Here is a 144,179-nt window from a genome sequence, read left to right as displayed (position 1 = left end):
CCTAGAGCTGCAGGAATAAAATTTCTCCCTCTAAACAAGTTATATAGAGATCTAGGAGTACAAATGATCCTGGCAGAGAAGTAATTAAGTAGAATGACTGCAAAGACCTGATAATAGAATGTCCTATATTCGGCAAAAAGTCATTAATCTAGGTATTCTAAAAAGGAGATTAAATAACTGTTCACATGAACTCTTCTATGAAGGTATTTTCCCCTTTAGACTGTTGCTTTAATGACTGTGTAATTATTGGAATTAATTGGGTTTGAAGGAACACTAGTATTTTTAACATAGGTATTATCAGGTAGTGACAGTCTTATGATAAGTTTGCATTTTCATTCTCAGATGCCTTACTATTGGATCAAACCTTTCAACTGTGGAGTTGGTGAAAAATTCATCTGTGGTAAAAAAGGTGCTCATGTAAGTCTGTTTATACTGACTTCTGCTGGCTTTCCTCAGGAATGAATCTGTCCCACAAAGCTTATTATGAAATAATATAGAGAGATGTTGATGAAGTTACAGTGTATGGGTAAAGAAATTTCTGTACATTGCCCTGCAATGACTTTTCTATAGGGAAAGGCACTTAGGGATGGCTTCTTTTAGGGACAAAATCTATAGAATTTAACAGAAGGGAGCAACACTGTTTTAAGATTCAGCAACAAAAATGCTTTATGGGATCTGTATTCATTATATATTAGGCCATTTGGAATTATACTTTTAAAAATAAAGAAACCGTTACATTTCTAGATTGTTTTAGTTCTAGTGAGGAATGGCACAGCATCCACAAGAATGCGTGGCCAGTTCACACTGATTGAGATCAGTGACTGCTCCACTAAGGAGAAGGATATTCCTGCTCTGAGTGCAGCCCATTCAACTGGAAAGAGAGCAATGTTTTAGCTTAGGAACACCCAGGGGTGCCTGTGCCTTTTCAGTTTAGTCAAAGTTCATTTCAGATCTTCTGGCTGACAAAAAGCAGCAGGTTTGCTTCTGTTTGCATGTATGCAGCCGGTTTGGCACTGCAACTGCATTTTCTGTGGGAGAGCAGTAGCAGCCATTGCCTTCACAAGAGCTTTGCTGTGTAATTAAGTTTTACTAATAAAGACTGAATGTACCAGATTAATAACCTTGTCTCTACACTGCAGACCGGTAAATTATAGTTGAATTTTTGTCTCTCTAAGAATCGTTGCTAGATTCAGAACACTGCTTTGATACCTTTAATTTAATTACCTACAAAAATTTTATGCCATTCATCTTCCACATAGTGCACATTCTAGCCAATGCAGACACACTGATTTACACCAGGTGTGGAGTAGGAAAAATTTAGGTTATATTTTTTCAGGGCACTTGATAAAAAATATCCGGGGCTTTTGTTCCTGCTTATAGAGCCTTGTCTAATCTATAGATTGTGATAAACGTGAACCTTCCCCCTCCAAGGTGTGTTCTTTGTCAGAGCCAGAATTTACATTTGCCTGTTAACTCACTTGGAGACTCATGGTCCTAAAACCACAGAGATGCAGATACGGGAAGGACAACAGGATGCTGTCCTGTCCCTCTCCTGCACTGTCCTCAACAGGTGCTGGTATGAACTGTCCTTAAACACATCCAATAAAACACATTCACACATTTTCTTAAATACTTCAATATTAAATACTTCAACAATCAAAATACTCCTTAAAAACTGCACTAATAAAGCAATTTAGAAATGTTGCAATCGTTTCTTTTTGTCTTTCCTTTCTAGTCTTAAGTAACAAGTGATCATTATTCTATTTATAATGATCTTTTTTTACATACTAGAAGACTCAAATATCCCCTTTTAATGTTCCCTTTTGCAGCCTAAAGGAATGGGATTACCTTTCTTTATGCATTATGTTTGCTAAATCCTTTAGCATTCCTTGCACCATAATTGGATTTTTTCCAAGTCATCTTTTAAAAAATGTGGTGTCTAAAAGTGGACACCTGGTCTGAGATCCAGTTGGCTATCAAGAAGAGCAAAACAGTTACTTCCCAAGGGTTGCATACAATATTCCTAGGAATGTATTTTTGACCAAGACTTTCTCTTGGAAAAAATACTGTGTTGTTACTCATAGCCAATTTGTGATTCACCACAACTCTCAGATCCTTCTCTGTGTAAAGTCACTTCTATTACATATCTATTTTCATGTCTGTTGAATTTTATCTGCTTTTAATTTCAGAGAATATCTGATTTTTTAGACTTATTAATTTCCAGTTTTGATGCTATTATCAAAATGAGAGCAACTTCTCCATTCATATTGACTGTAGACTTTCTAAACATATTAGTTCAACTTCATCAGTCAATCACTAATAAAACCACTTAGAAGAAATGGGACTCCATATGAGAGTTCACATTCTTAATGTGAATCACTGAAAATTATTCTTGGCAGTCACTCCATAATGACGAAGAGGGGGTTCAGCATTCACTTTATTTGGGTATGGGTAAAACACCACCCTGGCTGTGGAAGTGCCTAGCATTATAGTCTATTATGACACCTTTTCCCAACATCCACCTTTCCAGAAAAGTTATGCACTGAGAGGAAGAAAGAAAAATGGATCCAGATCCTCTCAGTCATCTCCTGACAGGCTGAGGCAATGATAACAAGCCAAAATGTAGGAACTTACACTCAAACACACAAGAATTTTATTCTTTTTTTCCCGTGAGTGTGGCTGAACACTTTAACAAGTTTCCCAGAAAGTTTCTGAAGTCTTCAGCTTGATTACACTCATAACCTGAACGGACATGGACCTAAGCAACTTGCTGTAGCTGACTCTGCTTGAGCTGGGGCATGGATTACAGACCTCCTGAGGTCTCTTCCAGCCTCAAATATTCTGCAATTCTATGAATTTATAAGACAGTGCTATTTGTTTTACATGTCCTTCCTTGAATTAAGAGAGTGTTTCGCAAGCAGTTTTAACTTTTCATAACAATAATGTTAAATAACCTGAAGTCATGGTCTGATCTGCAGCTGAAGGTCAGTCTGGGAACAAGATAAGACATTTTGTTGGTCTCTGCAATATCACATGAATGACATGTAACATTTCAAACAGTATTTGAAACTCTGTAGTTGGCTCCTCTGGACACTGAGAGCACATCTTTTTAACCCTAGATCAAAGTCCTTCTCCCAGTCCGAGCACTGGTATTAGTTTCCCTGACACAGTCTCCCTCTTCCCACCATTCCACCTTTAAAAAGCAGCATGTTATTTTTAAGGAAGTTGAAGCCCAGTGCTGACATTATTAGTAAAGATCTGCATCCAAATTCATGACTCATATGACCCAGGGCAGGCCTCTGCAGTCGAATGGGAGTATTGGCAAGCATCACTAGTGACCTGGACTCCATCCTCTGCATTCCCAGAACCTCACAGTCACTTCATTAGTGCCCACATGGATGAGTAACATGAATAGCATGAGTCACAGTCAGGGACTGGATATGCCTCAACAGTCTTTCCACTGTGCCTAGAGTTTCTGAATTAGTCAAGAAGCCCATGTCCCAGCAGGATGGTCAGACGGGCAGATGGATGTCTCTGGCCCCAAGACAGAGAGTCTCTAATCACAGTCATCCACTGAGAAGTTTGTCACTGGAGCAGCACAGGAAATAATAGAATTGTACCTTACTGAAGAGCTGAGCCAAAATGTATTTGTCTTGAAGCAGGAAATTTTCAACATTTATTCCTCCTAAAAGAGTTTACCTTTCTTTTCTGCTGCAATGGGGAATCTTTGGCATCTGAATTCACTAAGCATGGGACCTAACTCTTAAAAGAACCTACAGTTTTCACACACTACTGACTTGGGAACTCATGCGGTGGACAAAATACTCTCAAGCTAGTCTCATAACCTGATTTTGATACTTTGCAGGAATTTCAAAAGTATTCATGCTCCTTTTTGTTCTCTTATTTAACAGATTGGTTTTTAGCACTTTTCTACTTTCATGACAATTTCCGGTCGTGAAATAATGTAAAATACATTTAAATATAATGGAGGGTTTTAAACTCTCTGTTCAGACAGAGTACTAAAACATGGTATAAGCACATGTCCTGAACAAGAGTGCAATAGCAGAGTGTGAGGAAAAAAAAAAAACAAACCGAACACATTTAACACAACTCTTTTTATGTATATTTCTTAGTTATATAGTTGAAATCCACACGATGTCAGGTATGATATACTTCTGTAATAGTGACTTTTCTTTTTCTTTTGTGTTATGAACACCAGTGCTTTTTCAACTATTGGTAAACCTGCTGATAATTTCTTTAAAAGGCTAGAGAGGTCTATTCTGTTAAATCTTCCCTTGGAATTAAAGTGTCCATAAAGGTGTCTCTTCTACTGACAGACCTTCATATTTCCTTGTTCCAAACGGGTGATTCTCCCCAGAAAATAATTATATTATATAGACATGAGCACTTTTATCCTATAGGTGAGATGCAGACAGGAAAGGCCTCATTTGCAAGTCTTGCCAGAGCAGGAGGTATGAGGTGGACACCGGGTAGTTGAGTATTTATTGTCTATGCAGAAATGTAAGAACTTGGGGCAATTCACCACTGGAAATTAAGGTGCCAAGTGATTGTAGATATAAAGTAGCTCAAGAGGGGTTCGTGAAGCTCTTAATAATATATGATTCGGACACCCTGATGGACATTTAGGTAACAAGCCCTCCAGCAAATCTGGCCTTTTGACCTGGGTATTTCATCATTGTAGCCAGTCTTGAGTTAGATGGGGAAATGGTGAAGAATTACAGCCTGACCGCTGAGGGGAAGTAGTAACCACACCGTATTCAAACCTGCCGCTGTTTGTACCTTCTGAGAATTAATTTTGATCCTATGATTTCAAACTTCTGAAACTCCTGTGTCTCCTACCAAAAGTTATTGAAATGTCAGTTTTGCAAAAATTGGCTGCCTAGAGCTTGTTTTACTAGCAGCATGACCCTCTAGTGAAGTTAATTCACATGATTTTTTCCTGACTTAAGGACCTATAGATTCACATTATTAATTAATACCAACCACATAGCTAGTTTAGGAGCTTGAAAATCCAAACCCACAAGAGAAACACAAAAGCATGCATTTTTTTTCCCCTTTACCTGCCAAAGCTCACAGTAACTGTGAAGATGGAAGGATGTGTGTGGAGTAGCAACAAAAAAAATTAAATAAAACTCTCATTCCTGGAAATATATTTTAAAGATGCTTCTGTATTACTGCAATAAGCTCTACAGCTAACTCCCTCCCAGTTCCAAAAAAAAAAAACCAAAAAAAGCAACCAATCTTGCACATTTCTTACTGCAAGTCAAGATTTCCATGAGGCATGTCTTTAAGTGCTCATATACCATTGGTTTCTTGCAAGTTATATTGGGCCAAAGCAATTGCGCATTTCTAAGATAAATCTACTGCTATAGCATTGAAGGCACAGCCCCACTACCACATAGACTTTACTTATTTCAGGAATCAAGAGTTTTTAAGAGCTCCCCAAGGTTAAATTCAGCATCCTGTGTGCAAGCCAAGTTGCTATGGTGACATTGCTTCATACTTGCATTACTTACTTGTTAATATAGGCCTTTGGCCTTCTGTTTTCTAATTGCTGATGGATGAACTATCAAACTGCCTTACATTAACAGTACAAAGGTGATGTGAATCATATTTCAAAACACCAAAATAAATGTGGAGCAGTTAAACCTGAGAAAAATGCATCATCTCAAATCCCTCTGTTAAGAGAGATTTGAGATTTAAGCACCTTTTAATTTGAAGCAATATTGTTTTGCCCTATTAGACTCAAAATATGTTCCAGGAGGTAAAGATGGAGGAAGGAGTTACATTCAGAAATGCAAGACATTAAATGTCAGGAAAGTATATCATTGTCATCCAAAAACAGCAGGAGAAACAAATTATTTCTAAGGTTCTGGTCTCCGTCCTGTGTGTTGTCTTGGTCTCCACCCACTGGGAGTTGAACCTCATTGCCTACTACTTATAGGCATAAATTAAAATATTATGTTCCACCAGATACATATAATAATAATAATAATATTTTTCAGTTGCACATTGTTTATCTCTTTATTTACAATTTGAACAGTATGATGCTGTTGCCGAAAGCTTTCCAAAAAAGCATTATATTCCTTGGCTATGGCTCTAATAATGATGTTGTGAGTAATGATTGTAATGATTTAATGCCTAACCTTCTTTAGGCATTAAATAAGTATAAAACTTCTGGATAGGGATCTTAACAGAGATCACAGCTCTTTTCACAGAAGTAGTTGGTTGATTTTTTTTCATCTCTACTAGAAACAATCAAAGATATGTGAAAAGTTAATATGTTCAAAAACCATTAGGCCTGTGGTTTCAGAATTTGTATATTGGCAGATGGAGCAATTAAGTAGTCCTAGAGCATTGTTAAGCCGCAAAATATAACCAGAGTAGATGCTTCTCAAAGATCCTTTTATACACAGTGAAGAAAGGCTCTGATTGCATTTTTACAAGCTCCAGAACATGCTGTAAGTGAAGGTTTCTCTTCTTTCTCTTTTCAGCATTTGGGCTTTTCCCTTAAGATTCTGTGTCACTCAGCATCTTTTGCTATCCAATGACTTCTGACTAAATGCACGCCAAAAGAGAAAAGCTGAGATTCATATTTCATTCCTTATCACTTGACAAAAAACTATCCTGAGGCAACACTTTTTTTCCTTTTTTCTGACATTCAGCATGTTGCAGTGTCACCATCAGCATGTAAAACCATTTTGGGTACAATTATGTTTCACCCGATTAGGTGTATCAAGACATATTTTTTCATTTGTAACAACAAGTATAATGTACTAAATATTTTTCAAAAACTTTATAACTTTCTTCTGAGGAAGCCAGAATTTGGGCCCGGAACAGTAAATGCTAATCCATGGAAGAGGAACAAAATGAGGTAATTTATACAAAAAACCCTTGACTATTCTGTCAAGTTCATTGAGGTGAAAAGTGGCCTTAAATGCTGATGAGGTCAATATATTCTTATACTCAGAATGCTGTTTATTACTTTTGCTGGGAAGACTAAGCCGAAGATAATTTTTTTCTTAATTTCAAAATTTCTGTAGTTAATGGTTATAAGAGAATAACTTAATACTGTCCACTCTTTTGTGCTGTTGAAGAAGTCTCTTATACATTTAAAATCTTTTGGGAGGTTTTATTCATGGATTACGAAGGGAGTGGATAGACTGAGATAGGTGATTCACAATAGCTCAAGAGACATATTTTCAGGAACTAAATCTTTCAAATACTGCAGATTTCAGTTTTCACAAGAGCATCTAGTTTCATCCTTTAATGTACATTCCTATGGAGACCTGAGGAATTTGCAGTTCAAAGACCAGCAAAACATTTTCTGTGTAATATGTGACCACATAGATCCTAAACAGGAATAAATATTTCTTACTTGAGAAAGGAAAAGTAATTATGATAGTTACAACTTTCAGCTGCTGTCAAGTGCCTGATGCTTGTACATCACATACTTCAATATAACACTCAAACTTCTGAAAGCTTCATAACCTTGGTTGCAAGTGCCTTGTAGTAGCTAATTGAAAGGGATGCTTAAAACAGTTGAGGCTAGTTAACTAAGAAAAGTGTCAGGCAGTGAATGGGCTATTTGCTGGGTGGGGAATGAGCATGTGTATGCAGATGCAGTAGTATCACTGTACCAATTAAGGACAAGGTTTGGAAATTAGCCATCCCAAACTGATCATCAAACCCTCTAGTCTCTAGAGTCATAGTAATGAGATGCCACTCAAATCCCACGTTGATACATGTCCACAGTAAATTTAAGGTGCCTTGTACAGAATGGCTTCAGGACGAATTCTACAGAATGCCAGGGTAGGAAGAGAATTTTACATCTCACTACAGTTAAGATTTGCTAGCAGATTAGACAAGCCATGATAAACAAGTCATGTTTACCATAAGAGAGAAGATGACTGTAAAAGGGGCATTAACATATCCAAACAAGGAAAAGGAGTCTATGAGGATCAACCTCCATCTTGAAAAACTGTAGCATCAGCAGTCACAAAGGAGGTAGAAATCTCAGTGGAAAACCCAGCACCAATACCTTCCTGTTCCCTTACAGGCATCATCAAAAAGTTTAGAAAGAAATGTACTCACTCTTCTACAGTCCAGCATTAATATACCATCTCCCAGGAATGCAATATTTGCAGATACTATGTGCAAATTCTACTTCATACAGATCATATGGACAGGGCAACTATTAGTGTTTATGGCTTGAAGCTAGATTACTTCCAGACACAAGCTTAGGATCAATTGATGGTTTTCTTTAACATTTCCAGCTAGGGTCTTATTAAATATCTACAATAGTGAACAGTGTTTATTTGGGCATTTTTAAATTGAGTACTTTTGTTTGCTTGAAATTTAATCTCTCTTGTATTACAAACTCAGAACATCTGAGTAAAACTAAAATATATCAATCCTATAAGAATATGTGAATCATTAGTATCAGTGTCCTGGGCAATATGAAATGAAAATACATTGCTCCAGAATATTAAAAAAGTACCAAGGTATTTCTCTGTTGAAATATTTTGGGAACTGGATATGAAAAAGTGCATTCTCAAGACCAACATTATGCATACAACTTTTATCTTGCACAGTGCTTCCTGGGGAGAGAACTGAAAACTTGTGTGTTAGAATCATAGATTCATAGAATCACTTACTTGGAAAACACCTTTAAGATCTTTAAGAATCCAACCACTAATGTAAGATTTCCCAGTCCCACTAAACCATGTCTCTAATTACCACATCTATTTTACAGAAAGGACACAGACCTGTTGGGGTGAGTCCTGAGAAAGGCCACCAAGATGATAGAGGGATAGAGCAGTTCTCCTATGAGGTAAAACTTGGGGGTTCAGCCTAGAGAAGAGAAGGCTCTGGAGAGACCATATTGTAGCCCTCTAGTACTTAAAGTGGGCCTACAACAAAGGTGGGAACAAACTTTTTAGGTTTTCAACTAAAAGAGGGTTGATTTCAATTAGGTATCAGGAAGACCTTTTCACAATGAGGCGGTAAAACACTGGTTGCCCAGAGAGTGAGAGATGCCCCATCCGTGGAAGCATTCAAAGTCAAACAGGGTGGTGCTCTGGGCAACCTGATCTCATTGAAGATGTCCTGCTCAAGCCAGGGGTTTGGACTAGATGACCTTTAAAGACCCTCCCAAATCAATCTATTCAGTGGTTTGAAGCCATTTCCTCTTATACTATCAATTGTTTCTTGGGGAAAGAGACTAACTCCCATCTCAGTACAATCTCCTTTCAGGTAGTTTAGGAGAATGCCTAAAGGTAATCACTTTCAGGGCTTGTAGGGAGATTGGTGGGTTGAGCTGTAAGTCTGTTGTAGGGATACTTAACCTTTTGCAATTTCGGGGGGGGGCGGGGTGGGCGCAGTGTGGAGTGACATTAGAGATTTGCTGCTCCTAAATTTAGGCTCCAGCTCTGAATTTTTTTGGCAGAATTGACCTCTGTATTGACGATACAAAAATTAGGGAGAAGATATCTTATTTCAATGGACTTAATTATCTTCAACTGGTACCAGATGTAAATGACAGATGTAAATAAATATGGTGGTGTGAGTGTCATTCCAACAGAAGATTATAGTATTTAGAAGCCCTGCAGAACTGTTACTGTTTTTCAATACAAAGTCATGAAGGTTGTCTCCCTCCTTTTTATGGGTGGGCCTTCTACATCTGCCTGGAGTAGATGGCAATAGAACAATGCAGGACAGCTTGAGCAGTCACTGCCAGTGTTGTACCCATCCAACAGATAAAAACAGGATGCCAGTCTCCAGAGTTGTCAGCCTGGTAACTTTCAAAAGCATTTCAAATCCTGACAAAAATAAAACAGCCTTTTTCAGATTAATGCCAGAAATCCTGCACTGTGGTGAACAGGTAGTTCTAAAATAAGACTCCCTGCTGCCTTCTAATATAAAAATAACTCAGTATGTCTGAGTATGCTACAGAAGACAAAGCACCCTAACAGTTTTTTGACATTAACTAGACAATTACTGGATGTTAGATAAAGATGTGTTTTTAATAGTGTACTTAGAGGAAAAGTCATAGGATTAATGTGCACCTGTTCCACATTTTATCTCCCAAAACAACTATTTTTAAAAATTACATGGACTTAATTGATATTCATGTAAGTTCCTTCTCAGTCTCATCAACTAGACAGATGCATCTTAAAACAAATGAAAATGCCATTTGAAACCTACAATTAAATCATCACAATTATACTGCATTAAAATTTTATAGTGGAGAATTTATTACCACATACTATGAAAGATTTTTCCATGTGTTCTACTCTCTTACTTGCAAGACCTTAAGTAACAGAGGACCCTTCTAACCTGGTTATGTTAGGAAAAGCTCCTGAGACCCATTAATGACTCAAAGGCAACATGACACATATTTGAAGAATACCATCAGGACAGCAGCACTTTGAAGTCATTCTCATGTACAGCAATAATCCTTGACCAAAATATTTCCTCTCTAGATAAAACAGACACAAGAAAAGAAAATAAAGAGTATTTACACAGATTTTCTAAGGTCACCAAGGAAGATTGGTAAAGACCTTGGAAAAAAACTTCATTAGTCATTACTCCATCCTTCCTCTCTGATTATGACTTTCTGCTGATAAAATCCTCCTCTAAATTGAATTATGAGTTAATTAGCTTTCAGAAGGCTGACTGAGAAGACTCAGAAGCTGCAGCCTACCAATTTGAAATAGAGCTCTTAAACATAGCATATTAATGATAATACAGAAAGAAAGGAAGAAAGAAAGATTAAAAAAATACAGCCAAGATACTTTTAAATTTCTCTTTCGTAAAAACAACTAGCAATCTACAAATGAAGACAAGTAATTAGCTTCCAAAGCAACAGGAACAAAGAGAGACGAGTCATAGTTTTTGTTTGCTGTTTGACAACAGGGTTAATAAAGAGTAGCATGAAATACTTTGTCCAAACCCATAGCAGGATTGTCACGATTGATAATTAACTATTTTATACTACAAAAGGAATTGCAAGAATATCATTAACATAAAAAAAAATTTGATGCAAACCACTACTCAATTCAAGCAAGTGTTACAAAAAGATAATGTACACTTTGCTGCTGATATAAATGGTGAAGATAAGGATCAATTATAGTTTAATATTGACAGGAGCATCTTGGTCATGAAATGCAAATAGCCCTCTATTAATTCAGAGAAAGATCAGGCAAAAGGAGAATTAAAAGCTGGAAGATCTCCCAGGTATTGCCTGGGAGTAAGAGCTTTCAGTGGAGTTCAAGGGACTGACATCTTGCATGAAGACAAACTTCTGCTGGAACCTGACTTGTGTCTTTAGGATGTATGCAAATGCCTAAGAGTCCACACCCATTTTTCCAATTCAGAGCAGAGCACTGTATCAGCAGGGAGGCTTATGCTTTTAACAGCTTGATGGAAATATTTCTACTGAAGAAGTCTTTTTGCAGAAAATTAGGGCTTTGATTAATTTTCCAAGGTCTGTTTTTCATGCTCCATTGATTTTTCTATGAAATATGAAATATGAAAACCTGAAAGAACATTTTCTCTGAACCTCAAAATTTTATGTTTGGAAACAAAACCAGGTGTCTTGTGAGTTTCATTATTCCCTGTCTTTTCTGAGAATGTTGACCTCCACTGGTGCCAGGAACTGATCATTGTTGTCAGGAACTCCAGTGATCAGCATCATTTAGCAGTAGGTAGATCACACAATACAGGATAAATGGAGAAACTGGACAGAAAAGAAAATTAATGAGGGTCTCTCAGGATTTCATAAAGAAGAGTCCCTTGAATGGGATTCCCTTCTTCCTCTTGGATCATAAGCATGATGCTTCTGTTTGCATCCCTTGACTGTGCCTCAGATAGCTCCATTGTTACCAACAGTCAGATCAGCTGAGGGACCAACAACAAGAGAAAAGACAAACAGGACAAATAACATCTGCACAGCCCACTTTGTCCTAAATTGAAGTGTCTGACTTTTTACCCCCGCTTCAACACCCCCACTTCCATCATGTCATTTTCTCAAGCCCCAGGGATGTCACCTTCACAGGAAAAGGGCCTCGTGCAACCTTCCTAGGAGGTGTTGTTGCTATGTCTATGCTGTGCAGGAACTGGCTGGCCCTCAAGCCTCAGTTATGGAGCTCCTCTGAGATCTGAGTTGTGCAGAAGGGGAGCCCTCTCAGGTGGACTTGTGGTCAACAGAATCTGCCCATGAGGACCTATCAGACACAAAAGTCTACTTCTTTTGGACCTGACACACCAGGTTTGGGATTTAAAGGGTGTTGGTGTAGGGACAGGCAGGATTTACAGGCCCTCTCTGTCATGCAAGAAAAGATCAAAGTTTTAGAGTGTTGCACTAGAAGGAAACCTCCAAATGTTTTGTTGAAAGTTTCATTTTTTCCAAGGCTTAATGCACAATTCCTGCTGGAGGAAACCCCTTTACTATATCAACATGCTGTATGCCTCATGAAGTCTGTTTAGGGACTTGTAAAGAAAAGAATATGTGTAAGTGTAACAAAAAAGTGTTATCACAGCTACTTGCACTTGTGGGACAAAATTAGAGGAAAAAGGCTCCAGGTTGAAGGCACAGTAACTTGGTAATTGAGATATTACCCACAGCATCCTTTAAATAATGAGCAAAATACTAAAGACCGTATTATAAACACTGCTAATTATTTCCTTTGAAGCCTTATGCACGAAGTGTTTAGAATATCAGCTGGTAATGTAGGATTTTTCTGACTGTTTGTATACAATATTCTTTTTGAAATAGAAGGAGAAAAGGAAACAAAGGTTTCATGATGAGAACAAACTGAAATACAAGAACTTCTGTGGGAAACTGAAGGAGTAGCAGGATTAAAAGCAAAGAAATACATGCATCCCACAGATGCAAGATCCTTTCTTGCCTCTGAGGCCTCTCATTCAAGCACTGATCAGGACCACTGTGGCTTTGTTTATGGCATCTAACAAGCTCTAAGCCTCTAGCTGTAGGATTCCATTAGGTACTTTTTAAAGTGCTTTTTGAAGCTCTAGGGAACAATAAAACAGTATTAGGAATCAAATTCAGCTTTTTCTATGTTTGTCAGCACTCCATCTATACCGTTAACGTAGAGGTAAATGTATTTGTAGGTATGGATAGATGTGTGTATATATATGTTTTATGTATGTTGAAATACTTTATTTAACTATAACAGAATTGCTAAGATCTGTCATTTATTTACATTAGAGAACTCCAGACAATTTCAGAAGGACATTTGATGTGATGCTTGTATGTTCTTATTTTCTAAAACTGATCAAATATATATATATATATAATTCTTAAAATTACATTTAACAGTCATTCATAGCATCTTAGCTTAAATGAAGTAGCTTCTTTTCCATATTTAAGGGCTTTGGAGGAGTTTTTAAGAATTTGAGGAAGTGAATGGATTCTTTAAGGTTTATTTTAGCACCACTGGAGCTAATAATTTCCCATCAGCCTCAAATCTGGAGGACTGAAGTCTCAAAATTCAGATGGCTTACAGCTGTCAGCTTGCCCTCTAGTGGTACTTCTTTAAAGCCACCGGTGATGAAGAAAACAGATGGTCAACAGAATTTTAAATTTATGAAAAACATAAATTGACTTATATTGCTGCTGGAGAATCAAATAGCTATAAAAATGCCTAAATATTCTAATTTCCCCTAGCACAGAAGGCAAAATAAAGCTGTGACACAAACTCTTTTACACAAAAGTTTGAAATTGTAGCTTGGGCAACTCAGGTAGCTTGATTTATTTCATTGTTACACAGTACCCCCATTTTTTTCAACTTCTTCTCCAGTGTTTCAATGTCCTTCATCCCTGATAAGAATATACTACCATTTTATTTCCTGGGCACGGACTATGGACTTGTTGGATCACTAAATATCACATAGTTTTGCAAGGACTGGGAGCAGAAGTTAAAAACCCATCCTGACTACAGAAATTTCTGCCTTTGGTTTTCTGCAGGTACCTACCTCTCTGGCATGCATAGAGATAATGCTGAAATTCAAAACCTCCAGTAGAGTGGAGAAGACAGAGGTCTTCCCAGGCTCATGAGGAAAGAGGTGGCCAGGTACCGTTAAAGAACTTCTAGTCAGGCTGAGCTGAAGCTGATTCACAGCAAAATAAAGGGATGCAGCACCGATCGAATTCATTTCTTACGTCACTTCTGCAGTATGTTACATGCTTATTATCTTTTTGGTATCTACTTGCACTGTTCTGCAGGTAAAAACGTAACAGGCTGGGGGAAAATCAAGAGAAAGACAAGTTATTCTTAGGCACAGAAGACACAAGAAATGGAGGGTGAAAGTCTATAGCCACCTAGGAGTTAAATATCTTTCTTATGCCTTGTCAAATGTTTCTACCTGGTTTTCCACTGGAGTAGCATAATCAGGCAGAGGTTTGGAGAGCTGATCTAACTGCAGCCCAACCCAGCACATGAGCAGATGATTCCTTTGTAACTAAATTAGGTCTTCAGGTAAGTCACAGGATTGGTTTAAGACAGGGAAGAGCTTCCCTGAAAATCTGGACTTTGAACAGCTTCATCTGCAAAGCTGCTGACTGCAAAATCTAGCAGGTCTGTGAGAACTAAACTTGCAAGAGTCTACTGGTATAAGGTATTTTCACTTTTATGGATTCAACTTAATTAAAGAGTCTGATCTGTGCAGTGTATTAAGCATGCGTGCTTAGCAATTCTCAAGGCCAGCAACTTAAATCCATTGAACCACTCCTTAAAATACTTTTACAGTTTTGTCTGGACCAAAATTGAAGTATGTTACTGTTGGAGGCAATGCCAGTGTATGCACTTTATATATGTGGATGTACATGCATACTTATTTTATGCATAAGGTATATATGTAGATATTATATATGACATAAATATATACAGAGAGAGATATATAGGTATACATAGATATGAACAATTTGTCACGGTGAAAGACATTTCGGTTGTTAGAAAGTTCAGGTTCACCTTTTGTTTCCATGTAATGGTAGGACAGTCAAAAGTTTAGTTAAAAAGATTTTCAAACACTTGTCAAATACCAGTCCCACAGTGAAGATAGGACTAGTGGTATACATGGATAGAAATAGCCCCAAGCATAAGCATTTGTCACCCGCTACTCTAGCCACTGACTTGATCACGGAGTTTCTTGCTCATATTCTGATGTAACCTGAGCAGTCCCGGTACGACTTATGCTAAGAGACAGGAAGGTATCATGCAGTTATCTACAGGCTCTGAATAACAAATATTCTTGAACAAACAAATTATATATTGAACAAATTATATTCTTGAACAAACAATTATATATTAACAAAGAGAAAAGAAAGGAATGGAAGTACTATGTCAAACATGTGAGAAGCAAAAAGGAGATCTACTAAAGTCTGTGGTTATGCACGGCTGACCTTAAGAGGCATCCTAATGATGGATGTGTCTTCCCTGCAATGAGCTGAATTTCATTGAAAGTGCTTAATATGCTTCCTTTTACCTGAACTGGTACTGTAGGAGTACCTCAATTCCAGAAGGACACTAGCAAAGTCACTGTGGTCCGATGGAGCTCAAAGCTCCGTGGATTCTGTGACTCTGAAGGTGAAAACCTACACAAAATGGAATAATGGTCTTGCTTGGTCTTTGCTGTAGGACAGAAAGTGCTGCAGACTATTACTTACCACCTAGGCTTTGACTTGGTTTAAAACTGAAAAGACACCACCAGTCAGTCTCTCATGTCTTGGCCTGAGAGGTAGAGACAGATACAACCTTTGGCAAAGCAAACCCTTTAGGGACCTTTGTTTCAGTTTTGAGGGCTGTGTTTCTTTGAGCAGAGGTAGCCATTATATAGTACAGAAACACAGAACACGTGATTACTGTGTGCCAGCTCCATGGAGAGAGGGTGGGAAGTGTTCATCTGCATATGCTGTAAGAGTTCATTAAACACAGTAAACTGACTGCAAAATTTGTATCATGAAAAGTCAGCATTTCATGTTCTCCTCTCCATTTGAGAGAGACAGAACACTGAATATATCTCAGCAGTCATCTTCTTAAAGGATTCTGTTCACTACAGGGGAAGTACCTGGTATCACTTCAGTGGCGCTAGGCTTTTGCCTTGTGCTCATCAGCTGCTCTCAGGTCCTTAACTCCAGAAATCAAAAAAATATGCTCCTTAACTAGAAGGAAATTTCCATTAAGATCTTACACAACAAATCTTCACCACTACATTTGTTCTATGTAACTTATGCACTTGTAGAGTCATGTAAGCGCAAGACAAAATATCAGAACAGCAACCTCCAAAATCACTGGGAAAAAATAATTGAATTGTCAAGAAGCAGGATTTCATTAACAGCATCATACAATAAAGCTTTACCATCCAGTTTGGGTGTTCTGAGGTTACCTGTCATTTAACATTTGAACTATGTCAGGAGAGTGACAGTCATTCATATTTTCACTAAGTTACTTCCTCCAAGACAAGTCCTTAAGTGAGTTGCCTTCTCCTGCATGTACTTGCAGTATATAAAGTATTTGCAGTACATAATGTATTTGCAGTATATAATTATTTTAAATCAGAAAGAATACTATGGCTTTGTGCATCCAGTCATCTTGGATTTCAGTGAAAATTACTCAGATTGAAAGGGATGTGTTATTGTAACTCACTCCTGTTTATATGCCCCAAAATATCACCCACTGTGGGTGGCGGGGGAACCTCCACCATCATGCTGATTTGTTCTGTTACTACATGTTCTTTGAGATTATCAACAGCCTGCAAAAAATGAATTTGCCATATGTCTATACTCAGCCATCCTCCATTTGGTTGAATGGACAATTCCTATTTTATAGAGATCTGGATTTTACTCTCTTGAATCATGCTGAATGGAGAGACTTAGTACCCAAGTAAATCCAATGATCTAAAGCCAAGCAGGACAAATTATGATTATCTATCTGGCCTTCTGCGCCACATAAAATTCTATGTAGTCGTAGCTCAGTCAATTTGTGTTTGAGTCAGGTTATTTTAGGAAGCTCTCTGCCCTTTTAGTCAGCTGCAGAGAGCCTGAAAGTAAGGGGCAGATCATCAAACATTTTTCTAAAGGAAATGGAACAAGCAGAAGACATAACTATGCAGTCTCACCCATAGAAAATTACACTTTTAGGAATGCTGGGATAATTCAGAGTTTTTGCAATAGTGCATCAGGTTTAGAATATATCCTTAGCTACTGTTCAATGCTGCTAAAGAATTTCAGGTTCTCCGTGTATCCTCTTTTCTCTCTTCCGCAGTCACATGAAGACATAACATTTTCTATAAAGTAAAGGAAATGATGAGTACAAAAAAGGTTTGGCATGTCAATTGAGGGCAGTCAGACCAGCTGCCTGTGGGAATACTTCTGGTCCCTTCACTAATTTGTTGGGGGGCAGACTCCCTACAGTCACTGTGAATGCCTTTTCTAGTCTGACATTATTACATAAAGCACAGATACAAATGTGGCTTTATTATCTAAAGTTACAGGATACACCACATTAACTCTTACTTCCTACCAGATAAGAGAAGCTATAGCCAAATAAGATTGACCAGATCTTAAACACAGCCACAGTAGGAAGTCCAGGTTCTGGCACTATTTCTCAGGTTTTTGTGCCAATCTTTGATGATATGAGATGAGAATCTCCTTTTCCATGGTTTTTTCCTATTTTCTTGTACCACATCCATCACTACATGTAATGCAGAATTAGTTTATTCTGTCAAATCAGGACATTATCACAGTCTGCCACAGACAACTATTGTCATTTTGAAATTCCTGCAGGTCACTCAGACCTGCCTCACTCCAGTCAATATTATCACTAGTCTATTTTCAAGGCAAGTAGTATTCTTTTTTACTATAGAAGATTTTCTTTGGTTCCACACTCATGAACTTCCTTAGATGTCAATTTTACCTGAATGACAATGCCTGCCCTTGACCCCATAAACTGCTATTGTGACCCACAATGTGCTGCAAAGCCTTTCAGGAACCTCCACCTAAAACAACAGACACATGAACTGCAGGCTGCACCTTGATATGGGACATAGCTTATGAGAGCAGTGGGTGCAATTTTAATGGTGCAAGGCTTACCTTCAATCTTCTCTCTGCTCACCATACAAGAGTGAGCCAGCTAGAAGAGAAAAGCAGCTACACAAGCAGAGCTTCCTCATGGCTGCTGGGGGGAGCCAGGGGCAGGGAAAGAGAGATGGTCTTTTACTAGGGGATGCTACCTACACTCCAAGCACAGAAGCAAGGATCCACCAGAGAGGGACAAAGGCACCTGGAAGACAGGAAGCCTGTGGGAGGAGGACTGTGGGTGCAAGGAGTTGGTTAAGGAGGGATATGACTAAGCAAGGAAAAGCCAGGTATGGGATTCTGGAGGTGAAAAGTAGGACATTCCACATGTGTCTTTACTGGAGTGGAAATAATTTCTGAGGGGAAGTGGGACAAGAAGCATTTTGGCAGAGAGGTGGAAGACAGAGACTGAAGATCTGGCACGTGCCAAAGCATATGTCCATCTAAACTATCACAGCAAGCAACCTTGGGAATTGCTAGTTTAGTGAAATGACCAAAGAGTAAGAATGACCTCTTAATTTAAATATTGATTCAATGTATTGCCTTGGGCAAGGAATTGGTTAGATGGAATTAATTACATCTATCTACCTATTTCAAAGCACTGATGCAAGGATTAATTAGACATTGTTTGCAGATTTCTTTGAAGATGAAAATGTAGAACTCTACAATTAAATGAAATCATTAGTCATAAGCTTATGTGACTTTGATGTTTTCCAAAAATACATAAATTAATACCATAACATCTACTTCCATTTCATTCTTAGGCATATTTGTAATCCTGGATAAGAATTAACAGTGCCTGTAAAACATTACTGCACAGTGGTAACATGAATGAATTCCATTTTAAAACTAAGGCTACATTAAATATATAAGGTTTAAAGCCATAAGACTTAGCCTTATTTATAAAGCTTCCTGTTGATATTCAAAGACTTAGTGAATCTGCTGTTTTGAATTACTGTTTCACCTATAGAAACCAAATTTCTGGTTGATTTTCAACAGTCAGGAATTGTAGCTGATGTTCCTCACAACAGCAATTAAACTCCACTGAAGAGAAAGGAATTACTGATGTACGTGTGATAAGGATTACAGTCTAGCCTTGGAGTTGTGATCACTCCTGGGGTGATATGATAGCCAATGTGCACCCATTTCACTGTCTTCTCCAGGATGTGCTTGGGCCACAGCACACGGGAAGGGTGATAGGTCTTCCCCATCTGCCACTTTAAATGAATTGAAGGACAGTGATACCCTGTTTGGAACACAGCTTCAGAAAGCATCAGCTATGAAAGATCTACTAAGTCAAAAGATGCTGCCCAATTTTATGTGATCATCTCAGGCCAGATGGGCTAATACCTCTGACAGAATCACATCTTTGACATTCAGTGAGGTTTTTTTTGTTCTGCACACCTATTCACACAAGTGTAACAGAAGTTCTTGTGTGTTTTTTCAACATGGTATCACAGTGCTATCACCATGATATCACACTGAGTCACTTTAACCTATGGCAGTCACAGTTTCTGCTGATACTTGAATTTGTCAACATAAATTACTCTGAAGCCAACATGGAAAGCTGCTGTGGAAAGTTTCTAGGCTAGACTTGTTACCAAAGACTTTTAATCATTTTTTTTTAAATGGAACTCTATAAAATGTTTCTGAAAGGAAACAACAGCTTCTCCAGAGTTTCCTTCACTGTAGGTGTTGCTTAGCATTCACGTAACTACAATGACACAAATAAAGTTTTGTGTTGAATTGGTTGTTTTCCAAACAGCTTCTATGCACTGGTTTATTGAAGTTGATGGGCAGGGAGAAGTGAAAGGGAGTGTTCATTCAGGGTGCAATCCTTCAGAGTCCAGTCATCCTACCTAACTTTTCCCATCTCCTGATATCCATACCATGTCCACAGAGGACCCCTCCGCTGGTAGGAAATCATGCCTAGGGCATTATACTTCTCAATTAAAGTTGCTGACTACAAACAGAAGTTACTAAAATGGCTGAACAGAAACAAAAGATGAATGTTTTTACTTATCTATCTTTTGATCACAGGCAGAGAGCTTCCTTTACTCTATTATGTCAAACCAGTACCTTGACCTTGGAGCTCAGAATTAGGTCTTTATGCAATTCCATCATATCCTATGGAAGTAAATATAAAGAAGAACTCAGCCAGAGAGTAAGTACTTCTTCCTAGTCTTAGCATCTGTTTGGATTAATTCTCACCTCTACAGCTTCTTTTGTTTTATCCTTCTCATCTTCATCTTGACTCTTATTCTCCATCAAGAAACTTATTGATTCTTAATTTATTCAGGAGATAACATTAATACTCACTCCCCTCCAATCTTCATTGCTTTCACCTCATCAAACACATCTTTGTAACACAATTGTGTCATGTTTGTATTTCAAGATTGTCAGAAAGTCTTGAAATATGTTTTAAAAATCACTGTCAGGCAAATTCTTTGAAAGGAATTTTCTTAACCAACAGCAATGTGCTGTTTTACCATACCAAATGCATTTTGGATATTAACAATACTATGAAGTTTTATAAAAAGATCCTCATTGTTTATGGAAGTTGCTATTCAAGTGACATTGCTCATTAAATTTAAGTAACCACAGCTCCTAGAGTGAAATTGGGAAATAATAATATTATATAGCATCTGAAATAGATGAGACTACATACATGTAAAAGCTTTGCAATTTAGTAGCATACTTGCATTTCTAACACAGTGATAATGCTTCCTAGGTACGGAATAGAAATCGGATTCAAATCATCATGGATTTGTACATGAACATAATGAACACTGAGTATGTTCTTTGACAAATAAACATAACATCTTCTTGCCAAAAAATAGCAATGCTTTTTAAAATTATTTCCTCTTTAACGCAGCCCCTTTTCCATGTGCAGAACAGATCATCTCCTGTTTAAATACCACAATCGTGACTACAAAATACCAGAGTCAGCCAATACTAAAAACACTTACATGCTGTATATGTTCATAATAAAGAACAAAAATATAAAAGCACTTGCAAAAACAGATTGTGCACATTAGCTTCAGGGCAGCAGAGACTTCCACAGTGACAGCCTTATCTTGGTACTGTGATTTAATTTGCAGTGCCCTTTTACCAAAGAGTTGTACCTGCCCTATCACTTATTTGACACAAAAGAATTGCAAACCATTTTTGAAAGACAAACACCCTAATACATAATGCCAGTATCACCAAGAATGGCAATGAATATTATTTCCATTCTAATTATTTCTTTTGGATGCCTATATTTATCTTTTTGTTTGTTTGTTTGTTCAATTATTTAAAGTCAGACAAGTAGGTGAGGTAGATAACAGTTACTTACGTCACATGTAGCATCCATATTCCATTCTGGAACTTCTCTTTCTGAGGCTGAAAGAGAATGAAGGTGATTAGTAAAGTACTGAAGTCTCTGGAAAGGACATGAGAAGGGGCAAGATGGGGAATGATCTCACATATTCTGTATCAAATTACATGCTTAGGGGGAAGCAGGGGAGCCTTCCTCAAAGATCAAAAGTGTGTTGTAAAATAAACTGTTAGAAATTGCCTAGAACATAGTTCAGAAATCTGATTTTTTTTCTACTGGTGGTGGAACACACCAGCCCTAGGCAAATTACTTTTCTTTGCATTCTGTATGTAAAATACTATAGGATAAAACAGAATAGATTATTTTCAGGTGGAAGGGAGCTTTAATGATCATACAGTCTGTCCAACCACTTCTGGGCTGAACAAAAGTTAAGGGTTGTTATTAAGGGCTTCAAAATGGAGACATGAATACTTTCTTCCCTCTGCACTTTTTCTTGACTATTCACTATGCAAAGCAGTTGTAGCCAGAACTTTTCCTCTCTCTTCACATGCCTGTGTAGAGGGTTTACCATAATGAGGCCCTAATATTGACTGATGCCTTCTGGAGTCACTGTAATACCAGTATTTAAAAATTAGCTAATTTCTATTTATAGTTCCACCACTGAATTCAAAAGAAATTCTGCTATTTCAGTGAACATCGATGTATTCCAATTTGCAGATTTAGTTCATGATTAGAATAATATTTACCAGTCATTATGAGACATGGTAATGGTTAACTAAATGGAAAGAATAATTTTGGTCTCTATAATAAATGACACATGTGACTCTCCAGAACATCAATAACAGCACCATACCCAGCAGAAATTGAGTAAAATTGAGTAAAATATTTTTTTTAAATAGCATTTTATTTGGAAATTTTATGCCTTCAGGATGGGTTCAATATTCAGTGACATATATTTTTGTCAATGACTATGAAGGGAGTGCTTATGAATGGTACTTCACTCATTCCTCTTGCCATTCAATTAGGTCTGGCTGATACATTAAGTGTTTTTCAGTAAGAACATAAAACACCAGCATGGATGGCTTTCAACAGCATTAATCAATAATGCAATAGCACAGCAGATGATAATGAAAAGGCAGAAGTTACCAGTGGTTAGTTAGCACTGTGCTCTCCGAGACACTGCTCTTCTCTCACGTGAGACACTGTGCAGTGATGGTAACCCTTCTACACCAGAGCCAGGTAAGCAGGTAAGACTCCAACAGAAGGACACTTCTCAAGGCCTTTTATCATTGCCCCCCTCAGCTATTACAGCACTGGAGAGCCACAAAACTGACCAGTACTTTCAGGTCAGGCATTAGATGTACCAATTCAAATAGCCCAGAAATTTTACAGAGTTTATCTGTGTCATCCATCACTCCAGAGTCACAATTAGGCCTTGGACATGCGATCATGGTAATCTAAGAACAATTTTTTTTCTGCAATTAAAAAGGGGAAAAACCCCTAAGCACTGTGCAACTTGCTATGAAGCTGATCTGCCTCAAACAAAAAGCTTTACCCATGACAACATTTCTTCAAACAAGAACTTAGAATAAAATTCCATCTTGTCATGATTCAAAGCCCTGGGGGGTTTTTTGGTTTTTGTTTGTTTGTTTTTTTTTTCAGAAGTGTTCCCCAATTCAGACCAACTGTACAAACAGAAAGCCAACCAAAAGGCCTTCTCCTGCTGTCTCTTGCTCTTACATCTATTCATCTCTGTAATCAGAATTCCTCCTTCCTCTCCAGATACCCCTGTGCTGGCTGCAGCACAGATTCCAGGGTGCAGCATATAGAGTTATCTTCTTCACACCAAAGGCCTCAGTGCTGAGCCTGCCATTAGTGTCAGCAGCCCACCTGAGTGAATCATGAGCTACCACAGCTGGGACAAACAAGGTCCTCAGTAAAGCTCAAATTATCTCACTGAAGCTGTTTTTATTCTCCATATGTTAACCAACCTCAGTATCTGAACAATAGCAGATAAAAAGACTCATCACTGGAAGGTGTCACAAGTGCCAGCAGAAACATGAACCAGAGGACATGAAGAGAGTGCCTAAAAGTACAAGCATGTACTCTGGCAGTGAACAAGGATGCCAGCTGTGATTACCAAGGAGATCCTGGAAGTGATAAGACAAAATACCCAGCTGAAGCAGTAGCTTGCAAAATCCTAGGCTAGAAATAATGACTAAACAGACAGCCTGCTTCAAGGCCCTGAAGAAAGAATAGTAACTGCCATCCTCATGTGCCACCTCTCTTCATTCTGTTGGTGCAATTCTGTTTTTTGTGCTTCAAGTTTTGCTTTTCACGGCATACCCCATTGATATGAAAAATAGCCTCCTGCTGCCTTTTATCCGAAAAAAACATGGTGACTATTAAATGAAAGCAGGTAGTTCTATATATTTTTTTTTCCTGTTGATCATTTTTCATTGACATTTCCAGCAAGGATTTCAACACTGCTTCTGGGCATGACAAAAGCTGCAGGATAGTCTTTCTCCACTTCCATAATTGGTTTAAAGGTTTTGGTGCCAAAAGACTGCTCTGTGGTACAGTGGATAACCTACTTCAAAAAATAATGATGCTATATAAATTACAAAGCAGAAATATATTGATTTTTTTAGTGCAATCTACATTATATCTGGCAGCAGGCAACATGTAAGTCACCTCTGAACAGAGCCCTTTGACCATGTGCTGTTCCTTTTACATGGTGATTATGTGCCACAGAGCATATGAAACAAGAAGTGGAATGGGGTCAAATGGGCATCTCTGCAGAGTATTAAGATAAAGGACTTCATAATTAAAACTGGAAGATCTACTCATCTTAACGCAGACTAAAGATTAGGATCAGTGCTTTTACAGGAAGATGAATTATACTTTGAGAAGAAGGGAATCTATCAGAAGGAAAAGCCTGCTTCATGAAGGCAATTTAGCAAATGCAATTTCAGCTATGACTGTAAAAATGATTCTATGACATATTAGGAATTGTCAGTTACTTGAAGCTTATTATTTATTCTATGTTCAACAGAATTGTCTTTATGCTGTGCTTAGAGAAACTGAAAACAAGATTCCATTTGCTCTGTTATTTTGTCGCAGGTACATGACCCATTAGCAACGGCATTTTTCCTACCGATAGTTCATAACATCCTCTAAAATTATTAGCTAAGAGGATAATGGCACTGAACTTCTACAGCTGTTATCAGTTTCTTCAGGAAAAAAAAAAGAAAAAAAAAAAAGGAGAAAATGGAAAAGAGTTTGTTTTCCTGCCAACAGAAACATGCAAAGTTATTTTTTATGCTAACACATTAAGTAGGGATATTCTCATTAAGATTGCTAGGGTATTTTGCATATTTTAGCAAAAATTGCTGGGGAAAATATGCACTTTCTCATATAAAGGAGCACTTCAAGTTATTTTTTTTAATGTTTCCCATAGCAGCAGCCGCTATCATAACAAAATTTAGATCAGGTGTTTGTGAATGAATTTCTAAAGATAAACAAAAGTACTTTGAGACCTCATGCTACAGATTTGTTTCTAATGCATTGTGACACATTCACAATCTACCAACCCTTTTCAGACTGTTAACTTTCTATGATGTTTTCCAGTTGTTTCATTGCAAACCCCTGTCATTTGATACAATAATATACATGAAACATGGCTTAGACTGCAGCTAGTCACGCATGAGATAAGTGAGATCTTGCTACTTTTCTCCAGCTACCAGAAAAAAAACTATGTCCTTGCATTGTTGATAATGGGCCCTAAGTCTCTACAGATTCAGAGGAGTAAAGCAGAGGTGAAGGGATGTTTGTGTTTTTCCTGAACGTAATCAATTATGTTTAGCCAGCTTGGTGTGTATAAACCAAAGACAAGCTAAAGGGCTAAGCTCTTTCTATGAAGTGATATTCTGGTGAAAATCAGAGAAATTGAAAACTTTGAGTCCCAGAAAGTATTAGAAAGGCTATCGGATTAAGTAAATTAATTGTGTGGGATTTGGGGATGCTTAGTTTTCTTGTGAAGTACATACTGCCGGATTCTTCTTCTTCAATACGTACCACTCCACTATTCCCTACCTCAGATGCTATTTTTTTCTTGAGCAGCAACCAAGGGATGCAATTCTTGTTGAGCAGGCTGACAGATGTTACTAATTTGGGGAGTTTGGTTATATTAAGTTCTTTAAAGCTCCTATTCCAACAGCCATCAGGTGATTACAATACATTTTCAGCTTCCAAGGAAGCTGGAGGAGTAGGTCTTGCACCTTTCTCCATCTGATCTGACAGGGACATGGCTTGACATGCCATGGCACAACAATAGCAGTCAGGCCCCTCTTCCCACAACAGCATCACAAACCCATTTCACCCTACAGCATGGCTGGCTCTATAAAACTTGGCTACTTCTGAGTATCTATGGAAAGCACAGTTACCAGCAGCTAGTGTGGCTTAGGATATGTAAAACTGGGAAGCAATATACAGCGACTAGCAACAAAGCATTTACTCAGCCATTCTACCAGCCTTAGGCTAGATAACAAATTTGCACACAAGTTCTTGCACACACACCTTACAACTACCATTGCAGGGTTTCCTTCCTGCCCTGGCAGACTTTAAGGAAGCTGGAAAGTGTGCAGACACTACAGGGCATAATTAGTTGATCACATATTCTGCAGAAAGTATAACATAGAGCAATCACTTGCCATAGCAACCTTAACGTATGGAGAATCGATTGCAGAAATAAACTGATTTTAATTACAGGAGCAAATGTAATTAGCAAGTAGGCTATATCTAAACCATGTAAGAGAAAAGGAAGCTTTTTTAAAATGGTCTTTTGTTTCTTCAACTGAGAGCTTAATGGGCATTATTATTACTTAGCGTGTCCCCAAGGGTAGCTCTGCAGCAACTGAAGGGAAGGAACGGGCAGAGGGTTGCTAGCTACAGCTTTCTGATCCCAAATGTTGCCAATGTTATAGAGTCACCAGAAATAAAATGTATCTGGTCTAACGCAAGTGTGAACCCGTGAACTATCCGCGTCTGAGTTAGTCACAGTAGGCTCGCTTTGTAAGCACTGGAGAAACACAGGCATCTTTAGTGGGAAACGCATCTCATTCTCTGGAAGAAAACCACTTTTCTGTGTGAAAAAGTGGCCAAGGTGACTTGTTGAGGCTAGAGACGGCGAACTCGGAGGCGCAGGGCCGCTCCCTCCCCTCCCCTCCCCTCCCCTCCCCTCCCCTCCCTTCCCTTCCCCTCCCCTCCCCTCCCCTCCCCTCCCCTCCCCGGAGCGCACGGGCTGCGGGAGGCCCGCAGGCAGCAGCGCCCCCTGCTGGGCGCGCGGCCTCCCCACAGCTTCCGGACTCGGCGCGGATCCGCGCGGGGCACGACTTCCACAGAATAACGGGAATTGTGTGTGCCCCAGGTTGTAATTTAGCCTGCCAAACCTTGCTCCTGAAGGGGAGAGGCAGGCAATCTTTTTTTTTTTTCCCCCCCCAAAATATACGAGTTCAAATTAGAGTTCTCCATTTCCTCTGTGTGTGGCAGTGTTTTGTAAGAAGAGAATAAGAGCAGCGGTGGCTTCAAACAGAAGACAGAACCTCAGGACTGTGAGAAGAAGGGCCAAGCCGCCTGCCCTCAGGAACAGCCTAACAATAGATGAAGCCAGGAATCCTCTTTTCAGAGTTCCTTTATACTGAGAGTACTAACTATTTTTAAGCACCTGGTCTGGCAAAGCCTGGGCAGCCGACTTCAGGAGCCTGGCATTACTCTTTGGGTTTTAATTCTCCTTTATAAAATAAAATTAGGGTTTTTTTAAAAGCCCTTCTCTGATTTTCAGGGACACTCTTAATATAAACAGATGGATCAGAGATTCTTGGCATCAGGTATTGTGACAATGTCCTTCAAGTATTTTAAGGTTTCATCCCAAATCCTTATATCTAAATGATCTCATGTTCTTGGCCTTAAAGAATGTCTCTTTACAGAGAAAAAGAAGAGTATGAAAAGGAAAACGTCAACACCCCCCCACACCCCCACCCCAAACGCCTTTAGCCTCTTACATGAAATACAGAATAATTATTGCAGTCCTGGTATAACTGTTAGTGGCAGTTGTTAAGCTTCTTATAAGAAAAGCTTAAGAGGATGAGAATTATGTAACACCCAATTCCAAAAGTATTTTGTTCTCTGACATCTCTTGTCATGTTTCTGATGAAGGCTGAGCCTTTAGACAAATTCTTCAGAGACTACTTTGGTGTAGGTACCTTCAGAGGTGCCAAAGAACATGTTTTGGGGTTTTTTTTCAGGCTAATTTGCCTTAAAAAAATTAATTTTGCTTTCCCTCTGATTGAGATGGCTGTAGTGTGCAAGAAAACAATTGGCACACTAGAAGAATAAACAATAGCATTCTCCTTTCCAGAAACTGTATTCTCTGCAAGAATTAAACCACGGGCTGGACACCAAGTTCTAGTTTGGACCTCTTGCTAATTTGTCTCTTTTCCTGAAATAAAAGGAAGTTGGACTAGGACTGACAGGGACAATCTAAACTGGGAGGTTGGGAGGAGACACAGCCAGGACAAGTGACCCAAACTGACCAAAGGTGTATTCTATACCATATGACATCTGCTCTGTACATAAAGTGGGGGGAAGGAGAAAGAGGGCGATGTTCAGAGTGATGGCATTTGATTTTGCAAGTTATTGTTATATATGATGAGGCTCTGCTTTCCTGGAGATGGCAGAACATCTGCCGGCCCATAAGAAGCAGGGACTTAATTCCTTGTTTCGCTTTGCATGTGTGCACAGCTTTTGCTTTCCCTATTAAACTGTTTTTACCTTAACACAAGAGTTTTCCAGCTTTTATCCTTCCAATTCCTTCCCCAATCCCACTGATGGGGAAATGAGCATACAGCTATGTGGGACTTGGTGGGTATGTGGAAGGGCAGCAGTCAGGCCTCCTTCCTGCCCACCTCACACCCACAGCCCACAGGAAACCAAGGGAGGATTACATGGCTCCCATACTAGCAAGACTCATATAAATTTACAGGTTGGAAGATATCTTAAAGATCATCTAATCCCAACTTCTCCTGCAATGGGCAGGGACACCTTTCACTAGACCAGGCTGCTCAAGGCCTTACCCAACCTGACCTTGAACGCTGCCAGGGTTGGGATATCCACAGCCTCCCTGGGCAACCTATTTCAGTATTTCACCACCCTCACAGTAAATGAATTCTTCCTAATATCTAGCTTAAATTTCCCCTCTTTCAGTTTGTACCCATTACTCATTGTCCTGTCACTACAGCTCCTGATAGAGTCCCTCTATGGCTTCCCTTTAGACTCTCTTTGGATACTGGAAGGTTGCCATGAGGTCTCCATCCAACCTTCTCTTCTCCAGGCTGAACATTCCCAACTATCACCCTGTCTTTGTAAGGAAGGTGCTCCAGTCCTCTTATCAACTTCATGGCCCTCCTCTGGACTTCCTCCAACAGTTCCATGTGCTCATTCTGCTGGGAGATCCTGTGACACAGGTAGGGTCTCACAAGAGGAGAGGGGGACAATCAATTTTCTCCATCTGCTGCCCACACTGCTTTTGATGAAGCCCAGGGTATGGTTGGCTTTCTGAGCTGCAAGTGCACGCTGCTGGGTCATGTTGAGTTTTTCATCAACCATCATCCCCGGGTCTTTCTCTGCAGGGCTGCTCTCCATCACCTGTCCACTCAGCCTGTAGGTGTGTCTGGGACTGCTCTGAACCAGGTGTAGAACCTTGCACTTGGCCTTATTGAACTTTGTGAGATTGGTGTGGTACCATCTCTCAAGCCTATCCAGATCCCTCTGGATATAGCATCCTCTCCCTCCAGCATGTTTGATGGCACCACACAGTTTGGTGTCATCAGCAATTTTGATGAGAGCGAACTCAATCCCACTGTCCATGTAGCCTATAAAGATGAGCAGTGTTAGCCCCAGTACCGGCCCCTGGAGGGACACCACTAGTCACTGGTCTCCACGTCGACAACGACCCCGTGACCTCAGCTCTTTGCCTGCGGCCACTGAGAAAAGAAACGCTACACCAGGACAGCAAGGCCCTGAAGCCCAACTTTCCGCAGCAGAGAGAGAACCAAACCGAACCCAATCGAACGCAACCAAACCCAACCTAACCCCCGGCTCCCGGCCCCCGGTCGCGCCTCCCGGGCGTGCCTGCGGGCGGTGCCATGCACCGCGGAGGGGGCGCCGCAGCCCCCCCGCGCGGCTCCGGCAGATCGCTCCTTGGTACGGCCCTCTAGCACCCCTCGCCGCCTCTGCCGCCGGCGCATGCGCACTGCCGCGCTCGCAGCCCCGCCCCGGGCTGTGCTCCTGCTCTGCGGCCCGTGCGTCAGCGGCGCGCGCCGGACGTGGCGGCGCCTCGCGGTGAGAGTGGGCCGCCATGACCTCCGCGCTGGAGAACTACATCAACCGTATCCTCCGCCGGCAGCCGCGGCACTGCTCCCCCTCCTGAGCGGGGCCCTGACCCTGGGCCTGGTCACGGCAGCGAGGTTCTGGTGCTTGGGCCCGTCCCTGTTGGCGGCGTCGATTTCTCCCTACGGGAGCTTGGCCTGGCAGGCCGGAGGTTAGCCGGAGAATAGGGGCCCCCGCAGCACCCGGTGGTGCCGAGATGAGCTTTGCCCGTGGTGAGGCAGATTCGCGGTGGGCCTGCTCCCTTAGTGAGCTGTTAACGTGCGTTTAGATAGCAGGGTCGCATCACTTGCTCAAAGCCCTTGAGCTGGGGTTCTTGCATCGCTTTTGCTACTGTTTTTTGTGCGCTTTGCAACCCATGGACATTTTCAGTTTTATTCACAAACAGTAAGCTAATAACCCAGAATTAGTCAAGATGATGAATATATGCTCATCGAATTCGCATAATCAGATCTTCAGAAGGAAGGGATGCAGGATGCTAGCCTCGAGATCACCACTGCAGAGCTGTTAAAAAACAGCTTAAGGACTTAAAGTGTTGATGAAAATGTTATTTCAATATTGAGGCAGTGCAGTTAGTAATGGGAAGACAAGTGAGCTCAAATATTTATTCTTTTTTTTAAGGCTTTTCGTGTTTGTGTATGACTGTCCATGGCTGGGTGAAGAGAAACTTTAAAGGAGATGTTAATGAAAAATACTATATTGTTGACCATGCTGATTTAAAAGAAGTGCTGATGCTCTTTTTAGGCTCTAAATGGCTTATAAAACCTGTATTGCATATGAGTGTTTCAGAAAATGTTAACAGTTCTATTTCAGATATGACTAAAAGTTCCTTAATGAAGTATCAGGTACTGTTGCAGTAATTACTTCTGATGGAAGAATGATTGTGGTAAGACTTATATTTTTTAATATTTTATTTTCCCCCATAAAGACTTTCCATTGTGGCAATAAAGAAGCTCTGTTAGGATAGTCTCACATATTCACACTACTAAATTATATAGTATAGAATAATTGCCACAAAGCTTTAAAAAAGAATTTTATGAATAGTTATTGTTTCTTGCATGTCATGTCAGCTTTTTCCTTTGATAAATTTCTGCATGCAGGTGCTCTGGCCTTCTTGTCAAATGGTTTTCTGTGGGAACGCACAAAAAAATGCATTCCTCCCCTGTTCAGTAATTTAGTTTCCGTCTAGAATGTGTGGTTTGTTCTGTAAGATCTTCAGCTTTCATGCTAAAACTGTTTCTTCCCTGTGTTGTAGAAAAATATCAGCTGGAGAATTGCTGGAGAAACGTTGTGGGCTTCTGTTTAAACCTGAAAACCTGAGAACAGGCCAACTTAATATATTAGACTGTATAATATTATTGGTTTTTTGCTTCTGCATTTTGGGGGTTTTCTTCTTGCATCACTTCCCCTCATCTTTTATTCTTTTGGGTTTTGAATGTAACTTAAAAGTATGATTGGTGCAGGAGGATTGTATCTTTCTGTCTGTACTTAGCATTGTGCAGCCTCTGGAAAGAGAAAACAGAAATCTGTTGCCTTCACCAAATCTGTTTGGTAAACTTTGTGTTTGTGCTACAAGGCACTTCCTATCAATAAAGATTTGAATGGGTGTATATGACTCATTGTTAGATGAAATGAATGCATATTATGACTCTTTGAAGGGCTGTTATATGTGAGTTTGAATTTCTTAATCAATCAGTGATGGTAAATCTTTGTTATCAATTTTCCAAACACGTGCTTAAGTGCCACAAAATCCTGTATTTTTTACTTTATCTTTTAAAAATATTATAGTAAACACAAGGTAATCTCCTTCAAAGAGGTACCACTTAAAATTGCATGTTAGGAATTAGGTTTCAATATGGTTGACCACAAAAATCCAACATTTCTGGTTTTTGTTTTATTTAATGATTTATTTACTTTCTGGAAACATCCATACAGAAAACCAGTGTAGAAATAGTAAAATTAATTGCCTAGAGAAACATCATAGATAAAATGAAAAATTTACTTTTTTAATGTTTAAGCTTATTGTGTCTTTTAGCATGAGCACACAGTAATACATGTGCTTTTCTTAAATTGGTTATTGCTTTTAAAATTTTGTCCTTTAGCTGTTTGTGTTCAAGCTAAAGAATAAAACCTGAATAGAGCATCTGTTTTCTAGTACCCTCATTTTGCCACTCTCTTTAAGATATCCTTGACAGCAAAAATTTCAAGGCCAATATGAGTGTGCTTTTTTTTGTTGGTTTTTTTTCAGGGAACACTCAAAGGTTTTGATCAGACCATAAACTTGATTTTGGATGAAAGCCATGAACGAGTGTTTAGTTCTTCACAAGGAGTTGAGCAAGTAGTGCTGGGCTTATACATTGTAAGAGGTGATAACGTGTAAGTATAGCATGTTCTTGTTTAAATCTTTTCATACAAACTTTGTGTGTGTGTGCACGTGTGTGTGTGTGTGTGTGTGTGTATTTATGTATCCATAATCTTTATAAACCTTGATAGCCCCAGACACTGGGCATCTTTATGGGCACACAGAAAGTATTGCCAAAGCTGAGTCACCATCCCTGAAGGTGTTAAAAGAGATGTGTAGGAGTGGCACTTAGGGACATGGTTTAGTGGTGGACTTGGCAGTGTTAGGTTAATGGTTGGACTTGATCTTGCAGGTCTTTCCAAACAAATGATTGGGATTCTGTATTGAATAGCAAACACCTACGCTTCTTTTACAGAAGTGATTGCCTTGTAATGTTGGGATTGAAGGTGATCCAAGGGCTAGATCATCTCTCCTACAAGGACAGGCTGAGAAATGATGAAAAAGTTGATACAAAGTTGACTTTCAACAGTTGGTTGTTGGTTGGTTTTTTTGTTGGTTTGGGGTTTTTTTTGTTTGTTTGTTTTGTTTTGGGTTTTTTTTAGAGGTTTAGAGCAGATGTTCACAGAGATTTATAATCTGGAAAATCTGTAAAGTTTTTGACTTGATAGTGTAGCGAGTGTTGAAGCCATTGTAGTGACATGTCAAATGTATGAGTTGGTATTTGATGTGAAATTCCCTTACAAAGTGAGAGTGAGTGAAAGCTCCTTGAGTGCAGAGAAAAGTAGGTGGTGTGCCAAACCCATGGGAGGGTTACAAGTGAAGTGGAAAGAAGGCCTGGTAAGTGAGCCAGCTAGGAAGGTTACTTTTGCAGCAGGATTCTGAAACTGATGACAAAAGTAAGATTATTTTTTATCACAGCTGGAGAAAGAGTGTGTTGCAGTGACCAACACATGAGCCTGGATAGGAATTTTCATCTTCTAATTGATACTTCCGTACAACAAAATGCCAAGGCTTAAATTGGTATCTAGGTGCATTTATCTAATATCATTGAGGAAGTGGATCATTCTGAATACTTTCATCACTTTTGACTTAGGCTTTTAAGAAAATGTAATTTGACACATGTATAAAGGTGGGACTATGCATGTCACTCTAACAGTAGCTTTTCATTCCGGTAGTAAAAATGTGTATAAAACAGTAAGTAATGGTTTACTACTCCACTGTTTCATCATACAATTGAAATGTATGATGAAAGTCATCATCATACAGCCACACTACTCAAATATATTGTAAATATGCTGTGAAATATATTTTTTTCTTGCAATCTTAACAAACTCAAACCTATTTATTACAAGTAATAATTCTGTATTCATGCAACTCTTCAAAAAACTGAAATTCAACATCCTTAGAGGAAGAAGCAAAAAGAATCAACAGCTAAGTAACAGTAACTTCAAAATAGGTGACTCTCATGAAATAGGGAAGCTGTTGAAAAATAAAAGGAAAGAAACAGTCATGGAACAAATTACTTTGAGCATTCAGTGTGCATCGCTAGAAGCTTTCATGGGATAAACAGCATCAATCAGAAGAAGCTGATATAGTTCAACAGCAAGTAAAGGTTGTTATTGTTAGAAGATAAAATACAGCTTCTGTTTTAGAACTGTGATTTGATTTCCATAAATAATAACCTGATCTTTTTTTTTTTTTTGATTGCAGTGCCGTGATTGGTGAAATTGATGAAGAGACAGATTCAGCTCTTGACTTGGGAAATATTCGAGCAGAACCTTTAAACTCCGTTGTGCACTGAAAAGATTAAAATGCACAGGGACTTTGTAAATCTTTGGTTGTACAGACCTATTTAGCAATGTCGACAGTTTTAAAAAATTGTGTTTAATTTGTTTAGTCACCAGTTTTTTGTTATGAATATGTTGGAGTTTTGCATGTAAATTAAAGTTTCTACATTTTGCTAAAGGTAGTTTCATTGAATTTCTTTTGGGATTTTATACTGCATAAATTTCACTGGGAAATGGAATCAGTATCAGTGATGGTCCTGATACTGTATTAATATACCTTGTTCTTAAAATAAGATCTCATTCCTAAAGGTAAACCAAGGTTTTTAATGTTAACCCAGGATTATTTGAAGGTAGATGTGTAACAGTCAGTTTAACCATCTCTAAATGTAGTTGTGGCAGTAAATGGAAAACTGTTCTTTGTAAAATTTTTTTTGTGTATGTGTGTAGTATAGAAAGGAAGAATGTTAAAAGCTTTCACAGTCAAATTAATGACTTATGCACATACTGCTTTTTTTTTGTGGTATCAGACCTTGTTGTTCCCCAAGACTATACTGGAGGTGCAGGAGTTTGTAATGCCTTAATCCTGGCAGACAAATTGGAGAAACAGACAAACAAACTTTTAAACAGGAACAAAAAGCCCAAATGCATGCATTTATTTGCAGCCCATTCAATTCCAGAGCAACTCATTCTGTCTTCACCTTTCAGCAGCTGTCATGTTGCTCAAAATTTGGGTAAGATCTACAGAAAGAGAATTGTGTGTTTGACAATGTGTAACCATTGTCTTAGAATGTAGTTTAGAAGACACCAATACTTTAGGTAGGTAAAATATTTATTTTGAAAGAAACGTGCCTTAATATTGAATATAAAGATCCCATGTAACAGTGATCACATTTACATATATGTCTTAAACGCATACATCTTGCACACATATCTCATACATCAGCCACAGCCAAGCTAGGTGGGACAAGCTCTGTGCAGTATAGTGTGTTTGAGGCCACATCAGCATGAAGAAGCCTGTTCTCTTGAATAAAGCTGTTTTTGTTAGTCTCCAATGTCCCATAAGCCCAGTATTTTTCCCCTGTATATAAATGTGCTGTCAAACAAAAAAGTAATTTTAATGTGCATATTAGAGGGTTTTATACTGATTTTAATATTAAGTGGGATTTGGTATTTTCATTGCAAGTTCACTGTTTGGAAACCAAATACACTGAAGTGAAAATATTTGTTCTCCATGGAATGTGTCCCTCAATTTTTCTAGCTTCCAGCTTGTTTTCCAAGATTGTTCTTGGTGGAGCATGTGAAGCCCAGCAAACCTTTTTTTGCCTTTGTCCATCTTGCAATCTATTAATGTGTTGTGCTCTGTCCACATCTCTTCTGGGAACTGCTGAGCAGATATTGAATAAGTCAAATTAAGGTTTTCCTGTGATTACCAGAAGTCAGTACTAACTGTCTGTAATTCATTATGTCAAGAGAATCAGTTTCATTAAACAGTCAACAACAAAGCCTTTTTGCTACTGAAATGCTGATACCTGCAAAAGAGAAAAGAAAGTGTAGAAACTGAATTGCATTGATAAGGAGAAAGCAGATTATTAAATTAGGTATTTCAGAGCTCAGCAAAAATGTAGAGGCAAAGAGTGGAGTCAGGGTGAGCAGATTTTTAATGCATTACTTGTTGGATGTTTAAGAAGAGTTACAGTTGAAACGCATGGATTTGAATACTTCTAGAAGCACTGGAAAAACTATGGCAAGATGTTGTCTTGGAGTTGAGAAGTTATGTTAGAACATTAATCATGGACTGCTAATGCATATGCAGACCATTTACCTGAAACACATCATTTGCAGTGCAACTCTGGTCCTGTGTTTGCTTGAGGATTTTAAATACAAGCTGCTGATGTGAGTTGAAACTATTTTCTCTGACCTTGAAGTGCTGGTCTCAGATGCAAAGCTGTGGAAGAGTGGCAGTGAAATTGATCAGTAAAATCAAGAGACTGACCAGATGAGAATTCCAGTTGTTGAAGCTGGAAAACCATGATCTGAAAAGTGATAGTTTTGCAGAGTAAGGTGTTTAAAACACAGATTGCTAACCTTGTCTTTTTTCCTTCAAGTGGGTGACCTCAGTTGTTGCATTTTCTTTTTGGAGCCTGTGAACCTATGTCTGTAGGGTGGTGGGGAGCTACAGCTTGAAGAAAATGTGTCTGTACGTACAGGCTGACCTAAACCTAGGGCATTCTCCCAGTGATTACTAAGAAAGATAAACTCCCTTTTAGAAATGGATCCTGATAAAAACTAACTGCACAAAGCCCAAATGGGTTGATGATATGCAATTGATTGTAAAATTGACTGTTCTGCAATGAGATGGGCAAAGGATGGCCGGCTAAGGTCTGCTTGTCTCCACCTCTGCCAAGATGGAGCCTGCTCAGAAGCAAAATTCTGTCTAAAAACCTTAAAATTGACACCATGGAGGTTGCTTACCTTCATGCTTAGCAGCAATGTAAAGCTTTTTGGAGTTGTGATTTTCGGCTTACGCTCACATTTTGTTTCAACTTCTGCTCCAACATTTCTTTCAATTGAATGTCACTGGCTTTGGTCTGGATTTGACCAAAACCTTTTCCGGATGTAATGGTGAAGGGATCAAAGCCAGGAGACGTAGTCAGAAAGGATTTCTTGAAATCAAATCTAGGACTTGATAATTCTTTTAAAAGTTGTAAGATGCAATTAAAGCTTTGTGAACTTTCAGGGACTTGAAGCTATAGTGGCTAACTAGATACTTTTAAGTATATGGTGCAGAGAAATCACTCAGTTAAACGGTGTTTCATGCATGAAGTTGAATTATAACCAGTCTGAGAGTACTTTCATTGAATCAAGCCTATAGCGCAGTCTAGGCTAAAAAACAGTTCACCAATTAGAGTAATTTATGTCTCATTTATTGTTTTCATAAATGAAGAAAGAAGGGGAAAATCAATGGGATTATGTCCACTTTGTGGTTTCAGAGCGATGGCCAAGTATTAGTGTTTCTGAAGAGAGCTAGAGAGTTTTAGTCCCCGGGGAAGAGTAGGGTGGAAGCTCAGCACATGTAAAGCCTGTGTATGTATCTTCACACTAGGGTAACTGCAGTCAGTTTTGCAAGCACACTGAAGGTAGTAAAAAGGTACAACAGAGCAAATGAAGTAGAGCCGAATTTTTGAGAGGAAAACTTAACTCCTCAGCTGCTGAAGAGGTATGAAAGAGGAGTGGACGGAATGAGAAAAGAGCACCACAGATAACAGTTCTGTGTTGAGCAGGGGTATGTCAATTGCTCTGTGCTGGCTGGCTGGGTTGAAGGTTCTCCTGTTTAACACTGCAGAGATGTAGCAAAGCAAATTTCTTTGTAAGTAGTATTGTCTGCCAAAAGCCTTTGCTTTATTCTTCCTGCGGAGAAAAGTACTCTCAACAAAAAAGGAGTAACTCTCTTTTCGGAACTGCAGGCGCTCCCTTTGAGTTCTGACTGCTGGTGCCTTATGACTGTCAGCTGCTTCCATGGGGTACATGAAGAGCCTTGCTGAGATCACAAATACGTTTTTCCTGAAACTGTCTTACTGCAATGAGCTGAGATTAAAGATTCAGTAAATAACAGGTGATAGTCAATAAAATCCAGTAAGTCCTTGCAGAGTAATAAACATACCATACAAAAATGAGGAGGACAGAGCAAGGTGATACTAAGGCCAAAAGGAAGTGATGCTGAATTGGAGGTAATTGTCATATGCTATTAAATTTCCTGCATTGTCATAGGTTGGTCACTTCCTCCTTTTGTTTGGTTAATAGAGGTCTTGGAGTAAAAGGACAACTGTTGACTAGTGGTGGGAAAGCATTCCTCCAGTGAAATGAATGAGCTGGTTTATAAAGAGAATAAGTAAATTAATTTGGTGTGCGTGAAGAAACACAGAAACTACCTTCTGTGGTCCAAGGGCAGTTTCTCTAACTGCAATCCAAGTTAAGTACCTCCATGTCCCTTTTACATACTTGCAGTCAAAGTGCTTCAAATATCGTGTAGCCTACAAACGGGTTACTGGCTGTACTGGATTGAAAGAAGAACATGGATACTGTTTTGAAGATGTAATCCAACAGTGGACGCTTTCTGTACAACTTGACCTTTGCTATCAACTATAGCCTATTGTCCTTAGCCCTGGAGGAAGTGTTCATTCTTCAATCCATTTTAAGGGTAAACACTGAGATACACATCAAACACTCTGTGCTAGAACTGAAGATATAGTGCAGGTGAATGGTATTTGTCTCATGGCCATTGCCATACTACTTTCATAGCAAACGTACCGTATCTGTGTGCCTGAGTTGGTGTTTTGTACCTGTGGCAACGTAATTCTACCAATTAGTGCAGCATGCTGCTGCACTCTAAGAATTTTATTCTGCAGATAATTACAGAAATTACCCTTAAATACCAAGATTGTGTTCTCCATGCATTGGTATGTAAAGATTTAATTTATTCCGTAGTTGACATGACAAGTACTAGGTCATGTGCTGTTGCTCCTTTAGGAATTAAAATGCAAGGACAACAAAGGCACTTCTCAAGAAGGAGAAGCCTCAGTTAAAGAGACTAAGACACTGTGAATGTGAGTTATGGCAGTTAAAACCCCAACATGTGTTTGCTAGTTATATTTGGTCTATGATACCTTTGTGGCACCTGTGTATGCTACTCTCCTAACTTCTACTAATGGATTCTTATTTCTGCTTTCCAATTAAGAGAACTGCAGCTTATTGATAAGAATAATGAAAATAATTTGGTGGATTAAGTGGAATTTACAGTAGCCAGAAAAACTGTGTCATATCAATTAGTTTTAGCTTCTCTGTTGCTTAAATAATAAGGCATTATAAATTCAAGTATCAGGTTTTCGTGGACAAATAACTATGAAACCCTGATGCATCAGAAAAGTTTAAGATTCTTGAGGTGAGGGAGGGAAAACTTATACCAGACCTAGGTTAACAATACACGACGGAAGATAGTAAAGAGCCAGGTATTTGTTCTGGAAATCCTCTTCCTGGTAGCCTCTCTCAGCGTGCTATATTTTGCCTTAGGGTCCTTTTCAGGGGCCTTTTTCACTGTAATTTTTACAGTAAAGACAGAAATGCTGATATTTCTTGTATCAGTGGCATTTTCCCTGAAGGAAAGAAAAGCTCCACTGACGCAGTTGAAAATCAAAGCTGAAAACACAATAGCATTCAGACTTTTGCCAAAACCTGCTTGCTAGCCCTAAAAGCAGGGCTTACATACTTGGTAATGTTCCTTCCTGGAGCCTTGCAGCACGTTTCAGTAGCTCTGGAACTTGCTTGGAACAATATGCTGCTGTCGTTCAGCCTTACATCAGTAACAGTGCTGTCGGATGCCAAAAAAAGTCACTCAGTGCTCAACTTCTTTCCGGCTACTTGCACTTTTAGATTAAAGGCTTTCATCACTTTAGGGGGGACAAGCACTTGTGCATGTACTGCTTTTGTCTGCTAAAACCTTTTTAATGGCTTTCCTGCCATCTTTGCTAATCTAGGTTTATTTTATCTTTAGTGTCGAATCCAGCAGTGATGATTACACTGCTCTGCATAGAAATAGGAATGGTTTATTCAAGTGGAGAAATTGAAGAAATTGGATCTGAAGTACTCTAATACTACATAAAAATTAGAAATAACTAGGATGGAAACCTGTTGAATGTGGACAAAGTTGGACTTTACAGCAGTGGTCATTGTAGCAAAATTCTCTTAAACACAGGTACAATTATTGTATCTGTATAATTCATTCATCTAATAAGAAATACTAAGAAATTGTGAGAAAACATTGTCTACTCAGAAATATTTTAAGTTACTGGAACTTTATATGGAGGCTTCCTATCCTAAAACGTAATTTTTAAATTATGGTTAGTGCTTTGTATTTTTGTGCTTTGATGCAGATGGAAACCTGTGCACACATAAATGCTGCCATGTTTCTGCAAACTGTCCAGAGCTGCTGGTGGTGTATGGCTGGGATCTGCAGCATTCACATTAATGAACATGTCTGTGATACAGAGTCCTTGGATACAGGAGACAGGTTGTCAAGCTTGTATTCAAAGCAGTGTGCATGCAAAAAGACCAGAAAAAAACCATGCAGCAATAAACCCCCTAGCTATCTATAACAGTTTCAAATTTGGTTTGTAGCATTTCCAATTAATAAAACCATTTACTGCCAACTGCCACATAGATGCCACCTCGTCTGTACCATTTCATGCATACAGACCACACGTGCAGGAGTTCTGTTTTGCACTGAGTTACAAGACTGAACAGAAGCCAAGGCAGGAAGTGATTATGGCTAAGGAGCTGATGCTGATTGAAAATGCGTGATGCTGTGGAGGAAATATGAGACAATAGAACCTCAGTCAGTTTGGAAACAGATTTAAAAACCAGCACATTAGGATGTAAACAGTCAATAGGACTGGGGCCAGCCTTTCTCCTAACAATCAGGTCATTAGCAGTAGGAGCGTGCAGAATGATTTCCACGATAAAAGTGCAAGTGCAAAATCCATGAAAGTGTGTGCTCATCAATGCTGAACGGAAAGAGCCTTCTTGCTTTTTGCCTTGTTTCTTCTACAGGTTGTCCTAACTCATCCTGGATACAAGAGTCAGGTGAAAGTGCAGCTTAAATTCAGGAAGTGCAAATGGTCAAGGACTTTGAAAAGAAAGGCTTAAGATTATTTTGTATAACTGTAATAAGGTAGGATCATCTCTGGAATTGCACTTCTGATTTTCAAGACTGCTTCTGTGAAAAGCCATCAGCTCACGTTCAATTAAAATTGTCAGGATCCAAGTGGAAACAGTCTGATAAGAAATGGAACAGAGTGATTGTTATCATTTAAGTGATGATCATTATGTGGGTGATGGGGACAGCTTCCTGATTTGTTTAGAGACTAGTTTATGCATCATTTATAACATCCATCAAGTAATTTTGAGTTTTATGCTGCAACTTCTGATTTCACCATTTTACAGAAGTCCAGCCAATGAAGAAAGCAGTAAGAAAGACAAACATTAATATGTTTGTATGTATCCATTACCTTTCTGGGTAAGACATGCACAATGTTTTATAACTACACTGTATGTGTCAGTAGTTTTGAGTTTGGCTCTAATTATGCTTTTTTTGAGTTTCAACAGCAAAGTGCAGATGGCAGCAAAATGGTCCTTAGCTGAAAGGGAATTATACCAGGCTATCTTACTGTGAATGCCTCTCTTCAACACACAGGTGTGCCTGAGCAGTGCCCTCCATTGTCGTTGGGCCTTTAAGCAGCTGAGCATTAGTTATGAATGTACTGAAGGTACTGGAGTTTCCATTCTCTCTGCCATGGGCCATCTGAGCCTTAGTAACTTAATGAAGCGAGAAACTTCTAACATTACAAATCTTCTACTACAGGACCCAAAAAGGCCTAATCAGTGAAGATAATCTAGACATGGAGAAGTGCAGGTGAGCTACAAAAGCCAGTGAGCAATTTCTTTTCCCTGCACTTCTGGTACATATTTTTATCTGTTTGTTCCTGACTGCATGGCCAGAACATTGACACACCTTGTCTTCTGTGTTCAAAACGCACGTCCCAGATGGTAAAATGAAGCTGCAGAATTTTGTTTAGAAATAAAGTTGGAAAGCAATGGAGTAATTTAGAAGAGGACATTAAATTTAGCCCATGTTTAAAGTGACTGCTTCTTTGCCCAAAAAATGATGGGTGAACATTAAACCCTCATCCCCAAATATCTTTTTCTTGATGGAAGAAGGCTTGGCTTCACTGCAGATACCAAGAAATGAACCAGGTTTTAAAACCCAGCTTCTTCAAAATATTAGTGCATTTCCAGGCTACAGCCCTACAACTCTGGAAAATTAGAAGACAGCATTAAACAATTTGAGTAAATACAAAGACATTTTGTTGAGTGGGTTGGTTAATGAATTGTGTGGGAAAGGGAGCTGAAACATGCCTGTGTCATTCAGAATTTCATGGTAAGTAATTTCTGCTGTGGCTACCTAGCAGCTGTGAAAGGACTGTTAGCTTTGTACTGTGTTACTTTTGCCTTGATGTGCTAAAACTCTGTAAGCATGATCCCATTTCATGAAAAGCCATTCCAGAGGAGCATCTGAGTTGGTAACTGTGTATCAATTCCTGCAAAATGGAATGTAGTTGTATGCACAGGATTTTGGTAATACAACTGGAGGTAAAAGGTGACTTTTCTCTAAGGCTGTAACAGTCAACACTTCAGTGGCGAGAAGGAGACTGACAGCAGTGTTCACATAGGCATCACAAGTGTTTATAAATGTGAAAGAGGAATTTTTTGTTTACAGAGATGCCTAGAGCTCCATTTTACATAGAGGTGCTGCTATAGATGTCTGGTAATAGGCCTCTGAGGTAGGAACAGATTTTTTACTCTGTTTCTACAGTTGAAAGGAAATGATAAGAAGATAAAAACTGAAAATTGTTCTTGTTATTTGCAATACACAGCTGTGATCATAATACCTCACATGGTCCAACTTATGTGAAATAAAGCATGGACTGTGCTCCTTGCTTGTGGAAGTCACTGTCTTTGTGCCAATAGCAGTGCTTAAGTAAAACTAATGATAAATGATCGATAACTCATAGGCAATAAGTAGTAGAATGATCAGCTGTTACAGTAACTTCAGCTAAAGTACTGCTTAAGCTTAGGGGAGTTTTGGGGTAAAGAGTAACCCTGTGTGTTGTCATGTAATGTGGTAGCACACCACTTTCAGGGTGTTGTTTTCACCAAGAATCAGCCATCCACTTCTGAGAACAGGTTTTTCACTGCTGAACAAGAAAACAAACAAATATCTTTCAAGTTAATGAACTGACTAGACTTTCCCTTATTGATAGGCTAGATGTTAACACTGGCTTTCAGTTTGCTTTGTCCAGCAGTCAATAACCTTCACATCTCACCAAAAGCCAGAAATAAAGAAGCATTTACCATTGGCTTTTCCAGGCAAAGGGAACTTGTAGCTTGTTTGGGTTTATTAACAAGTGGTTTATCTCTATAGCCAGGTAAGGGTGGTGAGAGGTGCCTCTAAGGTAAAGAGAAGATGAAAAGAGTTGGTCATTATGCTGACAAGATACCAGAATTATATTCTCTCTGCAAAACATTAATGAGGCAGTTGGAACTGCAGAGGTCAGTGAATTATAAGTAGATCCTGGATATTTCAGAAGTCAAGGTTCACTGAGTGGATATGTGAGGGTTCTGATAGCACTATTCAAACTCCCTTCAATCAATTGTTCAAGCCACTATTCTGCTAACAAATAACAATGAAAAACTAATTATGTTTTGTGGCCACAGTTCAGTGCAACATTTTCAAGACTGGAAAATCCAGAAAACTTCTTACAGCATTTGTTGTGAGGAAAAAGCTACTGGTATAATGAGATTTCCTCAAACAGAATTATATATTCTGTACAACTGTATTACAAAATCTAATAATTGTCTTGCAGCCAGTGACCTGCAAGGGTTTGTAAAATACCTGAGCAAGGAAATTAAGAAACACAGTTGCTCTTCCTTTGGAAAGCGATCAGGAAGTTCCAAAAATTAAATGTCACTGTTACAGTGCAAGCTAAACAAAGCAATACTTAAGTAAAGACATGTGCTGCTCTCCCTCTGTCCACTGAATTATTCATATAATTGTAGAAGGCTACCAGATTGGCATGGCATTATTGTCCCCTTTACAAACCTGTGCCAACTCCTCCCCATCACATTTTTGTCCCTACCATCTTCAAAAATGGCATTCCAGGAGAATGTACTCCATCACATTCCCAGGCAGTGAGATGAGGCTGACTGGCCTGTAGTTCCCCAGCTCCTCTGTCTTGCCCATCTTGAAGACCGGGCAGATATTTCCTGTCTTCCAGACCTCAGCAGCCTCCCCTGACTGCTTTAGCGTCTGTGAGATCACCAAGCATCCTCATTGGGACACTGGAGATGGACCTTCCAGAGGAGTGGATTTCTCCTTAGCCCTGCACCCTCCCTGCCTACACTGACTTTCTGCTCTGCCACTCCACCAGCACAGAGCCTGCTACAAACACACTTTCAAACATGTCCCTGCTTGTCCCAATGACAAGCAAAAGTGAAGGCCCAGAAGACTTCTGCTTTCTGGGTGTAGAGACACTACAAAAGTAGGCTGGAGAAATTTCCTAACACTTTTTTTCGGGCTATGGCTGGGTCAGCTCTCCACAGGCTCCAAACCAGTGGGATGTGCCTATCTTTCATGGCTGCCAGAAGCTCACCCAGCGCCTTTGCCTTCGGCACAGAGCCCAAGGAGGATTAGTCTAAAATGCAGAAGAGTCTGGGAATGGATAATTAGCACAATTTTGACACGACTGTGCTTCAAGTCCCCCTGAGAAAAGGGACACATTTGCCTGGCCTCTGGCTGTTATGATCTGACTGAATATTAAAATTATTGGAGAAGCCTCTGCCTGACTAAAGGTATAACTGAGATCATGTGCCAAAGGCATTAGTACAGATTTTTATTTAACAGTAAATGTGAGGTAGAGAGGGGTAGGAAAAAGGCAAGTGGAGGGAGAGAAGGGAGAAAGAGAGACTAAGAAACAGAATAAACATCAGAAATATCACCACCCCATAGGTTCTGATGGCAGCCTGTCGGTTCTCGTCTTGGTGGTGGTTGCAGAACATATCCATCAAGTGGGGAGGAAAGAGTCCACAAAACACCAGGTCCATAAGGTTTGTATTATGCAGAGGCTAGGTGGAAACACCCCCTGTAATTCCCCTGGATGATGTATTACTGGATCATGGGACATTCCATGAGTCATTGACATCTTCTAAGATGTTGCAGCTGTCTCTTACCCAGTACAGCTCAATCAATCCTGGCCATCAGCCAAGATGAATACCTTCATCCTCTGGTACTTAGAGGGGAGTTCTCACAGCTGAGCCATTATGTCAGGGAAGATACTGGCATGGTAAGAAGGACTATCCCACTTTGCAGGATTTGCCTCTTACCATCCCCTTCTCTTATCTGGAAACCCAGTTTGTAGCCTCAGGTGTGCACACCCACCTGCACTGGGCAGGCCACTGCATCACTAGCCAAGCACCCAGCTGATTGTTTGAGTCATTCATCTGTAGCAGGGGGACAGGCAAGGTGCATCAGGGAGCATAGGAGAACTCTGGAAAGCTCTATGAACAGGGAAGGGGTGGAAAGCAGTGTCAAGAAGGGGAACAATAAAACAAAGCCATATTCTAGGTTGCAAAGTTTATTAAATATCAAGTTCAATTAAATACAGTGTAATAGCTTCACAAAAATATATTAATATAAAAAGGAAGAGTGTCACAGCAGCACTTAATGCTTTTCTCACTATCAGTTAAGTCCTTAAAATAGTGGGTAAAACCCTAAAATTCTTCCAGTCTTGATTCATCTCAGTACAATCATTCTTACTTTTCCAAAACTAGGACTTTGTTCTATACTCTGCTGGTGACTTTTGCAGATGGGAAATAAAAACTGACATCTTAATTAAAAACTGGTAACTCCCTGAAATGAGTAAAACTGCTTATAGGGTTGCTATCAATTTTCCACCACATCCGGGCTACAGACACCCTATCATCAGCTGCTAGCAGCAACAAAAAGACTGGGTATCCTATCACACAAGTTCTGGAGAGTATTGAGGAAAGTTGATAATAATACTGTTCCTTTTTTCCCCCTCTCACCTGAAGTGTTTTCAGGTGTACCACAAGTGTTTAAGCAAGAGCTGCAGAAGTCTAAGGTGCAGCAATTTTTAATACAGAAATGAACACCAATACCATGAGAGGTACTGAGTTTGAATATTCCTTGTGATATTCCAAGTGTATTTTGACAGTGACTGATCATGAGGTCAGGTTGCCCATGGCGGCTTTGGAGTCTCGATTTTTTAAAAAATTCAAAACCTACACAGATCTAGGAAACTACCTAAAGGTGGTCCTCCTGGAGCAAGAGGGCTAGAACAAATAGTCTCCAGAGGTCCCTTCCAACCTCACTCATTCTGCAATACAAAATAAAAATACCAAAAAGACCATAAAACAAATCTTGGCACTACTACATACTCACAGTCATTTTAAACCTAAGTCACATAAAGTGACAACAATGTAAAGTGTCCTTCCCTCCAGCTTGAACACCACTATAAGTTAATTAGCAGCAATTAGTCACTGAATCAGGACTGAAGCACAGAGCTCAAAGCACATCAAATGATGTTCTAAGCATTGAAATAACACTGGAGAACTTACAAACACATTGAGTGAAAGGTTTAAACAGAACAAAGGGAATGCTTTTGTTAAAACACAGAACATGAGTGACACAACATAATGAAGCTACTGTAATAAGAAACATGTCTGACAGTTTTGTCAAGCTCAAGAATCCAGATCAGTCAATCTGCTGGTCAGAAAAAACGGATGTGGTTCATACTGTGAGTGCAAAAGAAGCCAGCTGGGCAGAAAAACCCCAACCGATGAGTGCACTGTGCTTGACATCCATTTAATAGAATGAGAGTTTATATTCAGACCGCAATGAAAAAGTTTTCAGATCTGAGGCGGGGAGAAGGGAAACCACAGATGCTCCATAAAAGCAAAAAATATCCAGTCTTCCCCAGCATTTCATTCAAATCATGTAATTTTTAGTTAAAACATCACGGTACTCCTCTATTGCTCTGCAAAGGGGATCCTGCTCCACATTAAGGTTTTTTGAAGATCCAGCACATCCAGTTTCAAGTTCAGCAGTGGCTGGGGGGAAATGACACAAGATTCCTTATGTTACTTTTAAAGCAGACAGGGAGAATTAATGCACTAAAAGAACATTTTACATAACACAAGAGTCTGCAAACCTGAAAGAGACTTTAAACTTTCCAAAACACCTAGCACGGGAAGAGCTCGGAACAAAGGAAGAAAACACATTTTGACTTATCAGTCAACAGCATTTCAGAAGCTAGTGACAGACATTCCAGAGGATACAAACAACTCCAGTGGCCCTTAACAATGCTTCTTAATGCAGTCCCTGCAGAGCTCCTCAACATGAAGTCTTTGCTTTCCTTTAACATTCAAAGACGTGCTTTATTGGAACACTACAACTCCAAAGCTACAGTCCCTGCAAAACAGTGACCCTGGAGGACCAACAATCATGAAGCAGATGGATTTCCTCTTTGGACACCTGGTCTCAAATTGCAGAGCGTGTTTTATGCTCCATGTTGCAAGCATTGAACTCATGTTTGCCTAAACGTTACTGAACGATCTATTCCTGAAAAAATGTTATCTTTTATTCCTGGTCATGTTCTTCTCACTTACTGAAACAAGACTGCAACATGTAGGCTACAAAGAGAAGCCATGAATCACCGCAAAAAAAGCCAAGATCTAACAGCAGAGAACGTGTACGGTATGGCTTAGTACTGAACGCAAACCACGTGCGGGGAAGGAAGGGATGGCTGAAGTCTATAAAGATCTAAAAGAATCTGGGAGCTTCTTTGATGTTTTTGCTGGAGATTAACTATAGTGAAAGGCACCCAAGTATTTCTGTGTGGGGCAGTGGGTGAATTTTCTTTTTGCTTGCTTTTTTCTAGGCAGGTGCAAAACATTCTATGCAATATTTTGGGAAACAGGAATTTTTCACATTCAAGCCTAGACAGCAGAAAAAAAGTCTCTGTGCTTAGCAGAGGAAGTTGAAAACAATGGCTTGAAAGCTGTTGAGACATAGAAAGGGTCACCTTTTATCTTACCACTCCTAATGCAATGACACATTACCTTCTTTCAGCTCCTTGGTGATTTTTTCATCCAGTTCCTGTCGTACCTAGAATGATACATCGGATAGACAGTTAAGACATAATATGACCCAAATATAACTGTTAAGAACTCCTAAAACACTCTTACACCACATGGACAACGTGGTAAAACCTAAAAATACCACAGCAGTTGGAGATGATGGCCTGTGGTGGCCAAGAGGATGCCAAAGGCCTTGGACCGTATGAGCTGTGTGGAAAGGCTGAGAGACCTGTGACTGTTTCTTTCCTGGAGTCGTAACTACCAGGGGGTGGAGTAACAGAAATGGAGCCAAACTCTTACAGCGGTGCCAAAAGAAAAACTCCCCCCAAGCCTCAAGTGTTTTTTCAAGTGTGGAGAGTAAAATCCTGGGGAAAAGAGACCCCTCCAGAACATGAAATGAGACATGGGTAGTGGAAGGAAGCAGGAAATCTAAGGCCTAGACCAAAAGATGACCTAAAGCAGGACTAATCTTAAGCAAAGCGTAGTAGTTGAGCTGCTGGAAGAAAGCACTTTCCCGGTTTATGAAGCCTGCACAACGACCAGAAGATCCACAGGGCCCTCTGCAACATGTGTGGCTGAATGAAGAGAAGAAAAAGGTCTTGTTTGCCTCTTATTTATTCCAGTAACCTTTTTGTGATTCTCATCCCCAGCCGAGGAAAGAGAAATAGGTGGAAATAAGGCCAACACATGCATTTCTCTGAAAAGGAATGAAAAGGCTTTTGAACGAAAATACACCTCTGAGGACTCTGGCAGTGTGTCCACAGTTCTCCTGGCCCTCGGCCCTCTGGAGAAGGCATCCCAGCTGACTAGCCCAAACCTCCTGAGCACGCCTCTTTCACTGCTTAGCTCTTCAGGCAGTAACATACTGGGTGACTTGCTGCAGTCACCATCTCAGTAATTCTGTTTCAAGAAGTGATGTTGACTTACTACTTACCCACAGAGCTTCTTGAGCACAGAGTAAGTTGGATCCTCTAAGACTCCGTGAGATGATACCCAGGGTTTAGGAACTCAACTTCAGAGCACTACTGCTACTGCACACACAACCAACCACTGTTGCCACCCAGAACTTTTTCACTGTCAGAACAGGCAAAGGGGGCAAAGATCCTTCTCCTCTAGTTTAACCAAGTTCCATCAGAAGAGATTAAATCCATACATACGGTGCCATCTTACAGAAGCTGAACTTTCACAGAAGCCGAACTTTCACAGAAGCCGTCACTTCACAAAGACATAAAGCACGGAAGTACTCAGCAGCAGTTACTCTTTCCCTCAGAGGAACCAGCAACTCCAAAGCATTTCCAGCTTTAGGCCAATGCGAATGCATCGGTAGGTTTGAATCAACACCCAGCAGCACAAATAGACAAAACACTTCCAGCAGCACGCAAGGTCAAACAGTACAGGCTACAAACCTTCTCACGTATCTGGCTGCAGAGAAGAGAAAGAAGATTTTTGATTTAGGAGCTGAAGAAGAAAGAAGAAGAGCTTTAAGTTCAAAGGTGTTCAGTGAGACCAAGAACATGGCCGACACGTACAGGAGGCAAGGAGAAAAGCTCACAAAAGAAAGACCACTAAGATACGAGAGGGCAGTTGGAAAATGGAACCAGAAAAGGAACAGAAGTTGAGAGAGAGCAGAGGGAACCAACATTCCCTTTCTCACACTATGTAGGGAAACTGGATTCATAAATCCATCAATTTACACTGACTGCAGCTAGCAGAGTTCACTATTCTTTTCCACATCAAGACACCCACATTCATTTGCAGCAGCCTTTGGCACCGCTGTCAGGATGGAAGGTTGACAGTTTGTAAATATAACAAGCGGCCTTGAGTCCCAAAATCTTTTTGCAACACTTGCAGCAGACAGACATGCCCTGCCTTTGGCTATGTGCTAAGGCCCCATCTTCCAAATTCCAGTGCACGGACCAGTAACAGTACTTGCTATTTATGACTCTGAGAGGGAAGACCAGGATTTAAGACTTTCCTGAACACATTGATCACTGAGATACTTGAGGCTACAGGTGGCACCATGACCGTCTCAGCTGTTCCCTAATTGGCGATTTCAGGAACACTTATCTCAATAGAATGTGCAGCTCAATTTAGTGTGAGGGAGGATAAATTCACAGCAGAAAATATGAGTCCCAGACACCATCCTTCTGCTTTGAGTGAGAGAAATCTGACATGCTGAGATTTCCATCTTTCTCTTAAGAGAACGTGGTTAAAATGGTAAGAAATAGGTAAGTTTTCTGTGGGTTTAGCAGTTGTTTGACTCATCCTTATTCAAGGAAGAAAACTTCAAAGTTTGATAGGTATTAGAGTTCAAAGGGAATCCTATGAAGACAACCTGTGTATAGTGAGAGTGAATTATCCTCAGCTCCTCTGGTGACAACAAACTAAATGTCTCTATAGGTTGCGATCAAGAGCAGAGATAACTTCAAGGAACAAAGTCCTACCAAGAAAACTGCACTAGGAAGGAAAAATGTTAGTATAGAAGAAAGCCCCCACATGAAGAAGCCCCTCTGGACATCAGTAATTGAAGACTGGGAAAATGTCATACAGAACTGTTCAACAACTTCCTTGAGAGTATGCTCAATGCTGTGAGACACACATACTCTGGAAATAAACTCTATGGGTGCTGTTGAAGTCAAGACACTAAGAAGGAATAGTATCACCATTCTCAGATCTACTGCAGACTTGTCTTCGAATCAGCTCAAATGTTTTTCACCAGTGGATTTGGAAGCATTTTTCACAAAACATTGAAGAGGCCTATGTAGCAGTTTGACCTATACATCTGTATTTGTTAGCAGTTGTATAAGATAATGAGCCACAAAATAGCTTTTCATTACAATTTCTGTAATAAAATTTCCCTACTTAAGGGAGGGGAGCAAATCCCTGAAGGTGTCTATCCTGATACTGACAAAACTTTGAGATTCTCAGAGAGTTCCAATGTCTTCTGAAAAATGAAAATGGAAAGCACTACCTGAAAACTGTTGCTGTAATTTTTAAGAAGCACTGAGTACTCCCATTTTCTTTCCTTTCACTGTCAGTTTTTCTTGTTCTTCTCCAAAAAAGGCACAACTCTTAAGCCTTTCCTTTTAACCTAGGGCAGTTTTTTTGCCTAGAAGAGGAATGGTTTCCTCTTTTGCCTTTTTCTTAAACATCTTGCTCCCATCTCTCTGTCCTTTCCCTCTCTTGTTCTGGGCTCCCTACCCCTCCAGGTCTCCTCTTTATTTCCCTTTTGCAGTGGCTCCCTGAATTCTCCTTCCTTTCCAGTGCTTGTCTGCAGAATAGCCCCTGCAGATGATACAGCACTAACGATCTCAGGAGTTCTTCCAGTACTGTCTGTCCACCTCTCTGCCCTCAAAAGAGCGTTCACAGCTACACAGAGAAGTTCATCTCTGTAACTGCCACAGCTACTCATTTCCTATGCTGCTATGGCCCCACTTGTTCTCTTGACTTTCTTTATGTAAAACAGGTGCTCTATGTAGACACATGGTTTAAATGGGTTCTTTCCAATGAAGGAGGACCACCAAACTGAGATGGACTTCAAAGTGAACAAACACTTGTCAAAATCCCTTGAAAACAGAATACAATGACTCAACAGAGAAGCTGGGCCATGGCTCCATCCCATATTAAGTGGGTCTCCCACTGATTACAACTATTGGTGTGGGGTTTCATGGTGTAATGTTCAGCATTCTGTGAGGGATGTGTTATCGCACTGACTGCTAATTACAGGGCATACTTGGACCAGAGGTATTGCAGAGGTTGCAGCATTGCTGCAAAATCAGAGAGCTGTGAAAACTTGCCAAAGAGTAGGTAATTTTACTATTTCATGAAATAACACATGGCAGGAACTACAAGAACAAATACCTCCTATGTGCAGTACGTGTTCTGCACTGAAGTGTAAGAGCAAAGTTATGCCATTCCATTTGTATCATCCTATTTTTGAAGCATTCTTTTGTTGGTATTAACATACTAAAGCAAGTTCTGTGAAACAACTGCTGGACTGAAGATCAAGGAAGAAGCAAGGTGTCTCACAGATGTCTGATTGGATTTGTCACTCAACATGAGCCATTTTAAACAGGTTATCCAAACCATGCATTGGAATTTCATGTTGAGTTTAGCTGGGAACCCCCTATGCCACAGTACTCCTTGTCTCAGTTTCTCTTGTAAAAGAATGTCGTGACACAGTTCACTGCCTTTGACTTAAATACTTTAGGGACTTTGACCCTCTTGAAAATTTTTACAACGTGGATGACCAGAACTCTTCAGCCTTACAACATACGGCTGTGCACTGTTCTGAGGAGTAGCAGTTGCTTTGGCCTATTGGACAGTATGGCACGGAACAATAAGTGGATTTTAACTTCAGACTAAAAAGGGAGAACCTTGCATACGGCTACTCTTCAGCAGTCGAGAATGATATTTCAAAATGCTTACCTTGGCCACAAAGGCTGCAACCCTGTTTCTTGAAGATAATGTGTTCTCAGTTGGGCTGAGGAAGCCTCCTCCTAGACTGAGACTTCTGTTCAGTCCCAGATTGTTGCCAAGATCTCCCAGTGCAGTTGAATAGAGAACTGGAGCTGCAGCCAGACTTCCGCTGACAATGCTGCTTGTGATGAAGGATTTGTTTTTATGGCGTTCCCGGAGGAGCTTGGCATTGGCTTCTTCAAGTCTCTCTTTAGCTCTGAAACGTTCAGAAACACACGCACAGTTACCTTTGGCAGTAACACTTTCCCAAAGTTACTCTCCAGGTCCTTGACTATTATTTGACTTCTGAGATGAAGAGCCTCCAAAAATAGTACATCATTTGACCTGAGCTTGCTTGGAGGGCCTGTTTCTAAGATGTCACACAAGGTGCAAGAAGCAGCAGGTGCCACCAACCCTTAGGACAGGTCATCAGGAGAGTTGAAAGCCGCCTGTGAAAGCCATGTGTTTACATAGCTTCTTCTGGAAGGTATGTCACCTCTGTAACAAGTGTGGGCTGGCCCCCCTTCCCAAGGAAAGCTCAAAGCTCAGAGCCACTGCTTAAACAGAAGCCAAAAAAGACCACTTCTATTTTTTCTTCACAGAACAGAAAGCTGTTCTCTGAGAGGCCTACCCTTATTCAAACAATGAAGGACATGAAATTAATGTTTTCTTTTGTACAGAGGATGAGATTAGAGAGACTGGCAAAAAAAGCTGCCAGTTAAAACAACATCAAGTTGAAAAGTATCCTGTTAATGCCATGATCAGTTGTGTTCCTGCTGAAACATTAAAGAGAAATGAAGGCCTGCTGAACGGTTACGGTCTTAAGGTACTTTCCCCACAAACATGTCATCATAAGCTTTCAGTGCTGGCCAGGTGCAAAAGAGGAATTAACAAGAAATATGCATCAGGAGAAAGGATTCTCTTACTACCAGTCCAAAAGAAGCACAGACTTACCTTTCCAGTTTCTTTGCTAGGCATCGTCTCGTTTTCACTTCCTCCTGATACAGGTCCTTGTACTTTTCCACTTCTGCCTGTGCACATTCTTTTGGAAAAGTACTCTCTTGTTGAGTATTTTTTATCTTGTCCAATTCACATTCAAGATCTCGAATTCTGTCTTTTAGCTGGTTTCTCAGGGAAGCATGATGACTTGCTCTGATGTGTTCTAGTCTGTCCTGGGAGGCTGCCTGTGCCTGAAGGAGACAGTGCACCTTCAACCACCACAAAACCACAAAGAAAAATGAGAACTCTCCCGACCTGTCAACTGCATGTACCCAACGTCCTGGGTCCAGCATGGCTCAGAGAGGTGGCTGTGCCTCCTCACTGCCATCAGCAATCAAGGCAGAACCCTGGAGCTACCACCAGGGTAAATGATTCTTTTCACTCAGGATGAAGCCCAAAGCAGTACTACTATTCAAAGCGACTAATGGAAGGGCATTGTCTCGGTAGGTCAGGGCATGGAGAACAGGATTCCTCCAAGACCTTAGCAGGATGCCTCACCTCCTCCTGATCTCCCCACCTGCAACTTCAGTCACTTCTTTTCTGACACTCTCCCCTGTACAAGGAGAAAACCAGACCTGTAGGTCTGGCTGTGACAGCTAGAAGGGGCAAAACCTTTTCAAGCACAAACAGTGAGAAGCAGACCAGAGGACAGAGAGAGCCCCAAGCACTGCAAAATGGAAACCTGCCTTGGGCAACCTTTTGATTCAGGGACCTGCCAGCACGCGACACACCATAAGGGCACTCCTGCCCAACCATATGCCATTCACCCACTGCCCTTCGGCAAAGACACAAGTAAAGTGCTGACACACAGAATCGGGCACCTAAAGCAAAACACTAAGAAATGGTGGCCACAACCAAAGTTTACAGAGTGCCTACACACACACACGCCAAGAAGTTACTCACTTGCAAAAACAGATTGACTTCTTGTAGTTTTTGTCTTATTTCTTGGCCTGCTCTTTCATCAACCTCTCTTTTATACTGTTCTATTTGGCTGTGATCCACCATGTTAGTCTCCAAGCGATGCTGGAGTTTTGCCACCTCTTCTTTCAGCTGGCATTTGCTCTTCTCCAGTTTTTCACAGTTCCCATGCAGGGTAGATAGTTCTTCTCGCAAATCCCGGTTTTCTACTTCTAGCTGCATGCTTTTTTTAGACTCCATGTCCAGCTGCTGGGAAAGTTCAGCAACCTGTACACGGGAAATACAAACAACTGAGAGGCATCTAAAGGCAGTGAATTCGGTTAAAATCACTAAAGGGGTTGTCCATGGAGACTGTATTTATCATCTGCATACTCAGTATAAGAAACTTAACGTAACTGGGCTCTTCTTTTCCAACAAGATCAGCCTTCACATCATTTGTGATAGGATGGGAACCTGAGGATTCCTTGTGCAGTTCTTCATGCAAAAAATGCTATTAGCTTCTGGACTAAAAATGGGCCACTGCAAAGGAGTAACTGATTCTACAATGATGCCTTTTAAAGCTGAGCATAACTGTGAAATGTGGCTTCTCTAGCAACGAATCTGAGTAATGAGCAGAGAAGTACATAAAGTTTACACGCTACTACTGGACAGCCAGAGCAACCTCAAAAACATCTCTGGCAACAATACCTCTGGGTCCCCACGCCAAGATGGGCCGAAACAGCTAACAGTGAGCAATGAGTTACAGCACTTTTCCTGTGTCACCTCTCCTCATTGTTCCTTGCTCAGCAACAACACTTTTCAGAAAAGGAAAGTCCCAGCAGGGACAGGGCTCAAGGCTTGTTCTTGCTGTGTGAGCAACAGCGGTACCTCTCCCCTCTCTTCCAGAGGAGGAACCCGTCTGTCAGACCAGGGTGATGCTGCCATAGCCTCACATTGTGGCCAGGCCTGAGCTGAGGCCTGCTGCTGTCAGCCCTGATCCTTACCCACAGACATGACGTCCTGGTATGGACAGAGAACTGCCCATCCCTAAGGCCTGCCCTGAGGATCTGCACTCTTGGCTGACCCTGCCTGCTCTCACCAGACCTGTTCTGTTCTTCTTGATTAGTGCCTGGGGGATGGGCCCCAGGCTCATGAGGTTATAGACCCTGCCAGCCTTGCTGCCACTCTTGGCTTGCCCTCCCTCGGCATGACAGTCCGCCCTTCCTGTGCCATTGCAGATTCTGCTTTGTACTTAGGGATTGCATATTTGCCCAGAATGACAACTACATCAGTATCAGTCATAGTCACCTGCTTCTCTAACTGTAGAAAAAGCATTAAGAGAGATCAATCAAATCTAAAATACAGCTAAGGAAAGAAAATCATCAACGTGACAAGAAATACAGGGAAAGCTTCACACAGGTTTGAAGAGAAGTAACGCCACAACCAAACAAACCCCAAATTATGCAGAGCTCACCTTTGTTCTTAATCTATCAACTTCACTGACCATTTCAGAATATCTGTTCTTCATTTCTCCCTTCAAATTAAGCTGTGACTCCATTTCTCTCTCCTCATACACTTGTATTTTCTTTGTAGCTCTACTGAGAAGTCTCTTCAACCTAAGCAGCAAATCAGTTCAGAAAACAATGAAACACAGGAATAAGCAACCTTTTCCATATTTTCTCAAGTAAGGAGTGCAGACATAGCTTTCTTCATCTTTAACATACTTAACAGTACCAGGAATTGCTGAGAAAAAGCCTGCTCTTCCTGTGCCACAAATCATCGGGCACATCCAAATTTCAGCTGAAAAGATGAATTGAAGACTCCTTTCCCCACCCCTGGAGAACTGCAGAGCAACCTGGATTGGCAATTCCTCTTGCAGCTATAAGTAAGTATAGGCTCACGCAGAGACATACCCTGCAGGAGCTAACATGAGACTTCAGTTTGCTCAGGAAGTATGTATACCTATCCTTACATTACAGTTCAGTAAAACTGGACTCCTATTCAGGGATATCTCTCCACCATATCAAAAAGCCATACCTCTTTAAGTCTTTCTGCAGTTCTAAGTTTCTTCTCATTTCTTGGTCCAGACGGAGTTCAACTGGGCGTTTTAACTCCATCAGTTGCTTCACTTTCTTTCTTTCACTCTCACACTTTCAAAACAGAAAAGACCCATGACACACACAGAGAGTAAGAACAACAGCTACGTGCAATATGTGTCTTCAGCATTCTCCACAAGAGAAGCTGCAGTCCATCTCCATCTGTTAGCCAAGTTTCACATTAGGTTTCACAGAAAACTGGTCAATACTGAAGAACAAAAATAGATGCTTCCACTGAAACAGGTGGAAAAGACACTGGACTACTTTCAAGAGTTCTCAACTCATAGCAAGGATTATGTATGTATGCTTATTATGGGAGAATACCAATCAGTCTCAAGCTTTTACTATTCATCAGCAGGCAGAGGAATTTGATCTTTGGGAATTTTTTCAATATACTATTCCCTTCAGTACTTCAACCCTACCCAGAAAACAAGGAATCTAAGAAAGAAGTGGGGAACTACAGTGCTTGATGTGCTCAACTGATGCAAACAATACTAGGAACTCTTTCAAAGAGAGTCACTCCAGAACATACACAAGATATCCAGATAGCTTTCATTTGCTTCCTGGATCATCCAGATCACAACATATCCAGAGCCTGAATGGCAGGGGTAATAAAAAAATGCTCTTTATGTAAGAACTTGACCAAAAGGTTAATGTGGTTCTTTCGGGTACTGGCTTAGGTCCCTGGAGAATTTTCTGGATTTACCTGTTCAAAGAGGTCTGCCTTTTCCCTGTCAAGTTGAGCAACACGTTCTTCGAGGTTGGATCTTGACCTAAACTGCTCTTCCCACATGCTCTGCAATTCCTTTGACGTCAGAGCCAGCACATTCTGCTTTTGCACCTGTAAAAGCAACAGTGGCAGAAAAGCAACTAAGGTGACTGTAAAGAAAACACTACAACAGAAAGCTGTAACTTAAATGCAAACCCTCTCCTCTCCCCATCCAATGTCTATGGTTAATGTTAATGTGGAATGTAAAACACAGCCTGGGAAACATAACCAAGAAGAAAAATTGAAGATGGTAAAAAGACTGAATGCACTAAGGGTGGTGAGATGAGGTTGAACTTTGGGGAATAACAAACACACACACAAAATCACCCCGTAGCTTTCTTCCAAAGGGTCTCCAGAGTTCATGACATACTTTCTAATGTATGCATTTCTAGTGCCCACCACAGAATATACCCTACCCTCATGGCTTCTGTAACAGCTGTACACCTCTTGAGAGCAAGAAAATGTTTTGAAATTGACTATGGTTTTTATGGTTCTATCTAAAGAGACAAAGATTTGCCTAACAGATGCATTTGAGTTGAACAGAACTTGCAGATTCAGTTCAAGTATAAAGACTGGAAGTTGACTAGATACTTTTAGTGCCATTTTTTAAGGAAAAAAAAATTGCAAAATCAAAAAAAGGAAAAATCAAGAGATGTTTACTGGCTTTTTACAAAAAGTGACAAAACACCTAGCACAGAGTCTCAGATTAAAAAAAAAAAAAAGTTTTTAGGGTGTATGACTTTCTCAAGTCCTCACAGAGGAGGGAAAACACTTGGTCTCACAAAAAAACCTGACATGGCCTCAAGGCAAGCTCTGACAAAAATCCAAAGATAATATGGATCTGTCAAGTCCAGTCTCCTCTCTCAGCTTTCAACCACTGATCTCCATGCTATCCACAGCATCCACTCTCTCAGTCATCTGCTGTGGCTTAACCCTGGCAGGCAGCTAAGCATTACACAGCCACTTGCTCACTCCCTGCAGGTGGGATGGGGAATACAATTCATCAGATAAATCACACTGATGAATACAATTATCTTGCACACCACAACACATACAAAACACAGCAGTAGGAAAATTAGGAAATTTACTGCCTTTTCCCTTGAGGGTGCCTTGCCCTAAAACCAGATGGGTATTTAACAGCTGTGTGCTTACACAGCCCACATGATCTTTTCATCAATTACCTATACACAAAAAATTCAAAGACTAAAACAGTCATCAACAGAAGCCTGTCTGTACCTGCTTGTGGTGGTCCTCTGCAGCTGCCTGTGCTGTCTGTAAGCTCATTATCATGTCTTCCAGGCGGTTATGAACCTATACAAGCATTACAGGAAGGAAGAAGGCACATTATGACTTTCTAGATTGAAGTTACACCTCACTGACAAAAGTAAGTATTGCACAAAACCTCTTCACCCCTTTATTTGTACACTATTTACACCCAGCAACAATGATCAAAATGGCCCTAAGTTTGATGCCACTGTAAAATTGTTAGCAATCATCACCTCTGCCATTTGGTGCGGAGAGAGAGAGAGAGAGGGAGAGAGAGAGAGAGAGAGAGAGAGAAAAGACCACGTGGGATGTAAAGAATGCTCAGTGAAAACAGGCAGAAGTAGCTTTTCTCATCCCCAGTACACCTGAAAATCATGCCCTGTTAATCAAAGTGGAAGGATTTGTGACTGCCTTCCCACTTCTCTTGATAGTATCAGTACATCACAAAATTCAACTAGTACTTGTAGTGTTTTTCAAAATACCTTCAGCTATAATTGACAACTACAGTTGTAACAAGAACCCTAGTTCACTGGCTACAATACAAAAAACAACAACAAAAAATCTCTCTTAATTCAGGTCACATCTTGTCTCAGCCAAAATTAACCACCGTGTAGAAGCAGTGGCACATTCCAAGGCTCACACCGAGTTCTGCAGATACTACAAGCCGTCCTCTTCACTGTTTCATGAGAACAGCAAGTAGCCAAAGGAAAAGCAATTCTGCACAGCAAAATCTCTGGGACGTGTAATTTTTGTTCCTGTCTGATGATGTCAGCCAGGTCTCTAGCATAAAGGGCTTGGCATCAATATACCCTGTGGAATTTCCACCAGTTAACTTGATGAACACCTTAAATGAAACACATCACAGTCCCTAAAGCAGCATCTGATATTATGAAGGGTCTAAAGCAGAAAATAGCTACATCAGTGTACTGCTATCAAATCCTGACCTGTTAAAGTGTTATGTTTGACTTGCTATAGCATGGGAAAATTTTCAAAACCGGATGGTTAGGAAGTAGAGCAGCCTCTATTCAGCAGAATGCAGGAACGGACCTCCCCTTGGCTCTCCGGGAAAACCTCACCATAAAATTTCCACAACAGAAATAGGTAACTAGGCTCACGAGTCACTAAAGGGGAAATACATGAGCAGCTTACTGAGGCAGAGGCTTGCAAGTCTCTCTGCAGGGTTTCAATCCTGTTGCTTTGTTGCTGGACAGTGGCTTCCAATCTGGTGTTTTCAATTTCAAGGCTTAAAAAGAAATACAGGTCTTATAAAATCTGCCAGAGCACCAATTCCAAAAGAACAGGGCAAAATAGTAATAATAAAAGAACATCCTTTAAAATCTTAATCATTTGCTGTGATGCAACAAGCCTATCTATGCTGTGGTTTCCACCCAATCCGTGCAAGTTACAGATACCTCGCCCCACTGTGGTCTCTTACTGTTGCACGTGTTCTTCCAGTTGTTTTATAGTAGTGTTAGTCTCAGAAGACGCCAACAGCTGGTCCTGCAGTTTCTGGGCAGAAGCTGTTGCTTCTCTTTCCCTCTCATCCATGGCAGTCTTCAAGTCACGAACACAACGCTCAGAATTGAGATATTTTTCTTCCATCTGCCGCAACTGCAAAGTCACAGAAAGAATCCGCAGTGGTCAGGTGAGCTTTTATACAGGGCGGTCAGCTGCTGCCCAAGGATTCACGTGCTGCAGATACCTGCCCACACCCTCTGCCCAAAGAACTGTAATCACCTCAAGTACTTCCAAAGCTTCTACTAGCAAATGAACACAAGGTGTGTCCTACAGCAGCCTCTTCCATCCCTCCGCTGATTTCCTAGAGCATGGTTCTAAGCACTGACACTGCTGATCTGACCCTTTTGGTAACTTAGGATGCTCCCTGTATTCACTCATTTGCTCCTCTGTGAAAACATGAATTAAGAAGTTCATCTGTCTGTAGTGACTTCACAAGTCCCTCATAAGGATCAGATTTTAAATTATTTTCCTTTTAGAACTCCAAGGCCTCTATATGTCCATACCTTGGAAAAACACTGTGAAAGGTGGTTCCTAACTCAGAAATAGCTTAAGCTTCCCTTCCAGGAAAATCACTTAAGGATGGCAAATTATAGTAGGGCCAAAGAAGGGGAAAAAATTCAGAATAAGTTACAAAAATATTCAGAATTTGATGTGTTACCTGGTGACAGGGCAGGGTGGGGGGAGTGGGGGCCGGGGGAAAACAGGACAGCGTAAAAATGTCCAAACACAGCAGTTGAGTACTTCTGCTGTTCTTCAGAAATCAGACAATCTGCTTGGCTAAACTGAAGGCAACATGACACAAAGACAGACACAAATTTATTGTGAAAAGCACCTTAGCAAATAAAAAGTTTTGTGCAAGTAAGAACATAATGTCTGCATGTCAAAGACATGGACAACAAGTTTATAAAACAATGCAATTGATTCACTCATCATTACATCTATCCTGTTGAGTTTTTTCCTGGGGTTTTAGGAAAACATCCAATCCTACTCTTAATAGCAACCCTAAGATTCATTAATATAATTACAGACATTATGTACCTTGGTTTTAGCCTTTTCCAATTCCTTTTGCAAGCACAGCTTATCTTCCTCCAGGTCACTGCGGTAGCGTGTAGTAACTTCGAGTGAAGCTTCTGACATAGATTGCTTTTTAAGAGCATCAGCAAGCTCCTGCTGCAGCTGTCTGATCATGCCCTAATGAAATAATTAAATGAGAAGGAATAAAGTTGTAAGAAAATGAAAAATGCCTTTTCTTTGACTTATTTGATTATAGAGTTAGACTTGTCTTTGGACTGAACGCAAGTGAAATTGTCTGTCACCAGCAGGCATGCTCACAATCACCTCCCCATCTTTCTCAGCTGAGCACCCCCAAACTGTTCATGAGGATTTTTGTTTCCTAATACATACAAAGATCCAGGTATCGTTCTTCTTGAAACCATGCATAGGCACACACTGCAATCATGGGAATTTCTCTAACATAATTCAAAGAAATCTGTTGTGATGCAAGAGCCATCATCTGACTGCAGATACCACTTAGTTGACCAAAGGCAGGACTTGGTCTCACATCATTCTTTGTTCTATTCCTACATTTTCCAAATATAATTAAATGAATATCTATATCTAAAAGCTCTTTTTAGATACACTCTACTATGTTGAATCACATCCTCTTACAGCTGTCTTAGTAAGTATGTTTTAGAATAACAATTGCCTTTATAATGACATATTAGGTTTACTAAAACCCTGATATTTCATAGAGTTATATAAATGTAGTATTTTCAGAGGGAACCTGTTGTTTTGGTATGAAGAATACACAGCAATTCACAGATTAAAATGATTGACAGTATTGCTGGAGTTCTCTCCCCACACACACCTTCCTGTAACTGACAAACGAAGAATAAAGCAGTTACCTCCCATGTGCCTATATTTATCTCACTCAAAGATTCTGGACTTGCTAGAAAGTAGAAAGTGTAATTTAAAATCACTATTCAAATCATTAAAGGAGACAAATGTGGGGAGAGAGATAAAGATAGTGCTGAGAACTTTGATATGTTGCAGCTGTGTTAATTATCCAAGAGTGGGAACAGCCTTGCCCTCCCAGCTATGGGTGTGAAAAAGAGTGAGTTAGATGGGAGGGAGTTCAGCTGGAATCTGCTGGCCATGCTCTGAGGAGGAAAGGACAGGAGGTCATGCAAGGGACAGATATGGTAAGCTGCTGTATGAGGGACAGACAGGGTTAGGTGGCCGGGCTAGGGACAGGAAGGGCTAGCTGGAACTGCAGAAAGATGAGAGAAGAACAACTGAGGCATTGAGTCTATAGACCAGCTGCTGGCCTAAATGGACAGACCCTGACAGCTGTGTAGAGTTGCCCGTAGGAGGATACAGAGAAAAGGTATAAAAGACTGCTAGATAACAAGGTCCTGATGCTTGGAGCCCTCTGAAGCATTTAATGAAGCACTCTGAGTGCAGTGTCTGTCTTCCACAGACAAACTGTACCCCAGTGTGTCTAAATACTGACTGTTATTAGTTCCTATTTTCTAGAAAGTAAGAGAGATTAAACAAAATGGGTAAGGCAATTTTTAAGTCATTACTCTACCTGAAATTGGCCAGAATACTCTATCATTACAGAATGCCCTACCCTACTCCTAGGAACACAGGTAATGATGCATGCTCCAGGCAGAGCCCTCAGAGCCCTCAGAATAGTCATAAATTAACATCTGGACACTATAATACTCTAGAATTTTGATAGCAACTTCGGGAGAAGTAATGGTTTTCCTCTGTAGGAACTTAAGTCCATCTTGCACAATTCATTCATCTGCATCTTTCACTTCTCAACTGCCACATATTGGATCATCCTTCCTTTTACCACTCTTGTGTCATCAGTGCAATACTTAAAATACCTAAACCAATTCTACTGGGCAAAAAATGGACTAAGAAAAAGAGATGAAAGTTCAAGAGAAGAATCACCTTTCGTGATCAAAGCAGACTTGGATATTTTCTGCTCTCAGCTCAGATCTGAGCAGTAACATCCCATTTACCAAAACCTTACACAATTTCAAGAGAAACATAACAAATGATAACAAATCATCATTATCTGGTCATGCAAATGGCTTGCAACTGATACACTTTAGAAACACAAAACAATTTCAAGAACTAGAAAACTTTAAATTGCTCTAAGTCTATATTTTACCTCTCTCTCTATTTTGTCAGTCTCATATTTGAAGACTTGTTCTCTTAAATCAATACACTTGGTGTTTAATTCCTTGTTTCTCTCTTCCACTAGGTAAACTTGCTTTTCAGTATCAGCTCTGAGTTTGTTGAAAATATCATTAAACCGATCTTGCACATCATTCACTACTTTTTCTTTGATGATCCCCTTGTTCTGCAGATCTTCCAGTTGCTGACGGAGCAAAAGGTTTTCACTCTGGAGCTGGGCCAATCGCTCCTGCATGGATTCCTGCTTTATTGTAAGTTTGTTTACTTGGTCTTTTTCAAGTTGTCGAGCATGATCGTATTCCTTTGCCTGACACTGGGTTTGACTTAATTCTTTTTGTGTCATTTCTAAAAGCAATGTTTTTTCTCTGAGCGCTTGTCTTGACTGGTGAAGCTCATTTTCTAGACTATTAGCTTTGCTTTCAGCTTTACTCAGCTGCTGAGACAAGCTCTTGTTGGCTTCTCGTACATCTGAGAGGTCATGATGGAGCTTGTCTTGCAAGCGAAGCCATTCATCACGTTCTCTCTGAAACGTTCGTTCCACATCACTTTTTGATGACTGGTGACGTTCAAGTTCTTGAACAGTAGTGTTCAAGCGGGAACGAAATGATTCAATTTCTGTCTCTAGTCTGTCTTTGCTTTCTTTTGTCTGCTCAAGTTTGGAAGTTAGCATTGCAGATTCTGTCTTCAGTAAGTTCAGTTGTCCATTGTACTGAAAAACTGTTTGTGTTAAGGCTTCCTCATTCAGCTTAAGTTCTTTTTGGAGATCTTCATTTTTTTCTTTTAAGGTCTCATTTTCCTCTAAATATTTTCCTTCTTCTTCCTGGTGCCTAAGTCTTATTTGATCAAGTTCTAGTCTTAGCATGGCAATCTCATCTTGCAGTAACTGATTTTTGTATAACAGATCCTTTTCTCTCTCAGTGTCGGATTCCTGAATGACAGGGAACATGAATAAATATAATAAAGAAGTTATGTGGGAAAAACATCTACAAAACCACTTCAGCATTAAACTGCATTTTAACGTTTCTAACATTGCAACATGACTTTAAAGATGACAGTGTTTCAGGCAAGACATAAGATGCTCTATGAACCAGTGCATGTGTCTAATGCAGGCACAGAATGAAAACATAACATATCCATAAATAAACATGCCAAATACGTAATGCCTTTTTCCCGTAAGCCAGCAACTAAATGATAAAATTATTTTAAATATTTCAGGTATAAAGGTTATAAAATGACAGTGCTTTCTTGTGTGTGCATGCCTTTAAAATATCCCCTTTTAGATTAATTTAGCTGTGTTACCTATCTGGGAAAATCTCTGTTTACCAGAGGTAAAATCTCTGTTTACCATTCTAAAAAGGGTATTTTCCTTTTTAAATGTCTTCTTAACACTTTTTTTAGCAACACTGAAAGTTCACTATACAGCTGAATCATCCCTGGAATGCAAGTGTCTTGTATTGTGCCTGTTTATTATACAGATTTTTTTCCATATAAACATTATTCACCCTGTATTTATTGGGCAGAACAGCCAAGAACAAATAATTCTTTCAAGAATTTCACATTCTTAGTAAATTCAGTAAACTTTTCAAGACTTCTTTTTTTTTTTTTTTAATAGTGTTCATGATTGCTTATTCTCCTTCAATTATTTTAACTAGTATCACGAGTTTAATTCATTGCTGATCTTCCTTCATAAAACTTTAATATGTGGAGGTGGAAAAGAACTTCATACTTCAAGTGTGATAAGGGAATAAATAATTTAAAAAACCCCAGGTAATGGGAACACAGAATGAGTGTCAAACAACTTCCTTCCTGGTCAGTCTGGATGTAGGTAGCTAGGTGTTTCACTGCTAGAAACCTTAGAAAGTGATGATAGAATTTTAAGAAAATAAAAACAAGACAGTTTAAAAATGGCATAAATAATGTTTACTTTTAGCTTTCTACTTGTACATGGAATGAATATATATACAGCACTGATATTGCTTTCCAGAACTTTTAAAGACATAAGGGAAAAGAGAAGAGGTATTTGCACAGTAAAATTACATTGGTAAACTGTAAATTATCCATCAAGAAGCAGGAAAAAAAGTTCTATTATAACTTTAGAACAAACACGGTGAAATTTAATTAATTAGAAAAAAAACCCTGCTTACATCTGAACTTTTTCCTATAGTTCTTCTTGTCTCTTCTTCTAGTTCCTTTTGTCTCCAAAGGTGGTTGCTCAAAATGCCTTCTTGGAGGGCTCTGGCACTCTTTTCCTGAGAGAGCTGTCTCTGTGTTTCATCACGCTCATCTTCAACCTACAATAATACAATTAAATTACTTGCACCTTCAGAAAAATCAAAGCTAGCAATATCGTCCCACTCTCTCTTTTATTCTTGTAAATATTTCTGCTTTCCAGTTACGATAATCCATCTATAAATTTTAATTTTCTTCTGAAAAATTAAGAAGAAATACAGAATGTTTTGTATTATATATTTTTTGTATTATTATATTTTCTAATAATTTAGAAAAATAACTCAAAATCAGGCTTTGAAATACAAACAAAAAAAAAAGGGAAGAGACTACTTGGAAACCAGAGGTTCTCAAAATCAGGCAATATCCAATGTCTCTTCCATGAAAAAAGTACCTCTTCTTCAGGCATACTGGAATACAACACCAATTAAAAATAAGCAGAAAATAAGAAGGCAAGTGTTTAAGTGATTATCTAATATACCTGTTTGAAGAGCTTTCTCAATGTTACTAACTCCATTTCTAAATTCCTTGACTGTAACTCAAGTTGTTGTTTCTCCTCCATCTCTTTACAATATTGCTCTTCTTGCCTTCTGAGTTTCTCTCTTGTTTTCTCATACAGTGTTTCTACTCTGAGCCTCTTTTCTTCTTCTTGTTTCAAAGTAAACCTGGGAATTAACAGTATAGTTGAGAAACTAAAGCACCGATATAAAAATTAGGAATTCTACACTATAAACTTGAAAAAATAACTCAAAGTATAAAGATCTTAAATACTTTCAGATTTTATATTTTCACTCTAAAGAATTCTAGCATCATTCCATTATCCATGGTATCAGTTTTACAATATATGGGAATGAACCATTGACTTTTATCACTCGGAAGTTTATCTAGGTAAATATGCTGAGGTATGCATATTTCTGTTACTTTTGAAGAAGTCATCTTCATATTACAGACACTTTGAGCAAAAAGAATGTGTTGTCTTAGCAATCAAAGCAACATGAACTTTTGACTATGATTAATATAAATTTTCTTAATATGATGAGCATTGCCTGCATATTATGGATTCAGTAACTGCAAGTAATGCTAATGAAGCAGCACATCACTTATCTCTCTGACACACCCACCAATTTTTTAACAAGCCTTTCTGTAAGTCTTAAACAACAGCTGAGCATAGGAAAAGCACATAGTTTCTACTTGCTCAGGAATGAGACTGATTTTCAAAAATTTATTTAGAAATGCCGATGGTTTAAGTTTAATGCAATTAAAAATAGTTTTAAACCTCTAAGAATCTACACCTGGAAGAAACAACAGCAATTTGATTCTACAGAGAAAGTAAAGAAGTTGATATTCCCTAAGGCTAACTGACACAAATAGCAGTAAGCACCAACATGGTAAGAAGTGGTCCACAGAGTGCCCACAGTACCCAAACAAAAAAGCAGTTTTGTGTCTCACAACTATTTTTGAGCATTTTTTCTCATATCCTTCCAACAGTCAGCAAGAAAAAAAAAAGAAATAGTATTAACATAAGCACAGAGCTGGCAAGTGAAAATATGCTCTAGAAATTCTTTAAAAACAAGTAGCAGCAGCCACTAATTGTTCAAAAGATTGACAGTAAGATTTGTATTTCAATGGTTTATATTGCAAAAAGAAAGTTTTACATATAATCTCACAAAAAAAAACTTCTATAAGTGCAAGGCTAACATAATGTAATTGCTTTCATAATTTAATAAAAATGAAAATAATAATTATTCACACTTGTTAGATACTTCAGAATTTTGAAAAATATTGGCTAAGGTAAAGTTAATTTTCTTCACATGGGGCTGTGTGTTGAATTTTTGCAGGAAATAGTTGGTAATATGGATAGTTTTGTTATTGCTGAGCAACATCTGCACAGCAAAAAGGCATCTTCTGCTCCTCCTACTGCCCTACCTGCAAGGGGGCTGTGGGTGCACAAGAAGCTGGGAGAGGAGACAGCTAGGACAGGTGACCCAACTGACACAAGGGATTTTCCAAACCATACAACATCATGCTCAGTATATATAGTGGGTAGAAGAAGGAGGAAGAGGAGAATAGTCAGAGTGATTGCATTTGTCTTCCCAAGTAACTGTTACATGTGATGGAGCCCTGCTCTCCTAGGGATGGATCAACACCTGCCTGCCCATAGGTAGTGGTGAATGGATTCCTCATTTAGCTTTGCTTGTGTGCACAGCTTTTGATTTCCTTTTCACACTGTCTTTATCAAAACGCACAAGCTTTCTCAGTTTTACCACTCTGATTCTCTCCTTGCCATCCCACTGGTGGGGAAGGCAGTGAGCAGCTGCATCGGGTGTAGCTGCCAGCTGGCTTAAACCATGACAAACAGCTAGAGTCCAATTCAGGCAAAGCTGGGACTGCCTCTGTCTTCCTCATAATCCTCTTCCACATACCAGGAGGCACAACTCAAAGCTTAGTTCCCTCAGCCTCTCCTCACAGTGCTCCTGCTCCCTGACCAGCTTGCTAGTTCTCTGCTGAACTCATACATAACAACTAAGATCCCTCTGGTACTAGAAGGCCAAACACTGGACACAGTGCTCTAGATGCCATTCGGTAAGTGCTGAGTAGGGGCAAATAATCGCTCCCTTCCATCTCCTGATTTGCTGCCATTGGCCTTCTCATCTGCCAGCTCATACTGGTTCGTGTTCATATCTTGCTCTGACAAGACCACTAAGGTCTTCTCAGCAGGCTCCCTGGCCAGGCCATCTCCAGGATATCATCACAAGATGATCTTCCTTCCCAAGAGCAAGGCTCTGCATTTGCTCTTGCTGAATTTCCTGGGACGTACACCAGCTACTCCTACCTGAAGTGATGCAAACACTGGTTAAAAACCGCATTTCATCCAAGTCTAGCTCAGGATTATAGAGAATGGGGCAAATCTCAAATAAGCAAACATACAAGCAAATAAGCACTCTGTGCTTCTCTAAACACTTATGAGTTGCACTCTGGAGTTACCTGAATTTCTACTATTATACATCAACAGAAACTGCAAAGTCAAAAACATCCACATCTCATATAAATCACTTCTCTTGTAAATCTCATTTTCCTATACAAGCTGTCTTGTTCTCTTCCCTTGCTATTAAAAAAGTGAAAACATGACGATTTTAAATGGTGCTAATATCCAGGTGTTTTTTCCTGACATTTTCCTGTTTTTCCTTTATAGCATAACTTGCCCATGGGATTCAAAATACAGAAAAACAAAAGACTACAAGCTTCTCATCCATCACATGTATCAGCACCACCTTTTGGCACATTAACACCGACAAGGTAACACGTTATCAGAACACAAGATTACATACTTAAGGCTTTGGATATCACTTTTCCATTCCACTTCTTGATGAGCCAATATGGATTTCAAATCTTGAGTCTCTTCTGCTATTAATTTTGATTCCTCCTTTTCATTTTTCAGTTTTCTTACTTCTCTCCAGACCGCTGCATACCGATGTTTTTCATGCTCTATTATTTGTTCATATTTAAGAAGTATGTTTTGAATTTTCAGTAAAACAGCAGAACCTATTTTGAGATAGAAAAGACAAAGATGTACATATGCATAAATACTTTCTAACGTGTAAATTATTTCATTAGGTATAGGTGATAAAGTTTTGGTAGTGAGAAGACTGAAGCCTGTGGGAGTTCTCTGTGAGAAGAGGCCAGGACATGATATGCCTGACAGAGACAACGGACCCACTGCAGGGCACAGCTGAGCCTTTCAGCCATGCTGGTGACACCTCAGAAAAATATATTAAGAAGATAAAACCACCACTCAGGCAAAGGAAAGGGAAACAAATGGGAAAAAAAAGCTGTTCTGTATACACACAGGTCAGTGACAATGGGGCAGTGGGGAGGTGCTATCTTAAATTCAAATGAACCAAGATAACCTAGGAGTGCGCACAAAGAAACCACGTTTTAGAAGAGAAACTTGTAACAGCTGAGGAAAAAGTTACTTTAGTGACTTTAGAACATACCTGTATGATCCACAGTAAGCTGTTCTAAGAGCAACAGAGCCTCTTTGTAGGTGGACTTTGGTAATTTGACATCCTCTGATGATGTTTCAGATGAGTGACTTAAATCAAGGTCATCAGTTACATCCATCTGCATGCTGACCTATAATCAATACAGTATTTTCTGTATACAACTATGGAATATTACAGATGCATGAATGACTCATTCTTTCATTCACAGTTCATATCTGATTGATCCCATCTGAGTGATTAAAAGCTGATAAAACTATTTATCAAGAAACTAATTTTACAGTACCTTGCTCTTTTCATTCGCTGTTTCTGCTGCAGGTCTGGAAAACAGAAATGTATTTCAGTTCTGGAATGTTTATCTAGCATTAAGAACAATGTCTAAAGTTTTGAAAAGTTATTTCAGTAGGGAATTAAAGTAAAATTTAACACAAGAAAATTTTTAGATATAAGTGAATACTGGAAAAAATTATCATCATTGTTGGAAGATTATTTTTTCACAAGATAATAAGCAAATAGTTGAAATAAAAGTTTCACTCAAAGTGATAGGAATCATACAGCTACAGACATGGAGATATACAGATCCATAGTTGTGTGCATTCCCTGTTCAAAATTAGAGGTTTAGTTCTCTTCAGTATTTAGACTCTTTCCCTTAGAGGTCAAAGAACCGTAATTTTGGATTCTCTAGTGTACTTAGGCTGACTGGAATAGAATTAAATCTTTTCAGAGCAGCCCACACAGTGCTGTGTGTTACATTTTTGATCAAAACAGTGCTAACAACACACCAGTGTTTTAGCTATTGCTGAACAGTGCTTGTACCCTGTCAACAATTTCTGTTTCTCATTTTGACCCCTACCGTTAACCTTGAGGTAGGCAAGAAGTCAAGAGGACATACAGATGAAGAAAAAAACCCCCAAAACCCTCACACTCTAAGATGCATGTGATGAAATAGCAACTTTGTTCTTGTAAAGTCTCTCCTCTCCCTTTTTAAAAATATAAAGTATATGTTTACATATATACTGACCTTCAGGTAACTTTTCAGCACTTGTGCACGTTGTCTTTATAATGAACTTGGCTAAGATGTTCAAAGCACATTAAGCAGAAAAGATGTGTTTTGGAACACAAAAGGCATCAGGTCATATTGTCACATGAAGGAATAAAAAACCACTGAATAAAAAACCACTGTGCACATCAGGTTTACAAAAACTTACCTTTAGCTTTAGGTCAATTTTTATCATTACGTAAGTTTTACTTATAACATTCCTTATATTCAGTACCTTCCTTCCTCTTGAGATGTTTCACTGGAAGTGCTATCATCTGGTACTCGAAAATTCTTCCCACTGGAAGAGCTCATCTGCTGATTAGCCTTCTGCTTTGAAGTCTGCCCTTTACTTTTCTTTGCAGCATCATGATTCAGATCACATTCACTACATTAAACAGACAGAAAAAAAAATTACCAATTGAGTATATTTACAGAAAATATTTCTTTGAAAAAGACATACTTAAGATGATGTACAGAAACAACTGAGATAAAAAATATCTCTGATAAAACACAGACTTAAATCCAAGAACTGTGGAGTATTTAAAAGTATTTAAAAAACATTGCCCTAGGAATGAGGGAGGAATGCAGAACCTGAACTAGATTCAGGCAGTATCTTCTATCCACATTAGAGGATATATTAAGAGCAGAGATTCCTTTGAAGGACAGACAGAAAAACATTTCTGCTTAGGATTTCATAAAAATATCAATGCCTCCTTCAAACTTGTGAGATTTTTTGGTAACATCTTTTCCCTCTTCCTTAAAAAAAAAATGCTTTTCTTAAATGTTTGTGAAGCAGTGAACTACTCAGTACTGCCTCCAGCACTAAAGAAACTGTTTCAATTAGTATAATATTAGAAAACCTAAAAGATACTTAAGTAATCCTACAAATAAGAATTAGAGATCATGTCTTTAGTTTATACTTTCATTGGCATTTTTATAATTTCAGACCTCTCCTCAGGTGAAAAATTTTTGTTGCCTTTTTCTTCTGTAGTGTTTTCATCCTCCGTTTTCAAACAGTCATTCTTCCTTAGGGTAAGCTTTTCTTTCATTTTCTGATTAGTAACGTTGCCTGGCAGTGTATTTAATTTATCAACATTTTCCACTTTTGCCACTGTCTGTATATTGAAACATCTTTCTTTGCTTTTTTCCTTCTCAACCTACAAAAAGAAAGTGAACTTTCAAGTATTAATCAGTACTTTCATAAAAGAGAAATACAATATCCAAATATCCAAGATGGAATAATTCAGGGTTTATGTCTGAAAAAGTGTAAAATGAAAAAAAAAAATAGATAAGGATTTTCACAAAAATTACATTACAAAGCGTACTGTCATTGAAAGTACTTCAAATTCACTCATGATTCTATGATGTAACATAAACACAGTCCTTAGAAAGAAAACAACAGTGAATTTTAAAACATGAACAACAAAAATGTAAAAGCATTACTGATGGATTAAAGAGTTAGGAAGACTGCACAGCGTTAGTTATAAAAACAGAAATTGAAAGTATCAAGTGGAAGTGTGCTTGGTTACTGCTTCCTCCATGGAAGGAGGTAGGGTAGCAGGGAAGAGGATTCCAAACCCACAAGTAGAAACAACTCCACTCACAGCAAACACGAATTTAAGTGAAGGGCAATGAAGACACACCATGCAGAAATCACAGCAAATGAAAAGTTCAGTCAAGACCCTGTTCAGAAGCTATTTTCATTCTGTGTTTCAGAATCAAAAATTATTTAATTGTGTGCACTTTTTTTTTATGTCAATGAAGTGACAACTTCTTACACTGGAACTGAGTGCCACATACTGTTAAACTGGAACAATAATGCATTCTGTGTTTTCTGAAAAAGGGGGAAAAGGTCCACTGCTCTCTTTATTCATAAATATTGTATTTTCATTCAAACAACAACTACTTTGCACAAAGCATCTTCATTTAATGATGAATAGCTGAAGTGAACAGGACCATTGATATGGAGAAAGACCAAAGAATAAGGAGTAGCAGGTGAACTACCTCTTTTTGCAGCTGTACCTTCTCTTTCTCCAAAGCCAGGAATACTGTTTGCAGCATTCCTACCTTAATCTTAAATCTCTCCATATCTCGTTTTAGCTCTTCATCAAGACTCCTTTCCAGCATGCCATATGACTCCTGAGCACTAGCAAAAAGACTTCCCGTTTCTGTTTCTCCTATATAACTGTTGGTAAGACAGTCCTTGGGAACATCATCATTAAATCCAAAGTACTTTGTAAGTTTCATTTCTGTTACAGAATGTGCATTTTCATCACTTGTACAAACAGGACTTATTTTAGGAAGAATATCAGAAATGTCACCCAAAATACTTGATTTTAAGCTATGTCTCAAGGAGTAAGCAGGACCTTCCTCTGCATTTTTACTATTCCCATTATCATTCTCTTCTGTTTCCATAGTAGGCATTTTCTTTTTCTCTCCTTTTGCTAGAGACACCTTTCTGTTATCAACATTGTTAATGCCGGCTTCTTCATCTGTATTCCAGGTATCTTCTACATTTGTCTTTAAGCTATTTTGATCAGGATGAACACCAAGACTTGGAAACACAATTTCCATTTTGGGTACTTTTCCACCTAATGTAAGTTTAGTATCTCCAAATTCACCTTGGCTTTCTAATTTCTTACTTGATTCTGTCACAGGAGATGAAATAATGTGAGAACTCTTCAATTCCTCACCAAAGCCATCTTCTGGTATTTCTTCCACAAGGGAAGCAGTTTTCCCAGCTTCATTTTCACCAAACAACTGCTTCAGCTCTGCTGTAATGTTTTTAAAATTTGTTTTCAATTCCCTTTTCTCATTTTCAACCCACATTCTTTCGTATCTTTCTTCCCAAGGTTTTAGATTTAACTCCTTGTCAGCACTGTGCGATTCCTCATTTTTTGTTAGGGCTTCCTGATGTGAAACTTCTGCTTTGTCAGTCTGATTTTCATGTGCTGTTTTTTCTATCAAGTTGGTAGTTTCTAAAATATATTTATCCTTAAGTAAACAGGTACAGACAAAAAGATGACCAAGAAAAAGGAAGTTGCAGTTAATCTAGGTAATTTCCATTGCAAACTTATCCTATCACGTAACAGAAATAACAGCATCGAGATCTTTTGAAAGTCATTTTTATAATACAAATCAAGGGATACTAAATTAAAGGTTCACTTACCTTTTTCTTAAAATTAAAGGACTTACTAGAGACAATAGTTTTTCTAGGATTGGAATTGTCTATACGAGGGTTACATTTACTTTTAGGCCTGCCTGCTCTCTGTAACCAGTGGTCTTTGTTAGAAAGCAAGTTATTTCTTCACGTTTTATTGTTTTAATACCATTTTTCTTTGGAACTGCCAATGTTTCCTCACCTTCCTTTCCCCATTATTCTACTGTCTGACATTTTACAATCCCCTGCCAGCTAAGCTGATACAGTGTTAATGAACATGACAACCTTTTAATTGTCCACCACATGGAGAACTGGGCCTGTTTCTTCACCCAAAGTGCAGAAATGTTAAATTCCATTCCAAGCTCTGAAGAAAAGCTTTTATTAGGGAAACCAGTCCATTCCTTCCTCATCCCAAAAGTCAGGAACCCAAACCTATGTGAAAACCATACCATGTCTTACTCAACACCCCCCGTCTCCTCATGTCCCTGACCCCACGCCCTGCTCCTCAACAGCTCTGACTGCTTCCATCATGTGTCACATTTCTCCCAGCATGCTCCTTCCCCAAAAGCTTCTTAGTGCCTTTCCTACAGGCCCAAAACCTTAGTCTCAATGGGCTAAGACCATCCAACTCCTCTCTCTCTTCTGGTTAGACAAGCCCTTATCTCACTGCAAAAATTCCTGCTTTCAGAACGGGGAAGGAACACCTCAGCCAGCTACCATCTGTCTCAGCCTCTCCATTTCCCAAGTTCACTGCCCAACCACGACCACCTTCCAGCAGGCTTAAGTTCCATGTTCTGCCTGTTATTGCTAAGCATGTTCCTCTTTCATGATACCTGGGTGCAGGGTATCAGTAATTTACTCCACTGTCCCTTGAGGTGCTACAGGAGACTCCAGACCCCTCTATCCAGCCCACTCCCTCTCCTGTTGTAGGCCCAACACAAACAGAATGCCTGCCTTATTCCTGTCTAAAAAGCCCTCAGAAAAAAACCTTTCCAAACACCTACTAACGTAGCCAAACAAGCACATATTTTGCAGATGCAGGGAAATCATTGAAAAGGTCACAAAATTTTAGGGTTTTTTTTCTGTTTCTTCTTCTCTTACAAAGGGAAGACCAGGCATACTTCATCAAATAAACCAGTGTACTATAGACAAATTTCCTTCTTTACTTGGATGTTCATTTTATGTACAGAAAAAATGAATTTGACTGCACTGTTTCTCATGTAAAAAGAAAAACACTGAACATTAAGTCTAAGCAAACCAGCTGAAAACAAATTAGTGAAGCAGCAGGTATCCAATATAATAATAAGGAATATTCCCCACCATAAGAAGACTGCATCCCATTTTACTTCAGGCTGCTATACAACCTTTATCTATAGGATTCTCCAGAATAATTAATTGACTGGTAAGTCTCCTTTACTTTACCTGTGTATAATATATAATTCTTTGCTATAAAGCGTATAATACATTTTACTGATTCAGACTCTTAAGTCAAAATCTGTGGTGTTACATACCCACACTCCATAGTTTTCAATGGCATCCTTATCATCTTCTTTTTCAGCTGCTGATGACATATGAAAAGTAGATCCTGAGTACTCACCTACAGTGAGAAAACTGTATTTTGATAACCAGCATGACCTAATACTACTTATTTACATTTAGAGTTTGTTCACATTTGAATCATATTTGTGAGAAAAATCTTAACACAAAGTAATGCATCTCCTCTAATTTGTGTGCTCTTAGAGACAAAAATTACCATAAAACAGACTGAAGATGCATCTGCGTAGATTGCTTTCTTACAGGGCATTTAAAGGAAATATGCTGAAAATCGCTGTAGTTGGTCACAAATCAACCAATCCTGTTTTTTAAAGGTGTGTTATCTCAACCTCTCTTTGACACGCTGTGTGCCATACAGTAACTAGTTACATGGCTCCAGCAACTCTAATTTCCCTATATGCAATGCACAAAAAATCATGAAAAAAAATCACAGCTTTGAAATATTTTAAGGCCCCAGCTTTACTTTATGCATGAAACAAATCTGTCTCTAGACATGGATCTGGACTGAGTATTTCAAACTGCTACCTTATCTGTTGCAGAAGACACAGATGGGAACTGAAAGACACACTTGTGCAATGCTGGGAAACAAACCATGATCTGAACACTTCCCTCACACTGTTGAAAACTGGATTCCACCCTTTGCTCTCTCAGAACTTCTATATAATATGGGCAGGTCAAAAACTTCTCAGGTAATCCCAGATACAATCTTGAAGTAGAACCTCACTGTCATTGTTCTTGTGGAAGTGACACTTTTAAGTGACAAGTTTTCAGAAAGAAACAAGCCTTAGCAACTCAAGTGGGGAATCTAAAAACAAGAGATGGAGGCTTTTCACCCCTATTACTCTGCACCTCATGTCTTCCTCCATAACACCATGAATTCTACACAATAGCCTTTCTATACACAAAGTTTCACTGCTAAAAAGGCTTCACATGATATCTTTCCTACAAGAAAAATGAGCAAGACTGAGAAAAACAGAAAGGTATCATCATAAAAATACAAAAGGGCACAACCTCACTTCTTGGCATTTTCTGCTTTAGGTGAGTACTTTTGCAAGTCTTCATTCCTTGAAGGGTTCTTAACATTTGATACCAGCTCAGAGTTACAGCTTTATGTCTGGAGACCGAGCTCCTTAGTCAGTCAAAAAGGTCTCCAGAGGTCAATTCTGACCCCAAGTTACAGAGTGTGAATTAACAACCTTTTCCTCCCACCTCACTGCTGGGTAAAATTTCTGAGATCTTTTGTAGATTTGATTGTTGGGTATTTCAGCACAAGGCATTTCACAACACAACAACAGTCATTAGTGTATTGACAGCACTTATTTTACAGAGCTGTTATGATGATCTCTTGATAACTCTGATGCATTTCAAATAGTCTGATAAATACTAAAGACAATAATAAGAGCAATAATTAGGGATTATCTAAAGATAATGTTCTAGAAGGAACACAGGCATTTTTCCCTTCTCCTGTTTTTCAGCAAGAGGAGCTTTAGACTTTACTCATGCTTATAGATATCCCAATACCAAACTGTTTGCTGGTGCAGATGAAGGCTCCAGCCAGGTGTAAAAACAGACAGATGTGCTGGTGGTCAAGGAATATTTGTAGGTAGCATCACAGAAATTACTGCAGGGAGTGTCCCAAGTTATCACTACCGAGACTGCTGTAATCAAAAGCAACCCAAATTCCTATTTAGTCTAGCCCATCAGAGAAATTTTCAACAGGAGCTATGCTGAGTTTGGAGTCTCAGTCTTCAAGTAAGATTTTAGGATCTTTGGAGCCCGTAAGATCTATTTCACATAGTGCTTAATCAATCTTGGAATTTCTGTGTAACTGGCAGAGAGCAAGGGAAAAGGCAGGAAAGACACAAGGTAACAATGTTCTTCCATCTTGAGGACTGCCTGAAAAGGGGAGATGACAACACATATGCTGGAGGAAGCCAACATCATAGAAGGGTAGACTAGAGGAGGGAGCAAACATGAACAGGTGCATATTTCAGTAGTCCTTGTGCTTCCAGAACACCTTGTCAGAACCATTAATTTAAAATCAGGAAAAGATTTGCAATTACAATGTGTTAGTCCATGAAAGAACATGACAAAGAGACAGTCATGAATACCTTCAATATCCTCAACATCTTCTAAATCAAATTCCTGCAATAGATCTGCAAAACATAAAACACATGCCTTATTAAATACTCCTGAAAGATTATGAAGCTAAACCCAGAACCACTTAAGGCAAGTATTACCTGATTTCTGCTGCCTGTTTTTAGAAGTTTTGTTCATTTCCAAAGGAGATATGGGAGTCTTCAGCTATGAAAGACAATTCAATGATAAACCACCGAATTCAAAGTAACTACAAACTATTTAATGAGCAGAATAAGTAGTCTGTCTGATATGAACAAATACTTACCTGTGAATTATTGGGTTTCTTCAAAAAGCCTGGAAGTGAAAAATATTTTGGGAAATGTTATTTTTTAAAAAATTGTGGATACCTTTTACTGCATTAAGCATCAGTAGTTTCTACAACTAAGTATTAGTCTCAACCATTATTTCATCAAGAGTACAACACTGAACATTCCATTTACCTCATCATGCAGCATATGTCTTAGTATACAAGAAAAAAAACAATGCACACTTCCCACCATGCACCTTGAATTTAAAAAAACAATTATCACAGAACTAGGAAAATACAGGTGGAGCAGTAAGGTCATGCTTGTTAACAGAACAAGAGTAAAATATTTAGTCCTTTTGAGGAGCTGAATCCTGCTTTCTAAAAGGAGTATTTCAAAAGCCAAAGCTGGTCTGCTATAATGAATGATCATAAAACAGTATTATGACTCTGATTAGTCTACAAGTGCTTAATATTGAGGAGCATTTTCCTTTCCATTGATGGGACTAAGAAAGTGTGGGTGCAAACACAGAAACCTCATATACGTCTAACTAGGTAAAATCACGGCAGTGTTCATCAGACTATTGTGATTTACTTTGCAAGGGAACAACAGAAACAAATGTTGTCTGGTTTTAATCACCATTTATAACATAGCTCCAAATATTTTCTTTAATTTTGTCCAACATCAAATCATTTCTAAACCCACACAATCCCACCTATATTTTTCAAATCTTCTGCTTACGTCATCTTACAGTTTGAGTCCTCTCACTAAACAAGTATATGAAAAAATACTTAGAATTATTAAGAATGGCTCCATGGCAAAAAATTTATATTTAAATAAAATTCTTAACAATTTATATTAAACCCCAAACCAACATTACAAAACCAAATAGTATTCAATTTCAGTAAACCTGGTGGTCCAGCAGTGTGGAAAGACCTTACAAAGATTACCATAACCACCTTTTACCATCTTTTCACACTGATCTTAAACTTGTCTTAGTAGAATTCTTGTCTAAGCAGAATTCCATGACAAATAGTTAACAACTACATTTGAAGCTCTTGGAAGCTTGTAAAGTTTTGCTCAAGATGCTCAAGAGACAGTGTCACAAATAGAGGCAGAAATCCTGAGCAAAACCCCCTGTACTTGCAGTCCTATTTTAGCTCCTAGGCAAAGCACAACATAAACCTATCGAAATGCTACCAAAGGTTAAGCGAGGGGAGACAAAAATGCTAAGCCAGATCGAAGCTGTCTTCTGCTGCATTATCATCTAAGAATGATAGATGTTGAGAAAGGTCAGTCCTAATAGACATACACTGTCATTGCTGTGAAACAAGAGCCTGAATCAAAAAAACTAGATACTCGTCTGAAGAACACAAATAATACAAAGAACTTCCTTTACAAACTGGCCAGCAAGCGCTGTTATCACTGGCATTAATTAACAAACAATAAGCACTTCTTTGATATGGTCTGCACTTACACCATGACAGCATTTCTAAGACAGACACTGATAAAAGTTTACTTTAGCCTATAAATGCTTAGAGACAAACATTAGCCCATCAGGGATTTACCATTGTCACTCTCCCTTGATACAATCTGGGAGCATGCTCCATGTCTCTCTGCACCTGGGAGCAGCACACCACATGATATTTTTCTTGGCACTTCAGAATCTGCCTGTGTAACCTAAAACACAGGAAGGAGAATTGGTACAAATGCATTTTCAATTCATTTCTATACAAAAACCAATTTATGTAGCATGGTTTCAAGTATATTCTACATATAAAAACATTTTTAAGACCCCTGGAAAGAATCCATCAAAATACAGTACACTGGAAAATCACAACAATTGTGCTTGTTTTCAGATCTTAGGCAAAAACTTCACACCACCGTTCTGCCACACTGACAAACCTTGACAAACTGGGCAACGGCAAACAAGAATTAACATGGGAACTCAAGATACAAGGTTGTGAACCAAGAGCTGCAGGTCTGCAGTGTACAACAGTGTTCAACATTTGTACTGAACTTGTATCTGTCATTCAAGTTGGTACTGACATTCCCTAGGCATATAACCTGCCCTGGTGAATGAACACAGTGCTGCTCCCAACTGCAAGAGCCATTTGGGTGGAACAAGGATTAGCAAGGCAGAGCTTGCAACTACCTTAAAACTAACAATGTTTCAGCCCTATATTTTTTAAGAAGGGGACGGGAAAAGTTCCCTTTATCTCACAAGAACCAGAGGGACTTAGCTACAGACCTTGCTCATTGCCACAGACAAAGATGAAAAAGGCAAACAAGGCCAGCATGAGCAGTGTCTCTGCTGAATGTGACTTTAAAGAGGGCCAGAGTACACCGACAAAAGGTAGAGAGGATCTTTTCAGAAGCAGCTAGGCATCTGGGTTGTAGACCCCAAGGGCAACAGCTAACCAGGTCAGCACATTAGAGCTGTATGGTGAAAAAGCAACAATCCTGCCAGCCTCTGTGAAAAGGTCAGAATATTTTAAGCAGCAACGAACTTCACTATTTCAGCACTACACAAGAAATCAAACTCAGAGGCCAATTGCTGAGACCCAAGCCATTAGCTCAACCTAACTTCATCCCAAAACTAACTGAGCAGCTGGCCTAGAGCTAGCTAGCTAGCTGGCCTAGACTTCAAGGGCCCCCAGTTACAAACATACAGCAAAAGGAAGAGGAAATAGGCCTCATCAACAGTAGTGTCCAAATCAGAAGGAAGCTCTCAAGTGATTTTGGATCTTACTCCTACTTCTTGCAGTGGAAACCCTTGTGTCCTACACAAAAAGTACCTCAGAATCCCAGGGAGATTCAGCATCTTCCTCTAGCTCTGCTCCCACTGTTGGAAGGGCACCTACAAATAAGGTAAGAAGTGAGATGCTTGGGTGTTTGTACATCCAAAGATGCAGGTTCCACTGATGCGGACAAACTAAGAAGCAAGTTTTGTTCAAGTGTTTCTTCCCACCCAGACATATTATGCTATCTCCTTTACACTTCCAGGTCCTTTTGCTTCCTTTCTTTCAGAAGGTGGCTATGCACAACAGCTGACAAAGCTACAGTGCACCTGGGTAACAGTCAGAAGATACTCCAGTATCCTGCAGTTCTGTTGCATACAGAGTCAAGGTCTCTCCAGCCTACAGCTCCAAAATTTGACATTTACTATCCCTTTCCACTGTACAGGGGGTACCATAGAAACACTCTCCAAAACCTCCTCACACTAACATCCACAAAGTCACCAGGAAACAATGCTCCCTTTGTGCTACTAGGAAAGATCTTACCTGAGAAAGTTGTTACCCAGTCCCCCACCAGAAGCTAGACACCCAAGCACTGCCATTTAAAAATAGAGGCTCACACCTCAAACACTTAACCCAAACACACAAAAGCCTCTTCTGTCTTGGGGCGGTTAAAACTCAATCGTCTTCTCCACCAGATGATTTTAAGGTTCAGTCTCAGGGAGCTCCTAGCCAGATTTTACTGTAGTATTTCTACCTTAAGCTACTCCATTAGGAAAAACTGATTCAGGATTCAATTGTGCGGAAACATACACTTAAAGAAGGGAGAAGGAGCTGGATGCCTGTTAGGGGACCCACCCCAGAAGACGCAACTGCTGGTTCCAATTTGAATCCTGACTACTTAACAGTATGCCAAATACATATAGACAGAAGAGCAGATATAGGCACAGCACCAGAATACAGCAGGTTATGCCAGTGCCCCTGTGCAGCACCTGAGCAGCAGCTACACATGCTCTAGTAACATCTACAACAACAAGCTACTCTCTGGGGACAGACAATGGAAAAAATGCTTTCTCTTCCTACTGTAAGACCTCAGGTAAGTATCAAAGTGCTCTACTCTGACTAGGCTGGTAATGTTCTCAAGCACAAATGTGGTGCTGGAGACACCTACATTTTAAAACTGGACAAGGTGAGGGCACTGGAACAGCTTTCTCTCAGCTTGACTCAAATCCTTCCCTGGCTTCAGACAAGAGCAATCACAGCTTTCCAGTGTGACAGTACTCAGCATAAAAGGGAATACTGTTGTCACTCAAGACATTCTAGTCCTTCTTCTCTTTTCCATCTGTGCATTTTGTTCAGACCACTTCAGGAAGAATACAGCAATAAATCAAGAATGGCACTTGCTCCATATCGCATTGCTTGGTATACAATGCTACAATTTCAGTTCTTCAGGCATGAATGAAAAGCAACACTATCTGCTTTCCTTCTCTGCCAGTGCCCACTAGGACTCAGAGGCAAGAGAAAATTTTGCTATCATAGGAATCAATCACCATTTTAGTTCATTTTCTAAGCATTAATATTTGTAGAGGAAGAACTTGGGTCAGGATTTACAAAGACATTTCTCTCACCAGAGCTGTCCTTTAAAGCTTTGTGGACTTCATGTCTATCATTACAAACAGAATTTTTCACATCCTCAACAACTGCAGTTTGTAGCTTTTTGCCAGTGCCCTCCTTCTCTTCTTCTTTGTGTTCAGATGATTCTTCCTAAAAGAGATCAACACAAACAGCTGAAAAGAACAGTAAGAAACATCACCTTTGCTGTTCCTCCATAAGCAATTCCTCACATCAGTCTAACCCTAGCTTCGTTTAAGTTACAACATTCCAGAGCATATTTCTTTTTTTCCTCTACTTTGCTCCACAGAAAATCATTAGGTTCCTGCTCTCAATCTTATGCAAAATTCTTTTTGTTTCCTCACTTTCAGCTATCACACCATGCATTTTCCTAAATGGTAGTATACACAGATAAAAACTGTACATGGAACTGAGAAAAATCAACCGATTCCAGGGTCTACTGCCTATTCTTTTTCCACACTATATTACCATACCATAGCAAATAAACTGTTTTGATTCCAAGTAAGACACTGACATCAAAAATGGATCAAAAGATAGATATTTGTGAAAAATAGTATTAAGAGAAATCCAGTTTACTATGTGTTTCTGACCTCTCTGACCCTTAGAAAATACCCTTGCAATTGAATCATCCTTATATACTTACTTCGGTGCTTGAGTGAAATGCTGCTCTCAAATTTTCTTCCTGCTTATTTAAGTGCAAGTTTTCAGTTTCTTGCTTCAGTGGTTTACAGACTTTATCATCTACTCCTTCGTATTCCTCTTCTTCAGTATCTTCCCCATCCACATGTTCAAGTATGACAGAGGTTGATCTTTCACTTCCAGGTCCTGAGTTTTTTTCTGCTAACCAAGAATTATTGCCATTTTCAAAGCCATCACTGAATTTTGACTTTTTCTCCCTAACGTCACAACTATCTAAGAGAGGTTGAGGTATCTCTTTTTTCCAGTCTGTCATTTCAGAGTCTGCAAAACAGGAGTCAACATTTCTGTGAAACTTCTCCTCAATCATGCTTTTCCTGTTCCAACTTTCTTGCATATCTTGCAGATTATTTAGATTTTGAAAGACAGCCTGTTTTGGTACTGACTTGCAAGATATTTCATTATTCATGATCTTTGGAGACACCGTCATTTTATTTTCTTGAAACCTTTCACAAGGCCCAGCTTTGAAAGAGACAGGAATATCAACAGATTCCTCCACCTTTTCATCATGTTTTTTAGTTATTTCATCATCATCACAGACATCTGCAGTTCCACACTGAGCATCCCCTTCAGACTTTGCTTTACTGAAATACTCTAATTTCTGATTAATTTCTCCTTTAGGTTCTGTTTTCTCCTCTTCCAGCATTTCATTAGATTGAGTTTCTTCATCTTCCAGCTCCTCCTCCTTTTCATCTTCAGAAAAATCTTCATCCTCCTCCTCCTCTTCCTCTTCATAATCTTCATCACCATCTCCATTGTCGTTTTCATCCTCTTCCTCTTCCTCTTCCTCCTCCTCCTCTTCCTCCTCCTCCTCCAATTCTTCTCCATCCAGGTTGCTTGCAGCTGAGACATCTTGATTAAACAATTCTTCACTGTCTCCTTTGTTCACATTTGCACCTGATGGGATTCTCTGTTTGAGACTTTTCTTTGGTGACTTAGGACTTTCAATTCTAGGATCACCACCAGCATCTTAAAGTTCAAAAAAAAGAAAAACGCATGTGAACAGAAGGAACTTTGTAAACAGTAATAGGCATGTTATCAGATTAATGTACAAGAGAGGAGCCATTTGGGAATGTCTAGAAATGGAGAGGTGAGGCTGGGCAGGATGGAGGATGAACTTGATGAAGGAAAAGGGCTTAAGAGGGGATTAATATCTTCATTTTAAAGATTTACTTTATTCTTTATTATAAAGAGCCATGTTTTCAAAATGCTACTTTTCTCATTTACTATTGAAAAAAAACCCTCCAAACCAAAAAACCTACTTAGCAAGTCTACTTTATCTATCAGTGTATCATGCAACCTTTTGCAAATAACTTACTGTTTTTCCTGAACTGCTGTGAAGCATTCATTAACAATGTCAGGTTTGGCTTCTGCAGCTTCTGTAAATAAAGATTTATATAAGAATATTTTTTAAGAGTGAAAACAACAAATCCTTTGTCCACGTCAAATCTTAAAGAGTAAATATAATTAGACTGTCCTTATGATAGTGCTGGCTCCATCCCATACTTCTAACTGCACAAACACTCCCCTTATCTCCCATTTAGTTAAGTATTTCACACTGTTCACGCACCTGTCTGCAAATTGTTTCCAAAAACTTTTGTGTGCATAACTTCTAAAAAATCTGTTTCTGATATTTGTAATACTTAGGTAAAATTAAATTACATTTAAAAAGTGCATTTTCAGGACACTTACTTGCAAATGTGCACAAAGTAAGTAACTATTAAGATCCCCATGCTTAATGCATAAATACAGTCCCTGAAAGTACCCTTAAAAATACCCCTGAATTTCAAAATCATGGCCAAAAAGTGTACCATTTCTATTTAAATCAGTGCAAGAAAATGAAATCAACTTAAAACTAAACATGCTTGCATCTCCAGCATTACAGAGTGGGTTGAACTACCACACTCAGGCTCTATTTCACTGCACAATGTCAGTGCAAGAGAGCTGATGCTCCAGACATTGCTCAGAAGCTGATAATTCTACAGATCATAAGTAAAAACAGTAGGCATGAGAGCTTGTAGCTAACAAAAAGAGTACTACCCAATCATTTAAAAAAAAAAAAAGAGGAAAAACATGCAGTGTAAGATCACATGCAAGTACTAAGTGTCATCTTATAGAAGAAAATAGATGACCCATTTGAGTAACTCATCTGTTCATTGAGCACTCTTGAGGAACCTGCTGAGGAAAGGAGAACTAGGTGATGAAGGATTTTTGTAGATCTTGACAAATAAATGTCCTTTATCACTTAGGAATCTAACCCCAAATGTACAGAAAACAGTAACAATGATTGGAGAAGAACAAGATTGGTTGTAATAATAACTTACAAATTTTTAAAGTCTGCAAATCTGGCTCATATGAACAAGGAAAAATAGAACTATGTGGTTATCTTGTCACCTACTGCTTTTTGGCTCCAAATTACAAATCTACTGCATACTCTGTCACAGCTACAGGTCCTTTAGGAGAAACTCACAGCAGAAGGCAGGCTGGCAGGCCAGAGATTACTTTAAAGGGAAAACAATGTTGGCTGGAGCTGCAGTTTCTTTCACTTCCAAAGAAAATTTGCCTTCAAACCCCTTATTTTTACAGGATATTTTTCCTGTAAATGTACCATACCTTGGGGGTAAAATCAAGTTCCTCTTCCTCAGAGGTATGCCAACTGTCATCGCTCCCCTCTTTCTCAGAGCTTCTTTAAAAGCAAAGCAAAATGAGTACCATGTCTCTCAAGTCATTCCTCAGGTAAGTGTTACGTATTTTTAAAGTCTCACCTCATTGAGTCTCCTTGGGAGAAGTCATCTGTTGCTGTTCAAACATTAATTGACATGTTGAAATTAAATTTAGCATGCTAAAAATTAACCATTTAAAAATTAAACATTTAACATGGACAACTCCATACATCATAATAGAACGATGCTTTGGGTAGTAAATTCACTACAAGGTGGCATAAGTGACTGTATTTCCAAAACAAAACTACATCTTCACACAACACTGAGTCAAAAAAAAAAAAAAAAAAGGGAAACAAAAAGCTTAAGATAAAAATCTATATCTCTTTTGGACTCTTATGCCTACAAGTTTTAAAAAACAGAAACACACCTATACTAAAAAATTAAAAAAGCGTAACATGAATATCCAACATTAGTAAACAATTAACAAAACGGTGGTGGTTTAGCAAGACATTAAGAACTTCCAAAGTTCTCATCGTACACACAAGTACACATCACGTGCAGAGATTTATTATTTTATGCAGCATTACATATAACATTACGCTAGATATTACACCAGCCACTGCTCTAACCAGTTACAGATTATTTTGCAAAGGTAATTGTGGGAAATGGATTTGTTGAGAATTCTCAAAGCCTGACAGAAGGCTCATATAGTATGTATCTGTATGCAAACATCGAGATAGAAAATGCTGACTTAGAAATGCCATTGAATAAGACAGACATTGTTGAGAGAGAAATGGAATTAGAAACAAGTTTCAAATGATGGCCTTGCAAATAAGACTAGATACTTTGGAGAAATATAACTCTGGAAGGTGCATTGTAGTAGGACCCATGATGGGTGATTTTAGATGATTGGCTTCAAGGCATTAACAGCATTCTGTGGAAAAAGCTGATAGGCCAAGAAACACTTATAATGTATTTTAATTAGGAAATAATTGGCTCCTGATTGTGATGGCGTGAACCATAAAAATCTATATTGTCTCACCCTTCACGTGAGACCGTGGAAATGGAATAAAAGTTTTTAAAATGCCTCTCAGTTGCTCTCTGGGTCAGAAAAGATTATAATCCGACAAAGGTAATGAAAATCAAAAAGCATAATCAAGCTCTAAAGCTCAAGTAGAAGAATCACCAACAGTTCTGTGCACTGCATCAAAAAGGGCACTCAGCAGACAAAGGTGGCAAACCCAGGGCATTCTATAGCACACTCCAAGCTTCCAACAGTGTAACCAATGTGACTTGCATGTAGGATAATAGGATCAATCAGGTCAGGAGAAACCTCAGGAAGTCTCTTAGCCAGCCTTCTCAAAGCAGGCTCAGTTATGAGGTCAGGTAAGGTTGCTCAGGGCTTTATCCAGTCTCGTCTTAAACACCTCCAAGGAGGGAGACTGTACAACCTCTCTGTTTTACTGTTCCCACATCCAAGTAGAAACTATTTTGTTGCCATTTATGCCTCTTACATATCTGCCTCCTGTCATGTACCACTGGGAAGCACCTGGCTTTGTCTTCTCACATGTACCAGAAGCCGCTGACGGGTTCCCTATAAATTCACTTCTCTAGGCTGGAAAATCTCAGTTTCCTCAATCTGTCCTCAAAGGGCAAATATTCCTGTCCCTGATGAATCTGATGGCCTTCCACTGAACTTGCTCACTGTTGAAAACCAAATCTCCCTTGTACTGAAGGCTCAAATTACACCCAGACCACTGGACACAATCCAGAGAGTGCCAAGTAGAGGTGGATAATCACTTTCCTCAATCTCTTGGCTATGCTGCTCTTAATACAACTCAGGACACTGTTGCCAGGGCACTCTGCTGCTGGCTCATTCTGCCAAGACCCATCAGGCTTTCTCAGCAAGGCATCTCTCCTGCCAGGCAGTGCCAGCACACTTTGTAGCGAGGGGTTGTACCTTTCCGTGTGCAGACTTTGCATTTGCCCTGGCTGAATTGTGCTAGACAGGCCTGGCCGTTCATTTACACAGCCTGTCACAGCACATGCCTCTGAATGACACCACTGCCCTGAAGAGATCTGGTCCTCCCAACTTAGGGCTATTTGCAAACTTCATGAGAGTGCACTCCAGCACATCATTGATCTACCAAAGAAACACCAAAGGAACCTGAACTCTAGGAATACAGCTTCAAGAGTGCTAGAACCTCTCAACTATCAACAGCTAAGATGAAATAAAAGTGCTCTTCAATTCCCAAAACAGAAGGGGAAAATAAACACAACTTCTGTATGGTAGCTATTTCAGCATTCCTCAAGTTCTTCATAACTAATTATTGTTAACTATCATAACAACCAATCCAAGGTCTTTGGCAGAATCATTAAAGGGAAAAGAAAACAAAGGCATATCATGCCTGAAGACATCTCTGCTAGCATTAAACACAAAAGAGCATGGAAATTTTGTCTGTACTAAAGACAGGGTACATGTAGGAATTTTGATGAATACATCTCCTGACCTGCACTGGGCTTTTGGACAATAAAATACAGTGTGCATGTCATGCAGAGAAAACTTAGAAGCTGAAACAAGGACAAGCTAACACTTAAAATACCAACACAGTCTCTAATTTTTACTGTTTCCTACTGCAAACACACAATATTTAAATAATATTAATTAGTTGTAGATATGAGCGTTTCCTGTTACCTCAATCAGTGCCAGTAGCCTGACCTACCTGCTGACGTCCCAAGCTGAATAAAAATGTCTCCACCAGTGTGGAGCAGTCAGTTATCACTCTTGATGTGTGACTTCAGTTATATTTTCAATTAGTGCAATTACAAGAAATCAAAAGAGCTGAGTAAGTTTTCTGAAATTTTGCTTCCAATGAATAGATTAGCTCAGTTGGGTAGAGCATGGTGCTAATAATACCAAGTTTGTGGGTTCAATCCCTGTGTGGGCCATTCACTTAAAAGCTGGACTTGATGATCTTTGTGGGTCCCTTCTAACTCTGAATATTCTGTCATTCTGTGAATAGTAGCTTTAAGCAATGATCATGAGCAGGTCACACTGTCCTTTAGAAGGCAAGAGAGAAAATTCATGAGCTACCTTTCAGACAGAACTCTGATTACAGTAGAAATGGGATCCAGAAAAGCAGTCTCTGGGGATTGCTTGTTTCTACTTTAATTCAAGCCCATTTCTAGTTCAGAGAAACAGAAGAGCTTGTTTTAAAATAAAATTATTTACTAGAACTAATGACACAAAGCAAACATTAAATTCAGTAATAAAAAAGCATGGCAAAACACACAAACAAACAAAACTCACACAAAGCCTGCTCTCAAATGTAGTTCATAAAACCAGTACCATCAAAATAGGGACCTTCAGGATAATAAATATCATAGATGTGTTGATATTTGTATACTGCACAACATGTTTCATATTTTAAATGCTACTGTATAAAATACCTTTCCTTGATTTTCCTGTTCTTGATGTCTGGTTAGGAGATTGTTGCATTCCTATATCCGTTTAGGAAAAGGCATGGAAAGGACAGATGGAACAATGACATCAGAATAAACTGGAATTTCCAGAAACTTGGAAAATACAAGCAGTACATCAAAACAGCTACAGCAATGGGAGAACATACTGTGACTATCAGCCTATTCTACAGTTATAAGTGCTGGAAACAACCCAACCACAATCTACAGAGCTCAGCTCTCAAGGGACAGTGTCAAACAGTAACTTAATGTACTTGCTCCATGTAAAACAGCCAAATTTCAGTACTTTGAAACACTGAAACAGATCATCAGAAATATGGTCTCCTGACAATTTTGCATTTCCCTCAACTTGACTACTCCTTGTCTAGCAGATATGCCAATTAAATTCCTTCATGGTTGTAGAGTGCCTTTGTTGGGGGTTAGGTTTGTTCCTTCTTTCTCTAAAGAATTTTTTCCCCACAAGTTACCAAGGAGATCAAGTGTTGGATACTTGAGAGTACTTAACCGAAACAAAGAGGTGGACAAAAGTGGAAGGGGGAGATAATGCAGGTAAAAGACAGAGCTTGAGGCAGCTGCGGGCATGACTTTTTCAGGCGTTCGGGGAGGGAGAGAACGGCTGTTGCTGGCTGGAAGAGTTTCACTGTGGCCAAAGGGATCCAGTCCTGAGAAATCTACTATCACCGGTTCGGCCTGAATCCTGAGTTTTCTCTGCCACTCGCGGGAGCTGGTCCAAGCACTGCCTCGCCTTCGGCTTCTTCGGCGCTGCTCCTCTTGCTACAGTGTGACCCTGCACCCCCTGCGCTGCCGGGACATCCTGCCCCTGCCTGCCGGGACATCCTGCCATCCCAGCTACCAGCCCGGGACTTTTCCACCGTTTCAGCTTGGTGCTCTGAGGATCCTGCAGGGACACCGAAACCAAACTGCCCTGGGTTTTGTGAAACAAAGCCCTCAAGGTTCTTGGTACTGTTGTCGTTTGTTATTAATGCTGTAGTTGTTCGGTGGGGTTTTTTTTTGTGTTTGTTTGCTTTGTATTACATACTAGTAAAGAACTGCTATTCCTATTTCCCAAATCTTTGCCAAAGAGCCTCTGATTGTAATTTTACCTGGCAGATACCTGTCTTCCCAAACCAAGACAGCCTTACACAAGCAGCACACAAAATTCCTTATTCTAAACATCACAAAAATCTGTATGTGTCAAGAAGCAAACTTTGGAGACTATCCAGAAGTTTCAAGGATATCATGGCTTCCTGTACTCAGACCAGCATGCAACTTTGAGACATTGTTATTTACACTCACTCAAGTTACAGTTTTAGCATGTTTGTTATCCCTGGCTTAAACCAGGAACCCTTAACCTGTTCCCTTAAACCAGCTCATCTTAAAAGTTGTGTCAGCTGGTGCCTGATACAAACATAGGCCACTTCTACCTCATTTTGAAGAGTCCTGCTTACACTCATTTGGCCATGCTGAACCATTCACATACAAAAGCTGCGCCACCAGCCAGAACACAGACAAGAGGGCAGCATGCCCCCCAGGGCTATAGAGCAGGCCGCAACTGGACAGAAATGGGTGCATTGACTGGTATATCCTGCATATATGTTTGCGTGTCTACATGTCTGTGTGCTGTGGAACACCAGTTTGGAATATAAATCACTATGTATCTGCTCTACCCATCCCACTTAGTGAAAGCAACAAATCATTTGTTATTGCAGCTGACACTGAATTTCTTCATGATGTAACATTTGTCTCAGAGCAGATCAGAGTCCTGCTTATATTGATTTTACCACATGGAATGAATGTGGCAAAATTACTTGTATCAAAGCAAGATACATTTAAAGAGTTAAGAAAGGACCTCATGGTGGTTTCTCATCCCTTCTATACTTCTCAGTTTTCTGAAGAGGTAGTACAGGACAGCTTTTACTGACCTTGGGAGATAGAAATCACTGAAGCACTTAATTCTCTTCTAAGAGCTCTATGATGGAAACACAACAGTTTCCGTAGGGACTGAGGAACACGAAAGGAACAATACATCACACAGTAAATATTCAAATAAACAAAAACCAACTTTTGAAGTAGGCTGAATTGCTCATTAGGTAACAGTATCTTGAAAAATATTCAACAAGTGCAAAAACAGCAAAATGAACAAGGACAACACTGAAGATTCAGAAAAATTGTATAGAAGAACAACAGAAACAAAAATAATTCCAAAATGGGTCTTTCTGTTCTCCTGAGATCATTCCAACTTCTCTAATAGAGGCTTTAAAGTCTGTTACTGCAGCCTATCAGAAGGACTCTCATGATACAGGACCCCTACTTTTTGTGTGCAAGCTAGAGACAGCAGAATTAACTCAGGTAAATATTCTCTCTATGTTACTAACCCCTCAGAGACAGTAACAGTGTGCACTACTTGGGCAAAAGAAACATTTTCCTGATTAAACCACAAAAACCTTTAAAAAAGAAAAAAATTCTGCAATCTATCAAGAAACTTTCCAAATCTCTGACTAGGTCAAATCAAGCATTCCTAAGTCAAAGGAATGAAGTATGACTCTAAATTGAATTCCTGTATCTAGGAAAAGTCAGTGAGGAAATATATCCTGTATTTTGCTCATTCTTCTTGACATATTTAAAAATGGAGTAAGGAATCATATGTAAAGAAATAATGAACTGTGTTTGAGCACTGTCTTCTGCCCATATGTCACATAGTTCCAAAGTAACACCCTTAAAAACTTGTATGGCTTGAGATGTAAAGCACAAGACAAACTAATTCATTTATAGTAAGGTATTCATTTTCTAAGATTCCTCTAGGACTTTGAGCTCATAACTATAGACTGGATTTTTAAAACTCACTGAAGAGGTTAATTTTTTTAACACAAGGCAATTTAATTGTTTTTCTGGATCACAAGGCAATTATTATTTTCTAAAACATTTCATTAAAATTATATTGAAAGTGGAAGAAAACCATCATTTTTATTGTAAATCAAACTATGTTCAAGCCAACACAGCATACACAGACACTGCAATGTTACTGCCAACAAAGTTACTTTTCCAATATAATATTTGCTAAATATGTCTCTACAGCACCTACATGGAAACAGTTATGACTGATTTTGAGAAATGGGACATGCAAAAGGATCTTAGTGCACATGGAACTATTATTAAAATGAAGACACAAACTCCATGAAAATCAACAAGACACATACTTTTCTGCTCATTTCTCTGTTGCTTCCCAACTACAGAAAGAGGAACAACTACTTAGGTGCTCACTGCTTTTGTAACTGGATTTTCACAATCTGAGTAGCCATCTCTAGGTAAAAGTACACACTTGAAAAATAAAAACACTTCTGCCTAATTCCTTCCCTATCCTCCTTCTCTCTCTCTCTCTCTCTCTCTCTCTCTCGGAAAACCCATATACACAGGCAGTCTGACAGACAGAAAGTAACAACCCTAAGAAGTGAACACAGAACACAAATCAAATGGTTTTACAGCCTGACAAGCAGCACTTCCAACTATCACCAAATAAGCACATTCACAAAGCTTGTGCTACTCCATCTGATGCCTCCACTAAAACTAACACTGAACACAGTAAGCACTAACAACACAAACCCACTGAGAAAAGGCCACACTGATTCTCCTCGTGAGCTACTCCATGGCTAAGGGCCTTACCTCCTCTGTCCACAGCAGGTGCACCCAATGTAAAGCCAGTAGCTGCTGCCCGGTGTGGAGTGCCAAGTGCTGTGATGCCTCGTGCACCACCTGTAGAAGCTTCTCCTGTGTTTTCCCAGTCTGCATATTCTGCCAGTTGTTTACTAAGACTGTGCAGAGAAGGAGAGGAAATACATTCGGTAAAAAATAATCACATACCTGCATATACCATTTAATAGAAGAGTTCACAGCCACTTCTTATCCACCCTAGTCTTATCCTATCCATAGCCATATAGATTTATATACTTACATGCCTTTACTGCATGACTATTACACACTTCAGTATTCACTACAGTCACATTCACTTTACAGTCATATTCAAACCTACAAAGTTATTAACTCCTGCTTGGTACCTCTCAAGTTTTACCTCTGGAGAACTGTAGGATACAGACAGATTTTAGAGTTTATATTGAGCAAACGTGAGCTTAGCAATAAAACTTGAAATCTAACGGAGAACTCTGGGTAAAAACTTTCCTCAACTTGCAAGTTAACACTAGATACTGGAATTATACATGTCAGAAGACAAGAGGAAATGGTACAAATTGTACCAGGGAAGGCTAAACTGGATATTAGGAAAAGTTACTTCAGTGAAAGCGCTGTCAGGCATTAGAACAGACTGACCAGTGAAGCTGTTGAGTCAACCAGCCCTGGAGGAATTTGAAAGATGTTGCAGACTGGCACTTAGGGACATGGTTTAGCAGTGGGCTTGGTGCTGTTAGGTAGATTCTTAGAAGCTCTTTCCAATCTAAATTATTCTATGAAGATGTCACTGAGCACACCTTCAACACAAGTCTCAGCACGCTAATAAACCTTGGTGCTGTTAACCAAAATTATCAAAAACCACACCGAAATTTGACAACTTACTCTAATGATACAGATTATAATTTACCTAGAATATCCGTGAATAACAGCATAATCCTCAGCTGTCCATCCATTAGTGTCTTTATGGGAAACATCAGCACCATACCGAAGAAGAACCTTTATCAGATTAAGCTCTCCACCAGAAGCAGCAGTCATAAGTGGGGTTCTGAAGGATCCAAGAAATATGATATGAAATAGATTGTTTTACACCGTCACTGTAATTATTTTTGTTTCTGTTTGCTCTCAAAAAAGTATTCTCTCCATTACTTTAAAATGAACAAAAGAAAAAGCATTTTCCATTAAGAAAAACAATTAAATGGGAGAGGGTCTCAAAATAATTAAACGCTTAATCTTAAAACAAAGCTTCCACACAGACAACACTTACAAACTCTACTACTGTGCAGGAGATGGCTTTTGAATTTAAGGGAATGTCGCTGAGCTAGTGGCAGGCTTCCTGCCAGAAAGGCCATCACAGACAATAACATTTTGCAATCCTCAGTGTGGAAAGCATCGAACAAGATATGACAGCAAGCCACTGAGGTATGACCATCTTTCACAAGGCGCACAGAAGTAACTGCTTCCATGTGCCTCCTTGTTGTGTGTTTTTTCAGACCTCATTCCCATGCCTCTGCCAAGCTAACCTGAAGAATATTAAAGAGACCCATGTAAGGTTTTGACAGCCCCTCACCTTTCACACTGATCTCGAGCATGCACGTCAGCTCCTTTTGTAAGGAGAAACTCCACTACGTCTTCACGATGTTCGGAGACAGCAAGAATAAGAGGGGTATATCCCTCCTGAAAGGGCAGATAAAGTTAAAAATCAGAGTAAAAAAAAAACAAACCAAAACCAACCAAACAAAACTTCAAGAAAAATATGAATGCAACTTTTGGAAAGCACTTCATTAACAAATATAAAAAATTACCTTATTTTGTGCATCAATATGGGCATTATGCTCAAGTAACAGGCCTGCTATAGTAGTATTACCAGACAGGACAGCCAGGTGAAGGGTAGTGTTGCCATCAGCATCTGCCAGATTTGGGTCAGCACCATGTTCTAGCAGAATAGCCACACATTTTTCTTGCTGGCACTGTACTGCCTGGAAACAAAATACAAAAAACTTCCAGCATCTACATTTCACTTTTTTGCAATTCCTCCATTTTCCCAATACTGGGAATTAGAAGCACCTTCAACGATTAGCTAACACATGCCCATTCCACACCAGTCGTGATTTTACAAAGGTCTACATAAAGAATACTGAAAAATACATAATTTATTTCAAAGTCAGTAAGCCTCACTTGCAAGAATATACCATAGTCCACGTACCTTCATCAGTGGTGATCTGTTATCATTGTCAAGAAGATTTAGCTTACACTTGTTTTCTACTAGATATGTCACTACATCCACGTGGCCATTCGCACAAGCAAGATGCAGAGCCGTCCTAAAAATTAAATAAAGTGAATTAGCACAGACAGGGATAATTTCAGGCTTTTTTGATAAACAGATATGACCACAAGTTTCACTTTGCAAATCTCAAGCTTAAGAACTCCATTACTAGTACCAGTAGCTGCACACCAAATGCTTGGGACCTGCTACCAAAAACCCTCCACAGCACCTGCTTAGCAAGAGGACATTTCCCTCGCTATAGAACTGAACCGGCAGAGATTCCTGAGCCCAAGCATTGGGTATTGCCCACAGTGGAACTACATACGTGGGCACAGCAACAGAGACCAAAGCTAGGAAATCTGAGGACTATGGCAAGTCAAGTTCTAAGTTTTTCTTGGATCATTCATGGGGCAGAAGTGTATTGGAGATGTAGGAGATGGGCTTAATTGCAAGAATATTAGAGTTACCCCCCACTTCGAGATTTTCTTTTTCTCTAGCTTTTTCACTACTGAAGCAAAACCATGAACATATTTGCACCAAAGTGCCTCTAACAACGTGTAGCAAACCAGAGAGCAGAACACTCTGATCCTGACTACAGGAAAGTAGTTTTTGACTCTCCTGTAATGTTTAACTGTCAGTCATAAAAAGCCTACTACAGAGGAAGTCCTCTCCAAATACTATGTTTCCACAATATACAACCAGCACAGGAAAACTGAACTTTTTTCTTCAATTTAAAGCCTTGCCAGAAAGAAAAGCAGTCCTTCAAACCAAAACATCTTAGGTCTGATGTCAATTAACCAGTCTACTCGTACACAAAGACACAGCCACTGAGGAAGTCCTTGTATGTATACAAATCTAGGTGTTTCTAGGGCAATAAAACCAAAAGAGTTTTATTGCTGCCAGAAGTCCAGCCTTATGGATAGCCAGCGTAGGAAGCTGAGCTACTCTGCTAAAACCAGCATCTCTTCAGAATATCACAAAGGACCTGACTCTGAGCCTTTTCAGAAAAGGTGATTCCCTTATGTTCATGACAGATCACTAGGAACCACGCTGCAGCCCAGGGCTTCTCCTTAAGGTGGAACTGTTAAATGCTTGCTGTGCTTGACTCAAACCCCCACACAACACCTGTCAGAAGCAACAGCTTCTCCTGCAAGTCACTGACCAGATCTCCCAGTCCAAGGTAGTGATTAGTTGTACCAAAGCCTCAGAGCAAAAAACTAACTGCCCCCTAAAACCACACTGTGCCTTAGGCTGCCAGATCACACTCACAAAAGGCAACTATGCATGCAGCATCAATAAACAACAGGTTTATTTTGTGCTCTAAATCCTTCCTAACTGTAGTGTCCCCCTTTTTTTAAAGTTGCTCCCAACTGAGGCAGTGCATCCTCCAGGCTCAACTATGGAACCTGCACGCTGAGCCCTCAGAGGTGCGTAGACCGGTGCGATTACACGCAGACTTCAAACCCTGGCTGGAGAATGGCCACCAGGCTCCTCAGGCAACTCTCCTTTGCTTCCACCCCTGCGCCCCTGGGCAACGACGTACGACTCCGGGAACGAGGGCATTGAGGACGCCGGGTCAAAAATGGCAAGAGGATAGTTGGGGGAATTCAAGGGGTTTTTGGCAGCACAAGCCTGATTCCCACAGCCAGCCAAGGGCTGCACTGGGCTGCGGCACCCGCACTCCCACTCCTCACAGCGACGCTGCCCGAGAGCTCCTGCGCCGGGGAACTCCAGGGGGCTGCTAGGGCTGCACCTGGGGCTCCCGAGACCGCCCCCCCGGCCCCCGGCTTACCGCTCCGCCTTGTCCCGCCCGTCGATGCTGTATTTCCTCAGTCCCTGCCGCACCTGGGCCACGTCTCCGCTGGCGGCCGCGCGGTGTAGCTTGCCCAGGTCCTTCTGCCGAAGCTCGTAGGCGGCGGCGGGGCAGGGAAGGGAGGCACTGCCGGGTGGCGGCTGCCCCTTCCTCTTCCTCCCGAACCCGAAGATCCTCTTCATCCTGCAGCAGGAACGCAGGCACAGTCCCGTCTAAGAAGAGCACTGGCGGGCTGTACCGTGCCTCAAGCAGGGACAGGGGAAGGGAGCTCCCGGCAGCGGCCTGGACTCAGTGCGGCTCCGGCGGAGCGAGCCTCAGGCGCGGCGGGAGCCCCGGGGCAGAGCGCTCCCCCGCTGCCCCCGCAGCCCCGACCCGCAGCCGCCGCACAGCGAGCCCCGCGCAGGCGCGGGAGGGCAGCGGCGGGCGGGCCCGCGCAGGCGCGGCCGCGGGAGGCCGGGAGTCACGGACGGAATAGTTCTCGGATGGAGTTAATGTCCGGGAGCATTTAATGCTGCGTGGTGCCGCTATCAGCCTCGGATGAATGGGTGACAAGAATAGACAGCAAGGATTTATGCAGGAGAAAAGGGGATGGAGTGGAGCAGCAGACATCGTCTGGTTACGTGCCTGACCAGACGCTGAGGAATGCGTCTGGTCCAGGTAGCTGGGTTCTCAAATTGCCGACTGAGATGCAGGGAAAGCTTTGGGTGGCAGCCCGAGGTAAGAGGCCGTGAACTCCCAACCTTCGGGATATCCAGGGGCGCGAAGATGGGTGACGCTAGTCGGGTGAAGGATTCTGAGAGACACAGCAGGAGCCTGGAATTGCCGACTTTTGGGGTAACAGATGAAGACCGGTGATGCCAGCGAAGCCGTTGGACATGGGGAGTGGGACAAGGGCGGAAGAGAGAGACTGACTCAGGCTGCGACGGTGAGGCTGTAGAAGCCCAGAGGTTCTTTATGTAGGTGCTCTCCTTAGAGGCACCAGCTAGAGCTGTTTGTATGTTACTGCACAGGAATAAACTGCTCTGTAGAAGGAGATATCTGATCTCATCTCTGCTATGGGAAACGTGGGGTCGAGCCGGTAAGGAAACCTGCTCTGACTGTGTGAGAGTAGAGGGTGTGTGGGGAGATGTGTCCACCGCGCCGGGGCTGCGCTTCCTGCAGCGAAAGCCTTTGGCCCTGCGTGTGTGCCTGACAGTGTCTGTGAATGGTCAGACTGGGAAGTTTCCATAACGCCCGTGACAAACTCAGAAAGTTACTTTCTGGTAAATGTGGCTAAGTTGGCACCGACACGGGAATACAAGCATGCATGCCGACGGCCCGTATGGAAACGTAGTACAGAAAGCAGAATATTTGGGAAGTTGGGAATAATTCTCAATACTGCTACAGTGATGCCACTGGGTAGTTCAGATGCCACGTAATTTGGGGGTGATGCCATGGTGCAGTATACCCTAGGGTATTTGGTGAATGGAACATCTTGCCGGAACACTTCTTCCTATCTTTAGAAACTACTTTTTGCATTTGAATTTCTGAAAAGCAGATGGCAAACAAAACCTAATTCAGACAGAGGAACGTATTTCACTATGATTAGCAGTAAAAACATTCATTGCAACGCGACAAGAATATAGTACCACTTTTTAGGGAGGTGATTCAGCCCTTTGAAATATTTTCTTTTCCTTCATCACTAAGAATGTTATCTATATTAAAATCTTTATTTTCCTTTCCAAGATGAATCTTCACAGCTTCATCAAATGTTTGCTTCTGGCAGTATCCTCTTGTACTTTGGTGACTGATGAACAGTCACTTTCATTAGTCGATTCTCAATGTATTGGCAATGTTCTGTTTTTTCACACGTGATGTCTAGAAAGAAGAGCCAAAATAATAATGACAATAATTTTAAAAAGATGGAAAAATACTCTTTTGCTGAAACCACAGCTAAGTATGTTCAGGTTGCAAAACCTAAATTTCTATGAGTACTAGGAAATTAGTATTAGTAACCATTTTGAGAATGTCTTTATAGTTAATCTGACCATTTAATGGAAAAATAGAGAGCAAAATGCATTTTTAAAATAGGATATGTTTGTTTTCTTCCAGCCATCTTAGAAGAAAGGCAAGTTTTTATTTACAAGATGGCAACATGGGGTAAACACAAGTCAGCTCTACTCTCTTCAGGAGGAAGTACTTAATCTCAACTTCTTTTCAAGTGGACGCATGCTCAGCCACAAATAGTTTTGTTTTTACAGGTTACTCCCCAGCTAAGATCAGGAGACCCTAATTCCATGTCAAATATTTCAGAATGGTATCAATAAAAAACCCTGGGATTACAATGTCAGCTTTAGTTGGTGACTTTGATAGCTGAATGGGCTAAAATTTGGTTTCATGCTTTTAAATATAAGGGGATACTGATGGGGTCATGGAGTCATATGGGTACAACAGGAACTGTTCCTTACTAGCCAAAAAAAGAAACAAAATAAATAGCTAGTCTGTCACTAAAGTTTGTATCAATCTTTGTTCATACTATTTCTTTAATCGTGTGGTGTTGGCTCAGGGTGCTGTGGAAGATATCAAAGTGTTTGTTTTTAGTTTTGATCCATTTCTATTTTTAATTTCATTTTTATAGTTTTGGATTTAGGTTGGGGCTTTTTTTACATTTTGGGATTTCCTATTCTGTTGCTTTTTTTTCAGTGTTCTCTATGCTTATCTGTAGATTTCTCGGTGTCATCTAATAGCAGCTGTTTCTTTTCCTGTCTGAATGAAATGTTTCATTCTTGTTTCATTACAAGACTTGGGTAGTACATGAAGGTTTCCAAATAGGGCTTAAGTGTGACTTAAGTGTTGCATAAGCAGTGGTATTTGGATTAGTCTGCTGTAGGTACACCTTTCTTTCAACATGATTCATTGTAGCTGGATAATTTAGCTCACAATCTTTGTACAGCTGAGGTACAAAATGGCAGTGTGAAATTCCCCTTTGCCAATATGGCTAATTCCCCTATTAGACCACCTGGTGTATTTTGTCTACCAGGAAGGGAAAGTGTCAGTAAAGACTTGGGCTAATAACAATGTGCTGCTAAGTATCTCTTTTAGTACACCTGCTTTGCAACTGCAGTATTTATAGGAGTGGTACAATTTAGAAAAGCTGTGTGGGAGGATTGCATGTCTCAGTAGTGCTGACTCTGGGGCTTTGAAGGGGACAGGGTAGTTAGAACACACCCTGCAGACAGTGACCTCAGCAGCTTTTGCCCTAAGCCTCCAGCAACTCTTGAGGTGCTTCTGCTGTGCTGCCCCTGGAGCCTTCTACAGTCATTGGGTAGTTGCTGAGTCAAGTGAGGGGTTTTACTTGCTCCCAGTCCAGCCTGACTTACCGTATCCCATGCACACAGTAGGATTAACAGCTAGCTTTCCATTCAGAATGTAGAAGGGATTTCTTTTTGCTTCCTCTAAGTGATGAACAAGAAATTTTTTTTTCAATTCCGTAAAAGAGTTACTGCATGAGACTGGCCTAGTTGGTTAGAGAATGGTGCTGACACCACCAAAGTTCAATCTCTTTATGGACTATTCACCTAGGAGTTGGACTTGATGATCTATCCGTATGGGTCTCTTCCAACTCAGAATCTTCTGTGATACTGTAATTCAGAAGAGGCTTACTAGCATATTCACAACCACACTTTTTGGGCTAACAATAAGTTATAATGGAAATGAACTCCCTGTTATTGTGGAGTAGGGTAGGTCGCAATTGGATTTGTTAGGTTTGGTTCGTTTTAGTTGAGAAAAATACAAAGTAAGACCTTTGTCTTCCTTCTTTCTATTAAGCTACTTGGAAATTATAAACCATAAGAAAGAAGGGAAAATGTCTGCTGACAGTAGAGCTGCAATGCATTGAGAACTTCATTCAATTCCCAAATGCTGTGGCTTAACCCCAGACGCAAACTGAGGTACCACACAACTGCATGATCACTACCCCATGCATGAACACCACCACCACCCTGCCCCAGTGGGATGGGGAAGAGAATTAGGAAAAAATACCAAAAAAACCATGACTTGTGGGTTCAGATAAGAACAGTTTTATAATTGATACAAACAAAAAGATAGGAATTGTAATTAAAAAAAAAAAAAAAGAGAAAAACCCATAAGAAACAAGTGATCAACAATACAGTTCCTCATCACCTGCTGATTGATGCCCACCCTGCCTAATTCGACCCAGTTTCCATAGTGTGGAATATCCCTTTGGCCAGTCTGGGAAAGCTGTCCCAGCTATGTCTCCTCTCAGCTTTTTGTGCATCTCCCCACTGGCTGAGACATGAGACATTAAAAACTCCCTGACTTGTGATAAGTAGTGCTCAGCAACGGCCAAAACATCAGTGTGTTATTGTGAGGGTCTGGGCTCTGGTAGAGTTAATTTTCTTCACACTGAGGCTATGTTTTGGATTTGTTCTGAACAGAGTGATGATAGTATAGAGGTGTTTTTATTATTGTTGACCAGCGCTGTTGGGTTCCAAGGGTGTAGTCCTGGGCCACCTGCTCTGGGATAGCCACAAAATGTCAGGTCCTGAGAGCATGGTCTTGGACTGCCTACTCAGGTAGGCTATATTTGGGATACCTCTGCTCTAAATTAGGCACAACAATGCCAAACAATCAAGTAGAAGTTTTATTTATGGCAGCAATGATGGCAGTTTCTTTCTTTCTAATCTTACTCATTCTGAAAAGTGCTGAATGTTCAGAATCCAAGTGCGTTAAGGCTGTACATTCTTCTTCTTCAATGGAGAGTCTATCAGTGATTCCAGTAGTGGTAGTGAAATAATTGGATCTAAAATGCTTTGTAGGGTTAGACCTATGGTGGGGGTTGGTGCATCCATGCAGTGAGCTTAACATCCTGACTCTACAGCACCCATATCAGCCCTGCCCAGAGGTGTGCTTGAGTACAGAGAATGTGTGAGAAACCTTCTGGACAGGTATGGGAGCCTTCATCCTTTCAGCAGCAAACAACTATACAAATGAGGGAGAAGGCAGGAGGTTAATGATGACATTATTCACTTTGGTGTCTGATGAAAAGTTTTGTTGTGTTTACACTTTGTGCCGGCTGTGTTTCAGATGTAGATAAATCTGAGTCTGGAATAGGCTTAGACATGGTTTTCAACAGACAGTGACGGAAAGAACCGTGATAATTCCCGGAGAAGTCCCCTGAAAGCTTCAGTTGGTAAACAGTTTTTGTGTGACCCTCATATACTGATTATTAGCTTTTTTTCAAGTTCAAGCTAGTTTGAATCTCTTGAAAGGCTGAGTGTAGTCATGCAATCCCTACACCTCTAGCAGGTGTTTCCAAATAGAGAAAGAGTTTCATTTTACCTTTTGACATGTAAAGAAGTTAGCTGGAAAGTTCTGTGGATTTCTCTTTGCAATTGGCTCGGAGCCAGCCCAGAAGTGTAGATTGGGCCCTGGAAATGTTACTCAAAGACTGTTGTTTTTCTCACTGGGCCAAGGGCCAAAAGCCCACCTAAGCTATTAGGTATTAAAGAGAGAGAACAAAGGAACTCCAGGAACTCCATTTTTCAAGGCACCCACGATCAGCCTCTCGCTGGTTAATATAGCCACGTTTCTGCCAGGCTGGGCCCTCAGGAGTGTGGGTGAAACCCACAACTGAGACTTTCTGAAATAATTATGCTTAGCCGATGTTTAAAATCAAACCGGCATCAGACAAAAGAAATCGGTGCTAAATCAAAACACAAATGCAAATGATTTGCTTAGCTTGCACAGTCTTTGATCAAACTGCTGAGCAGCCAGATTTCATTGGCTTACACGGCATCACAGAGTTTACTGGCACTTCTCACTTCATTTACATTTATTTAGAGTTTACAGTACTGTTGCTCCTTAGCGGAGCTCTCGTTCTCAGTTATGTGAAGAACTTGTGCAACGTACTGTTTAATTAAATTTGTTGGCTTCCAAAGGGCATTTGGGATTTACAATCCATGCATCTGCTCATCTATGTAACTTGGAAGAGGATCACCTGGCGAGAAGGTGGAACATTGTTTAATGCACTTTTGGCCAAGTGTACTTTGGTGTATGTGTGGAGAGTGAGGTGTCAAAGTTCTAATGCCTGCCTTCAAGCATTTGAGGAGATGAGGACTGGTTAGGTGGACTTCCATAGATGTCTACTTCCCAGCAAGACCTAGGAATGGTGTTTCTTCTCGATTCCCAGGTCTGGAACATGTCTCTAAGCACAAAAGTAATACTGGGAACATTCCAAACACGTTAAGTGAAAGGATGCGAAAGAACAAAGGGAGCACTTTTGTTGAAACACAGAACGTGAGTGACACAACATAATGAAGCTACTGTCATACGAAACACGTCTGACAGTTTTGTCAAGCTCAAGATTCCAGATCAGTCAATCTGCTGGTCAGAAAAAATGGATGTGGTTCATACTGTGAGTGCAAAAGAAGCCAGCTGGGCAGAAAAACCCCAACCGATGAGTGCACTGTGCTTGACATCCATTTAATAGAATGACAGTTTATATTCAGACCGCAATGAAAAAGTTTTCAGATCTGAGGCGGGGAGAAGGGAACCCACAGATGCTCTATAAAAAGAAAAAATGTCCAGAGTCTTTCCACAGAAATTAATTTAATGATATAATTTTTAGTTAAAACATCCCGGTACTCCTCTCTTATTCTTCAAAGAGGATCCTGGTCCAAATGAAACTTTTTTGAAAATCCAGCACATCCAGTTTCAAGTTCAGCAGTGGCTGCGGGAAAAGGACACAAGATTCCTTATGTTACTTTTAAAGCAGACAGGAAGAGTTAATGAATGCACTGAAATAACATTTTACGTGACACAACAGTCTGCAATCCTGAGCGAGACTTTAAATTTTCCAAGGACACTTAACGTGGGAAGAGCTGGGCACAAAGGAAGAACATTTTGTGCACATTTGCTTATGTGCATACACATAGAACAATACAACAGCATTTCTAAAGCTGGTGACAGACATTCTGGAGGCTACCTATGACTCCAGTGGCCCTTAAGAGGGCAGGTGGATTTCCTCTTTGGACACCTGGCCTCAAATTGCAGAGCGTGTTTTATGCTCCATGTTGCAAGCATTGAACTCATGTTTGCCTAAACACCACTGAAGGATCTCTTCCTAAAGAAATGTTGTCTTTTATTCCTTGTGGCGGTGCGTGTCTTCTTACGCCTGGCCAGCCCCGACACGCCCCCACAGGATCTTGGTGGGATCCTTGCAGCCGACTCGCCCTGCCGCTTTGCCGTGGTGGAGGAATGGAAGGTGGGACTCTCGGAGGCAAACTGAAGCTTAGGCTTTATTGGAGGGAGGGGACCCTCGTCCTAAGACCAGAGCCTCGGAGAGACCCTGAGCCTTAGGAGGCAGGGGGTTTTATACAGAAGGCGGAGACTCGGGGTGGCTACTCATACATCCAATGGGGTAAGAGAGGAGGGGATTCATTAACATCATAGACAGTAACACTAACCCATAACTGAAGGGAGGGAGGGGAGAGCCCTTCAACCAGCCAGTCCCTTCGAAGCTTCCAGACCTGGGGGACAGGCCCTGAGTGACTGGCAGGGAGGGAGGATCTCCCCAAGGGATGACAGACAGTCAGCAAAGGCGGGAAGAATTAACCAATCAAGGACTGTAACTGGGGAGACAGAAAGAGGCAGAGGGAGGCAGAGGGGGAGGCTACAACATGAGGGAGTCTAAAAATAGGAACAGCACTGAACTGGCGTACTGTGAACCAAGGTACAGAAAATCAAGGTACATAAAACAACTGTAATACATCGAACTTATTAGAAAACCTTTAACACCACCACAATTCCTGGTCGTGTTCTCCTTACTTATTCAATACAAGACTGCAACACCTAGGCTACAAAGACAAGCCATGAATCACAGCAAGAAAAAACAAGACCTAACAGCAGAGAAGGTGTACGGTATGGCTTAGTACTGAACACAATCCACGTGCAGGGAAGGAAGGGATGGCTGAAGCCTATAAAGATCAATAAAAATCTGGGGGCTTCTTTGATCTTTTTGCTGGAGATTAATTCTAGTGAAGGGCAACTTCATCTTAAACCGAGTGTGTCTGTTTTCTTTTTGCTTGTTTTTTTTCTAGGCAAGCGCATAACATTCTATGTAATATTTTGGGAAACAGGAATTTTTCACATTCAAGCCTGAACTAGAGGGCTAGCAGAAAAAAATCTCTGTGCTTAGCAGAGGAAGTTGAAAACAAGGGCTTGAAAGCTGTTGAGACATAGAAAGGGTCACCTTTTATCTTACCACTCCTAATGCAATGACACATTACCTTCTGTCAACTCCATAGTGATTTTTTCAACCAGTTTCTGCTGTACCTAGAATGATACATTGGATAGACAGTTAAGACATAATATGACCCAAATATAACTGTTAAGAACTCCTAAAACATTCTTACACCACATGGACAACGTGGTAAAACCTAAAAATACCACAGCAGTTGGAGATGATGGCCTGTGGTGGCCAAGAGGATGCCAAAGGCCTTGGACCGTATGAGCTGTGTGGAAAGGCTGAGAGACCTGTGACTGTTTCTTTCCTGGAGTCGTAACTACCAGGGGGTGGAGTAACAGAAATGGAGCCAAACTCTTACAGCGGTGCCAAAAGAAAAACTCCCCCCAAGCCTCAAGTGTTTTTTCAAGTGTGGAGAGTAAAATCCTGGGGAAAAGAGACCCCTCCAGAACATGAAATGAGACATGGGTAGTGGAAGGAAGCAGGAAATCTAAGGCCTAGACCAAAAGATGACCTAAAGCAGGACTAATCTTAAGCAAAGCGTAGTAGTTGAGCTGCTGGAAGAAAGCACTTTCCCGGTTTATGAAGCCTGCACAACGACCAGAAGATCCACAGGGCCCTCTGCAACATGTGTGGCTGAATGAAGAGAAGAAAAAGGTCTTGTTTGCCTCTTATTTATTCCAGTAACCTTTTTGTGATTCTCATCCCCAGCCGAGGAAAGAGAAATAGGTGGAAATAAGGCCAACACATGCATTTCTCTGAAAAGGAATGAAAAGGCTTTTGAACGAAAATACACCTCTGAGGACTCTGGCAGTGTGTCCACAGTTCTCCTGGCCCTCGGCCCTCTGGAGAAGGCATCCCAGCTGACTAGCCCAAACCTCCTGAGCACGCCTCTTTCACTGCTCAGCTCTTCAGGCAGTAACATACTGGGTGACTTGCTGCAGTCACCATCTCAGTAATTCTCAGTTTCAAGAAGTGATGTTGACTTACTACTTACCCACAGAGCTTCTTGAGCACAGAGTAAGTTGGATCCTCTAAGACTCCGTGAGATGATACCCAGGGTTTAGGAACTCAACTTCAGAGCACTACTGCTACTGCACACACAACCAACCACTGTTGCTACCCAGAACTTTTTCACTGTCAGAACAGGCAAAGGGGGCAAAGAGCCTTCTCCTCTAGTTTAACCAAGTTCCATCAGAAGAGATTAAATCCATACATACGGTGCCATCTTACAGAAGCTGAACTTTCACAGAAGCCGTCACTTCACAAAGACATAAAGCACGGAAGTACTCGGCAGCAGTTACTCTTTCCCTCAGAGGAACCAGCAACTCCAAAGCATTTCCAGCTTTAGGCCAATGCGAATGCATCGGTAGGTTTGAATCAACACCCAGCAGCACAAATAGACAAAACACTTCCAGCAGCACGCAAGGTCAAACAGTACAGGCTACAAACCTTCTCACGTATCTGGCTGCAGAGAAGAGAAAGAAGATTTTTGATTTAGGAGCTGAAGAAGAAAGAAGAAGAGCTTTAAGTTCAAAGGTGTTCAGTGAGACCAAGAACATGGCCGACACGTACAGGAGGCAAGGAGAAAAGCTCACAAAAGAAAGACCACTAAGATACGAGAGGGCAGTTGGAAAATGGAACCAGAAAAGGAACAGAAGTTGAGAGAGAGCAGAGGGAACCAACATTCCCTTTCTCACACTATGTAGGGAAACTGGATTCATAAATCCATCAATTTACACTGACTGCAGCTAGCAGAGTTCACTATTCTTTTCCACATCAAGACACCCACATTCATTTGCAGCAGCCTTTGGCACCGCTGTCAGGATGGAAGGTTGACAGTTTGTAAATATAACAAGCAGCCTTGAGTCCCAAAATCTTTTTGCAACACTTGCAGCAGACAGACATGCCCTGCCTTTGGCTATGCGCTAAGGCCCCATCTTCCAAATTCCGGTGCACGGACCAGTAACAGTACTTGCTATTTATGACTCTGAGAGGGAAGACCAGGTTTTAAGACTTGAAAGGTCTTACAACGTGGATGACCAGAACTCTTCAGCCTTACAACATACGGCTGTGCACTGTTCTGAGGAGTAGCAGTTGCTTTGGCCTATTGGACAGTATGGCACGGAACAATAAGTGGATTTTAACTTCAGACTAAAAAGGGAGAACCTTGCATACGGCTACTCTTCAGCAGTCGAGAATGATATTTCAAAATGCTTACCTTGGCCACAGAGCTTGCAAACCTCCTTCTTGATAAGAAAATATGCTCGTGTCGGCTTAGGGAGCTTCCTCCTAGGCTGAGACCTCTGTACAGTCTCAAATTGTTGCCGAGATATCCCAGTCCAGTTGAATAGAGAACTGGAGCTGCAGCCAGACTTCCGCGGACAATGCTGCTTGTGATGAAGGATTTGTTTTTATGGCGTTCCCGGAGGAGCTTGGCATTGGCTTCTTCAAGTCTCTCTTTAGCTCTGAAACGTTCAGAAACACACGCCCAGTTACCTTTGGCAGTAACACTTTCCCAAAGTTACTCTCCAGGTCCTTGACTATTATTTGACTTCTGAGATGAAGAGCCTCCAAAAATAGTACATCATTTGACCTGAGCTTGCTTGGAGGGCCTGTTTCTAAGATGTCACACAAGGTGCAAGAAGCAGCAGGTGCCACCAACCCTTAGGACAGGTCATCAGGAGAGTTGAAAGCCGCCTGTGAAAGCCATGCGTTTACATAGCTTCTTCTGGAAGGTATGTCACCTCTGCAACAAGTGTGGGCTGGCCCCCCTTCCCAAGGAAAGCTCAAAGCTCCGCTTAAACAGAAGGCAAAAGAGATCACTTCTATTTTTCCTTCAGAGAATCCAATTCTGTTCTCTGAGGGGCCTATTCATCCTCAAAGTGCAACAGACATGAAATTAATCTTTTGTGTGGTATGCAGGAGGATGGAAGAGATTATAGAGACTGGTAAAAAAGCTGCCATTTAAAACAACATCAACTTGAAAAGTATGCTGTTAATGCCATAATGTTGCTACTGTGGTGTTGCTGCTGAAATACTGAAGAGAAATGAAGAGAAGGCTGATGAAGGGGAAGGGTCTTTCACCAGAATTATGCCATCTGGTGCTTCTACACATGACACTGAGCAGGTGGAGAAGAGTGATTTGGAAGGAAGATGCATAAGGAAGCAGGAGTCACTTTTAGTAGCACTTCAAAAAGTATGGACTTGCCTTTCCAGTTCCTTTGCTCGGCATTCGCTAATTTTCACTTCCTTCAGATACTGCTCCTTGTACTTATCCACTTTTGCCTGTGTACGCTGTTCTTGAGAGGTATTCTCTTGTTGGGTATTTTTTATCCTGTCCAATTCACATTCAAGATCTCTAATTCTGTCTTTTAGCTCGTTGATCAGTGAGTCATGACTGTCTGTGCTTTGTTTTATGAAGTCCTGAAAGGCTGCCTGCGCCTGAAAGAGACATCGCACCTTCAATCACCACAAGGCAAAAGAGAACTCTCCCCACCTCTCAATTGCATGTATCGACGTTCAAAGACCAGCATGGCTCAGAGGCAGCTGTGCCACCTCACTATCATCAGCAATTAACGCAGAACCCTGGAGCTACTACCGTCAGGAATTCGTTTCACTCAGGACGAAGCCTAAATCAGTGCTAATATTCAAAGCTACTACTGAAAGGCCACTACCTCCGTAGGAGAGGGTACAGAGAACGCGCAAAGGCCACTTGATATAAAAGCCAGCTAGGTCCTCAGCTGCTTTCTGAAGAGCCTCTACTCAGCAGAATGCAGGAACTGAGCTCCCCTTGGCTCTCCGGGAAAACCTCACCATAAAATTTCCACAACAGAAATAGGTAACTAGGCTAAGGAATCATAAGAAGAGAAATTTTTGAGCAGCTTACTGAGGTAGTGGCTTGCAGGTCTCTCTGCAGGGCTTCAATCCTGTTGTTTTGTTGCTGGACAGTGGCTTCCAAGCTGGTGTTTTTAATTTCAAGCCTTCAAGATAAAGAGAGGTCTTATTATAAAAATCTGCCAGAGCACCAATTCCAAAAGAACAGAGTAAAATATTCAAAATCAAAAGCATCATTCAAAACCATAATGATTTGCTGTGATGCAACAAGACATCAATTCTGTGGCTTCCAACCAGCTTCTGCAAGCAACAGACACCTCATCCCACTGCGTTGTTCCCTTACCGTTGCACGTGTTCTTGCAGTTGTTTTATGGTAGTGTTAGTCTCAGAAGATGCCGACAGCAGGTCCTGCAGTTTCCGGGCAGAAGCTGTTGCTTCTCTTTCCTTCTCATCCAAGGCAGTCTTCAAGTCACGAACACAACGCTCAGAATTTAGATATTTTTCTTCCACCTGCCGCAACTGTAAAGTCACAGAAAGAATCCGCAGAATTACACCTGTCTTCAGAGTGAATTCAAACACAGAAATGGTGCCGGCCACCAGCAGGTAGCCAGAAAAATGGTGAACTCTCTGTTCCTCCTTCTCCAGCTAAGCAGCCTCATGCTACCAGGGGGAAGCAGGAAAAACTTCACTGCTTCAACTGAAGACTAGAAATGCCACTCGAAGGCCACTTACTATGAAAGCTAGGTCCTCAGCTGCTTTCTGAGTAGCCTGTACTCAGGAAAATGCAGGCACTGAGCTCCCCTCAGGCCTCCAGGAAAAGTCCACAATAACATTTCCCCACAGAAATAGGTAACTAGGCTAAGGAGTCACTAAAGGAGAAATTCATGAGCAGCTTACTGAGGCTTGCAGGTTTCTCAGCAGGGCTTCAATTCTGTTGCTCTGTTGCTGGACAGTGGCTTCCAAACCGGTGGCTCTCATTTCAAAGCTTAAAGAGAAATAGAGGTCTTATTGAAGAAAATTCTCCAAGGAGAGGACCAATTCCAGATGAACAGTGTGAAATAACAGAATCAAAAGCAAGGGCGTCCTTCAAAATTAGAATACGTGTGCTTTCCTCCCAATTCCTGCAAGCAACAGACGCCTCATCCCACTGCGTTGTTCCCTTACCGTTGCACGTGTTCTTGCAGTTGTTTCACAGCAGTCTGGTTCTCAAAATATGCTCCCAGCTGGTCCTGCAGTTCCTGGGCAGCAGCTAGCTCTTCCCTTTCCCTCTCATCCATGGCAGTCTTCAAGTCACGAACACAACGCTCAGAATTGAGATATTTTTCTTCCATCTGCCGCAACTGCAAAGTCACAGAAAGAATCCGCAGTGGTCAGGTGAGCTTTTATACAGGGCGGTCAGCTGCTGCCCAAGGATTCACGTGCTGCAGATACCTGCCCACACCCTCTGCCCAAAGAACTGTAACCATCTCAAATACCTTCAAAGCTTCTACTAGCAAATGAACACAAGCTGTGTTATTCCAAATCATCTACGGCGGCCTCTCCTACCCCTCCACAGATTTTCTAGGGCACAGCTGCACGCACTGACACTGCTGCTCCAACCCTTTTGGGGACCTGTGATGATGCTCTTTGTATTCACTTTATTTGCTACTGCAGGAAAGCATGAACTGCAATGCTTTTATTCCTAAAGAAAGAAGGAGTCTCGGAAATGTCAGAGCAAAACCGCTGTGGCAGACTTGTTCTGGAGCACAGCGTGGTGCCAGAGGGAGTTTTCTGAAGTGACACAGAGAGACCTCAAATGCAGCACCGAGAGAGGTGCCCGGCTCCCAGTGAGCAGGAAGCAGTGGATCCCTGAGGAGAGGCAGCTCTGCCTCAGCGTGGTGGGGCCAGGAGGGATGACAGCGGCTGTATCCTGGCGAGCACCGTTTCAGAAAAGGCTCCCAGGTGATCTGTGCCATCAGACCTGCTCTGGAGTTGGGAATTGCTCCAGGGTGCCTGGGGAGCGTTCTTGAACCAGGAAGACCTCGAATGTAGCATAGAGAGAGGGAATCCCACGCCCCTGACTGACGAGTGGGGAAACCCTGAAGAGAGGCAGCTCTACCTTAGCATGGCGGCATGTGGAGGCCCAGGGGCTTATCCCCAAGGTAGCCGTGCCCCAACCCTGGGGGGGCCGAGGCAAATGGGGAAAGATATCCTTTGAGATCATGGCTAGGAAAACCTTCCTCCCATGGGCCTTTGCATCCACGTATTAATATTGTTTAGATTGCCTTGTTTCATTGCTTTCTTAAGTTTATGCCACCCTGTTCAGCCCCGTTCACCATATATGCACTCGTCCTAGAATGTTCTTCCTTCCCTTGAACCCCATTGGGTTAATTTTGCCACAGTGTTCTACCCGGTGATCCCATTAAGTCCCCCCGGTTCTTATTTACCCTTCTGCACCACTTCTCCCTATTCCTATTGGACCCTGACCCTCAGATCCGCCCCAGTTGTCTTGTTTAGAACCCTGTGCCCTCGGCCCCCTCCTCACTCTTGTCCTTGGATTTTATTCGAGGCTGTTGCGTCCCTGAACCCCTATTCTGCGTCCCTGGACCCCTTCGCTACTTCTGCCTGTGGTCCTGAATAAAGAGCTCTCAGATCCTCAAACGAGAAGCCCATCCCATCTCTTAGTCGCCGGCTATATTGTAGCATCGCGCCTAGGGCTCAGAGACGCCGGTTGCTCTCTAGGACCCAGGCGTCGCTGTCACGCTGCTACAGTGGGGGGCAGAGGCAGGAGGGACTGAAGCAGATCAAAGCCCGATATAGCCACCGATATTCCTTAGATCTCTGTCCTTCTGCTTCCTGGGATACTGCCTTGTTGTTTTTCAGGATGTATTGGAAGAGATAGGCACCCACAGCTTGATTCTAAAGGCACCAACTTTACCTAACTCTGCTCAAACCCGAGCCAATTCCTTATGCAAGTACAGGTTGCCTTTGTCTGGCTCAGCCTCATGGCTCATAGTAACTGCCAGTGAAGCTTTGCATGTAGATTGCTCTGGAACTGCATTGGCAGCCGCCTGCGGCAGCTGTGGCACTGCATCCTAGGGAAATGGTGTTGCAAAAGCATGAAGTTTTTTCTGGGCATACTATGGGTGCTTTTACTTCTTCAGTTGCAGAATTACACCTGTCTTCAGAGTGAATTCAAACACAGAAATGGTGCTGGCCACCAGCAGGTAGCCAGAAAAATGGTGAACTCTCTGTTCCTCCTTCTCCAGCTAAGCAGCCTCATGCTACCAGGGGGAAGCAGGAGAAACTTCACTGCTTCAACTGAAGACTAGAAATGCCACTCGAAGGCCACTTACTATGAAAGCTAGGTCCTCAGCTGCTTTCTGAGTAGCCTGTACTCAGGAAAATGCAGGCACTGAGCTCCCCTCAGGCCTCCAGGAAAAGTCCACAATAACATTTCCCCACAGAAATAGGTAACTAGGCTAAGGAGTCACTAAAGGAGAAATTCATGAGCAGCTTACTGAGGCTTGCAGGTTTCTCAGCAGGGCTTCAATTCTGTTGCTCTGTTGCTGGACAGTGGCTTCCAAACCGGTGGCTCTCATTTCAAGGCTTAAAGAGAAATAGAGGTCTTATTGAAGAAAATTCTCCAAGGAGAGGACCAATTCCAGATGAACAGTGTGAAATAACAGAATCAAAAGCAAGGGCGTCCTTCACAATTAGAATACGTGTGCTTTCCTCCCAATTCCTGCAAGCAACAGACGCCTCATCCCACTGCGTTGTTCCCTTACCGTTGCACGTGTTCTTGCAGTTGTTTCACAGCAGTCTGGTTCTCAAAATATGCTCCCAGCTGGTCCTGCAGTTCCTGGGCAGCAGCTAGCTCTTCCCTTTCCCTCTCATCCATGGCAGTCTTCAAGTCACGAACACAACGCTCAGAATTGAGATATTTTTCTTCCATCTGCCGCAACTGCAAAGTCACAGAAAGAATCCGCAGTGGTCAGGTGAGCTTTTATACAGGGCGGTCAGCTGCTGCCCAAGGATTCACGTGCTGCAGATACCTGCCCACACCCTCTGCCCAAAGAACTGTAACCATCTCAAATACCTTCAAAGCTTCTACTAGCAAATGAACACAAGCTGTGTTATTCCAAATCATCTACGGCGGCCTCTCCTACCCCTCCACAGATTTTCTAGGGCACAGCTGCACGCACTGACACTGCTGCTCCAACCTTTTTGGGGACCTGTGATGATGCTCTTTGTATTCACTTTATTTGCTACTGCAGGAAAGCATGAACTGCAATGCTTTTATTCCTAAAGAAGGAAGGAGTCTCGGAAATGTCAGAGCAAAACCGCTGTGGCAGACTTGTTCTGGAGCACAGCGTGGTGCCAGAGGGAGTTTTCTGAAGTGACACAGAGAGACCTCAAATGCAGCACCGAGAGAGGTGCCCGGCTCCCAGTGAGCGGGAAGCAGTGGATCCCTGAGGAGAGGCAGCTCTGCCTCAGCGTGGTGGGGCCAGGAGGGATGACAGCGGCTGTATCCTGGCGAGCACCGTTTCAGAAAAGGCTCCCAGGTGATCTGTGCCATCAGACCTGCTCTGGAGTTGGGAATTGCTCCAGGGTGCCTGGGGAGCGTTCTTGAACCAGGAAGACCTCGAATGTAGCATAGAGAGAGGGAATCCCACGCCCCTGACTGACGAGTGGGGAAACCCTGAAGAGAGGCAGCTCTACTTTAGCATGGTGGGGCACGAAGGCAGGAGAGACTGAGGAAGATCAAAGCCCAGTGTAACCACCACTTCCTTAGATCTCTCTCCTTCTGGCTCCCAGGACACTCTTCTGTCATTTCTCATGACAGACAAGAAAGCATCAAGCACCCCATGATTTATTCCTGTAGGGACAGGCTTTCCATACCTCCACTTCAAGCTTCTCCAACTCTTCCCGCAAGTGCAGATTGTCTTCCTCCACATCAGCCTCGTGGCTTGCGGTAAACGCCTGAGCAATCCTAAAACATCCAAAATTTGATAAGAAACATGTCCAATGTGGCATACTTTTTTCCCCTGCTTGCTCCCAAATCAACTCTTTCCCCCTTTCCTACAAGCACAGTGAAAGGAAAGCCAAGTACATGAAAGCTGGGAGAATTCAGCTTAGAAGTGACCTCAGGATGTCTCCAGTCTCACCGCCTCCCCAGTGCAGCCTTGACTACAAGGTAAAGCCATGCTGTTTAGGGCTCCTTCTCCTACTCTTTAAAATCCCCCTGGATCTAGCTGCACAAACTCCCAGGGCAAGCTGTTCAATTGCCTGACGCATCAAGACGTTTTTTCTTTCTTTGTGGTTGGAACCCATCATGTCCCCTTAGATAAGCTGCTTCTCTTTCTCCCAATGCTCCCGTTCATACCACCTAATGTTCCTTTGCTTAAAACCCCTTTGCTCTCCTGCAGAGCAACCTTGCTGCTGAGCTAACAGCAAGTTTCCCAGTGAGTCTAGGTCTGTGCAGGGAGAGCACACCACAGCCAACACTTTGTGGCAGTCCTCAGTGGTACAACAGTACCAAAGGTCTGAGAGCATCCAAGAGCAGACCTACATTTACCAGTCACATGGGGATCTCCTTCCATGTGGCTCTTCCTTCTTTTTCTGAGCTCATTCCCATGCCTCTCCTCAGTCACACTTGCTGATAACTGAGGAGGCCTGTGTGCTGTTTATAGACAAACCCCTCACCTTTCACATTGCCTTGCAGTATGCCTGCCAGCTGCTTTTTTTGGAAGACACTCCAGCATCTCTTCATGCTGTTTGGAGACTGCAACATTTAGGGGGTTATGTCCCCCCTGAAAGGAGAGAGAATCTCCATTAGAAAAACAGAGACAAGTTTGGCAGCGGTTCGAAAGAGCAGCTTTACCCATACACCAAGATTACCTTGTTCTGAGCATCACTACTGGCATCGCGCTCAAGTAACAGCCCTGCTACATGAGTATTGCCAGACAGGAGAGCCAGGTGAAGGGCAGCGTTGCTGTTAGCATCTGCCAGATTTGGGTGGGCACCACGTTCGAGCAGAACAGCCACACATTCTTCTTGCTGGTGCTGAACTGCCTAGGGACAACGTAGAAGGAAAGGGGGAAGACTTTCAACATTTTTCTCTCACTCTTGTCACAACTTGCTCATCTCCTGAATGCTGGGATTGAAGGACATCTACAAAGATTAGCAGAGGCCTAAGCCATGCGGATAACAACATGCATGTTTCTATGGCCCTTCTGTATAAGGAATCCTGCCAGACACCTCTCCTGTAACGCGCTGTCAATAAGCTCCACTTACAAGATCTGAACACAGTCCGCTTACCTTCACCAGCGGAGCTCTTTCTAAGTCCTCAGCCAAGTTGAGTTGGCAGCTCTTTCCTGCTAGATGTCCAGCGACGTCTGCACGGCCGTTCGCAGAACTGAGATGCAGAGGTGTCCTAAAAATTAAACAGATGCTCTCAACAGACCAGCAGACAAAAGATGAAAACAATCTGTCTTTACACAGCCCTGGGGACCCTGCCCGGACTCTGTTCCTCTCCCTTGCTGCTGCTGCTGCTGCTGCTGCTGCAATCCTGCACTGGTCAGCCACAGGGCAGGCAGAGAATGGGTGAGGTCTGAGCAGCTACGAAACAGTCCTGCAGAGAGACCACGGCAGAACGGCAGGCTGCCAGCACACACTTCCAACAGTGCTTAAGCCAACCAGGCAGCTCCAAGCAATGAAAAGATCTAAAGTCCACTTCTAAAGACAGGACAAATCTTGGTTTTCAAGCCATTAGCTTGAACACGATCTCACACACGGCCTTAAGGGCGGGTGCTTCCACATGGGATGCAAAGCTGCTGGGGGGGTGGGGGGTGGGGGAGGAGTGTTGGTCACACCATGCTGAGGCTCTTGGTCTGCCTTTTTCTTAAGAGAAGAAGTCTGCTGAGGACTAGTGGAGTGCGGCTCAGAAAATGCCGCAGCAGCGCCTGCCAGAAGGCGCTGTCATGGTGTCCCATCAGTGGCCCACAGAACTGACCTCCTCTCTCGGTCTTGTGGGTCGCCGCGGGCATCCGCGCGGTGCACTGCGACCGGGACCTCGTCACGGAGCTCGGAGGTACCGGCGGCGGCGGCGGCGGCGGCGGCACAAGCCTGCCCGGACGGGCTACTGGACGGCGACTGGTGTCGCCTGCTGCTGAAGAGCCGCCTGACTCTCTTGTGCAGGGCGTGCAACCACATGGCCCTGCCGGGGGCGGTCAGCAGCAGGAAGCACCCGGCGGGCTGCTGGGCCCTGGGTGTGGATGGGGATGAGGGACGGGACGAGGATGAGGGACAGGGCGAGGACGAGGGACAGGGAAACGAAGAGGACCAGAACACGCGGTCGGCACAAGGCACACAAGGTCGCCCCGCGCAGTGGCGGCGGCCTGGATCCTCCGAGACGGCGGCAGGTTCGCGTAGTGCTCCCAGCGGCCAACGTGCTGCTGCTCCCGGAGCGGGTTGGGCAGCTCTGAGCGCCGGCTCCGGGCAGCAACGGAGCCGCGAACACCAACGTGCCTGCGACGTCACAACGGCCGGTGGCACGCCCGGGGGTTTACCGGGGGCGTCACCGAGGCCCCCGCCGGCGGAGGAGGCGCCGGGCGGGTGACGGCGGGGACGGCGGGGCCGCCAGGGCGGTGTCGGCGGGCGCCCGGGAAGGAGGCGGCCCGCGGCCTGTGAGGCGGCCGGAGGCGCTGCCCCGCCTCGGGCCGCCCCGGGACACGGGCGGGGCTGCGCCGGCCGGGCCGCAGGCTGCGACGAGCGCTCGAGCAACTCTCGGCTCACTCGTTCTGTGTTCGTCCCTCAGCACATGGCCAGGGTGCCGCTGGGCACACGTCCCCGAAATAAAGCTCAGGCTGGGCTCGGATCCTAGTCCGGGCGGACGGCGGCCGCTGGAGTTCTCAAGAGATGATCGCTCTATGGCCGCAGTGCCGGAGATCCAGGACAATTCCCCAGCTCCTCTGTCATGTCCCTTCTTGAAGAGCAGACAGACCCCCGACCCCCTACGCCATGGTAACTGCTGGCACTTGCTGCTATGCCAGCTGCCTATGCTGATTTTGTGTTCTGCCGCTCCACCAGCCAAGCGACAGCACGCAGCCCGCTACAAACATGCTTGAAAACGCGTCCCTCCTTGTCCTGAAACATTAATTTTGAAGAATTAAAGATTTTAGTTTAACCAGATATGGCTGAAGTAAGACAGATAGACTTCCCTTTTGATAAGCAGAAGCCGGATTTAAGGAACTGATAAATCATGAGGCCTGTCAACTTATGTTTGTGTATTCTGACTAATCAATAGGCTTCAAGAAGGACAATGAATTCATAAATCAAATACTCCCAGGAAAACAGGATTCAGTTGTCACCCAACACTAAAAGGTTAAAAAGTCAAAGCGAAGAAGACTCACTTACTTCATCATTTTGAGACCCCGCCCCATAAAAAAGACCACCGACCCATTGCAAAGAACAAACCACGCATGCTTAATAGCTTTTGGCTAATGACCATACGAAGCGGGGAATGGGATGTACTAAAGCCATGAATATACATTTGTGTTTTGGGTATTCAATACTTCTGTACATAAAAAGGCCCTGTGATCTTCTGTAGGTGCGCGTGTGTTTGGGAGCTATCCCGCACGCTGCCCGGCGTCGTAATTAAACATACACTTTCTAACTTTAAACTGTTAGAGAGTCTTTTGTCCGTCATAGTTGGATATTGGCATTAGGGCGATATTCATATTTTTTTAATAATTCAGTCCCAATAACAACAGAAAGTGAAGGCCCAGAGGTTCTGCACTTGCTTTCTGGGAGGCTTCAGTTTACTCTTTCTTGAGTCATTGTGTTTTGCAAGGTGTTGCAAAGTGTTTTTGCTGTTGTTGAGCAGTGCTGTTGTGCAGCGGTGCAAGAGATTTTGTGTTGCACGTTCAATGTATTACAGTTGTTTTAAGTACTTTGGTGTATCTATGCTCCAGTTCACTGCATCCCAGTTAAGTGCAGTTTCTATTTTTAGACTCCCTCATGTTACAGCCTCCCCCTCTGCCTCTCCCTGTTTTCCCCAGTTACAGCCCCTGATTGGCAACCCTTTCCCGCCTTACTTGTCTGTGTCATTCCTCAGGGGGATCCCCCCTTCCTGCCAGTCTCTCAGGGCCTGTCCCCCAGGTCTGGAAGCTTCCAAGGGAGCTTCCTAGTGGCTGACTGGTTGGAGGGTTCTCCCCTTCCTCTCCTCTCTTTTGTTACTGGTCATTGTCATTGTCTGTTATGTTAATGAATCCCCTCCTCTCTTTTCCCATTGGATGTGTGTGTACCCACCCCAAGAGCCCTCCCCTTGGTTAAAACCCCCTGTCGTCTGAGGCTAAAGGCGAGGATCCCCCTCAAAAAAGCTTGACTCCCAGTTAAACCTCCGAGAGTCCCATCTCTCATTCCCTGCACCGTAGCGAAGCGGCAGGACGAGGCTGGCCAAAAAGATCCGACCAAGATCCTGTGGGGGCGTGTCAGGGGCTAGCCTGGCGTAAGAAGACACGCACCACCGCACCGTTGGGTTCCAAGGGTGTAGTCCTGGGCCACCTGCTCTGGGATAGCCACAAAATGTCAGGTCCTGAGAGCATGGTCTTGGACTGCCTACTCAGGTAGGCTATATTTGGGATACCTCTGCTCTAAATTAGGCACAACAATGCCAAACAATCAAGTAGAAGTTTTATTTATGGCAGCAATGATGGCAGTTTCTTTCTTTCTAATCTTACTCATTCTGAAAAGTGCTGAATGTTCAGAATCCAAGTGCGTTAAGGCTGTACATTCTTCTTCTTCAATGGAGAGTCTATCAGTGATTCCAGTAGTGGTAGTGAAATAATTGGATCTAAAATGCTTTGTAGGGTTAGACCTATGGTGGGGGTTGGTGCATCCATGCAGTGAGCTTAACATCCTGACTCTACAGCACCCATATCAGCCCTGCCCAGAGGTGTGCTTGAGTACAGAGAATGTGTGAGAAACCTTCTGGACAGGTATGGGAGCCTTCATCCTTTCAGCAGCAAACAACTATACAAATGAGGGAGAAGGCAGGAGGTTAATGATGACATTATTCACTTTGGTGTCTGATGAAAAGTTTTGTTGTGTTTACACTTTGTGCCGGCTGTGTTTCAGATGTAGATAAATCTGAGTCTGGAATAGGCTTAGACATGGTTTTCAACAGACAGTGACGGAAAGAACCGTGATAATTCCCGGAGAAGTCCCCTGAAAGCTTCAGTTGGTAAACAGTTTTTGTGTGACCCTCATATACTGATTATTAGCTTTTTTTCAAGTTCAAGCTAGTTTGAATCTCTTGAAAGGCTGAGTGTAGTCATGCAATCCCTACACCTCTAGCAGGTGTTTCCAAATAGAGAAAGAGTTTCATTTTACCTTTTGACATGTAAAGAAGTTAGCTGGAAAGTTCTGTGGATTTCTCTTTGCAATTGGCTCGGAGCCAGCCCAGAAGTGTAGATTGGGCCCTGGAAATGTTACTCAAAGACTGTTGTTTTTCTCACTGGGCCAAGGGCCAAAAGCCCACCTAAGCTATTAGGTATTAAAGAGAGAGAACAAAGGAACTCCAGGAACTCCATTTTTCAAGGCACCCACGATCAGCCTCTCGCTGGTTAATATAGCCACGTTTCTGCCAGGCTGGGCCCTCAGGAGTGTGGGTGAAACCCACAACTGAGACTTTCTGAAATAATTATGCTTAGCCGATGTTTAAAATCAAACCGGCATCAGACAAAAGAAATCGGTGCTAAATCAAAACACAAATGCAAATGATTTGCTTAGCTTGCACAGTCTTTGATCAAACTGCTGAGCAGCCAGATTTCATTGGCTTACACGGCATCACAGAGTTTACTGGCACTTCTCACTTCATTTACATTTATTTAGAGTTTACAGTACTGTTGCTCCTTAGCGGAGCTCTCGTTCTCAGTTATGTGAAGAACTTGTGCAACGTACTGTTTAATTAAATTTGTTGGCTTCCAAAGGGCATTTGGGATTTACAATCCATGCATCTGCTCATCTATGTAACTTGGAAGAGGATCACCTGGCGAGAAGGTGGAACATTGTTTAATGCACTTTTGGCCAAGTGTACTTTGGTGTATGTGTGGAGAGTGAGGTGTCAAAGTTCTAATGCCTGCCTTCAAGCATTTGAGGAGATGAGGACTGGTTAGGTGGACTTCCATAGATGTCTACTTCCCAGCAAGACCTAGGAATGGTGTTTCTTCTCGATTCCCAGGTCTGGAACATGTCTCTAAGCACAAAAGTAATACTGGGAACATTCCAAACACGTTAAGTGAAAGGATGCGAAAGAACAAAGGGAGCACTTTTGTTGAAACACAGAACATGAGTGACACAACATAATGAAGCTACTGTCATACGAAACACGTCTGACAGTTTTGTCAAGCTCAAGATTCCAGATCAGTCAATCTGCTGGTCAGAAAAAACGGATGTGGTTCATACTGTGAGTGCAAAAGAAGCCAGCTGGGCAGAAAAACCCCAACCGATGAGTGCACTGTGCTTGACATCCATTTAATAGAATGAGAGTTTATATTCAGACCGCAATGAAAAAGTTTTCAGATCTGAGGCGGGGAGAAGGGAACCCACAGATGCTCTATAAAAAGAAAAAATGTCCAGAGTCTTTCCACAGAAATTAATTTAATGATATAATTTTTAGTTAAAACATCCCGGTACTCCTCTCTTATTCTTCAAAGAGGATCCTGGTCCAAATGAAACTTTTTTGAAAATCCAGCACATCCAGTTTCAAGTTCAGCAGTGGCTGCGGGAAAAGGACACAAGATTCCTTATGTTACTTTTAAAGCAGACAGGAAGAGTTAATGAATGCACTGAAATAACATTTTACGTGACACAACAGTCTGCAATCCTGAGCGAGACTTTAAATTTTCCAAGGACACTTAACGTGGGAAGAGCTGGGCACAAAGGAAGAACATTTTGTGCACATTTGCTTATGTGCATACACATAGAACAATACAACAGCATTTCTAAAGCTGGTGACAGACATTCTGGAGGCTACCTATGACTCCAGTGGCCCTTAAGAGGGCAGGTGGATTTCCTCTTTGGACACCTGGCCTCAAATTGCAGAGCGTGTTTTATGCTCCATGTTGCAAGCATTGAACTCATGTTTGCCTAAACACCACTGAAGGATCTCTTCCTAAAGAAATGTTGTCTTTTATTCCTTGTGGCGGTGCGTGTCTTCTTACGCCTGGCCAGCCCCGACACGCCCCCACAGGATCTTGGTGGGATCCTTGCAGCCGACTCGCCCTGCCGCTTTGCCGTGGTGGAGGAATGGAAGGCGGGACTCTCGGAGGCAAACTGAAGCTTAGGCTTTATTGGAGGGAGGGGACCCTCGTCCTAAGACCAGAGCCTCGGAGAGACCCTGAGCCTTAGGAGGCAGGGGGTTTTATACAGAAGGCGGAGACTCGGGGTGGCTACTCATACATCCAATGGGGTAAGAGAGGAGGGGATTCATTAACATCATAGACAGTAACACTAACCCATAACTGAAGGGAGGGAGGGGAGAGCCCTTCAACCAGCCAGTCACTGGGAAGCTCCCTTTGAAGCTTCCAGACCTGGGGGACAGGCCCTGAGTGACTGGCAGGGAGGGAGGATCTCCCCAAGGGATGACAGACAGTCAGCAAAGGCGGGAAGAATTAACCAATCAAGGACTGTAACTGGGGAGACAGGAAGAGGCAGAGGGAGGCAGAGGGGGAGGCTACAACATGAGGGAGTCTAAAAATAGGAACAGCACTGAACTGGCGTACAGTGAACCAAGGTACAGAAAATCAAGGTACATAAAACAACTGTAATACATCGAACTTATTAGAAAACCTTTAACACCACCACAATTCCTGGTCGTGTTCTCCTTACTTATTCAATACAAGACTGCAACACCTAGGCTACAAAGACAAGCCATGAATCACAGCAAGAAAAATCAAGACCTAACAGCAGAGAACGTGTACGGTATGGCTTAGTACTGAACGCAATCCACGTGCAGGGAAGGAAGGGATGGCTGAAGTCTATAAAGATCAATAAAAATCTGGGGGCTTCTTTGATCTTTTTGCTGGAGATTAATTCTAGTGAAGGGCAACTTCATCTTAAACCGAGTGTGTCTGTTTTCTTTTTGCTTGTTTTTTTTCTAGGCAAGCGCATAACATTCTATGCAATATTTTGGGAAGCAGGAATTTTTCACATTCAAGCCTGAACTAGAGGGCTAGCAGAAAAAAATCTCTGTGCTTAGCAGAGGAAGTTGAAAACAAGGGCTTGAAAGCTGTTGAGACATAGAAAGGGTCACCTTTTATCTTACCACTCCTAATGCAATGACACATTACCTTCTGTCAACTCCATAGTGATTTTTTCAACCAGTTTCTGCTGTACCTAGAATGATACATTGGATAGACAGTTAAGACATAATATGACCCAAATATAACTGTTAAGAACTCCTAAAACATTCTTACACCACATGGACAACGTGGTAAAACCTAAAAATACCACAGCAGTTGGAGATGATGGCCTGTGGTGGCCAAGAGGATGCCAAAGGCCTTGGACCGTATGAGCTGTGTGGAAAGGCTGAGAGACCTGTGACTGTTTCTTTCCTGGAGTCGTAACTACCAGGGGGTGGTGTAACAGAAATGGAGCCAAACTCTTACAGCGGTGCCAAAAGAAAAACTCCCCCCAAGCCTCAAGTGTTTTTTCAAGTGTGGAGAGTAAAATCCTGGGGAAAAGAGACCCCTCCAGAACATGAAATGAGACGTGGGTAGTGGAAGGAAGCAGGAAATCTAAGGCCTAGACCAAAAGATGACCTAAAGCAGGACTAATCTTAAGCAAAGCGTAGCAGTTGAGCTGGTGGAAGAAAGCACTTTCCCGGTTTATGAAGCCTGCACAACGACCAGAAGATCCACAGGGCCCTCTGCAACATGTGTGGCTGAATGAAGAGAAGAAAAAGGTCTTGTTTGCCTCTTATTTATTCCAGTAACCTTTTTGTGATTCTCATCCCCAGCCGAGGAAAGAGAAATAGGTGGAAATAAGGCCAACACATGCATTTCTCTGAAAAGGAATGAAAAGGCTTTTGAACGAAAATACACCTCTGAGGACTCTGGCAGTGTGTCCACAGTTCTCCTGGCCCTCGGCCCTCTGGAGAAGGCATCCCAGCTGACTAGCCCAAACCTCCTGAGCACGCCTCTTTCCCTGCTCAGCTCTTCAGGCAGTAACATACTGGGTGACTTGCTGCAGTCACCATCTCAGTAATTCTCAGTTTCAAGAAGTGATGTTGACTTACTACTTACCCACAGAGCTTCTTGAGCACAGAGTAAGTTGGATCCTCTAAGACTCCGTGAGATGATACCCAGGGTTTAGGAACTCAACTTCAGAGCACTACTGCTACTGCACACACAACCAACCACTGTTGCTACCCAGAACTTTTTCACTGTCAGAACAGGCAAAGGGGGCAAAGAGCCTTCTCCTCTAGTTTAACCAAGTTCCATCGGAAGAGATTAAATCCATACATACGGTGCCATCTTACAGAAGCTGAACTTTCACAGAAGCCGTCACTTCACAAAGACATAAAGCACGGAAGTACTCGGCAGCAGTTACTCTTTCCCTCAGAGGAACCAGCAACTCCAAAGCATTTCCAGCTTTAGGCCAATGCGAATGCATCGGTAGGTTTGAATCAACACCCAGCAGCACAAATAGACAAAACACTTCCAGCAGCACGCAAGGTCAAACAGTACAGGCTACAAACCTTCTCACGTATCTGGCTGCAGAGAAGAGAAAGAAGATTTTTGATTTAGGAGCTGAAGAAGAAAGAAGAAGAGCTTTAAGTTCAAAGGTGTTCAGTGAGACCAAGAACATGGCCGACACGTACAGGAGGCAAGGAGAAAAGCTCACAAAAGAAAGACCACTAAGATACGAGAGGGCAGTTGGAAAATGGAACCAGAAAAGGAACAGAAGTTGAGAGAGAGCAGAGGGAACCAACATTCCCTTTCTCACACTATGTAGGGAAACTGGATTCATAAATCCATCAATTTACACTGACTGCAGCTAGCAGAGTTCACTATTCTTTTCCACATCAAGACACCCACATTCATTTGCAGCAGCCTTTGGCACCGCTGTCAGGATGGAAGGTTGACAGTTTGTAAATATAACAAGCGGCCTTGAGTCCCAAAATCTTTTTGCAACACTTGCAGCAGACAGACATGCCCTGCCTTTGGCTATGCGCTAAGGCCCCATCTTCCAAATTCCAGTGCACGGACCAGTAACAGTACTTGCTATTTATGACTCTGAGAGGGAAGACCAGGTTTTAAGACTTGAAAGGTCTTACAACGTGGATGACCAGAACTCTTCAGCCTTACAACATACGGCTGTGCACTGTTCTGAGGAGTAGCAGTTGCTTTGGCCTCTTGGACAGTATGGCACAGAACAATAAGTGGATTTTAACTTCAGGCTAAAAAGGGAGAACCTTGCATACGGCTACTCTTCAGCAGTCGAGAATGATATTTCAAAATGCTTACCTTGGCCACAGCACTTGCAAACCTCCTTCTTGATAAGAAAATAGGCTCGTATCAGCTTAGGGAGCTTCCTCCTAGATTGAGAGCTCTGTCCAGTCTCAAATTGTTGCCGAAATGTCCCACTCCAGTTGAATAGAGAACTGGAGCTGCAGCCAGACCTCCGCTGACAATGCTGCTTGTAATGAAGGATTCATTTTTATGGCGCTCCCAGAGGAGCTTGGCATTGGCTTCTTCAAGTCTCTCTTTAGCTCTGAAACGTTCAGAAACACATGCCCAGTTACCTTTGGCAGTAACACTTTCCCAAAGTTACTCTCCAGGTCCTTGACTATTATTTGACTTCTGAGATGAAGAGCCTCCAAAAATAGTACATCATTTGACCTGAGCTTGCTTGGAGGGCCTGTTTCTAAGATGTCACACAAGGTGCAAGAAGCAGCAGGTGCCACCAACCCTTAGGACAGGTCATCAGGAGAGCTGAAAGCCGCCTGTGAAAGCCATGTGTTTACATAGCTTCTTCTGGAAGGTATGTCACCTCTGTAACAAGTGTGGGCTGGCCCCCCTTCCCAAAGAAAGCTCAAAGCTCAGAGCCACTGCTTAAACAGAAGCCAAAAAAGACCACTTCTATTTTTTCTTCACAGAACAGAAAGCTGTTCTCTGAGAGGCCTACCCTTATTCAAACAATGAAGGACATGAAATTAATGTTTTCTTTTGTACAGAGGATGAGATTAGAGAGACTGGCAAAAAAAGCTGCCAGTTAAAACAAGAAGTTGAAAAGTATCCTGTTAATGCCATGATCAGTTGTGTTCCTGCTGAAACATTAAAGAGAAATGAAGGCCTGCTGAACGGTTACGGTCTTAAGGTACTTTCCCCACAAACATGTCATCATAAGCTTTCAGTGCTGGCCAGGTGCAAAAGAGGAATTAACAAGAAATATGCATCAGGAGAAAGGATTCTCTTACTACCAGTCCAAAAGAAGCACAGACTTACCTTTCCAGTTTCTTTGCTAGGCATCGTCTCGTTTTCACTTCCTCCTGATACAGGTCCTTGTACTTTTCCACTTCTGCCTGTGCACATTCTTTTGGAAAAGTACTCTCTTGTTGAGTATTTTTTATCTTGTCCAATTCACATTCAAGATCTCGAATTCTGTCTTTTAGCTGGTTTCTCAGGGAAGCATGATGACTTGCTCTGATGTGTTCTAGTCTGTCCTGGGAGGCTGCCTGTGCCTGAAGGAGACAGTGCACCTTCAACCACCACAAAACCACAAAGAAAAATGAGAACTCTCCCGACCTGTCAACTGCATGTACCCAACGTCCTGGGTCCAGCATGGCTCAGAGAGGTGGCTGTGCCTCCTCACTGCCATCAGCAACCAAGGCAGAACCCTGGAGCTACCACCAGGGTAAATGATTCTTTTCACTCAGGATGAAGCCCAAAGCAGTACTACTATTCAAAGCGACTAATGGAAGGGCATTGTCTCGGTAGGTCAGGGCATGGAGAACAGGATTCCTCCAAGACCTTAGCAGGATGCCTCACCTCCTCCTGATCTCCCCACCTGCAACTTCAGTCACTTCTTTTCTGACACTCTCCCCTGTACAAGGAGAAAACCAGACCTGTAGGTCTGGCTGTGACAGCTAGAAGGGGCAAAACCTTTTCAAGCACAAACAGTGAGAAGCAGACCAGAGGACAGAGAGAGCCCCAAGCACTGCAAAATGGAAACCTGCCTTGGGCAACCTTTTGATTCAGGGACCTGCCAGCACGCGACACACCATAAGGGCACTCCTGCCCAACCATATGCCATTCACCCACTGCCCTTCGGCAAAGACACAAGTAAAGTGCTGACACACAGAATCGGGCACCTAAAGCAAAACACTAAGAAATGGTGGCCACAACCAAAGTTTACAGAGTGCCTACACACACACACGCCAAGAAGTTACTCACTTGCAAAAACAGATTGACTTCATGTAGTTTTTGTCTTATTTCTTGGTCTGCTCTTTCATCAACCTCTCTTTTATACTGTTCTATTTGGCTGTGATCCACCGTGTTAGTCTCCAAGCGATGCTGGAGTTTTGCCACCTCTTCTTTCAGCTGGCATTTGCTCTTCTCCAGTTTTTCACAGTTCCCATGCAGGGTAGATAGTTCTTCTCGCAAATCCCGGTTTTCTACTTCTAGCTGCATGCTTTTTTGAGACTCCATGTCCAGCTGCTGGGAAAGTTCAGCAACCTGTACACGGGAAATACAAACAACTGAGAGGCATCTAAAGGCAGTGAATTCGGTTAAAATCACTAAAGGGGTTGTCCATGGAGACTGTATTTATCATCTGCATACTCAGTATAAGAAACTTAACGTAACTGGGCTCTTCTTTTCCAACAAGATCAGCCTTCACACCATTTGTGATAGGATGGGAACCTGAGGATTCCTTGTGCAGTTCTTCATGCAAAAAATGCTATTAGCTTCTGGACTAAAAATGGGCCACTGCAAAGGAGTAACTGATTCTACAATGATGCCTTTTAAAGCTGAGCATAACTGTGAAATGTGGCTTCTCTAGCAACGAATCTGAGTAATGAGCAGAGAAGTACATAAAGTTTACACGCTACTACTGGACAGCCAGAGCAACCTCAAAAACATCTCTGGCAACAATACCTCTGGGTCCCCACGCCAAGATGGGCCGAAACAGCTAACAGTGAGCAATGAGTTACAGCACTTTTCCTGTGTCACCTCTCCTCATTGTTCCTTGCTCAGCAACAACACTTTTCAGAAAAGGAAAGTCCCAGCAGGGACAGGGCTCAAGGCTTGTTCTTGCTGTGTGAGCAACAGCGGTACCTCTCCCCTCTCTTCCAGAGGAGGAACCCGTCTGTCAGACCAGGGTGATGCTGCCATAGCCTCACATTGTGGCCAGGCCTGAGCTGAGGCCTGCTGCTGTCAGCCCTGATCCTTACCCACAGACATGACGTCCTGGTATGGACAGAGAACTGCCCATCCCTAAGGCCTGGCCTGAGGATCTGCACTCTTGGCTGACCCTGCCTGCTCTCACCAGACCTGTTCTGTTCTTCTTGATTAGTGCCTGGGGGATGGGCCCCAGGCTCATGAGGTTATAGACCCTGCCAGCCTTGCTGCCACTCTTGGCTTGCCCTCCCTCGGCATGACAGTCCGCCCTTCCTGTGCCATTGCAGATTCTGCTTTGTACTTAGGGATTGCATATTTGCCCAGAATGACAACTACATCAGTATCAGTCATAGTCACCTGCTTCTCTAACTGTAGAAAAAGCATTAAGAGAGATCAATCAAATCTAAAATACAGCTAAGGAAAGAAAATCATCAACGTGACAAGAAATACAGGGAAAGCTTCACACAGGTTTGAAGAGAAGTAACGCCACAACCAAACAAACCCCAAATTAAGCAGAGCTCACCTTTGTTCTTAATCTCTCAACTTCACTGACCATTTCAGAATATCTGTTCTTCATTTCTCCCTTCAAATTAAGCTGTGACTCCATTTCTCTCTCCTCATACACTTGTATTTTCTTTGTAGCTCTACTGAGAAGTCTCTTCAACCTAAGCAGCAAATCAGTTCAGAAAACAATGAAACACAGGAATGTTGGGTTAACCGGAGCCGCAGGAGAAGAGCCTCATGCTATCATGGTCAGCAAATCTCGTTTATTTTAGGTAGCATACACATATTTATATCTTCTATAATCAGCTCATACATATTGCAAAAGTTAAGCTCAGGATTGGTGCTCAGACTAAAAGTCAGCTACGCCTCTTTCTACATTTCTTTGTGGTTACATAGTTTGAGTAAGTTTTAGTTTTACCATGCTTCTCCCTCTTATCTTTCAGCTACAAGGTCTTGTTATCGTATCCCAGCTGTGCTCAAGGACATACGAAGCTTACTGCCTTGCTGGTTTTCATGAGAGTGCCTGTGTGCTCAGCAAAGCTCTCTCATGTCTACGTGACCTTTTGCAGCTAGCCAGTTATCAATCACACTCTCCACACAGGAATAAGCAACCTTTTCCATATTTTCTCAAGTAAGGAGTGCAGACATAGCTTTCTTCATCTTTAACATACTTAACAGTACCAGGAATTGCTGAGAAAAAGCCTGCTCTTCCTGTGCCACAAATCATCGGGCACATCCAAATTTCAGCTGAAAAGATGAATTGAAGACTCCTTTCCCCACCCCTGGAGAACTGCAGAGCAACCTGGATTGGCAATTCCTCTTGCAGCTATAAGTAAGTATAGGCTCACGCAGAGACATACCCTGCAGGACCTAACATGAGACTTCAGTTTGCTCGGGGAGTATGTATACCTATTCTTACATTACAGTTCAGTAAAACTGGACTCCTATTCAGGGATATCTCTCCACCATATCAAAAAGCCATACCTCTTTAAGTTTTTCTGCAGTTCTAAGTTTCTTCTCATTTCTTGGTCCAGACGGAGTTCAACTGGGCGTTTTAACTCCATCAGTTGCTTCACTTTCTTTCTTTCACTCTCACACTTTCAAAACAGAAAAGACCCATGACACACACAGAGAGTAAGAACAACAGCTACGTGCAATATGTGTCTTCAGCATTCTCCACAAGAGAAGCGGCAGTCCATCTCCATCTGTTAGCCAAGTTTCACATTAGGTTTCACAGAAAACTGGTCAATACTGAAGAACAAAAATAGATGCTTCCACTGAAACAGGTGGAAAAGACACTGGACTACTTTCAAGAGTTCTCAACTCATAGCAAGGATTATGTATGTATGCTTATTATGGGAGAATACCAATCAGTCTCAAGCTTTTACTATTCATCAGCAGGCAGAGGAATTTGATCTTTGGGAATTTTTTCAATATACTATTCCCTTCAGTACTTCAACCCTACCCAGAAAACAAGGAATCTAAGAAAGAAGTGGGGAACTACAGTGCTTGATGTGCTCAACTGATGCAAACAATACTAGGAACTCTTTCAAAGAGAGTCACTCCAGAACATACACAAGATATCCAGATAGCTTTCATTTGCTTCCTGGATCATCCAGATCACAACATATCCGGAGCCTGAATGGCAGGGGTAATAAAAAAATGCTCTTTATGTAAGAACTTGACCAAAAAGTTAATGTGGTTCTTTCGGGTACTGGCTTAGGTCCCTGGAGAATTTTCTGGATTTACCTGTTCAAAGAGGTCTGCCTTTTCCCTGTCAAGTTGAGCAACACGTTCTTCGAGGTTGGATCTTGACCTAAACTGCTCTTCCCACATGCTCTGCAATTCCTTTGACGTCAGAGCCAGCACATTCTGCTTTTGCACCTGTAAAAGCAACAGTGGCAGAAAAGCAACTAAGGTGACTGTAAAGAAAACACTACAACAGAAAGCTGTAACTTAAATGCAAACCCTCTCCTCTCCCCATCCAATGTCTATGGTTAATGTTAATGTGGAATGTAAAACACAGCCTGGGAAACATAACCAAGAAGAAAAATTGAAGATGGTAAAAAGAATGAATGCACTAAGGGTGGTGAGATGAGGTTGAACTTTGGGGAATAACAAACACACACACAAAATCACCCCGTAGCTTTCTTCCAAAGGGTCTCCAGAGTTCATGACATACTTTCTAATGTATGCATTTCTAGTGCCCACCACAGAATATACCCTACCCTCATGGCTTCTGTAACAGCTGTACATCTCTTGAGAGCAAGAAAATGTTTTGAAATTGACTATGGTTTTTATGGTTCTATCTAAAGAGACAAAGATTTGCCTAACAGATGCATTTGAGTTGAACAGAACTTGCAGATTCAGTTCAAGTATAAAGACTGGAAGTTGACTAGATACTTTTAGTGCCATTTTTTAAGGAAAAAAAAATTGCAAAATCAAAAAAAGGAAAAATCAAGAGATGTTTACTGGCTTTTTACAAAAAGTGACAAAACACCTAGCACAGAGTCTCAGATTAAAAAAAAAAAAAGTTTTTAGGGTGTATGACTTTCTCAAGTCCTCACAGAGGAGGTAAAACACTTGGTCTCACAAAAAAACCTGACATGGCCTCAAGGCAAGCTCTGACAAAAATCCAAAGATAATATGGATCTGTCAAGTCCAGTCTCCTCTCTCAGCTTTCAACCACTGATCTCCATGCTATCCACAGCATCCACTCTCTCAGTCATCTGCTGTGGCTTAACCCTGGCAGGCGGCTAAGCATTACACAGCCACTTGCTCACTCCCTGCAGGTGGGATGGGGAATACAATTCATCAGATAAATCACACTGATGAATACAATTATCTTGCACACCACAACACATACAAAACACAGCAGTAGGAAAATTAGGAAATTTACTGCCTTTTCCCTTGAGGGTGCCTTGCCCTAAAACCAGATGGGTATTTAACAGCTGTGTGCTTACACAGCCCACATGATCTTTTCATCAATTACCTATACACAAAAAATTCAAGGACTAAAACAGTCATCAACAGAAGCCTGTCTGTACCTGCTTGTGGTGGTCCTCTGCAGCTGCCTGTGCTGTCTGTAAGCTCATTATCATGTCTTCCAGGCGGTTATGAACCTATACAAGCATTACAGGAAGCAAGAAGGCATATTATGACTTTCTAGATTGAAGTTACACCTCACTGACAAAAGTAAGTATTGCACAAAACCTCTTCACCCCTTTATTTGTACACTATTTACACCCAGCAACAATGATCAAAATGGCCCTAAGTTTGATGCCACTGTAAAATTGTTAGCAATCATCACCTCTGCCATTTGGTGCGGAGAGAGAGAGAGAGAGAGAGAGAGAGAGAGGGAGAGAGGGAGAGAGAGAGAAAAGACCACGTGGGATGTAAAGAATGCTCAGTGAAAACAGGCAGAAGTAGCTTTTCTCATCCCCAGTACACCTGAAAATCATGCCCTATTAATCAAAGTGGAAAGATTTGTGACTGCCTTCCCACTTCTCTTGATAGTATCAGTACATCACAAAATTCAACTAGTACTTGTAGTGTTTTTCAAAATACCTTCAGCTATAATTGACAACTACAGTTGTAACAAGAACCCTAGTTCACTGGCTACAATACAAAAAACAACAACAAAAAATCTCTCTTAATTCAGGTCACATCTTGTCTCAGCCAAAATTAACCACCGTGTAGAAGCAGTGGCACATTCCAAGGCTCACACCGAGTTCTGCAGATACTACAAGCCGTCCTCTTCACTGTTTCATGAGAACAGCAAGTAGCCAAAGGCAAAGCAATTCTGCACAGCAAAATCTCTGGGACGTGTAATTTTTGTTCCTGTCTGATGATGTCAGCCAGGTCTCTAGCATAAAGGGCTTGGCATCAATATACCCTGTGGAATTTCCACCAGTTAACTTGCTGAATACCTTAAATGAAACACATCAGAGACCCCAAAGCAGCATCTGATATTATGAAGGGTCTAAAGCAGAAAATAGCTACATCAGTGTACTGCTATCAAATCCTGACCTTTTAGAGTGTTATGTTTGACTTGCTATAGCATGGGAAAATTTTCAAAACCGGATGGCTAGGAAGTAGAGCAGCCTCTATTCAGCAGAATGCAAGAACGGACCTCCCCTTGGCTCTCCGGGAAAACCTCACCATAAAATTTCCCCAACAGAAATAGGTAACTAGGCTCACGAGTCACTAAAGGGTCAATTCATGAGCAGCTTACTGAGGCACAGGCTGGCAAGTCTCTCTGCAGGATTTCAATCCGGTTGCTTTGTTGCTGGACAGTGGCTTCCAAACTGATGGCTTTAATTTCAAGGCTTAAAGAGAAATAGAGGTCTTATTGAAGAAAATTCTCCAAGGAGAGGACTAGTTCCAGATGAACAGTGTGAAATAACAGAATCAAAAGCAAGGGCGTCCTTCAAAATTAGAGTACGTGTCCTGTGCTTTCCTCCCAATTCCTGCAAGCAACAGACGCCTCATCCCACTGCGTTGTTCCCTTACCGTTGCACGTGTTCTTGCAGTTGTTTCACAGCAGTCTGGTTCTCAAAATATGCTCCCAGCTGGTCCTGCAGTTCCTGGGCAGCAGCTAGCTCTTCCCTTTCCCTCTCATCCATGGCAGTCTTCAAGTCACGAACACAACGCTCAGAATTGAGATATTTTTCTTCCATCTGCCGCAACTGCAAAGTCACAGAAAGAATCCGCAGTGGTCAGGTGAGCTTTTATACAGGGCGGTCAGCTGCTGCCCAAGGATTCACGTGCTGCAGATACCTGCCCACACCCTCTGCCCAAAGAACTGTAATCATCTCAAATACCTTCAAAGCTTCTACTAGCAAATGAACACAAGCTGTGTTATTCCAAATCATCTACGGCGGCCTCTCCTACCCCTCCACAGATTTCCTAGGGCACAGTTGCAAGCACTGACACTGCTGCTCCAACCCTTTTGGGGACCTGTGATGATGCTCTTTGTATTCACTTTATTTGCTACTGCAGGAAAGCATGAACTGCAATGCTTTTATTCCTAAAGAAGGAAGGAGTCTCGGAAATGTCAGAGCAAAACCGCTGTGGCAGACTTGTTCTGGAGCACAGCGTGGTGCCAGAGGGAGTTTTCTGAAGTGACACAGAGAGACCTCAAATGCAGCACCGAGAGAGGTGCCCGGCTCCCAGTGAGCGGGAAGCAGTGGATCCCTGAGGAGAGGCAGCTCTGCCTCAGCGTGGTGGGGCCAGGAGGGATGACAGCGGCTGTATCCTGGCGAGCACCGTTTCAGAAAAGGCTCCCAGGTGATCTGTGCCATCAGACCTGCTCTGGAGTTGGGAATTGCTCCAGGGTGCCTGGGGAGCGTTCTTGAACCAGGAAGACCTCGAATGTAGCATAGAGAGAGGGAATCCCACACCCCTGACTGACGAGTGGGGAAACCCTGAAGAGAGGCAGCTCTACTTTAGCATGGTGGGGCACGAAGGCAGGAGAGACTGAGGAAGATCAAAGCCCAATGTAACCACCACTTCCTTAGATCTCTCTCCTTCTGGCTCCCAGGACACTCTTCTGTCATTTCTCATGACAGACAAGAAAGCATCAAGCACCCCATGATTTATTCCTGTAGGGACAGGCTTTCCATACCTCCACTTCAAGCTTCTCCAACTCTTCCCGCAAGTGCAGATTGTCTTCCTCCACATCAGCCTCGTGGCTTGCGGTAAACGCCTGAGCAATCCTAAAACATCCAGAATTTGATAAGAAACATGTCGAATTTGGCATATTTTTTTCCCCTGCTTGCTCCCAAATCAACTCTTTCCCCCTTTCCTACAAGCACAGTGAAAGGAAAGCCAAGTACATGAAAGCTGGGAGAATTCAGCTTAGAAGTGACCTCAGGATGTCTCCAGTCTCACCGCCTCCCCAGTGCAGCCTTGACTACAAGGTAAAGCCATGCTGTTTAGGGCTCCTTCTCCTACTCTTTAAAATCCCCCTGGATCTAGCTGCACAAACTCCCAGGGCAAGCTGTTCAATTGCCTGACGCATCAAGACGTTTTTTCTTTCTTTGTGGTTGGAACCCATCATGTCCCCTTAGATAAGCTGCTTCTCTTTCTCCCAATGCTCCCGTTCATACCACCTAATGTTCCTTTGCTTAAAACCCCTTTGCTCTCCTGCAGAGCAACCTTGCTGCTGAGCTAACAGCAAGTTTCCCAGTGAGTCTAGGTCTGTGCAGGGAGAGCACACCACAGCCAACACTTTGTGGCAGTCCTCAGTGGTACAACAGTACCAAAGGTCTGAGAGCATCCAAGAGCAGACCTACATTTACCAGTCACATGGGGATCTCCTTCCATGTGGCTCTTCCTTCTTTTTCTGAGCTCATTCCCATGCCTCTCCTCAGTCACACTTGCTGATAACTGAGGAGGCCTGTGTGCTGTTTATAGACAAACCCCTCACCTTTCACATTGCCTTGCAGTATGCCTGCCAGCTGCTTTTTTTGGAAGACACTCCAGCATCTCTTCATGCTGTTTGGAGACTGCAACATTTAGGGGGTTATGTCCCCCCTGAAAGGAGAGAGAATCTCCATTAGAAAAACAGAGACAAGTTTGGCAGCGGTTCGAAAGAGCAGCTTTACCCATACACCAAGATTACCTTGTTCTGAGCATCACTACTGGCATCGCGCTCAAGTAACAGCCCTGCTACATGAGTATTGCCAGACAGGAGAGCCAGGTGAAGGGCAGCGTTGCTGTTAGCATCTGCCAGATTTGGGTGGGCACCACGTTCGAGCAGAACAGCCACACGTTCTTCTTGCTGGTGCTGAACTGCCTAGGGACAACGTAGAAGGAAAGGGGGAAGACTTTCAACATTTTTCTCTCACTCTTGTCACAACTTGCTCATCTCCTGAATGCTGGGATTGAAGGACATCTACAAAGATTAGCAGAGGCCTAAGCCATGCGGATAACAACATGCATGTTTCTATGGCCCTTCTGTATAAGGAATCCTGCCAGACACCTCTCCTGTAACGCGCTGTCAATAAGCTCCACTTACAAGATCTGAACACAGTCCGCTTACCTTCACCAGCGGAGCTCTTTCTAAGTCCTCAGCCAAGTTGAGTTGGCAGCTCTTTCCTGCTAGATGTCCAGCGACGTCTGCACGGCCGTTCGCAGAACTGAGATGCAGAGGTGTCCTAAAAATTAAACAGATGCTCTCAACAGACCAGCAGACAAAAGATGAAAACAATCTGTCTTTACACAGCCCTGGGGACCCTGCCCGGACTCTGTTCCTCTCCCTTGCTGCTGCTGCTGCTGCTGCTGCTGCAATCCTGCACTGGTCAGCCACAGGGCAGGCAGAGAATGGGTGAGGTCTGAGCAGCTACGAAACAGTCCTGCAGAGAGACCACGGCAGAACGGCAGGCTGCCAGCACACACTTCCAACAGTGCTTAAGCCAACCAGGCAGCTCCAAGCAATGAAAAGATCTAAAGTCCACTTCTAAAGACAGGACAAATCTTGGTTTTCAAGCCATTAGCTTGAACACGATCTCACACACGGCCTTAAGGGCGGGTGCTTCCACATGGGATGCAAAGCTGCTGGGGGGGTGGGGGGTGGGGGAGGAGTGTTGGTCACACCATGCTGAGGCTCTTGGTCTGCCTTTTTCTTAAGAGAAGAAGTCTGCTGAGGACTAGTGGAGTGCGGCTCAGAAAATGCCGCAGCAGCGCCTGCCAGAAGGCGCTGTCATGGTGTCCCATCAGTGGCCCACAGAACTGACCTCCTCTCTCGGTCTTGTGGGTCGCCGCGGGCATCCGCGCGGTGCACTGCGACCGGGACCTCGTCACGGAGCTCGGAGGTACCGGCGGCGGCGGCGGCGGCGGCGGCACAAGCCTGCCCGGACGGGCTACTGGACGGCGACTGGTGTCGCCTGCTGCTGAAGAGCCGCCTGACTCTCTTGTGCAGGGCGTGCAACCACATGGCCCTGCCGGGGGCGGTCAGCAGCAGGAAGCACCCGGCGGGCTGCTGGGCCCTGGGTGTGGATGGGGATGAGGGACGGGACGAGGATGAGGGACAGGGCGAGGACGAGGGACAGGGAAACGAAGAGGACCAGAACACGCGGTCGGCACAAGGCACACAAGGTCGCCCCGCGCAGTGGCGGCGGCCTGGATCCTCCGAGACGGCGGCAGGTTCGCGTAGTGCTCCCAGCGGCCAACGTGCTGCTGCTCCCGGAGCGGGTTGGGCAGCTCTGAGCGCCGGCTCCGGGCAGCAACGGAGCCGCGAACACCAACGTGCCTGCGACGTCACAACGGCCGGTGGCACGCCCGGGGGTTTACCGGGGGCGTCACCGAGGCCCCCGCCGGCGGAGGAGGCGCCGGGCGGGTGACGGCGGGGACGGCGGGGCCGCCAGGGCGGTGTCGGCGGGCGCCCGGGAAGGAGGCGGCCCGCGGCCTGTGAGGCGGCCGGAGGCGCTGCCCCGCCTCGGGCCGCCCCGGGACACGGGCGGGGCTGCGCCGGCCGGGCCGCAGGCTGCGACGAGCGCTCGAGCAACTCTCGGCTCACTCGTTCTGTGTTCGTCCCTCAGCACATGGCCAGGGTGCCGCTGGGCACACGTCCCCGAAATAAAGCTCAGGCTGGGCTCGGATCCTAGTCCGGGCGGACGGCGGCCGCTGGAGTTCTCAAGAGATGATCGCTCTATGGCCGCAGTGCCGGAGATCCAGGACAATTCCCCAGCTCCTCTGTCATGTCCCTTCTTGAAGAGCAGACAGACCCCCGACCCCCTACGCCATGGTAACTGCTGGCACTTGCTGCTATGCCAGCTGCCTATGCTGATTTTGTGTTCTGCCGCTCCACCAGCCAAGCGACAGCACGCAGCCCGCTACAAACATGCTTGAAAACGCGTCCCTCCTTGTCCTGAAACATTAATTTTGAAGAATTAAAGATTTTAGTTTAACCAGATATGGCTGAAGTAAGACAGATAGACTTCCCTTTTGATAAGCAGAAGCCGGATTTAAGGAACTGATAAATCATGAGGCCTGTCAACTTATGTTTGTGTATTCTGACTAATCAATAGGCTTCAAGAAGGACAATGAATTCGTAAATCAAATACTCCCAGGAAAACAGGATTCAGTTGTCACCCAACACTAAAAGGTTAAAAAGTCAAAGCGAAGAAGACTCACTTACTTCATCATTTTGAGACCCCGCCCCATAAAAAAGACCACCGACCCATTGCAAAGAACAAACCACGCATGCTTAATAGCTTTTGGCTAATGACCATACGAAGCGGGGAATGGGATGTACTAAAGTCATGAATATACATTTGTGTTTTGGGTATTCAATACTTCTGTACATAAAAAGGCCCTGTGATCTTCTGTAGGTGCGCGTGTGTTTGGGAGCTATCCCGCACGCTGCCCGGCGTCGTAATTAAACATACACTTTCTAACTTTAAACTGTTAGAGAGTCTTTTGTCCGTCATAGTTGGATATTGGCATTAGGGCGATATTCATATTTTTTTAATAATTCAGTCCCAATAACAACAGAAAGTGAAGGCCCAGAGGTTCTGCACTTGCTTTCTGGGAGGCTTCAGTTTACTCTTTCTTGAGTCATTGTGTTTTGCAAGGTGTTGCAAAGTGTTTTTGCTGTTGTTGAGCAGTGCTGTTGTGCAGCGGTGCAAGAGATTTTGTGTTACACGTTCAATGTATTACAGTTGTTTTAAGTACTTTGGTGTATCTATGCTTCAGTTCACTGCATCCCAGTTAAGTGCAGTTTCTATTTTTAGACTCCCTCATGTTACAGCCTCCCCCTCTGCCTCTCCCTGTTTTCCCCAGTTACAGCCCCTGACTGGCAACCCTTTCCCGCCTTACTTGTCTGTGTCATTCCTCAGGGGGATCCCCCCTTCCTGCCAGTCTCTCAGGGCCTGTCCCCCAGGTCTGGAAGCTTCCAAGGGAGCTTCCTAGTGGCTGACTGGTTGGAGGGTTCTCCCCTTCCTCTCCTCTCTTTTGTTACTGGTCATTGTCATTGTCTGTTATGTTAATGAATCCCCTCTTCTCTTTTCCCATTGGATGTGTGTGTACCCACCCCAAGAGCCCTCCCCTTGGTTAAAACCCCCTGTCGTCTGAGGCTAAAGGCGAGGATCCCCCTGAAAAAAGCTTGACTCCCAGTTAAACCTCCGAGAGTCCCGTCTCTCATTCCCTGCACCGTAGCGAAGCGGCAGGACGAGGCTGGCCAAAAAGATCCCACCAAGATCCTGTGGGGGCGTGTCAGGGGCTAGCCTGGCGTAAGAAGACACGCACCACCGCACCGTTGGGTTCCAAGGGTGTAGTCCTGGGCCACCTGCTCTGGGATAGCCACAAAATGTCAGGTCTTGAGAGCATGGTCTTGGACTGCCTACTCAGGTAGGCTATATTTGGGATACCTCTGCTCTAAATTAGGCACAACAATGCCAAACAATCAAGTAGAAGTTTTATTTATGGCAGCAATGATGGCAGTTTCTTTCTTTCTAATCTTACTCATTCTGAAAAGTGCTGAATGTTCAGAATCCAAGTGCGTTAAGGCTGTACATTCTTCTTCTTCAATGGAGAGTCTATCAGTGATTCCAGTAGTGGTAGTGAAATAATTGGATCTAAAATGCTTTGTAGGGTTAGACCTATGGTGGGGGTTGGTGCATCCATGCAGTGAGCTTAACATCCTGACTCTACAGCACCCATATCAGCCCTGCCCAGAGGTGTGCTTGAGTACAGAGAATGTGTGAGAAACCTTCTGGACAGGTATGGGAGCCTTCATCCTTTCAGCAGCAAACAACTATACAAATGAGGGAGAAGGCAGGAGGTTAATGATGACATTATTCACTTTGGTGTCTGATGAAAAGTTTTGTTGTGTTTACACTTTGTGCCGGCTGTGTTTCAGATGTAGATAAATCTGAGTCTGGAATAGGCTTAGACATGGTTTTCAACAGACAGTGATGGAAAGAACCGTGATAATTCCAGGAGAAGTCCCCTGAAAGCTTCAGTTGGTAAACAGTTTTTGTGTGACCCTCACATACTGATTATTAGCTTTTTTTCAAGTTCAAGCTAGTTTGAATCTCTTGAAAGGCTGAGTGTAGTCATGCAATCCCTACACCTCTAGCAGGTGTTTCCAAATAGAGAAAGAGTTTCATTTTACCTTTTGACATGTCAAGAAGTTAGCTGGAAAGTTCTGTGGATTTCTCTTTGCAATTGGCTCGGAGCCAGCCCAGAAGTGTAGATTGGGCCCTGGAAATGTTACTCAAAGACTGTTGTTTTTCTCACTGGGCCAAGGGCCAAAAGCCCACCTAAGCTATTAGGTATTAAAGAGAGAGAACAAAGGAACTCCAGGAACTCCATTTTTCAAGGCACCCACGATCAGCCTCTCGCTGGTTAATATAGCCACGTTTCTGCCAGGCTGGGCCCTCAGGAGTGTGGGTGAAACCCACAACTGAGACTTTCTGAAATAATTATGCTTAGCCGATGTTTAAAATCAAACCGGCATCAGACAAAAGAAATCGGTGCTAAATCAAAACACAAATGCAAATGATTTGCTTAGCTTGCACAGTCTTTGATCAAACTGCTGAGCAGCCAGATTTCATTGGCTTACACGGCATCACAGAGTTTACTGGCACTTCTCACTTCATTTACATTTATTTAGAGTTTACAGTACTGTTGCTCCTTAGCAGAGCTCTCGTTCTCAGTTATGTGAAGAACTTGTGCAACGTACTGTTTAATTAAATTTGTTGGCTTCCAAAGGGCATTTGGGATTTACAATCCATGCATCTGCTCATCTATGTAACTTGGAAGAGGATCACCTGGCGAGAAGGTGGAACATTGTTTAATGCACTTTTGGCCAAGTGTACTTTGGTGTATGTGTGGAGAGTGAGGTGTCAAAGTTCTAATGCCTGCCTTCAAGCATTTGAGGAGATGAGGACTGGTTAGGTGGACTTCCATAGATGTCTACTTCCCAGCAAGACCTAGGAATGGTGTTTCTTCTCGATTCCCAGGTCTGGAACATGTCTCTAAGCACAAAAGTAATACTGGGAACATTCCAAACACGTTAAGTGAAAGGATGCGAAAGAACAAAGGGAGCACTTTTGTTGAAACACAGAACATGAGTGACACAACATAATGAAGCTACTGTCATACGAAACACGTCTGACAGTTTTGTCAAGCTCAAGATTCCAGATCAGTCAATCTGCTGTGTTGAAGAATGGTTAGCAGAGCAAGGCCACGGATAATTAGAGGCCCGATACCAGGTGCTAGCAGCCTAGGCGCTGCTAAGATAAGTTGTTCTTGGGACAGCAGTAAGCACGGATACAGGCCAAAAATAAAAAGAACTTGTTGTTAATAGAGCGTAGCAGTGGCACATATATAAAGTTTTCAGCAGGCCAAGAGGAGGAACCTTCTCAGGCTTAATATAGCCAATCAAGTATAGATGAGTAGTGTATGCTAACCAATTATAATTTGACAAGTACGCTAAACGCTTCGGGCAAAAGTATAAGAACGGATGTTATGAGCAATAAAGTTGAACAATGCTTTACCAATCATATTGATTGATTGCATTATTCCCTCGCCGAATTCCTCTGCAGTTGGTGACCCCTGACGTGATAGTGACTGGAACTGCACTCGTGATACTCACCTGGAGGTAAGCGAGTGGTGAAGCTCCGAGAAGCAGCGCTCAGAAGGCAGAAGGGCTCCTGTACGCTGGCGTACACACCGCTCCGTGCCTAGGCTGACCTTACAGAAGGAAGCTTGCTAAACTGACGGAGGGCCACCTTGCAAAGGCTGCATGCGCGCGCACTGGTAAAAGGTACAGATTTCCTGACTGCTCCCCTTGAGATAGTTTGTTAAGGGTAGGCAATGGAGAAACAGGTGGCCTATGATTTATTTAAATGCTTTTTACAAAAGCGGGGAGTGCAGGAGGTAGATTTGAAAAAGGAACTTCCTGGCCTCCTAGAGTATGCTGAGAAAAACGTTTTTTTCCGGGACCCTGACAGCGTGTATCTGTTTGAGGAATGGCAAAAGGTGGGAGATTGCCTGTGGCAGGCTGGAACAGATAATGATAAGGCGGCAATAAGGTTAGCTCGACCGTGGCGCGCTGTGATTAATTGCCTAGAAAAATTTAAAGCAGAAAGACACGTTGCTGTAGCAGCAGCCTTGCACTTGGAAGGGAAATCAGCTCCTGCAAAGGAGGGAATGATTACGTTTGGTGGGGAAAACTTGCCACAGCCAATCACTGTGAATCGGCTGACATTACCACCTAGGACCCCAGATGAGCCCTTGCCGTCCATCCCGCCGCATCCGAGCGATTGGGGGGGAGGACTGTCACCCTCTGAGGAAGCTACCTTAGAGGATGAGGCAGCCCGTTATCATGAGAATGAAAACAGTGCTCGAAAGGGTCGGTGCAAAATTAGGGGCGGAGTTGATTGGCAGGGCATTATGAGGGAAGCTTTGGAGAGCGGAGATTCAGGTGCTGTACCAACATTACAAGAAATACAGGAAGATAAACAAGCGTTTCCAGTGGTATACATGCCTAACGCTGCAGGAGGGATGGATGTAACAGTATCCCCTTTAGATTGGAAGCTATTAATGCAATTGCGGAACACGGTCAATGAATCTGGACTGCACGGTGAGCCTACCAAACAAGTGCTAAATTATATTTGGGGAGCTGGACTGTTGCTCCAGGAAGACATGAAAAATCTTTTTAAAATGATTATGTCTCAATCACAAATAATGCTTTGGCAGGCTCATTGGCAGGCATTGTGTCAAGAAGTAATTAATGTGCAGAGAGAGCCAGGTGATCCTTTGCGGGGGGCCACACTAGAGCATTATATGGGAACAGGAAATTTTTCAACACCACAGGCTCAGGCAATGTTAGGTCCTGATCTCATAAGAGAGACTATGCGGCTAGCAAGGCTGGCATACGGAAAGGTTAGAACTGAGAGTGCTGCACCGTCTTATATGAATGTGAAGCAGGGAAAACAAGAGTCATTTTCTGCATTTGTCGATCGTGTCGTAGCAGCAATTGAAAGGGCTGGTGTTCCTTTATACATGCAAGGAGCACTTTTGCAGGAGTGTGTCATGCAAAATTGTAATCCCCGAACAAAAGCAATTCTTGTTACTCTCCCAGGCGATTGGGGTGTAGTGCAGTATTTAGATCATATGAGTAGGATCCCTCAGGGAACGCAGGCTATGCTAGTTGAGGCTGTTAAGGACCTGACAGAAACTATCAAGGGGGGGCAGTCACAAGATCAGGCTTTTGCTGCTGCCGCGCTGCAACCATTACGTGCAGGAAGGGTCCACTAAGCCTAAGGCGCAATTAAAATGCTTCCGATGTGGAAAGTCTGGACATATGAAGAAGGAGTGCCGAGCGGGACAAGTCTGGTGCCAGGATTGTCAAGCGGACAACCACTCAACAGACGCCTGCCGAAAGAAGTCGGGAAACGGACGGCGGAGCGCGAGGAGCTGCGGCGCAACGACACCAACAGCAGCTCAAGTCTACCCAGCCACCCCCTCCTCCCTGCCAGCAGCCTACGCCCCGCCACAAGGGGAAGCATTGGCCTGGACTTGGCAGCTGTAGTAGATGTTGTGCTAAAGGACAATAAACCTATTAAAATCCCTACTGGAATTAAAGAACCTGTTAAAGTTAATGGACAGTCATTTGGAGCTTTGTTACTGGGACGGTCATCAGCAGCCCTGAAAGGACTAATGATAATACCTGGAGTAATCGATGTTGATTACCCTGGAGAAATCCTGATAATGGCATTCACACATTTTCCTCCACTAAGTATTCCAGCAGGAAGCCGAATAGCCCAACTAGTTCCGGTGCCTCAGTTGGTGCAAGAGGCTAAGGGACCACTGCGGGGAACAAGAGGATTTGGTTCCACCAGAGGACTGGTTCTGCTCACCCTCTCTATGGATCAGCGTCCGCTTGTAATAGCTTTTCTTCAACAAGAACAACATCGCATTCGCCTTCGAGTGCTTCTAGACACAGGTGCGGACATAACTATTGTTTCCAAAAGCTGGAGCTGCGGACTCAAATTACCACTCTACATGATGCACAGCGCCTTCTTGGAGATCTCCAGTGGCTCCGGCCCGTGGTTGGCTTCTCCAATGACGATTTGGAAGCCCTTCGTCCACTGCTGAAAGGCAGTGATCCTGCATCGCCAGTTGTGCTCTCTCAGCAACAGCACGAACTGCTGCAACAGTTAGCAGATACCATAGCTAACCGAACTGTGTCACAGATGCTACCCGATACTACAGTGGATCTCACGATTCTTGCTGGGCCGAACCATTTTATGGGAGCTCTCACCCAGCTGGATGCCAAGGATACGCCACTGGTGCTGGAATGGTTTTTCACAATGGTACAGCCCCGTACCACGATTCAGAGCCGTGTTGCTAACCTTGCTGCCTTAATTAAAAAAGGCCGAATTCGGTGCCAACAGGTTACAGGGGCAGAACCGAACACAATCTATCTGCCACTTCGGAATGAGGACCTGACGTGGGATCTTTATCATTCCCCTGAATTACAGGACAGTCTTTTGGGAACAGCACAGGATGTGCAGTTAAGATTGTTCAAAAACCCTGTACTACAGTGGGTGCGCTCCAATGAATGGATAGAAAAACCACGTGTATCCCACAGACCGTTGGAAAATGCGCTGACTGTATACACAGATGCAGGCAGAAAATCCAGACGAGCAGCGGCTGTCTGGATGGAGGAGGGCACGTGGATGAAGAAATTATTGGACGCGACTACTGAGGACTCATTGCAGACGCTAGAATTAAGGGCTGTCCTTTGGGTCATTATGAATTGGCCTGGTCAAGGTGTAAATATTGTCACAGACTCATTATACATAGTAGAGGTGGATGTGCAGACCATGCTATCAAAAACATGGTTTGTATTAAACTATCTGTGTGTCATGGGGGACCACTCGGAGCCCCCTGCGGTCATCCACTCAGGGGGAGTAAAGGAGGAAGCAGCTAAGCCATTGTTTAAAGTCATGTACCGAGATCCCAAGACTGGAGTATGGGAAGGTCCCGCAGAGGTTCAGTACATGGGTAGAGGTTATGTTTGTGTTCTTACCCCCACAGGGCCCCAATGGATACCTAGCAAATGGATCCGTCCTGCTAATGACCCTGCAAGAACTCACTAGTCATTTGCAGCAAGCCACAGGCTTGGGTTTAACAGATTGGCTACGATCTTTCGGGCTAGGGCCTTGGATAACCTCCCTACTGCAACATGTAATCAATATTGTGATTGTTATTTTACTGCTTGTACTTTTTGTATCTTGCTTTTTTCGCTGCTTGCAACAGATGATGTACCGCGTAGCAGAAACAGTAACTACTCGACACGCTGCATTTGTTACACAAAATAGAACAGGGGGAATTGTTGAAGAATGGTTAGCAGAGCAAGGCCACGGATAATTAGAGGCCCGATACCAGGTGCTAGCAGCCTACGCGCTGCTAAGATAAGCTGTCCTTGGGACAGCAGTAAGCACGGATACAGGCCAAAGATAAAAAGAACTTGTAGTTAATAGAGCGTAGCAGTAGCACATATACAAAGTTTTCAGCATGCCAAGAGGAGGAACCTTCTCAGGCTTAATATAGCCAATCAAGTATAGATGAGTAGTGTATGCTAACCAATTATAATTTTACAAGTATGCTAAACGTTTCGGGCAAAAGTATAAGAACAGATGTTATGAGCAATAAAAGTTGAACAATGCCTTACCAATCATATTGAATGATTGCATTATTCCCTCGCTGAATTCCTCCGCACTCCTGGTCAGAAAAAATGGATGTGGTTCATACTGTGAGTGCAAAAGAAGCCAGCTGGGCAGAAAAACCCCAACCGATGAGTGCACTGTGCTTGACATCCATTTAATAGTATGAGAGTTTATATTCAGACCGCAATGAAAAAGTTTTCAGATCTGAGGCGGGGAGAAGGGAACCCACAGATGCTCT

The 144,179-nt window shown here is 42.1% G+C and overlaps 3 protein-coding genes and 1 long non-coding RNA gene across 10 annotated transcripts; 2 read left to right on the top strand and 2 right to left on the bottom strand.

Moving 5' to 3' along the window:
- The first annotated feature begins 29,782 nt into the window (after positions 1 to 29,782).
- Positions 29,783 to 34,149, top strand: LSM8 (LSM8 homolog, U6 small nuclear RNA associated). The gene is made up of 4 exons (XM_066183042.1): positions 29,783 to 29,884; positions 30,728 to 30,768; positions 32,131 to 32,258; positions 33,895 to 34,149. The coding sequence occupies exons 1-4, from the start codon at positions 29,854 to 29,856 to the stop codon at positions 33,983 to 33,985; spliced, it is 291 nt and encodes a 96-aa protein (XP_066039139.1). The 5' UTR covers positions 29,783 to 29,853; the 3' UTR covers positions 33,986 to 34,149.
- Positions 34,150 to 45,198: 11,049 nt separating this feature from the next.
- ANKRD26 (ankyrin repeat domain containing 26) lies at positions 45,199 to 96,478 on the bottom strand. Of its 7 annotated transcripts, none has more exons than XM_066183034.1 (39): positions 96,261 to 96,478; positions 94,409 to 94,523; positions 94,008 to 94,181; positions 93,773 to 93,879; positions 93,113 to 93,250; positions 92,185 to 92,333; positions 88,495 to 88,545; positions 85,147 to 85,180; positions 84,995 to 85,067; positions 83,700 to 83,760; positions 82,329 to 83,350; positions 81,682 to 81,817; positions 80,114 to 80,175; positions 78,884 to 78,995; positions 77,336 to 77,364; positions 77,172 to 77,235; positions 77,043 to 77,087; positions 74,889 to 74,974; positions 72,222 to 73,211; positions 71,166 to 71,374; positions 70,453 to 70,602; positions 69,465 to 69,498; positions 69,173 to 69,311; positions 68,507 to 68,720; positions 65,659 to 65,842; positions 65,096 to 65,242; positions 62,926 to 63,879; positions 60,780 to 60,932; positions 59,659 to 59,834; positions 59,373 to 59,466; positions 58,194 to 58,268; positions 56,895 to 57,029; positions 56,130 to 56,242; positions 55,567 to 55,708; positions 54,099 to 54,380; positions 53,151 to 53,386; positions 52,167 to 52,413; positions 47,721 to 47,766; positions 45,199 to 46,709 (listed from the first exon to the last, which is right to left on the bottom strand). In XM_066183034.1, exons 1-39 carry the CDS (start codon positions 96,461 to 96,463, stop codon positions 46,588 to 46,590), a joined length of 7,503 nt encoding a protein of 2,500 aa, XP_066039131.1. In that variant the 5' UTR covers positions 96,464 to 96,478; the 3' UTR covers positions 45,199 to 46,587. The 7 variants fall into 7 exon arrangements, with proteins under 7 accessions (XP_066039131.1, XP_066039132.1, XP_066039136.1 ...); XM_066183035.1 differs by having other exon boundaries at positions 72,240 to 73,211; XM_066183039.1 differs by having other exon boundaries at positions 72,285 to 73,211.
- On the top strand, positions 61,855 to 69,177 carry LOC136289335 (uncharacterized). The gene is made up of 4 exons (XR_010720763.1): positions 61,855 to 61,942; positions 63,124 to 63,202; positions 68,371 to 68,474; positions 68,793 to 69,177. It is a non-coding gene; the product is annotated as an uncharacterized lncRNA (long non-coding RNA).
- Positions 96,479 to 120,001: 23,523 nt separating the features above from the next.
- LOC136290081 (ankyrin repeat domain-containing protein 26-like) lies at positions 120,002 to 135,192 on the bottom strand. The gene is made up of 16 exons (XM_066184523.1): positions 134,993 to 135,192; positions 134,299 to 134,413; positions 133,879 to 134,052; positions 133,684 to 133,790; positions 132,880 to 132,970; positions 131,766 to 131,941; positions 131,488 to 131,581; positions 130,301 to 130,375; positions 129,003 to 129,137; positions 128,238 to 128,350; positions 127,273 to 127,414; positions 125,805 to 126,086; positions 124,857 to 125,092; positions 123,876 to 124,122; positions 121,698 to 121,743; positions 120,002 to 120,127 (listed from the first exon to the last, which is right to left on the bottom strand). The coding sequence occupies exons 1-14, from the start codon at positions 135,190 to 135,192 to the stop codon at positions 123,927 to 123,929; spliced, it is 2,136 nt and encodes a 711-aa protein (XP_066040620.1). The 3' UTR covers positions 120,002 to 120,127; positions 121,698 to 121,743; positions 123,876 to 123,926.
- Positions 135,193 to 144,179: the final 8,987 nt, after the last annotated feature.

Source organism: Chamaea fasciata, unplaced genomic scaffold, assembly GCF_029207755.1.
Source record: "Chamaea fasciata isolate MVZ Bird 193981 ecotype frontalis unplaced genomic scaffold, bChaFas1.0.hap1 SCAF_5, whole genome shotgun sequence".
NCBI lineage: Eukaryota > Metazoa > Chordata > Aves > Passeriformes > Sylviidae > Chamaea > Chamaea fasciata.
The sequence above is the reverse complement of the archived record's forward strand: the minus strand, read 5'-3'. Positions and strand labels throughout refer to the sequence as shown.

Excerpts from the sequence above, each read along its gene's own strand:
- LOC136290081 (XM_066184523.1), bottom strand. The coding sequence starts at position 135,192 with ATGTGGTTGCACGCCCTGCACAAGAGAGTCAGGCGGCTCTTCAGCAGC. Across the intron at positions 134,414-134,992 it reads CCACAAGACCGAGAGAGGAG|GACACCTCTGCATCTCAGTT; the intron begins GTCAGTTCTGTG and ends TTTAATTTTTAG. Across the intron at positions 128,351-129,002 it reads AGGCAGACCTCTTTGAACAG|TGTGAGAGTGAAAGAAAGAA; the intron begins GTAAATCCAGAA and ends CTGTTTTGAAAG.
- ANKRD26 (XM_066183034.1), bottom strand. The coding sequence starts at position 96,463 with ATGAAGAGGATCTTCGGGTTCGGGAGGAAGAGGAAGGGGCAGCCGCCA. Across the intron at positions 74,975-77,042 it reads AGATGTTGAGGATATTGAAG|GTGAGTACTCAGGATCTACT; the intron begins GTATTCATGACT and ends TTCTCACTGTAG. Across the intron at positions 73,212-74,888 it reads TTGAAAACTATGGAGTGTGG|GATAAATATATTTTAGAAAC; the intron begins GTATGTAACACC and ends TGTTTACTTAAG.
- LSM8 (XM_066183042.1), top strand. The coding sequence starts at position 29,854 with ATGACCTCCGCGCTGGAGAACTACATCAACC. Across the intron at positions 30,769-32,130 it reads CTGATGGAAGAATGATTGTG|GGAACACTCAAAGGTTTTGA; the intron begins GTAAGACTTATA and ends GTTTTTTTTCAG. Across the intron at positions 32,259-33,894 it reads ATTGTAAGAGGTGATAACGT|TGCCGTGATTGGTGAAATTG; the intron begins GTAAGTATAGCA and ends TTTTGATTGCAG.